At 37.2% G+C, this 144,179-nt stretch overlaps 1 non-coding gene across 1 annotated transcript; it reads right to left on the reverse strand.

Annotated features, from left to right (window-relative positions):
• Window positions 1-117,483: 117,483 nt before the first annotated feature.
• On the reverse strand, window positions 117,484-117,628 carry LOC132535974 (U4 spliceosomal RNA). The gene has a single exon (XR_009547680.1). It is a non-coding gene; the product is annotated as a U4 spliceosomal RNA (small nuclear RNA).
• Between the last annotated feature and the right edge of the window lie 26,551 nt (window positions 117,629-144,179).

Consider the following 144,179-nt stretch of genomic DNA (forward strand, 5'->3'; position numbering starts at 1 on the left):
TTCAATATTATTTTAATCCCTTAGTTGGAGCACAGTGGCTTAAAAGCCTCTTTTGTTATTTTTCTTCCTTGTAGGCTATGGGAGCCTGAAGGCTTTTAAACTATAAGCAGGCTTCTTAGCTTAATTGCTGACTCCTGACCAAGAGATAAAGCAGGGTGGGGCAGAGATAATCCAGTGACTATGCAAAGAGACTCTCACAGCCCCACCGCTAGGCCACCTAGGTATAGATCTTCTCCTGAGTTTCCTGGTTAGTTCTCTGTCCCCTGGTGTCAGCACCAGGCCTCCCTCCTGCTGCTCCATCCTATGAGGGCAGTAGCAATGGAGATTCACAGTTGCATTTGGTGAGTCTCAGGGGAGTTCTCTTCTCCCTTCAGCTGTCTGCTTGTTGCTGAAACAGACTGGAGGTGGTGTCTCAACTGGTAAACTGCCAGACTGTTACTAGCCACTTAATCTTTCTCTAAGCTCCTCTCTATCCACAAGCCACACATGTTTGCACTCACCTCACTGGTGATTTGGTGGGTTTCTGAAGTTGTTCTAGTCCTGTCATGTTGCGGTCCCAGATGATCTCCTTTGGTATTCCCAGTTGACCCGGGAGAGAAGAGAGAAACTCAGCTGCTGCTGCTCCATAGCCCCATCTTCAGAAGTCTCTTGGTTGATATGTTATGATTTAAACCATAAAAACCACACATTTTAATAGATACTAAAATTGAAAATAGGTATTTACACATAGTTATTTTAAGATAAAGGGCTTATATTTTAAACATTTATTTAAATTATTATAAGAATAAGTGCAGTCCTGAAATAAAATTCAGTATCTAGATATCAAAATTTCTACAATGTCAGAAATACATCTAGTATCAAGTTCTTCCACTTTAAAATTGAATGATACATTTTTTTTCAAAGGAGCTTAATGTAAGGGATTGGAAAGCTAATAATACAAGATTGTGGTATTAGTTTAAAGCCTTTAAAAATGAAGAGTTTTGCACATGTGTATAGCCCTGGCTCCACAAGGAAAAAAATGAAGAATTTTATAAATACGAGAAAGATGCAGATATATAATACAGTTTTTTATTTCTGATTGTTGTTATCCCATTTTAAACATGTTTGTGTGTTTTTCAGTTAATGGCAGCAATGGCATCTCACAATAATATTCAAACACTTCTACTCTTGCATGTTACTTGTTATACATTTTAGTTAAATTCTCCCTGAATCAAATAATTCTTTGCTTATCACTAGAAAAGAATGATTTAGACACTGGAGGCACATTAATGTTTTTAACTACTAAGAAGTTACAGGTCTTTTAGGAAATTGCTGCTGCCATGTATAATTTAGTACTCATGGCACTCACCTGAGCCTGCAGCAATTAAAGATTTCCCCACTGATTTCACAACATCTTGAAAGAGTTAATGGGCATCTCTAGTAGCACAGATTCCTAATAGGATCAAGTAAATTGTATTGGTGCAAATCTAATCAGATTTCTTAATAAAGATGAAAATGAGTTATTGGCATTCCACTTTACACTGGCATCCCAAAAGAGGGAACATAACACATCTAAATGTAAGGTTATCTAATATGTGTTTCAGGGAATCGGGCGGTAGCACAGCGGGTAAAGCGCACTTGGCACAAAGTGCAAGGACCGGCGAAGGATCCCTGTTTGAGCCCCCGGTTCGAGCCCCCGGCTCCCCACCTACAGGGGAGTCGTTTTACAAGCAGTGAAGCAGGTCTGCAGGTGTCTGTCTTTCTCTCCCCTTCTCTGTCTTCCCCTCCTCTCTTCATCTCTCTCTGTCCTATCCAACAATGACATCAACAACAATAAGAACTACAACAATAAAACAACAAGGGCAACAAAAGGAAATAAATAAATATAAAAAATTAAAAAAAAGAAAACTAATATGTGTTTCAGAAATGTTCAGTGCTAATATTGCTTAGAGTTCTGAGAGAAAGGAAAAAATACCCACTGTAAAGGAAGGAATATAATTAATCCAGAATAAAGCATCTTAGAAAATCTGATTATAAGTGTAACTAAAGTGATTGATCAAAAATGACCTGGAAGCAAATATAAAGCTGTAAGTTTCCTTATTTTTTGTTCTTATTATGACACCTGAGGCATTGAGCTCCCAAGTTCATTTCCTATGCAGCTTCGTTTTGTGTCAATTACTTCCTCTCACAAGTTATTAATAACTTTTTAAAGTAGCACTTACTGTGCCAGACATTGTTCTAAATTTTGACAAATATTAAGTCAATACTTATTGAAATAACTATATGAAATGCTTATAGTTTACATATTAGAGATTGAATATTAGAGAAATTAGAGATTAAAAAAAGACATTGAGTAGCTTGTTTTTGTGTCTAGGTTCTGCTTCTGTGCTCATAACATTGAGCTGCAGTGCCTTAATGTTTTATTAACTTTTCCAGATTTCACCCTGATATCATGGATAGATAAGGTATTCGTTACTTATGATTCTCACTTGCCCATGTTATTTTCTCTAATAATTATAAAGCACTGTTTTTTGGGAAAGGAAAAATGGAAGTACCAGCATAAAACATTTTAAGTCTCCAACATGCAAGAAACGATCTATTTTCAGGGAGTTCTATCTATGAAAAATACTTAAATGTATTTTTAGTCTGATTTTTTTCAGTTTTGCACATATTTTGTATATGTGGTTAAAAATGCTTTATCTACACTGGGGAAATAGAATAATGACTATGCAAAATAATTTCAAGCCTGAGGCTCTGAGGTTGCAGGTTCTGTCTCCGATCCCCAACACTACCATAAGCTAGAGCTGAGCAGTGCTATGGTCTCAGGCTCTCTATCTCTCTGTTTGGTCTCTCTCTCCATATATAGTGCTTTACCCATAAAACTGAGAAAATATGGTTTCAAACACATTATAATCCAGGGCACCAGCATTTGCAATGACTTCAAAATTTGAAGAAGTTGGGAAGATGGGTAGGCTGATAGATACTTGTCAATATATATAATTTCTCAACGAATTATAATATAATGAAATATAATATCTGTATTATAATTATTAACTTAATAAATCTCTGTGATTTTGGCACCTTTTGTAATGATGTTGACTGTCAAAGAAATACTCCTTAACCAAAAAGAAATGCACTATAAATCTTAGTGAAACTACAGTAAGTCCTTTTTATACAATAGAAATAAACATCTAGCCACTAAAAAAAAAAAAAAAAAAAAGGCCATGCAGAGAAAAGGTATTTGTGTATATGTGTAAAACAGATGATTAGGAAAGGAATTGAAAGCTTCCTTGTTTCTGAATGCTTTTTTGTCTTCTCAGGATTTACAAACCTAGGATAGGAAATGTTTGATACACACACACAAATGTACCAATTAAAAAAATGATAAGCATTTATCTAGAATCTGGGAGATGTCTGTGCCAATGTGTTCATAGCTACATTATTCATAGTAGCTAAGATATAGAATATTCACAACACCCCATTGACAGATGACTGGATATAGAAGGTACAGGATATATATATTCAGTGGAATACTACTCCACAATTAGAAAGACCATGTATCCTTTGGGATGAAATTGATGGAACTGGAAGTGATCATGCTTAGTAAAATTAGTGAACACATGAAAAACAATTCTAGATGCTTTCACTCACATATGAAACAGATAAAATATGTAAACTTGCAAGGAGATAAAAAGCAACCAAACTATCTCTCAGACTTTGGAGGAACTAAGGTGGTTATGGGATGGGCTCAGAACTTTGGTGCTGGGTGCTGGTTGAAGCTATAACCCTCAAATTATAGAATTTTGTAATTATCAAATCATTCCAATGAAGTGGAAAATTCAGATTTGGTACAAGTAAGCATTAAAAATAATTCCAGCAGTTTTCTTTCTTTTTTTTTCCTCCTCCAGGGTTATTGCTAGGGCTTTGTGCCTGCACTAGGAATCCACTGCTCCTGGAGGCTATTTTTTTGCTTTTGTTGCCCTTGTTGTTTATTGTTGTTGTTGTTGTTATTGATGCCGTCATTGTTGGATAGGACAGAGAGACATGAAGAGAGGAGAGGAAGACAGAAGGGGCAGAGGGGAGAGGAAGATAGACACCTGCAGACTTGCTTCACCACCTCTGAAGAGACCCCCCCCCTGCAGGTGGTGGGGAGCCCTGGGCTTGAACCAGGATCCTTCTGCAGGTCTTCGAGCTTCGTGCCATGTGTGCTTAACCCATTGTGCTAATGCCCGTCTCCCGAGTTTTATTTCTTAGTCCTATCTTTCTTTTTAGATCTTTAATGAATGAAAACTGTATTAGGGTTATGGGAACCTATTAAGAGTCATTATAGAGGGCTGTGTGGTGGTGCACCTAGTTGATGAATGTACATATTACCATGTATAAGGACCTGGGTTCAAGCCCCTGGTCCCCACCTACGGGATGTGGGGAGAAGCTTTACAAGTGGCTAAGCAAATCTGCATGTTTCTCTACTTCACTTTCTATCTGTCTATCCCCTCTCAATTTATTTCTGTCCTATCAAGTAAAAAGAAAAGAATAAAAGGAAAAAGTAGCTGCTGGGAGCAGTAAATTTGTCATGCAGGCACCAAGCTCCAGTGACAATCCTGGTGGCAAAAAGGGGGAAAAAAAGTGATTTCTCTCTCTTTCCCCTTATATGAAATGAAATTGCTTTCTAGGAGGGAACAGACTAGTATAGTTTTGATGTGAATGATTACTGGATCACCATCACTGTCTCCCCTTGCTTACATATGTAGTAAATAGATTTCCAGATCATAGATAGCCCAGGTCAATAACATGCCATTGAAATAGAAATGAACATCAAAATAGATGTAGATACTCTTAATTAAAATTATCATATTCATTAATTACAACCCATATGATTAGTGTGTATGAGTCATATACAGAAAGAAGTCACTAATGACAGCTAACAGAGGATAGAGGACCCAAGCAAGAAGTATGCATGTCCCACCACCATACTTTATGACAAATCATTCATTCTCAACTTTTTTTTTAGGTAGAAACAAAGCGGCACTGATATTTTAAACACTTTTGGTAATGACAGTGTAAGTCATATCTACCTGTCAATTATCATGTTTGTATGAGTTAGTCCTTGTTTAATACTGAGATAAATACAGAGGAAACTAAAGCTTAGATATGGAGAAAATGATACAGTATGAACTGAAAGCATTCATTTTTCATTCTGATAAAGCCATATTCATGACTAACAGGCTTAGAGACAGAGAAAAGATACTCACAAAGAGAAAGCAGTAATTCAGTTACTGGTAGTAGGAGGTAGGATTAGTGCAGCTAAAACTGAAGATGATCAATCTAGAGATCTATTGGATAATTAAAGTCAAGTAGATGATTTAATACTTACTATCAATAGCATGGGAAAATAGCAGTCAGAAAAGAGCTACATGCTTCTGCAATCAAATTTACATTATACCTTTATTAGAACCCATATTTTACTTTTGATTTTTTAAAATAGATTAATTTTCTGTTTGACCAATGTTAATCTATATACCTGTACATTAGATCCTATCAAGTATTAATTGCTAAAAAATTATTTTTTCAGTTTTTTCTCAACCCTCATGTATCAAATCAGTAATCTATGGCTAGCGATTTAAATCCTACCATTAACTTGTTACATAAACTTACATTGCTGTGTTCCAATAAACATTAACTTGTTTATTGGAACACAGCAACACATTTACATATTAACTATGACTATGTGTGCTATAATGATAGAGCTTAGCAGCTAGCTGTGACAAAGACCAAATAGCCCAGAAAGTCTAAAATACTCGATATCTGGTTCTTAAGTGAAAATGTTTCTTCAGTGTCCTCAATTTTTTTTTTTGCCTCCAAGGGTATTGTTGGGGCTCAGTACCTGCACTATGAACCCACTGCTCCTGGAGGCTATTTTTCCCCTTTTGTTGCTCTTGTTGTTTATCACTTTTGTAGTTATTGTTATTATTATTATTATTGCTGTAATTGTTATTGAATGGGACAGAGAGAAATTGAAAGAGGAGGGGAAGACAGAGAGAGGGGGAGAGAAAGATACTTGCAGATCTGCTTCACCGGTTGTGAAGTGACCCCCCCCTGCAGATGGGGAGCCGGGGGCTCGAACTGGGATCCTTATTCTGGTCCTTGCACTTCGCATGTCCTCAGTTTTTTTTTTCCTTTTAGTTGAAGTATCCCTGCCTTCAAATAAACATCTGTAATAGTAATCATGATAATCAATACTTCCCCTGATGTCACTTTTCCTCTACTCCCTTTTTACAGGGAATATACAAAAAAAAAAAAGTTTTGTATATATTCTCATGTTTTTCACCTTTTCTTGATAGTTTTTTCTTGAATCTGCTATAGTTTGTTGCAAACATTATATAAACTACCCTTTTAAGGTCCTTAATAATGTACGTGATTCTATTTCACTGGTCAATTTTCATGCTCAAATCTTTTCACTAGCAATGCTTGGTCTATTATTTTTTACATGTTTTATTGGGGAGGGTTAATGATTTACAGTAAAGCTATTGACACATGGGTAATTTTTCCTATCTTGCTATGATAGTTGTCTGCAAAACACTCTTACCCCCAAATTAGGTCATTTTGCACTGTCAAGCACCAGAACATCAACTGCCTCTCCAGGCCACTGTGGTTTTTTTCTCCAAAGCCCTCTGTTTTGGTGTAATACATCAAAACCAGTTCAAGTTTTACTTTGTGTTTCCCCTTACTGTTCTTGTTTCTTAAATCCTATCTATAAGTGGTAAGATAACCCATATTCCTCTTCTCTTTTGGGTTTATCTCACTTAAGCTTTTTTCAAGTGGCATCCACGAAGAGGTAAAGGAAGTGACTTCATCATTTTAATAGCTGAGTAGTATTTTACTTATCTGTTTTGGGGATCCTATGTTGCTGCCCAGTTTTGGCTATTACATAATGTGCTGCTGAACATAGGTATACACGGACCTTTAATGGGTGTGTTTGATTTCTTAATATATATCCCAGGAGAGGAATTGCCCAGTCATAGGGTAGGTCTACTTCTAGCCTTCTGAAAGTTCTACAGAGGTTGAACCTTCAATTTGCATTCAATGAACATTCAATTTGCATTCCCCACAAGCAGTGCAAGAGGGTTCCTTTATCCCTGCAACCACTCCAACATTTGTTATTACTGTCCTTTCTGATGTAATATGTTCTCACAGGTGTGAAGTTGTATCTCATTATTACCTTTATTTGCATTTCTCTGATAATCAGTGACTTTGAGCTTTTCTTCATATGTCTGTTAGCCCTTTAGATCTCCCCTTTGGTAAATATTCAGTCCATATCCTCTCCCCAGTTTTGGATGGGGCTGTTTGTTTTTTTATTACTGAGTCTGATGAGCTCTTTATATATTTTGTCTATTAACCTTTTGTCTGATGTATGGAATATAAAGATCTCCCATTCTGTAAGGAGTCTCTCTCTCTCTCTGTTGTTGTTGTTGCTATTATTTGTTTATTTTCTTTCCTGTACAGAAGCAATCTTGAGGAAAAAAAAGAACAAGACAGAAGACATCATACTCCCAGCTCCCAAACTATAGGGCTATTATAGTCAAAAGTGCCTGGTATTGGAATGAATATAGACACAGTGACCAGTAGAATACAATTAAGAGCTTACACCTATGGCATCTAATCTTTTCCAGTAGGACCCAGTCTTCTTAATGTATTGCTGTATCTGATAGTCTAGAATTTTGTTGAATATCTTAGAATCTATGTTTAACAGGAATATTGGTTGGTCTTTATTTTTCGTTTTTAGTTGTATCTCTATCTGCTTTTAGTATCTGGTTGATTTTGGCTTCATAGACCATGTTAGGGGGTATTCCTGTGTCTTTGATACTTTGAAAGAGTTTGAGGAGTATAGATAGTAGCTGCTCCCTAATGGTTTTGTAGATTTCATTTGTAACATCATCTGGTTCTGGACTTTTGTTGTTGGACAGGTTTTTGATTGTTCATTCAATTTATTTAGCTCTAATTGGTCTCTTCATGTTTTGCAACTCCTCCTGGTTTAATCTAGGGAGGGTGCATGCTTCTAAAAATTTGTCCATCTCTTTCAGGTTGTCCAGTTTGGTGGCATATAATTTTTCATAGAATCTTCACATGATGTTTTGGATTTATGTGGAATCTGTTATCTTTCTTCTTTTGTTTATAATATGTTTTATTTTGGTTCTCTCCCTTTTTGTTTTGGTGAGTCTGGTCAGAGGATTGTCAATTATGTTTAACTTTTCTAAGAACCAGCTCTTAGCTTCATTGATCTTTTGTATGGGTTTTGTTTGTTTGTTGTGTTTTCAATGTTGTTGATTTCTGCTCTGATTTTTATTATTTTGCTCCTTTGCCTTTTTTGAGTTTCCTTTGTTCTTTCTAATTCATTCAGATGTGAAGTTAGATTGCTGACTTGAGTTTTTCTTTTTTCCTAATGTGTGCCTGCCTATTCTCTCTTGGGATATCATTTTGTTATTCTTCCCATTCTGTTGGGAATTTCTTTGTGATTTTTATCACTTCAGTTGCAACCATGTGGACTAGTTTTTCAGGTTCAACCTCAAAAATTCTGATTATCTCTGTGTTATTAGAGTTTTTCCTGGGCTTTTTTCTTGATTTTCTGGAGCAATGGTTTTTTTCCTCTTTTTCTTTCTTTTTTTTTTTTTTTTTTTGGTCACCCCATTAAGTCTGTTGCCAAACTCTTTTCAAATTGTGCTGAGATTTCAGAGATAGACAGTTGGTTAGGGATGACAGGGGTGCATGACACCAAGAGTTCAGCTTAGGACAGTCACAAAGTGGTCCCTGGAATGGCCAGCTTGCTCTGAGTTATTCAGTAGGATACGTGTTGGGCCGCTGGCCTGGAAAGGTTGCAGAGGTTCTCCTAAGGTGGTCAATGATATAAGGGTCCTGTCATGGACTGAAAACCACCCAGTTGACTTTGGGAGGCCTGTGTGTATGAGGCTTAGCAAGTGCACAGGGGGGCTCAACAACTCCCAGGTGTCTCTGCATAGAATGAGCAGAACCTGAATATCTCCTGGTAGGGCACATGGGATCTAGTAACTCACGAGGGCATTCTGCAACTCTGGAAGGGACCTAACTAGGGCTGAAACAAAACTTTTGGTTCCCAGGCAGGGAAAGCAAAGTCTAGTGGTCATAGGAGGGTGGACAGTGGCTCCTGGTGTCTCTGCATAGGCAGGACAGTGGTCAGCTGTCTCTGACTGAACATTCAGGCTTCTGGTGGTACATAAGCAGATGATGATGGGGTCCCATCCTGGGGGGAGTCTCAAAGGCTCCAAACCTCTGGTGACAAATGCTGGAGATATGGGTCTCTCCCTGGTATCTTGATGGGCCTGGCTGGAATGTGAGGATCTCTTTGATAAGTGCAAGGGGTGGGGTTCTTCCCTAGAGGGTCACAAAAGCCTGTTGGGGTGCCTCTGGGCACCTCCCTAGGTGTTGCTTCTGGTGGACTGGAGTGTGTGGTGCGTACTGACCTCAAGCATATGTGTAGCAGACTGGATCCCTCCCTAGGGTCAGGGCACAGCCTAAATGGGGCAGGTTGTCTGGGGATATGATACTCTCCCAGGACTAGGTGTTCAGGGACTGGTGGTCATATGTAGGAAAATGGTGGTGCAGTGCACTGGAGGCTGGAGAATCCAGACAGAGTGCTATGTGGTATGAGTTCAATAAAGTAGGTCTCTGGAGGTGCTATGGGTTCCCAGTGGAGGGAAACTGACTTACTGGACTAGATGTCTTGGATCTACATCCCAGTGTAGCTTTGGTGGCTTTAGTTTGGCTTGGAGTCCATATGGTTTCAATTAAAAGAGAGGAATCTGTACTTTAAAAAAATTATAAAAAGGAAGCACTGACAAAGCCACAGGATAAGAGGGGTAGAACTTCACACAATTCCCACCACCAGAACTCCATATTCCATCCCCTCCCCTGAAAGCTTTCCTATTTTTTTAAAATTTTTTTTTGATTTTTTAAATTTTATTTATTCCCTTTTTTTGTTGCCCTTGTTGTTTTTTTATTGTTGTAGTTATTATTGTTGTTGTCGTTGTTGGATAGGACAGAGAGAAATGGAGAGAGGGAGGGGAATACAGAGAGGAGGAGAGAAAGACACCTGCAGACCTGCTTCACCGCCTGTGAAGCGACTCCCCTGCAGGTGGGGAGCCGGGGTTCGAACCGGGATCCTTATGCCGGTCCTTGTGCTTTGCGCCACCTGCGCTTAGCCCACTGCACTACAGCCTGACTCCCAGCTTTCCTATTCTTTAACCCTCTGGGAGTATGGACCCAAGGTCATTGTGGAATCTGTACTTTTAAATTGACCTTGTCTCTGCTCTGGTGTTCTCTGGGTTTCTCTTCCTCTGCCTTTGGGTTTTCTGTGGTTCATAGCTTATTCCAATTATTATTGGTTTGTGTAGTACCGGTAATTGTCACTTTTGCTGTCCCCATTTCGCAGTTGTCCCCGTGCTGCACAGACAGATGTCATCTTCCTGCCCCCCCAAAATCAACAGAAATCTTTAATGTACATTTTCAGGTTGATTCATTTTGCTGAGGTTCAATTCCAAGTGAATGTAGTTTGACTCTATTAGAAAGAGATAAATATCTATTTTAAAGCTTCTACTAGGAGTTTCTGCTTCCAGTATAGAGAAGTAAGGGCTTAACATACTGATCCTCCTACAAATATCGGCTATGAACTTTAGACAAAAACAAAGAAACCAAATACCTGGAGCACTGGGGGCTGCACAAATACAAACTTATTTTTAAATAGGAGTCAATACTTGAAGTTACCCACATTGAGTAAATGCTCTGTTCTTTTTCAGCGCTGTCCAAGGGCAATACCAGTGACAGTAGTATGAAGGCAGCTAAAATTCTTTTAATTTTTAAATATTTATTTATTTATTTTCCCTTTTGTTGCCCTTGTTGTTTAACATTGTTGTGGTTATTGATGTCGTTGTTCTTGGATAGGACAGAGAGAAATGGTGAGAGGAGGGGAAGACAGAGAAGGGGAGAGAAAGACAGACACCTATAGACCTACTTCACTGCTTATGAAGACTCCCCTGCAGGTGGGGAGCCAAGGGCTTGAACCGGGATCCTTCCGCTGGTCCTTGTGCTTTGCGCCATGTGTGCTTAACCCCCTGCGCCACCGCCCAACTACCAGGCAGCTAAAATTCTTACAGTAAATCTTAATGTTTCTAGTAAGCGTGAGCAAGGATCTCTGGCAAGTAGAGACCCAGAGATGAAAAAGTTTAAATGTTGTGTTTGAACTGTCAAATCAGTAAAAACGTGCTTGTGTAGGGATATAGTTTTCAACTAATGATAAAAGAATGGAATTGAAATTTCTCCTTGTGCAGCAATAGCGTACCAGGCTTGACTGCCAGTGGTCTCATAGGTCCCCAGTTTAATACCTGGCACCACCACCTTATACCAGAACTGAGTAGCATTCTACTTTCTTACTCATGAAAACAAATAAATCTTTTTTAAAAATAGAAAAAAAAAAGAAATTTCTCCTTCAGTTAAGACTCTTTTCAGGTTAAGATTATGTAAGTAAACCACATACTAATAATAGACTACTGCAGGATACACTTTTTTTTTTCAAGTGCACCTGGTAAATCAGAAATCAATATTGAGAAAACATTTTAGTAAACTATGCATACACACAAAAGATATTTGAAGGAAATTTTATAGCTTTAAACACTTTTTGTTGACTAGACAGATAAACTCAGTGTATTGTCTATGGTCATGCCACCTTGAACACACCCAATCTTGTCAGATAAACTCTGTGAAATTAATATACTATCTTGAGTTTCTCAATTCAGAACTGACGCATATCTCTTGATCATTCATATATAATATTCTCTAATTAATCTTTGTCAGTACACTTTAGTCTTGTAAATATGTGAGTTCTATCTAAATTTCTTGGTGAAAGTTTCCATTTCAAGAAAGTAGAAAAATAAGAAAAAGAAACCAAAAATCATTAGATAAATGATAGTAAATATAAGTAAAAATAAATATAGTAATCAGAAGAATATAAAACAGATAAGAAATAAAGATAATAAGTTAATATCTGATTACTGGAAAAGTTTACAGCTCCTAGGTACACTGATCAAGAATAACAGAATATAAATCAGCAGTATCATGAATGAAAAAATAGATATCACTGTGGATCTTACAAAAGAAGAACAGACAGGTAAAAACAAAGTAGAATTTGACTGAGTTTGGAGTATCTAACCAAAATAAAAAACCCTGGGTGGGGGGAGAGGGTAGATTTTTAGCTTCACTGTAGTGGGGGTGGGGTGGGGACACAAACCTTTTGTAGCAGGAAGGATGTTAATATACACTCCTGTTAACTTACCATCTTAAAAATTCACTATTTAATCAATATATGAGGGAGAAATTAGATTGAAACTCTCAAATTTTTTATGCATAGACCCCAGTTCTGAGTATATATTCCTTCAACCTAAGCACTTAAGGTTTCAAATCCATAAACTGAGTTTTAACAGTGGGCTCAACGTTTTAATATATTTCTTATAATGACTGTTTAATTCAAATATTAAATCACTTACAGTCTTAGACCAGGGAGATCAGAAGCAACTGCTTGTGTCACTATATAAAATTCAGATATATGTAAATAGTATTAAATGGCATAAATCATAGGAAGGAATGTATGATACAGCAAATCCTAACCATGGGATTTTCAAAGTGAACTAAATTCTCTAATTACTATAGATCAATGGCACTTATTTACTTGGATACAAAATCCTAAATAAAATATTAGCAAGCTGGTCCAACAACATATAATAAATGCATCATGACTAAGTATGTTTTATCTCTAGAAGTTTGTTTAATGTTATAATAATTTTTAAATTTATTGGGGGATTAATGGTTTACAGTTAACTGTAAAATACAATAGTTTGTACATGTGTAACTTTTCTCAGTTTTCCACATTTCCATTCATCCCCCACTAAGTCCTCCTCTGCCATCCTGTTCCAGGAACTGAGCCCCCCACACTAATGTTATAGTAACTAATGTAATTAAAGATACACTAGACCAATAGAAAAATAATTCTATCATTTTAGGAGATGCAGAAATATTATTTTACAAAGACAAATATTCATTTGTTATAAGGAAATACTTTATAAATTACAACTAGAGGAAATTTACTCAATTTGATAAAGGATATCTACAAAAACTGAAAACTATATAAAAATTCTTAACATCATACTTATTGCTGAAAGAGTGAGTGATTTCCCCCTGAAATCAGAAGTAGAAACATGTCCCCTTTCTTCTATTAAGCCTTGTGCTGAAAGCCTGAATCATAGCAAAGAGGGAAGAAAAAGAAGTGAGTCATAAGGACTGGTTATTTTAAAGAAAAAACAAAAACTGTTTCCATGTAGGTGACATGATTGTTTAATAAAAGAATCCTGTGGTGCCTGTAGCAGCTGATTAGAAAAATAAAGGAAAAGAAAGGAGAAAGGAAGGGAGGGAAGGGGAGGGAAAAGAATGGAAGGGAAAGGAAAAATAAAACAGCAAATAAGCTTAGGAGGAAAAAAAATTTAAAGATTACCTTTACACTGAAGTCCCAAACCCTTATATGCTTAGAAATAAATTTGACGGGAGTCGGGCTGTAGCACAGCGGGCTAAGCGCAGGTGGCGCAAAGCACAAGGACCGGCGTAAGGATCCCGGTTCGAACCCCGGCTCTCCACCTGCAGGGGAGTTGCTTCACAGGCGGTGAAGCAGGTCTGCAGGTGTCTATCTTTCTCTCCCCCTCTCTGTCTTCCCCTCCTCTCTCCATTTCTCTCTGTCCTATCCAACAACGACGACAACAACAATAATAACTACAACAATAAAACAAGGGCAACAAAAGGGAATAAATAAATAAAAATAAAATATTTAAAAAAAGAAAAAAAAAGAAATTTGACAAAATAAGTTAAAGATAACGAGACTAAAGTGTACTGACAAAGATTAATTAGAGAACATTATATATGAATGATCAAGAAGAGATATACTTTAGTTCTGAATTGAGAAACTCAAGATAGTATATTAATTTCACAGAGTTTAAGTGACAAGATTGGGTGTGTTCAAGGTGGCATGACCATAGACAATACACTGAGTTTATCTGTCTAGTCAACAAAACTCCAATAAAAGTCACATTGGATTTTGGCAAAGAATGGGTGGAGAGATAGCTCACCTGGTAGAGTGCACACCCTATCATTTGTGAGGAATGGAGTTCAAGACCCTGGCATCACATGAGAATATATGTATGACCAGAGCCATAGTATCTTTCCTCTCTCTCTCTTTCCCTCTCTCATTTTGTAATGAGATTTTATTGTTGTGTTTTGTGAGGTCTTTATGTATTTTAGTGTGTAAAGATATAGATTTCTGGGGGCCTGGGCAATGGTGCACTGGGTTAAGCACACATAGTACCAAGCTAAGAACTCACACAAGGATCCTGGTTGGAGCCCCCAACTCCACACCTGCAGAGGGGTCGCTTCACAAGCAGTGAAGCAGATTTGCCAGTGTCTCTTTGCCTGTCTGTCTGTCTGTCTATCTACCTGTCTGTCTGTCTTCCCCTCCTCTCTCAATTTCTCTCTGTCCTATCAAAAAAAGAAAAGAAAAGAAAAGAAGGAAGGAAGGAAGGAAGGAAGGAAGGAAGGAAGGAAGGAAGGAAGGAAGGGAGGGAAAATGGCTACAGGAACAGTGGATTCATAGTGCAGACACTAACCTTCAGCAGTAACCCTGGGGGGGAAAAAAAAGATCTAAGATTTAGTAGAGTGTCCTTTTGTTTTGTTTTAGTGATGGTTCCTTTTGCTGTACAGAGTTTTAGTTTGATGTAGTTCCATTGGTTTATTTTTGCTTTTGTTTTACTTGCTGTTGAGATAGAGTCTTCAAAGATCTCTCCAAAGAAAATGTAGAGGAATGTTCTGCTCATGTTTTTGTCTGTGTATTTGGTGGTTTTTGATCTAATGTCTAAGTATTTAACCCATTTTGAGTTGACATTTGTGCATGGTGTTATGTGGTGCTCTTGTTTCATTTTCCAGCACAATTTTCCCAGCACTATTTGTTGAAAAGACTCTCCATTTTAAGAATTTATACTTCCTTGCCATATATTGACTGTTCATAAGAACAAAGGTTTATGTCTGGGCGCTCAATTCTATTTTGTTGGTCTGCATGTCTATTTTTCCCCCTTTTGTTGCCCCTGTTGTTTAATGTTGTTGTGGTTGATGTCTATTTTTATTCCAATGCCATGATTTTTTTTATTGTAGTAGCTCTGTAGTATAACTTGATCTCATGAAGCATTGTGTCTTCACTATTGATCTTTTTTCTTTGGATTTCTATGGCAATTCTAGATATTTTCTGGTTTCAGATAAAATTCTGCATCATTTATTTTATTTTTCTAAAAGAAATGCAGTGAGACTGATAGAATTTTCAGTAAATATAAATATTGTTCTGGTTATGCAATAAAGTTACGCATTAGTGAGTAGAATTCCTTTGCTCTCACCATTCACATTAAAAATGTTTGTATCCTACATAAATGATGCAATGCCTATGAAGATGCAATAAAATAATTCATAGGAAAAGGTTTTTTTTTTCACCTCCAGAGTTATCACTGGGACTCAGTTCCTATATTATGAACCCAGTGCTCCTGGGGGTCATCTTTTTTCCATTGTTGTTCCTGGATAGGACTGAGAGAGAAGGAGAAGACAGAGAGGAGAGAAAGATAGATATCTGCAGACCTGCTTCACCTCTTGTGAAGCTAACCCCCCTACAGGTGGGGAGCTGGGGTTCGAACTGGGATCTTTGCGTGGGTCCTTGTGCTTCGCGTTTTGTACACTTAACCCGGTGCACTACCATCTGGCCCCCAGGAAAAACTTTCATTCACAGACAGTACCAACTATGAGATTTTTATTTAGCTTCTCAGCTTCTGAGTATCGAAAGCTCTTACAGTACATAAAACTGACAATACTATCTTTGTTTCATCCTTTCTCCATACTTTACCCCCCTCTCCCCCAGAATTTAACACTGTGGTTTTATTTAATTTATTATTATTATTATTATTTAATTTATTCATTTATTTTCTTTACCAGAGCAATGCACAGATCGGGTGTAGCAGGGAATTGAACCTGGAATTTTGGAGCCTTGGGCATGTGAGTTTCTTTGCAGGTGTCTATTTTTCTCCGTCTCTGTCTCCCTCTCCCTTCTCACTTTCTTTCTGTCCTATCCAATAAAGGAAAAAAAAAAAGTAGAGAGAAAAAAGGAAAAAAAAAAAGGGAAAAAAATTGCCGTCTGGAGCAGTGGATTCATAGTGCCAGCACTGAATCCCAGAGATAACCCTGATGGCAATAAAAAATTAATAGATTAAATATTAGGGATATATCTAATATGCAATAGTGTTAAGCAAAAAAAAAATCAGAGTAATTGATATATTAGTTATAAAATTTATCTTTTTTTTTAAATATTTTTTTTAATATTTATTTTATTTATTTATTCCCTTTTGTTGCCTTTGTTGTTTTTTTTTATTGTTGTAGTTATTATTGTTGTTGTCTGTCGTTGTTGGATAGGACAGAGAGAAATGGAGAGAGGAGGGGAAGACAGAGAGGAGGAGAGAAAGATAGACACCTGCAGACCTGCTTCACCGCCTGTGAAGCGACTCCCCTGCAGGTGGGGAGCCGGGGTTCGAACCGGGATCCTTCTGCCGGTCCTTGTGCTTTGTGCCACCTGCGCTTAACCCGCTGCGCTACAGCCCGACTCCCTATAAAATTTATCTTTTTTGTTTGTTTCTGTTCAGTAGTTTCAGAGAGTTCTTTAAAATAATCACAAATATCCAATTCTGCATTTAGTTACAATTAGCTCAAAAATAAAAACGCTTAATACAGGGGGCCTGGTGGTGGTGCAGTGGGTTGAGCACACAAGGCACAAAGCGCAAAGACCAGCATAAGGATCTGGGTTCGAGCCCCTGGCTCCCCACCTGCAGGGTGGTTGCTTTGCTGGCAACGAAGCAGGTCTGCAGGTGTTTATCTTTCTCTCTCCCTCTCTGTCTTCCTCATCTCTCTTAATTTCTTTCTGTCCTATCCAACAACAATGACAGCAATACAACAACAATAATAATAACAACAACAACAACGATAAACAACAAGGGCAACAAAAGGAAAAAAATGGCTTCCAGGAGCAGTGGATTTGTAGTGCAGGCACCGAGCCCCACTCAGCAGCAATAAGCCTGGAGGCAAAAAAAAAAAAAAAAAAAAACAATACAAAGTACATGAGTATATAATTTTATCATGGATCATTGGACACGTTTCATTTTCTAAACCCTCAAAACTATCAGGAACTCAAGACTACACATATTTAGACCTTTGGCTTTGAGGGAAAGGACTGCATTAATGTTGGAAAATGTTGTCTTGTAAATATAACAGTCAACATAAGTAGACATAAACACTATATATATTTCACCACCTCTATAAAGTTCTTACTTTGCCTTTTCTCTGTCAATCAGACTAGTACAAATTATAACCTCAGTTCATTTTTTGCTAAAAAATTTTACTTGAAAAGAAGTGCTATTCAGCACTTAACTAAGTATAATGGGTTAGGCTAGGTTAAGAGAATATTTTTAAAGAAATGTTTAAAAGAAATAATTTTAAAAAGAAAACATTGTAGACTCTGCAGTGTGCCTGCCTCAAACCCTTATGACTTGATAAACTGGTAATGCCAGGTTGAGCTTCCCTGTTTAGGTGTGGGAAATCTTTTTAGGATATTATTAATTCTATACTAAAAAAAAAAGATATCCTTTCTAAAGGATGCAAGGCTTTTCAACTTGACTTTAAATGTCGTCTATGCTATTGTGTTCTTTGTCTAGGCTGCCCTATGGAGTCTATTTAAAGAGAGACTCAAGAATCAAACTTCAATGACAGTCTCTCAGAAAGATTTGCTCTTACACTTGACAGGAAGTAGCATCAATCATCCAGAGGCCTTTTGTTGGAAAACCAGTGTTTAGTGGGAAAAAATGAACAAATCTGGAGGACCTTTTGCTTATAACTTGTCCTTACTAATATGCTTCAAAGTATTCTTGTTAAAGAAATATTTCTAGAAAAATTTAGGAAACTGAGATTATGTCATAAATTATACTTATGAGGATTAGGTATGGCTAATTAAAACAGAAATTTACTTGATTAGATATCCAACTTAATCCCTCTTTTTTCTTTTTCTTTTTTTATTAGTGCTTTAATAATGATTAACAAGATTGTAGGATAAGAGGGGTACAATTCCATACAATTCCCACCACCAGAGTTCAGTATCCCATCCCTTTCATTGGAAGGTTTTCTATTCTTTATTTTTCTCAGGGTATGGAGAAAATTTTCTATGGGGTTCAGAAGGTAGAAGGTATGGCTTCCGTAATAGCTTCTCTGATGAACATGAACGTTCACAGGTGGTTCCATACCCACATCCTGTTTCTATCTTTCCCTAGTGGGATAGGGCCCTGGGGAGATAAGGTTCCAGGAGACATTGGTGAGGTTGTCTGCCCAGGGAATGTCATGATAGTGTCATGGTAGCCTCTGCAACTTGGTGGCTTAAAAGTGGTAAGATACAAAGCAGAACAATTTGTTTAATAAGCAGGAATCCAAAGGTAGAATAGAGCAGATGGAACTAAGGGTCTTTGTGTGGGAAGAAGCTAGGAACTCTATTTTAAGTATGTTCCAAGAGGCCCATAACTTTAGTAATTTTTCCTGAGTCTGACAGCTAATATGCAGGTGGCTAAAAGTATTGTCTAGGAAGAGGGTGCCCACTTTCGATAGATGATCATATGGTGGAACAAACTATCACATCACTTACTTTATTTATTTATTTATTTATTTATTTGAAAAAGGAGACATTAACAAAACTGTAGGATAGGAGGGGTAAAACTCCACACAATTCCCACCACCAGATCTCTATATCCTATCCCCTCTCCTGGTAGCTTTCCCATTCTTTATCCCTCTGGGAGTATGGACCCAAGGTCATTGTGGGTTGCAAAATGTGGAAGGTCTGGCTTCTGTAATTGCTTCCCCGCTGAACATGGGTGTTAAATGGTCAGTCCATACTCCCAGTCTGACTCTCTCTTTCCCTAGTAGGGTGGGTCTCTGGGGAATCAGAGCTCCAGGACACATTGGTGGGGTCCTCTGTCCAAGGAAGTCTGGTCGGCATCATGCTGGCATCTGGAACCTGGTGGCTGAAAAGAAAGTTAACATACAAAGCCAAACAAATTATTGAATAATCATGGACCTAAAGGCTGGAATAGTGCAGATGAAGTGTTGTGGGGTACTCACTGCAGACTCTTGTATACTTCTGCTTTCAGGTATATATTTTGCACTAGTTTATGGATACATGTGAACATATGCTCTATCTCAGGGACCTGGTCTATAGCTAGGTTTTGGGACTTTGTTAGGAAGTGAACCACCTGGGATGGAATTAGAGAATACTATGAAAGGAAAGGTCTCACCCAAGTAATGAAGCTGAAGGTTTGTCATTCCACACCTGAAGTCTCTGAACCCAGTCTGAAGTGAAGCATGCTGAGGTGGCACTCTTGTGCTGATTAGGTTGGAATTAGCAGATGCAATATTATTTGATATGAATTGAGAGAAGCATGCAGGAAAATGCGCCCCATCCTAAGGTTCCAGAACAGGGGGAAATATAGGCTCTGTAGTGGAAATGTGAGGTTCTTGCTGTCTTAGGGTTCAAGAAGACAATGGATAGTTATTGTTATCATCACATTATTTGGTAATTGGGTTAACTTTGAAAAGTCCCTTTGTTAGGATTTGCTGTATAATACCCAACATCCTGTATATAGCTGTACCACCAGTTGCTTCTGTTCTCCCTGGTCTAGGCTTTTGAGAGAGTCAACATATCAAAGACTCAGCCTATGTATTAAAAAGACTCAGTCTGTGCTTTAAAAAGTTTGAGACATACAATCAATTTTCCCCTCATATTAATTAAATAGTGATTTAAATGACTACAATTTAATAGGAGTATACATAAACACCATTCCCACCACCAAAAGACTGTTTCCTATCCCACCGACCCACCCCTGCCCCCCCCACCACCCCAGGAAGAAGAATCTCCACCCTCCCCCTCACCACAGGGTTTTTACCTTGGTGCCCTACTTTAGATTCAGTCAAATCCTGCTTTAAGTTTCCCTTTCTGTTCTTTTTTTTTCAGCTTCTGTTGATGAGTGGGATTATCCCATACTCATCTTTATCTTTCTGACTTAACTCACTTAACATAATTCATTCCAGCTCCATCCAAGATGGATCAGAGAAGGTGGGTTCATTGTTCTTAAGAGCTGCATAGTTTTCCATTGTGTATATATACCACAGCTTTCTCAGCCACTCACCTGTTGTTGGGCACCTGGTTTGCTTCCAGGTTTTAGCTATTATGAATTGTGCTGCTATGAACATAGGAGTACACATATCTTTTTGGTTGGGCATTATGGAATACTTGGGGTATATCCCCAGGAGAGGAATTACTGGGTCATATGGAAGGTCCATGTCTAGCCTTGTGAGAGTTCTCCAGACTACTCTCCAGAGAGGCTGGACCAATTTACACTCCCACCAGCAGTGCAGAAGGCTTCCTCTGTCCCCACAGCCTCTCCAGCATTTGTTGCTGCTGTCCTTTTTGACGTATGCCATTCTCACAGGGGTGAGGTGGTATCTCAATGTTGTCTTTATTTGCATTTCTCTGACAATCAGTGACCTGGAACAATTTTTCATATGTTTGTTAGCCTTTTGGATTTCCTCTGAAGTCAGTGTTCTGTTCAAAACCTCTGCCCATTTTTGGATGGGGTCATTTGCTTTTTTTGTTGCTAAGTTTGCTCAGCTCTTTGTATATTTTGGTTATTAGTCTCTTGTCTGCTATATAGCATGTGAAGATATTTTCCCATTCTGTGAAGGGTCTCTTTGTGTGATAGTTTTTTTTTTTTTTGGCTGTGCAGAAGCTTTTCAATTTGATGTAGTCCCATTGGTTTGTTTCTGCTTTAGTCTTCCTTGCAATTGGGTTTGTATCATCAAAGATGTCCTTGAGGTTTAGGTGGGAAAGTGCTCCACCATTGTTTTCCTCTAAGTATTTGATAGTTTCTGGTCTAACATCCAAGTTTTTGATCCATTTGGAGTTGATTTTTGTTTCTGGTGAGACAAGGTGGTTCAATTTCATTCTTCTGCATGTTTCGACCCAGTTTTCCCAGCACCATTTATTGAAGAGAACCTCATTCTTCCATTTAATGCTTTGACTTTATTCTTTCTAATATACCACCTAATGTCCAATGTTTTTATTTTTATTGCTATGGTAGCATACTTGTGTTAAATTGTAAAAAACAAAAAAAATTCATTTACATGTAAGGTTAAATGTAAAGTTCAAAATGTAAATATTTGAAATTTAAATATACTTCACAGTACTCTGAAAATAAGCTGAAAGGATTCATTTTAATAATCTTACATTTATTAAAGTGTAATAATCTGGATATAAGTATTAATTACTATCTTAATTACAGAGAGGGTTAAAACATTGATAACCATTATTCACTACCATTATATTATAATCCAATAACTATGCTCTTTTTGATCTTGAGAAGTAGTTACTGTTACACTGTTTGATGAGAGAATTGACACTCAAAAAGGTAAAGGAATTCTCCAGGACATGTACTTTATGAATGACAGAGGATTGATTCCATTTCAGATTTGTTTTGTTTCCAAGTCCAAGCTGTCATGCATTTTGATAGTTGCAAAATGTCATGCTCCATAGCCCATGCTAATTGTGATTCGAAACATATAATGATTTTTTTAAATATTTATTTTTGTTTTCTGTTGTGAGTTACATTGTTATGCATGAAGTCCTACTATAGAAAATAGCTATAAATAAATACTATAGAATATAGTCCAACTTGAGAAAAAAAGCATTAACCTTCATTTACAAATGCTCTTTTAGACCACCTCTTATTCTCTTAACTAAATATAGAATTTTATAGCATCAAATATCCTTAAAGTTTATCAGATGTCAAGCATTTTTTTTTCATATTGGGAAACTGAGACCTACTATGTGAAGAAGAATCAAGAAGTCAATTAAGTTTCAGAAGGGTGTGAGCTTACAGAGAGCCACGTCTAAAAACTCAAATTTCCAAATTCCTCTTTGCTCTGTATTGAGTCAAGAGAGGAGGGAAAAAAAAAATCATTGTAGGCAGAAGTACTGAATAGAAATGTCCTGTGTATAGTGTTCGTCTGCTTCTAATTCTGCTTCTAAGACCCCTTCTGTTGTGATCATCATGTTAGGTTCGCTTGCATTGCTTAACACTGTGGTCAATTTACATAATCATAGTTTCGTTTGAGACCCGCACTGGTTTAATCCCCACTGGTTCACGCTCTTTTTCCACTCTACCCTCTCTCCTAGTCACATCCTGCTTTCCACTGTTTAATCCCCACGGGTTCGCACACTTTTTTCCTTTTCCCCACCCCCAATCCTACATACTTCCTATTCCTAACACTTCTGCCTCAGGAGATATAAAGGCCAGAGTTTTCTAATGAATATAGAGATTTGATCGGTTGCACTGCATCCCCGCTCATCAATAAAGATTGGATGGCGTTCCCAGCTCAGCCATAAGACCCTGGTCGTCTCTCTCCCGCCCACGAAGCTAGCCCAGCATTTGGCGCCTGAGTAGGGTATAGCTGGAGCATTATTGCACTAGACATATTTATATTTCATATAGTTATGTTTGTGTTATGATAATATTGAGGCTGATATGGGATATTTAAAACTTCATACGTACATGACAAGAAACAATATATGTGTGTATAAAGAATATAGCTGATACTTTTTTTTAATCTTAATTTATTTATTGGGTAGACACAGCCAGAAATTGAGAGGGAAGGGGATTATGGAGAGGGAGAGGGAGAGAGAAATAGGCCTGCAGCACTGCTTCACCACTGGTGGAGCTTTCCCCCTGCAGGTGGGGACCAGGGACTCGAACCTGACTCCTTGTGCTCTGTTAGATGTGCGCTCAATCAGGTGTGCCACCACCCAGCCCCCTTTAGCTTATACCTTTTTTAAATATATATATTCCCTTTTGTTGCCCTTATTGTTTTATTGTTGTAGTTACTATTGTTGTTGGATAGGACAGAGAGAAGTGGAGAGAGAAGGGGAAGACAGAGAGGGGAAGAGAAAGATAGACACCTGCAGACCTGCTTCATCGCCTGTGAAGTTATCCCCCTGCAGGTGGGGAGCCAGGGGGCTGAAACCGGGATCCTTATGCTGGTCCTTGCGCTTTGAGCCACCTGAGCTTAACCCACGGCGCTACCACTCAACTCTCAGCTGTTACTTTTAATATATGATAATTACCTGTATATATTTTAAAATTTGAGCTTATTTTCCTTCATTATTATTTGTAAAAAAGGTAAGATTAAAACAGTTTAATTAATCATAATCAGTTTACTAAATCTATCTAGAATTAGAAGTACCAATGCATAAAAAGGGAAAACCTGTATTTAATTTGGGTAAGCAGAAAAATAATTTATTTTCAAATATTTAAACATTCATTGTTAAATTGTTAATAGCTATTGCTTGTTGAGTTTTAAAGAAATAACAATTGCAACATCAACTTTCACACACACACTAATATTGAACTGTGTACTTGTTAAGTAATAATGCCTATCAGGTATTTACTTATGCATTTATCTTTGTTTTGACAGGTTTGTTAATATTAAAATTTTCAAATAAATCTAGACATACCTAAATGGAGATACTTAAACATAAAATAAAGTTATAAAATTGTAGAACCAACTTAGAAAATATGATGATGATAATGATTGCTACCATGATGATTGCTGGAGCTCAGTGCCATCTCCCTCCTCCCTTTTTTTCATTTTTCTTTTTGATAAAGACAGAGATAACTTGGGAGGTAAGGGGTAGGGGTAGAAAGACATCCTTAGCACTGTTTGATCACTAGTAAAGCTTCTCCCCTACAGGTGGGGACTTAATACTTGAATTTAGACCCTTGTGCATGATAATGTGTGTGCTATAGCAGGTGCATCACCATTTGGCCCTGTAGAACCAAAATATTTTGTAACAATTACATACCAAAGAAAAATAGCTCTTTTTCAGTTATACTATTTAACTAGTACAATCAGAAGGGAATCCATATATCAGGTTAAAATGTAAATAATTCTAATATGATGTCTAGTAAAAATAAGGTAATAATTTTATGAAGAACTAACAACTCACCTCCAGTACTTATTAGTTAATTTAGGGGGCCAGGGATGACATACTTTGTAGAGAACACCTGTTACTATGTGAAAAGCCCCAGATTCAATATCTTGATGTTTTCCTTCATGGGAGAAGCTTCAGAAGCAGTAGGGCCATGCTGCTGGTAGCCCTCTTTTTGTATCTCTCCCTCTCTCTATCTTTTTCTGCCTGTCCCACTCTATCAAAGAAAATGAAATAAAACATGGCCTTGTGAGGTGGAGTATTCATTATGCAGGCATTGAGCCCAAGCAATAACCCTGGAAGTAAATAAATAAATGTTTTAGTTCAGACACAGATATGCACAATGGCTAAACCTGGTAAATTTCATGACTTATATTCCTAAATTTTTATAGTTATTAGTTAATGGGCTCCACAGTTTTGATGATGAAGCAAAGCATGTGGGAGTTTAGTTTATATTTATTTTAAGCAGCTTCAAAAAGAAGTGTGTGTGTGTGTGTGTGTGTGTGTGTGTGTGTGTGTGTGTTAGGGAAGAAGATCATTTGGTGTCAAAAAATTCTAGGAAATGATGGGAATTTCAACTATAACTCATAATACAATTCATATATTAAAGTATATCTGATAATGATCTGATTAAAGTAACTTTTCTACCCTGGTCACATACATTATAAAACCAAACACTCACATCCGTCTCTTTTATATTATAATAGTACATAGTATGGGGTAAGGTAAGGTGTTTCATTTTTATATAGACTTATTTTTTATTAAAGGGTTAATGGTTTACACTATAATCTTTTTTTTTTTCTCTCACTGCTCTTGTCACCAAATGTCTGTGTCCCCACAGGTCTCCCATAGGCTTAGATACAGGTTGACTTTTTTTTCACATTCATATGTTCAATTCTCTATATTTTGTATATGAGTGAAACCATTCTGTAGTTGTCCTTTACCTCCTTACTTGCTTCACTAAGCATATCTTTTCAAATTCCATCCACTTTATCCAAAAGGACACAATATCATCTTTTTTATTGATAAGTAATACTTCACTGAGTATAAGTCCCATTACTTTTTTATCCAACCATCTGTCATAGGGAATTTTGGTTGTGTCCAAGATTCTGCTATTGTGTAAAAAGCCACTATGAACATGGGGGTGCATATATTCCTTTAAATCGGTGTTATTATATCCTTTGGGTAAATGCCTAGGAGTGGAATTGCTGGATCTTAAGGTGCTTCCATTTGTATTGTGTAAGGATTCTCCATACTGTTCTCCATAATGGCTGCACCAATTTGCACTCCCATCAGCAGTGTAGTAGAGTTCTCTCTACTTTAACACTTATCATCACTTATTTTATTGATACAGCCCATTCTCATGGTTATAAGGTGGAATTTTGACCTGCCAAAACCCATGTTCAGCAGAGAAGCAATTACAGAAGCCAGACTTTCCACCTTCTGCACCCCATAATGACCGTGGGTCTATACTCCCAAAGAGATAAAGAATAGGAAAGCTTCCAGTGGACGGGATGGGATAAGGAACTCTGGTGGTGAGAAATGTGTGGAATTTTACCTCTCTTATCCTATGGTTTTGTCAAAAGTTTCCATTTTTATTTTATAAAGAAATTTTAAAAAGGTGCAATTCTAAAAAGGTGATTTTAATTTGCATTTCTCTGATGATGAGTGAATTGGACCATGTCCACATATGTCTGTGGGCCATGTGTATGTCTTCTTTAGCGAACCATCTATTCATATTGTCTACCTACTTTTTATTGGGCTGTTCTTTTTCTTTTTTGAGCTGTATGAGCTCTTTATAGATGTTTGATGTTAATCACTTGTCTGAAGTGTAGTGTGCAAATATCTTTTGCCATTTGCTGGTTTCACTATTTATCCTTATGAAATTATCTTTTGATGTGTAGAAGCTTTTTAAACTGATATAGTCCCATTTTTTCAGTTTTGGTTTTATTTCCCTTGCCCATGGAGTGGAGTCTTCAAATATACCTTTTTTATTTTTTATTTTAATTTATTTATTGGTTGGAGACAATCAGAAATCATGAGGAACGGGAGTGATAAAGAGAGAGAGAGACACCTGCAGCACTGCTTCACCACTTGCAAAGCTTTCCCCCTACAGATGGGGACTGGGAACTTGAACCTGGGTCTTTGTACATTGTAAAATGTGCACTCAACCAGGTATACCACCACCTGGCCCCGACACCTTTAATGTTAAGATCCTGAAATGTTTCACTGATGTATTTTATAGTTTCAGGTCTAATATCTTTGATCCATTTTGAGTTAATGTTATTGCATGGTGTTAGATAGTGGTCTAGTTTCATTTTTCTCCATGTGATTGTCCAATTCACCCAATACCATTTGTTAAAGAGATTATCTTTTCTTCACTGGACAGTTTTGGCCCTTTTATCATTATATAATGTGATTATACATGTGAGGGCTTAGTTTTGGACTCTCTATCCTGTTCAGGCAAGGTTTCTCAGTCTCAAGACTATTGATATTTAGGACCAGGTAACTCTTTGCTATACACTGTAGGATCCTCAGTCAACTTTCAGCATATTATATAATGCCGAAACCAAAAACATGAATATAGCACCTTCACTAAAGAGCAGTTTCCTAGTAGCCTAGGTATGTCCATGCAGATAAATAGGAGAGATGTTATTTGGAGATAGTCTGTAGATATCAGTTTCTTCTTAAACTATATATCTCCTTCCTCTGGAGTGATATTCTAAATCAGTGCTCTTTTTCTCCCAACCACTAGGTAGGTATCTTAATCTATACTATGTTTTCATCCAAAATGCATTGTAATCAACATGTTGATAAGGGAATGAACATTTCCTCAAACTGAAACTCCAAACTTTTCTTCTTCTGATAACCTTATTTCTATTATTGACAGCTCTGTATTTGAATCTCCTAGGTTTCAATTATAAAAGGAGAAATATACTCACTTTTTTCACTACCTCGGAGTATCTACTCTGTTCACATAGTAGCATAGGCTTAAAATTTTGACAACGTGAATGCAGATTCAATCTTTATCATTCACTGGCATGCAATTTTTGGAAAATTGTAGACACAGCTTTCTGAGATCATACTTATTCGTAAAATAAGGATAACAATAATTTTCAAAGGTTTGTTCTGTGGATTATCATGTATAAATTGGATACTCCATTGTCTGTATTAATAATAATATAACTATAATTATATATATATACATATTGGCACCAAGGTTATTTCTGGGAGTCTGTACCTGCACTATGAATCCACTGCTTCTAAAGGCCTTTTTTTTTTTATCCCTTCCTTCCTTCTTTTCTTCCTTCCTTCCTTCCTATTTTTATTTGACAGGACAAAGAGAAATTGAGAGGGAGCGGAGATAGAGAAGGGGAGAGAAAGAGAGACACCTGCAGACCTGCTTCACCGCTCATGAAGCATTCCCTTACAGGTACGCAGCGGGGGCTCTGACCCAGGTCCTTGTACATGGTGATATGTGCGCCCAAGCAGGTGCGCTACCACTTGGCCCCCTCAACAATAATATGCTTAACATGTAATGAAAATAGTGTAGAGACCCAATAGATGACTCACCTGATGGAATGCACACTTTATGGTTCATGAGGACCTAATCCCACTTGGGAATACTGTGCATGACAGGTGCTATTGTGCATTTCCTCTCTCTGTTTCTATCTCTTCCTCTTTGCCTGTAATTTAAAAAAAAAGAAGAGTCTGCTGGAGCAGTGGGATAACAGAAATCTCAGTGTGTAAAAGAAAAATAGAGGAACAGATAGAAATGTTTTGATTAAGATTACCTATCATTATTTTTTCATTTATGTATAATACATAGAATACATAGAACTACATTGTTCCATTTCAACAACTGACACTAATTTTACCAGTTATTAATGATTTACATAGATTTCAAATGTATTTTATTTTTAATGAATTTCAATTATATTTATTTTTGTCAACACTGGTATGAATTTAAATTTACTCTATAAATGCTTAGAAAACTTGGAATGGTTCAGTCATATTTCTCTTAAAACAACATTCCAGAAGTAAATTAAGTTAAAAAAAATCACATCGGGGGGGTCGGGAGGTAGAGCAGGTGGCGCAAAGTGCAGGGACTGGTGTAAGGATCCCGGTTCGAGCCCCCAACTCCCCACCTGCAGGGGAGTCGCTTCACAGACGATGAAGCAGGTCTGCAGGTGTCTATCTTTCTCTCCCCCTCTGTCTTCCCCTCCTCTCTCAATTTCTCTCTGTCCTATCCAACAATGACATCAATAACAACAACAATAAAACAACAAGGTCAACAAAAGGGGAAATAACTAAATTTAAAAATCATATCTATTTAACATAGAAATAATTTATAGTATAAAAGTACCTATTTTATGAACAGCTATAGCCTTGTTAGTTTCATAAAGTTAATGAATTGCTACAATATGATTCGGATCTTAAATGTGATATTTTCTTAGTTTTTTTCCCTTAGTATATTAAATGTCATACTGAGAGAATGATAAATGTGCACATATCTAAGGAAACTTCAGGTAAATGTGCAAAGAAATATAGAAAAATTGCTTCATACAGGAAAATGTGTTTTCGTCCTTCATTTAAAAAATGCTTATTTCAGTGATACCTAATGACACATGGGAATATTAATGGACATGAGCCTTTAAACTATCAATTTATAGTTTTCATCTAAGTGAGTCAAAAAACTCTTCAAAGTCTTTGTCATATTTTTGAGATACTAGTCGTTTTAAACATAATGACTTTTTTATCAATTCAATTGAGTTGTAAATAATTTACATTAGCAAGACTACTAAATGTGCAGGTTTAAGAGAAAGGAAAACCAAATTCCGTTTGTTGTTTGCTAAGCAACCAAAAAAAGGTGGACACTGGGGAATAAAGAGGTGGGGAGGGTCAGATTATAAAGACTGTTAAGTCATTTTAAGTAACTCTTTTATTGTGTTTGTAGTAAAATAATTTAATATTTTTACCACTGAGGAAATTGCTATAATTTACATATCAGAAATATCACCTTACAAATATCTGATGTGTAGGGGTTCAGGGGTCGTGCACCTGGTTAAGTGTACATGTTACTATGTGCAAGGACTCAGGCTCAAGTCCCTGGTCCCCACCTATGGGGGGAAGCTTCATAGTGGTGAAGCAGAGCTGCTTCTCTGTCTCTCTCTCTCTCTTCCTTCAGTGTAGTGGGAGCTGGGCTTGAACCTAAACTGTGCACATGACAAAGTAGTACACTATCCAGGTAAGCTTTTTCACTAAACCTGGGACCTCTTAAATGCAAATACTGTCTACTACAATACTATCTCCCTGGCCCAGTAAATAATTGTTTATGTTTTTAAATATTTCATCCTTTTAATTTATTTCAAATTGAGAGGGAAGAGGGAGATAGGAAGAAGGAGCAAGAGGCCTGCAACATCACTTCACTGCTCATGAAGTTTCCTCAGTTAGGTGGAGCCATGGTTTTGAGCCCACGTCCTTGTGCATAATAATGTATATGCTCAATTGTCTGTGCCACTGCCTCCCCCTAAAAATTTTTTTGAATGGCCCATATGTGTAAAACTCACACCACTGAAAGTTATAATTTAAATGTTGATAGTTGTCATAAATCACTTATCAAATATATTTACATAATATAATAAAATTTCAGTGACAGTATTCTCATTGACTTAATGTACCACTATACATTTTCCCACATTGGAAAAAGTATGTTACTTAACATTTTAAACTGCTCTGACATCTACTTGTTGTATGAAAGATGGTTCATAAAAGATAGTTCTAGATTATCCTTTTTATTCTTACATAATGTTTTTTAGAAGAAAAAAAAAATCCTTGGTGATAATAGCAATAGTCCAACAAAGAAAACTACTATTTTTTGAGCTTTTCTTTATAGTCATCGATGCAAATTATTTTCTAGATACTTATTTGATACTCACAGTTTTCCTTTTGAGTTATGTAATATTATTTCCATTGAACAAATGTAAAGCAGACTTGGTGCTGGCACACCCAGTTATGTGCACATGTTACCAAGACTCAGGTCCCACCTGCAAAGGGAAAAGCTTCACAAGTGGTGAAGCAGTGCTGCAGGTGCCTTTGTCCCTTGCTATCTCCCCTCCCTTCTCAAGTTCTCCTTGTCCTATCAAATGAAAGAAGAGAGAGGAAAAAAAGGCCACTGAGAGCTATGGCTTCTTGGTGCAGGCACCATGCCCCAGCTATAACCCTGGTGGCAAAAAAAAATGAGAAGAAGGAATGAAGAAAAGGAAGGAAGTGAAAAACAAACAAAAACCCACTCTTAAGCATATGAACTTTACATAGTTTATCAAGGTCACATGTCCAGCCTAGAAGTTAAGAACTCTGAATTTTAGTCCTAGATGTGCCATTGACATGTTTGGGTAAGTTAAGCAATTTAATGTCTGTGCCTACCTATTTTAATCTATAAAATGAAGAATAGAGATTGTATGGCCATATATTCCTTTTAAAAATATTTTATTTATTTATGAGAAAGATAAGAGGAGAGAGAAAGAACCAGACATCACTCTGGCACATGTGCTGCAGGGGATCAAACTTGGGACCTCATGTTTGAGAGTCCAAAGCTTTACCACTGCACCACCTCCCAGACCACATAAAATGTACTTTTTTAAATTTTATTTTATTGTTATTTTATTGTAGTTTTTTCCAATCACTTTATTGAATAAGTCTGTTTTCATATGCTTATAAATTCTGGTGTTCTCTAGATAGTGACTGCAAACCACTCCTACAACCAGTTTAAGTTTTTTTAAGTTCAGTTGATTATCTCCAGACTTTGTAAAGCCCCCTCCATTCAGCTAGCTTATATATTCAATTTGAGACAATAAGGAAATTGTAGGCATATATCACATTAGGACGTGTGTTCTCGTGTAAATATTCTTTTTAAAATTATCTTTATTTATTTATTAATGAGTAGAGACTGAGAGGATTTAAGGGAGGGGTGAGATAGAGAGGAAGAGAGACAGAGAGATAATATGCAGCCCTGCTTCACCACTTGTGAAGATTTCCCCCTGCAGGTGGAGACCAGGAGCTTGAATTTGGGTCCTGAAGCACTGAAATGTGTGTGCTTAACCAGGTGTGTATGTTCTTATATATACATATACTTTAAAATATAGCTAATGAAAGATCTGTTTTAAACTTCACTGTGACTAGTCCATTTTACTCTTTCCCCCCCCAAGGGGTTGGGGGGGGTGGAAGGAGAGGTGAAGAGAGAAAAAGGGAGGTAAAGAGAAACCAAAGCAACACTCAATCATCTATGGAGTTTTCTTGCAACTTTCCATTGTGCTTCTATGTAGTGTGAGGATCCAACTTTTCAGAGTAATGTTTATTATCACTATATAACTGATATAATTTAAATATGACTTTGCTATCTTTTTATGTAAATACATTTTAGAACTTGTATTAATTTTTTCCTGCAGTATTATTTAGAGCTTATGAATGTTTCTATTTTTCTCATTCATTTTTTACTCATCTTTGAAGAAATTTTTTTTGTCTCCAGGGCTATTGCTGGGGCTCGGTGCCTGCACTACAAACCCACCCCTCCTGGAGGCCATTTTTCCCCCCATTTTGTTGCCTTTGTTGTCGCCATTGATGTCATTGTTGTTGGATAGGACAGAAAGAAATGGAGAAAGGAGGGGAAGACAGAAAAGGGGAGAATAAGATAGAGACCTGCAGACCTGCTTCACAGCCCGTGAATGACCCCCCCCTCCCCCCCGCATGTGGGGAGCCCGAGCTTGAACCGGGATCCTTACTCAGGTCCTTGCACTTCGCACCATGTGCGCTTAACCCACTGCACTACTGCCCGATCCCCATGATCAAGAAATTTTAAAGTGCATTTTGTTTCTTTTATATAGTTATTTGTTGTTTTATAGTCACTGATAAAATTACCTTATGGGACAGATTTTTTAATATTTATTTATTTATTCATTCCCTTTTGTTGCCCTTGTTTTTACTGTTATAGTTATTATCATTGTTGTTATTGATGTCATCGTTGTTGGATAAGATAGAAATGGAAAGAGGAGGGGAAGACAGAGAGGGGGAGAAACATATAGACACCTCCAGACCTGCTTCACCGGTTGTGGGGAGCCAGGGGCTTGAACCTGGATCCTTGCGCTTTGCGCCACCTGCACTTAACCTGCTGCACTACCGCCCGACTCCGTGGGACAGGATTTTTGTCTACAATTTATTTCCGTTTTCTCACTTTATGGGAGTGAGAGAGTAGATTGTTTACAGTACAGTTGTTGACACATAGGCATAACCTCTCATCTCCCCATGATCAGTGTCTGACACCCTCCCCCCCTTAGATCCTTTCTATCATCGTGTAACACAATCCCAGTGCTTTCCCATCCCATGCCTTTTCCTCTTCCCCCCAAATCTTATGCTTTTATTTTCTATCCCTAAATTATCATCAAATTTTTGGAAAGAATATCTTTGGTGTGGCTGCCTCTAGTGTTTTCCATAAAAGTGATGGCAGCAATGTTTTATTTCTTTAGCCACTTTTCTTTACACACTTAGGTTATTGCTTCAGTTAGAAATTGTAAGAACAGGGACTAGGCAGTGGCACACCCCATTAAGCACACATATGTTACTGAACACAAGGACCCTGCACCCCACCTGCAGGAGGTCCACCTCACGAGTAGGTCTGCAGGTGTCTCTCTCTCTCTCCCCCCCCTCTCTCTCTCCCATTCTCCCTATCCTCTCTCAAGTTCTCTGTGTCATATCTAATAAAAGTAGGAAAAGGAAGAAAGAACAAAAGAGAGGAGAGAAAGAAAGAAAGAAAGAAAGAAAGAAAGAAAGAAAGAAAGAAAGAAAGAAAGGAAATGGCTGCCAGGAACAGTGTATTCATAGTGCCAGCACCGAGCCCCAGCAATATTCCTGGTGGCAATAAAAAAAGAAAGAAAAATTAGAACAAGATTCATTGAATATTCATGAAGGATCAATTGAAAACCATGAACTGTCTCTACAAAGAAAGTACCAAATTATATAAGCCCTACACAATGCTGAGAGGGTATTGCATCCTGTTCTAAATAGGATCAATTATGGTGATAATCATGACTGGAGAAATAGCTCAATTAATAGAGCATTGGACTTTTCATCCCTGAGGTTCCTGCTTTTATCCAATAACTGCATTCTGAGGGTGGTGCTGTGGTTCTGGCTATCATTCATTATCTTGAAATTCTCATTTGTAATTAATGAAACAATCATTTTATCTTTGATTACTTTCTTTGCCTGAAAGTGTATTTTATCAGAGAACAGAATAGCTGTCCTTGCCCTTTTTTGTGAGTTATTAGCTTGGAACATCTTGCTTCAACCTCTTATATTCAGTTTCTGTTTGTCTTTTCTTTGGTGTATTTCCTGAAGACATAAAATGAATGGATCCTGTTCTTTAATCTAATTAGCTACTCTGAGTCTTTTGACAGGTGAATTTAGGCCATTCACATTTAAGGTGATTATTGATATACGTGGTTTACTTAGGTCCATTTTGATTTTTTATTAATTTATTTTTTTATTTAAGAAAGGATAAATTAACCAAACCATAAGGCAGGAGGGGTACAACTCCACACAATTCTCACCACCCAATCTCCATATCCCATCCCCTCCCCTGATAACTTTCCCATTCTCTATCCCTCTGGGAGCATGGACCCAGGGTCCTTGTGGGTTGCAGAAGGTGGAAGGTCTGGTTTCTGTAATTGCTTCCCCGCTGAACCTGGGCGTTGACTGGTCAGTCCATACTCCCAGTCTGCCTCTCTCTTTCCCTAGTAGGGTGTGTCTCTGGGGAAGTGGAGCTCCAGGACACATTGGTGGGGTCTTCAGTCCAGGGAAACCTGGCCTGCATCCTAATGGCATCTGGCACCTGGTGGCTGAAAAGAGAGTTAACATACAAAACCAAACAAATTGTTGAGCAATCATGGACCCAAAGCTTGGAATAGTGGAGAGGAAGTGTTAGGGGAGTACTCACTGCAAACTCTAGTGTACTTCTGCTTTCAGGTATATATTTTGCAGTAGTTTATGGATATGTGTGAACATATGCTCTCTCTCACAGAACCTGGTGTATATCTAGGTTTTGGGACTTTGTTAGAAAGTGAACCACCTGGGATGGAATTAGAGAATACTATGAAAGGAAAGGTCTCACCCAAGTAATGAAGCTGAAGGGTTGTTGTTCCACACGTGAAGTCTCTGGACACAGTCTGAAGTGAAGCATGTTGAGGTGGCAATCGTTGCATTGATTAGGTTGCGATCTGCAGATGCAATATTATTTGATATGGATTGGGAGAGGCATGCGGGGAAGTGGGCCCTATCCTAAGGTTCCAGAACTGGGGGAAATATAGGCTCTATAGTGGAGATGTGTGGTTCCTGCTGTCTTAGTCTTCAAAAAGACAGTCGATAGTTAATGTTATCATCACATTATTTGGTAATTGGGTTAACTTTGAAAAGTCCTTTTGTTAGGGTTTGCTGTATAGTACCTAATATTGTATATAGCTGTGCCACTGGTTGCTTCTGATCTACTTGGTCTAGGCTTTTGAGAGAGTCCGCATATCAAATACACAGCCTATATATTAAAAAGACTCAGTCTGTGTTTTAAAAACTTCGAGACATACAATTGATTTTCCCCCTCTCATATTAACTAGTGATTTATATGACTACCCTTTACTAGGAGTGTACATAATTTTGCTGCAACAGTGAATGGGAGTGATTTCTGGATGTCTTCTTCTTCAGATTTAGTGTTTGAATAAAGAAATGCCACTGATTTTTGTACATTGATTTTGTAGCCTGACACCTTGCTATATTGCCTAATAACTTCCAGTATTTCTCTGCTGAATTCTTTAGGTGTTTCTATGTATACTATCATAGTGAGAGCTTGACTTCTTCCCTTCCAGTCTGTATTCCTTTGATTTCTTTCTCTTGCCTGATTGCTATGGCAAGAACTTCCAAGACTATGTTGAAGAGTAATGGTGATGGTAGACAGCCCTGTGTAGTCCTTGATCTAAGCGGAAATGCTTTCAGCTTCTGTCCATTGAGTATGATGTTGGCTGTAGGTTTGATATATATGGATTCCATTATCTTGAGTAATTTCCCGATAAATCTGAAGAAGACATCTAAGTGTGGGAGTGGGGTATTAAAGTCTCCCACTATTATTGTATTACTATTGATGTATTTTTGAAATTCTTTCAGTAGGTGCTTGATGTATTTAGATGGTCCTTCATTGGGTGCATAGATGTTAATAATTGTTAAGTCTTCTTGGCTGATTGATCCTCTGGTAATTATGTAATGTCCTTTCCTATCTTTTATTTATTTAATTTAAAATCTATTGTGTCTGAGATGAGAATGGCTGTTCCTGCCCTTTTTTGTGGTCCGTTAGCCTGTATGATAGTATGATAGTTTTCCATCCTTTCGCTTTAAGTCTGTGTTTATCTTATGTCAGATGGGATTCTTGCAAGCAGCATATGGTTGAGTTATGTTGAGTTATGTTTTCTGCTTCTGTTAGTCTGCTTTCCCTTCCCTCAGCTTCTTTCCTCAGTTCAGCTATTTCAGCTTTCAGTTCTCTAATTGCCTCAAGATAATCAGTATTTTCCTTGGGGGTCTCAACTGTTGTTTCCCTAATACTGCCATTCCTTTCCTCCAATGTTGTTTTCATTTCTGTGATTAATAAGTTTATTATTGCTTGCATACTTTTCTTATCTATGGTTACTTCTGGCTGATTTGCAGTTTCTTCTGGGCTCTTGTCTTCATTCATTGAAGTAGCAGTTTTATTTGTTTTTATCTACCCATTTTTTTGATTTATGTGTTTCTTTTTTTTAGGTTCTGTTGTTCCTCAGTTGTTGTGTTTTGAGTACAAGCAACACTGTAACTAAATACCTTTATGACAAATGCAATCACCAACCTCAGGAATTACAGTAGCAATTGAAGCAAGGATTGATGCAGTTTAATCACTACCAGTTAGCCAAACAATGTCTCCAGTCCATGAAAAAATAGGAACCAAGTCCAAGTGAAGAAGAAAGAGAAAGGAAAAAAGGGATAGCAAGAATAGACAGTTATGCAAGTCTACTATCCACTGTATATTATAGGGGTAGCAAGAGGAGAAAGGGAAGTAGAGCAGAGATACACACACAGAGAGTCCACTCTGAGTCAGATTTCTTCCCCCAAATAATTCACAAATGAATATCAGTGAATTCAGAAAGACAATGAAGAAGGAAGGAAGAAATGGAAGACAAGATTAAAAAAGAGAGAAAGAAGAGAGAGAAAAGAAAAAAGAAAAATAGCTGTAATAAAAGAGCAGTGAAAGGAAAGTTTATTAATTGATTAATTTATTTTTTATTTTATTTTATTTTTTTAATTAGCTAGAAGGAGGGAGAAGGAGAGAGTCTGTAGAAGACGTAGGAGTAGTGAGACAAGTTCCTCTCACAATGGATAAGATGCCCAGTCCCCTATCAATGAAAGATACCCTAAGAGTTAATTCTGGTCAACCTAAAGTAGGTGGGAAATAGATACACCTTTATATATTAATAATATTAGTAATACAATAGAGCAGAGTAAAAAACCTGTCCCAGTTTGCCTCAAGCCTCCTGAGCAGAGGCAGCTGATTGTTAAGAAAAAAAAAAAAAAAAAACCTCAGGACTAGATAAGAATAGCAGGAATAGACAGTTATGCAAATCTACTATCCACTGTATGTTCTAGGGGTAGCTAAAGGAGAAAGGGAAGTTAGAGCAGAGATACATGCAGAGAGAGTCCACTCTGAGTCAGATTTCTTCCCCAAAATAATTCCCAAACGTGTATCAGTCAATTCAGAAAGCTGAAGGAGGAAAGAAGAAAGGATGACAAGAATGAGAAAAAGAGAGAGAAAAAAAAAGAAAAAGAAAAAAAAAGAACAGTAATAAAACAGCAGTGAAAGGAGTTATTTATTTATTATTATTTAATTAGCTATGCGTGGGGGGGGAGAGAATGGGTAGGGGCAGTAGGAAATGTGAAACAAGTTATTTTAGCAGTGAATAAGACACCCGGTCCTCTAGCAATGGAAAATACACTAAGAGTTAATTCTGGTCAACCTGAAGGAGAGGGGGAAAGGGGTAAGAATTTGTCTTGTATTGATAATAAAGTAGAACAGAGTAAAAAACCTGTCCTGTCTTCAGCTTGGATGGCTCCAGATTGCCTCAGGCCCCCTGAGCAGAGGCAGCTGGTTGACTACTTAGAAAGAAAAAAGGCCAAAGGTTTCTGAAGGGAATAGAATTAGAATGAATGACACCCCCTGGTGGGACAGGAATCTTGGTAAAGAAAGAAGCTCAGCAGGGGAGCCTGCTAGGAGCAGATCTCTGGTCCCCAGGGACTGGTTATGGGGGTTAGGGGGTGGAGAGGGTGCGCTTTGGGAATAATAATTGAAAAGAAAAAATTTTCCCTTTCTTTTTTCTCTATTTTCTAACCCAAATTGAGTTATAGTCACCTCCTTGGTGTTACTGCTAGGACCCCTTATTGACCCCTTATTGACTAATGGCAAAAAATCCTACCGTTTCCAGTAGATGTGGTCGGAGCTCAAGCCACTAGAAGCTTCTCATTCCGCCATCTTCCATAATGCCCATGAAAATACAACCTTAAAGTCGTCCATTCTGATTTTTGTTTTGAGTTTATTTTAAATTGTTGAGTCTTTGTCCAGTTTTTTCTTTCTAACCTATTGTGTGGATGAGTTTCTGTAGTGAATTCCCCACTGATTTTTCTTGTGTTTTCTGTAAGTCTCTGTTCCCTCTTTTGTTTTGTGGTTACCGTGTGTGTAATAACTAGCATTGTGTATCTAGAAAAGTCTTTTTTATGTTGATCTTGATTAACAAACATTTGATAGGGCTTCTTTGTTTTTAACTTCCCTCCCCTATTTGCTTGATGTCTTTCCTATTTTATTGTGGTTTTGTTTCTAGTTTACTTCTGTTCACCTCACTGAGAACATATTCCTTTGCTTCCTCCTTTCCTGTAAGACTTCATTCAGTATTTCTTGTATGGTGAGGTTGATAGTGGTAAATTCCTTTAGTTTTTGAATATTTGGGAATACCTTTATTTCTTCCTCTTATTTGAAGGATAATTTTGCAGGATACAAAATTCATGGCTGAAATTCCCTCTCCTTTAGTGCCTTGAATATGTCATTCCACTCTCTCTTTGCCTCTAGGGTTTGTGAAGAAAAGTATGATGAAAGTCTGATAGTTCCCCCTTTGTATGTAACTTCTTTCTTTTCCCTAGCAGCCTGCAAAATTTTCTCCTTGTCGTTGAGTTTTGATAATTTTACAATAATATACCTTGGTGTTGGTCGTTTTGGATTTGTGAACCTTGGTGATCAATCTGCCTCCAAAATAGTTATGTTCTGAGGATTGCCTAGGTGAGGGAAATTTTCATCTAAAATTTCTCTGAAAAATACCTCTGGACCTTTGGCCCAGTCTACTTCCTCAGGTATCCCTATAATTCGTATATTTGATCTTTTTATGGAGTCTGCAATTTGACAGAGTAGCTTAATTCTAAACCTTTCCTCTCCCTCATCTTTGAATTGAAAGAGTGGGCTAATTGTGTCTTCTAGATTGGAAATTCTTTCTTCTGCATGTGGCAGTCTATTTCTTAAGCTTTATACCTGAGATGGAACTGCCCTAAAGGTTTCAGTCCTTGTAGTTCTGTCTGAAATTTTTCCTCCATGCTGCTTAACTGCTTGGTGAACTCTGCTTTGAGTTCTTCTTTCATGCTTATCAAATTCCAAAGTAAAATGCTCTTTTAACTCTTGCTTATATTCTTGTAGAGTTATCATAAGCTTTCTATAGTCTGTCTATGATAAACTCTCTGCATCTGGAATTTCTTGGATTTCATCTGATTTACTTCTCTCTGTGTGGTGTGGCATACTGTTTGTCTGCCTTTTTGCTTTCACATGTATGGTGTTGGTTATTGTTGGCCAGCAGGTGGTACTGTTGTGGTCTTTGCTTTTCACTAACTTGAATCTGCAGAGGTGGGTGGGGGGAGGAGTGTTTTGGGCATCTTGTGGGCTGAGTTTTGTCTTTGTCTTAAACTCACACTGAGAAAAAAACAAGAAAACACTCACAAAAATAGTAATAAAAATAAAATCCCTGAGTCAAAGATTGAGAGGTTTTAAGCTCCAATTTCTTTTCTTCTGGGGAGTCTGATAACTGCATTACTGTCCAAGATGGCACAGGTTGATGCCCAGCGCCATCTGCCCAGAGTTTCGACTGACGGTGCCTTCCAACCCACTCCCATTTCCCCAACCACGCGTGCTGGCACCCACCTGAGGCTGTGGATTTTTTTCATCTGTAGATTATGTGTCTAATTCCATCTCTTGTTGTGTTCAATAGTTGTATCTGGGAGAACGAAAGTCTGATTGCAGCTACTCCATAATCCACACCTCCTGGAAGTCCTCCTAATATAATCATTTTATAAAGTTAAAAAAATACAGAGTAGTGATCAAAAGGCTTTCGTCATAAACAGGATATTAAAGTAAACAGGGTATCTACACTATTTTAAGTAGAAGTAATGAATGAATGAATGCTGCAGTGTCTATAGTCCAAGCAATTCATTATTAATATGATCTGTGAGATTATTGAGCTTACTACTGACTTTTATATCAATAAAATTCTATAAAAAATCTGTAGAATCAAGTGTAAATGTCTTATCTATGTGAATGGATAAGTTGCATTAGATGACCTATGACCTATATATGTGATTTTTATCAAAAGTGTGCTATTGTATAGACCACTCTATTAAGTAGAAGCATATGAAATTGATTTTCTTTAAATTTGTTAACCTACATTGACAATGTTTGCTTTCATCTAGTATAGTAGTATTCTCTACTCAGTTCTGAATGAAATAAATGTACTTTATTTATATATCTTAACCCGGATGGTTTATTTTCTATAAAAACAGACTCTGGACCAGTCCTCCGAACATTTTTATCATCCATAAGTATAATTTACCAATTTTTGCCATTTTGAGGTCCACATTTGCTTTGCATAAATCAAACTTTGGAATTTATGCCTACAACTGTTCATTGAGGCTCAATATTATTTCCCTCGTTTCTTCTGATGAGCTAAGATGCTGAGATAGAACCTGGAAGTATATGATGGGTCTCAGATGGTGAAATTCTGAGTTTTCAATGCTCAGAAAATTATTGTCTTTTCCATGCTGCTTCCCTTTTTGTCCCCTGATGACAGCTATACAGCTCCTGGTTGTGGTTATGTGTTGTTAATTCTCTTAGTTCCATCTCTTTCAGGTAAAACTACTGTCATTGTCTTATTTTTTTATCTCTCAATACCTGTTACAGTACAGGTATTCAATAAAACGTTCATGCAGTGAATTTGAAGAACAGCTATGATATTCTCTAGTATTGCCACCAGGAGAAGGTACTTTAGCATAACCATGAAGTCTATTGGATGTCTTCAGTTAGACGTAGATCCTGATGTGAGAATTGCGTTAAAAATCATATAAGGAAGTGTTCTAGGGGTGTCCTATAAGCTATAGTGGAAACCACTGTAAAGTGTATAGTGAAAGTCTATGCTACTAACTTCAACCTGGTCCTGCTAAGGGACTCTGGAGAGTATTTTAGGCCTCATATTTAACCCCTCCCCCTTTCTTTGTTATTATTGTCATAGGCCTTATCTATCTGGGCTGACTTTTACCAGATATAGAAAGGAAGAAAGGGAAAGACAGCACAGAAATGAAGCTTCCTGTAGTGAAGTGGCCAATGGACTTGAACCTGGGTTGCATGCATAGCAAAGCAAGTGCCCTTCCAGATGAGCTATCTTGCCAGTCCTCAGATTTATCCTGAAGCCAAGAAATGGAGCTGGACTTTATTCAGCTAGACTTCTCTATAATTAATTAAAGATAGTGTGTGTGTGTCGGGGGGGTTACCTCCCAGATGCTTCAGTTTTTTTACATCTTTGGGCAAAAGCAGCTTCAGTAGCTTGAGAACAGAAGAGTTATATGTTGGAACTGATGCTTAAAAGGAAAAGGGAAATAAACAGTGCTCCAAAAAATAGTGAAAAGAGGATTTGAAGAGTTTACTTGAAACGTGAATGTTAAAAGCTGCAGAGTGTTTATTAAATAGTTTTTTTAATTTTTATTTATTTTGGGTAGAGACAAGAGTGAAATTGAGAGAGAATGAAGAGATAGAGATAGGGAAAGACACCTTTAGCACTGTCTCACCACTCTTAAAATTTCTCCCTTACAGGTAGGATCCTCTTAAAGCTTCTACCTTGTAGGTAGGATCCAACAGATTGAAGCTGGGTCCTTGCACAGTGTAATGTGTGCAATTAAGGTGAACCACTGCCCGGTTCCTGCTACAAGCGTATTTAAGCTGACTTTTGGAGAGACTTGTTACTTCAGATTATGCTGATGTAAGCATAAATAATACAATACAACTTATTTACTATTATTATTACTTTTTAAAAGAAATCTAATGGCCAAGTTGAAATAAAAACTAAAATCACTTCTTTGGTCAACTTTATTCCTAGGTATTTATTTGATTGATTTTGCTGAAACAGTAAATGGGAGTGATTTCTGGATGTCTTCTTCTTCAGATTTAGTGTTTATATAAAGAAATGCCACTGATTTTTGTACATTAATTTTGTAGCCTGATACCTTGCTATATTGCCTAATAACTTCCAGTAATTTTCTACTGGATTCTTTAGGTCTTTCTATGTATACTATCATATCATCTGCAAATAGTGAGAGCTTGACTTCTTCCCTTCCAATTTGTATTCCTTTGATTTCTTTCTCTTGCCTGATTGCTATGGCGAAAACATTCACCTCAGAGGAGATCCAAAAGGCTAACAAACATATGAAAAACTGCTCTAGGTCACTGATTGTCAGAGAAATGCAAATTAAGACAACATTGAGATACCACCTCACTCCTGTAAGAATGGCATACATCAAAAAGGACAGCAGCAACAAATGCTGGAGAGGATGTGGACACAGAGGAACCCTTTTACATTGCTGGTGGGAATGTAAATTGGTACAGCCTCTGTGGAGAGCAGTCTGGAAAACTCTCAGAAGGCTAGACATGGACCTTCCATATGATCCAGTAATTCCTCTCCTGGGGTTATACCCCAAGGACTCCACAACACCCAACCAAAAAGAGGTGTGTACTCCTATGTTCATAGCAGCACAATTCATAATAACTAAAACCTGGAAGCAACCCAGGTGCCCAACAACAGATGAGTGGCTGAGAAAGCTGTGGTATATATACACAATGGAATACTATGCAGCTATCAAAAACAATGAACCCACCTTCTCTGACCCATCTTGGACAGAGCTAGAAGGAATTATGTTAAGTGAACTAAGTCAGAAAGATAAAGATGAGTATGGGATGATCCCACTCATCAACATAAGTTGATTAAGAAGATCTGAAAGGGAAAATAAAAGCAGGACCTGATCAAATTGTAAGTATGGCACCAAAGTAAAAACCCAATGGTGAGGGGTAGACTTGCAGCTTCCTGGGCCAGTGTGGGGTGGGAGTGGGCGGGAGGGATGGGTCACAGTCCTTTGGTGGTGGGAATGGTGTTTATGTCCACTCCTAGCAAAATGTAGACATGTAAATCAGTAGTTAATTAATATGAGAGGAGAAAATCAATTGTATGTCTCAAAGTTTCTTAAAACACAATCTGAATCCTTTTAATATATAGGCTGTGTATTTGATATGCGGACTCTCTCAAAAGCCTAGACCAAGTAGATTAGAAGCATCCAATAGCACAACTATATACAAGATACTGGATACTGTACAGCAAACCATAACAAAAGGACTTTTCAAAGTTAACCCAATTAACAAATAATGTGATGATAACATTAACTATCGATTGTCTTTTTGAACCCTAAGACAGCAGGAACCTCACATCTCCACTATAGAGCCCCTACTTCCCCAGTCCTGGAACCCTTGGATAGGGCCCACTTTCCCGTATGCATCTCCCAATCCAAACCAAATAATATTGCATCCGCCGATCACAACCTAACCAACGCAACGATTGCCACCTCAACATGCTTCACCTCAGACTGTGTCCAGAGACTTCACGTGTGGAATGACAACCCTTCAACTTCATTACTCGGGTGAGACCTTTCCTTTTATAGTACACTCTAATTTCATCTCAGGTAGTTCACTTTCTAACAAAGTCCCATAACCTAGATATAAACCAGTTTCTGTGAGAGAGAGCTTATGTGCACACGTATCCATAAACTACTGCAAAATATATACCTGAAAGCAGTAGTACACTAGAGTTTGCAGTGAGTACCTCCCTACCACTTCCTCTCCACTATTCCAAGCTTGGGATCCATGATTGCTCAACAAATTGTTTGGCTTCGTATGTTAACTCTCTTTTCAATCACCAGGTTCCAGATGCCACCAGGATGCTGGCCAGGCTTCCCTTAGTGTTGAATGCATATCAAGCACAATGGTAGAAAAGAAGAATAATAGTAGAAAAGTCATGTGAACTTTTCTCTTTTTTTAATATTTATTTTATTTATTTATTCCCTTTTGTTGCCCTTGTTGTTTTTTTATTGTTGTAGTTATTATTGTTGTTGTCGTTGTTGGATAGGACAGAGAGAAATGGAGAGAGGAGGGGAAGACAGAGGGGGAGAGAAAGATAGACACCTGCAGACCTGCTTCACCGCCTGTGAAGCGACTCCCCTGCAGGTGGGGAGCCAGGGTTCGAACCGGGATCCTTATGTCAGTCCTTGTGCTTTGCGTCACCTGCGCTTAACCCGCTGTGCTACAGCTCGACTCCCTGAACTTTTCAACTTGCAAATAATAACATGTAAAGTCAATTCCTTTTCCTTTTATTACATGATACACATTTCCAGTATAAAATTAAAATCTGGGTTAGGTATGCTTAGTTAGGACATATTATATTATATTATATTATATTATATTATATTATATTATATTATATTATATTATATTATATTATATATTATTACAATAAATAGCTGTTAATTAGTCCTTTAAAACTTTTTAGCTTCAAAGATGTATCATGTAATTATTATGATCTTTGCATAAACATGTTACATGAGAGATGGGTTTCACTGTAATAACTGCCAATTTCTGAAGACTAAAGCTTTCAGAGTTTTATTCAAATGTAGCAAGACCCAACACAGACCCTTTCATTCAATGTTTTATGACTTTAGCAGGAACTATTAAATATGTCAGTAAGACAAAGAGTCAATATAAAATACATAAAACTTTACAGGGTGTTTTTTCTTGATAAATAGTCATCTTCCTTTAGATAAAGGACTCTGGAAAGACTTTTGGCAGACTCAACAACATAAAAAAAAACACCTCATTTTGTCAATATTGTGAACTTTCATTGACCTGAATCACAATGACCCATAATCTTTAGTCATGTGGAGATTTCATCTCTATTATCTCAACTACAAACAATACATTTCCATTATATAAATTAACTTTAACGATAAATATGAGGTGTTTACTTATTAAGTAAAAGCATACAAATTTTCTTTAAGAAGATATAAGCCTCAGATGAAATAGGTTACTCTAAAGTAGAAGGTAATAATTCATGTTTGTTGGACAAACTTTAAAGCAAATTATTATTATATTTTCCTTGATCATATATTCCTTTCAAACTGGCCTTTACAAAGCTTCCTTATTTTTTAGAATGTCCCTACATTCATAGACTATACTTATGATGCATTTACTAAATATAAGAACAATTTGAATTTATTTTTTAGTATTTATTTGTGTATGCATTTACCAACAGGGTTGTCACTGGGCTCAGTGCCTGCACTATGAATCCACCATTCCCAGTAGCCATTTTCCTTTTTTTTCTTATTTATTTATTTGTTTGTTTTACTGCAAGATTAATGGTTTACAGTAAATAGTAAATACAGTTGTTAATACATATGCAAAATTTTTTGTTTTCTTTTTTAAATATTTATTTATTCCCTTTTGTTGCCCTTGTTCTTTTTTATTGTTGTTGTTATTGATGTCATTGTTGTTGGATACGACAGAGAGAAATGGAGAGAGATGGGGAAGACAGAGAGGAGGAGAGAAAGATAGACACCTGCAGACCTGCTTCACCACTTGTGAAGCAACTCCCCTGCAAGTGGGGAGCCAGGGGCTCGAACTGGGATCTTTTACACCGATCCTTGCACTTCGCGCCACGTGTGCTTAACCCACTGAGCTACCTCCCCACTGTCACAATTTTTAGTTTTCTACATGACACTCTAGACCTCTGCTTGGACCCTCCTCCACCATCATGCACCAGGACCTGAAAGCCACCCCTCCCCTTCAAGTAATTTTATTTGATAGACAGAGAGAAATTGAGAGGGGAGGAAGAGATATAGAGGGAGAGAGAAATATAAACACCTGCACACCTGCTTCACCACTCATGAAGCTTCCCCCCTACAGGTGTGGAGCAGGGGCTAGAACTTGGGTCATTGTGCGTGGTAATGTGTGTTCAACTGAGTGTGCCACTGCACAGCCTCCAGTTTGACCTTATTAAAATATTTTAAAGATTTATTTTATTTCTTTTTAAGGTTAACTTGGTTTAAAGGAATGAATGTTTGGGGACAGGTGGTGGCACACCTCGTTGAGTGCACATGTTACAATGCACAGGGACCCAGGTTCGAGCACCTGGACCGTGTCTGCAGGGGAAAGCTTCACAAATGGTGAAGCAGTGCTGCAGATGTCCTCTGTCTCTCTCTCCCTCTATCATCCCCTTCCCTCTTGATTTCTGGTGGTCTCTATCCAATAAATAAATAAAGATAACAATAATAACAAAGCCTGCATGGCAAAACAAATATTTTAAAAACAAGGAATAAATGTTTTAGAAATACAATTCCACACCCTTCAAAATATGTTACCACACCTCATCCACCACCAAAGTACTAATATCAAACTATCAGAGTTCGGTGGAAACTTTTTCTCTTGCAATCCACTTGGGGTCAGGACCCTTTGGTAACTACAGTTCTGCTATTGAATTCAAAGACTTGTCCTTATTTGACTTCATCTGTTCTCTTGTTTTGTTTCCTTTTATACTCCATACATATATAATCATTCTTTATTTTTCATTTATACAAGTTTTATTATTATTGTTTCTTGTAGGACTCGTTTAGTGGAAAATGTTGTTTGTCTAAGGAAGCTTTCCATTACTTCTCTAAATCCAAGGTATAGACTTACTGGATAGAATATGCTTGGACTGTGGTATTTTTCATTTGAAAATTTACCCTGCAAGTCCTTTCTGGTATTTAGCATTTCTGTTGAAAATTAAGTGAGAATCTTATGGGAGTACTATGTCGATGACTTTTTGCTTTTCCCTTGCTACTTTAAATAGTTCTCTTTCTCTTTGTCTTGGTGTACATCAGTTTAAGTTTATTTTTGTTGAACTCTTACAATTTCCCAGTTCAGAGGGCCTATCTCTTACCTCAGTTTGGAAAAATTTATGGCTATTATTTCTTCAGATAAAAATTCTGTCCCTGGGGGTCGGGCTGTAGCACAGCAGGTTAAGCGCAGGTGGTGCAAAGCACACAAGGACCCACCTAAAGATCCCCCAGCAATCCCCCAGTTTGAGCCCCCAGCTCCCCACCTGCAGGGGGATTGCTTTCACAATCAGTGAAGCAGGTCTGCAGGTATCTAGCTTTCTCTCACCCTTTATGTCTTCTCTTCCTCTCTTCACCTCTCTCTGTCCTATCTAACAAGGCTGACATCAATAACAACAATGATAATAATCACAACAATGATAGGACAACAGAAGGGGAAAAAATAGCCTCCAGGAGCAGTGGATTCCTGGTGCAGGCACCAAGCCACAGCAATAACACTGGAGAAAAAAAAAATCTGTCCCTTTTTCTTTCTCTTCTCATTCTGGCTCTGATATAATGCACATATTATTCCTCTTGACGTTGTGCCATAATAGCTTATTTTGCTGTTTTTTGGATGGTTTCCTTATCCTCAAGATCATCACTCTGATTGTTGGCTTCTGTATAGTTCAGGCATTAGATGTTGCTGGGGGTTGAACTTGTAGCCTTGGAGACCTGAGGCATATAAGTTGGTGTTGTAACATTGTTAGTCACTTCCTCACTCCAAATTTCTTACCTTCCACTATTGTAAATTTGTTATAGGACTGAGGTACTGAGAGTTTGATATAACCTGTCCTCCTGTTTCTCAGATTAAAATTCTATACTTGGTAGATCTTTTTATGATTGCAACTTGTTGACCCATGGAGGGGTAATTTTCCTGAGGAAGAATACTTCTCTGTATCCCTTCTGTCTAGATGATGACTTTTGTCCCTTTTTGTGATTCAAATTAATTTCTATGCAGGTTTTCCAAATGTTGTAAGTTTTTTGTTGTGGGAGGAGTATCAGGGTGCATTGCGAGAGAGAGAAGAGACCAGGAACTCATGGCAGAGCGGGAACACAAAACTTTATTCACGTGTATGCCCCAGCGTTGGGTGCAAGCACAGCAGGTTTAGGCACATGGAGCTAGCAAAATGGCCATCTCCCGCAATGCCTGCCAGCCTTTCTCCAGGTCGGGATGCAGAAGAGAAAAAGAGGGTGAAAACTGGAACAGCAGCGGGCTTTATAGGGCAAAAACTGAAAGTGGCAAGTCGGGATGGGATTGGCTAGGAAAGGGGGTGGAGAGAGGCAAAAGGCATGCTTGGAAGGTGGAAGCTTTCTTAGAAACTTGCAATGGTTTTAACTGAATTAGCAATACCCTGAGGGGATAACGTGGTGGGGATCTGTAAATAATACTTGCATGGAAATATAGTGGTTTTGTGGGCCCTGCCAATGTTCAACCACATCTGCACAATTTCCCAACAGAGGAGGAAAACAAGGATTCTCCCTATTTGGTCACCTTAGCCCCTGCCCCTTGAACTTTTAAAATTTTTGTAAGTATGTGGCAAGTCTTACTTTAAAATTAAAACAAAAAAATATAAATTTTGTTGCATTCTATGTCTTAAAATTTGCCCTACAAACTGTTGGTGCTATAGTAAAAATCAGTTTGTGTGCTATAAACATAGCCTCTCAGAATTTCAGATATACAGTGTCTGAGTAGCTACTATTGTTTAGGCCATTTATCATACAAATAGGAAAAGTAGCATCAGAATAGATTCAGAATAAAAGTTTAAGATTTGAACCATTTCTGAAAGACATTTCAATAGCAAAATTTTCAAAGAATTGGTATACTATTTCAGCTATGACTATTATTTTAACTCAATCACTTAAATGCAGACTTTTAAATAAAATGAATTACTATTGATTGACATATTTAAATATAATGAATGAATTATAGCATATTAGAATTATTTAATATTTACTTGATAGAGACAGATAGAAACTAGAAAGGGAAGGGGAGATAGAGAAGAAAAGAGGCAGAGAAACTCCTGCAGCCCTACTTCACCTCTCATGAAGCTTTCCCCCTGCAGGTAAGGACCAGGAGCTTGAACCTGGACCCTTGTGTACTATAATATGTGCCCTTAACCAAGTGCTTGACCACCTGACCCTCCACTTAGTATAATTTTTTTTCCATTCACTTTTCTTTACTTAATGTGTTTTCATTTTAGGGTGGACATCCCAAATAACTTAAATATAATTCAGGCTGGTATAGCTCTAATAAAACTTTTTTTCCCATTAGGGTTATCACTGTGGCTCAGTGCCTACATGATAACTCCACTGCTCCTGGTGGTCATATTTTTTGATAGAGACATAGAACAAGGCATAGAAAAGTAGAAAAATCTGCAGCTCTTCTTCAGCACTCTTGAAGCTTCGCCCCCTTTTAAGGTAGGGGCTGGGGGCTTAAAGTTGGTAATATGCGTGTTCTATCAAGCACACTACAACCCAGCCCCATAAAACCAGTTTTTATTAAAGCTATTTTCCTTTCATTAAACCTGGTTTCCTTGTCAACCCATTCTCTTGTCATCTAAGAGAATAGGCCTAATGTTTAACAATAGAAAAATACAACCAAATATCAGGACTATTCGTATTTTTTCTCATTACTTATTGACTAAATTTGCCACCAATTTACCCTCATTCGACTCTTACCTTTATTATAAGGTATATGCCAAGTCACTAATTTTGTAAGCTGCCATGCTGGGTGTGTGTGCATGTGCATGTGTGTGTGTGTACTAGCATGCATGTTTTTTTTTAATTTTATTTATTATTGGATAGAGACAGAGAGAAATTGAGAGGGGAGGGGGAGGTAGGGAGGGAGAGAAACAGAGACACACCTGCAGCCCTGCTTCACCACTTGTGAAGCTTTCCCCCTGCAAGTGGGGACCAGGGCTTGAACCTGGGTCCTTGTGCACTGTAATGTGTGCACTTAACCAGGTGCGCCACCACCTGGCCCCTAGCATGCATGTTTTAAGTTTAGCTATGTCACTTCTTTTTAGACTTTCCTACATAAAGGATTTCTTTATTCACTGATGAATAAAGAACTGTTCCATTAGTTTGACATAAGGCAATTATCCAACCTATAGACATTTACTTCTTTTAAGACAGAAAGACCCATCTTTTTGTATTAACATTGCTCAGAACAACTGCTGCTTCTCTGTCAGTAATTTCTTGAGTGTAATTTCCAACAAAGTCACTCATTACTGACTTCCCCAGGATTCCAGTTCTAGGTGAACAGGAAGAATACAGATTTAACCTTTGACCCTAGCTATATATTCACTTAAAGCTGACTGAATCAAGTTTATTTTCTTTCTTCCTTCCATCTTTCCTCTCCTACTCCCCCCCCCCTCGCGCAGGCTATCTCTGAGACTCAAGACAAATCCACTACTTTTGATCGCTATTTATTTTTCTTTTGATAAACAGAAATTGAGAGGTGTGGGGGAGATAGAAGAAAAGATACACTCACAGCCTTGCTTCAGTGCTCATGAAACTCCACTCCCCCATAGGTGAGGACTGGAGGGCTTAAACCCAGGCAGGGCCTTCCACAGGTGACTTGTGCTCAACCAGGTGCACCATCACTCAGCATCTCGAGTTTATTTTCATAAATAATTTTTTAATTTTTTTTATATTTTCCCTTTTGTTGCCTTTATTGTTTTTCATTGTTGTTGTTATTGACGTTGTCGTTGTTAGATAGAACAGAGAGAAATGGAGAGAGGAGGGGAAGACAGCAAGGGGGAGAGAAAGATAGGCTGAAATATGTTACCTTGCAGGACATATCCAAGATTAAGTGTTTTTGTTCATTTTTTAAAAATTGCTATATTTATTTTTTGGATATAGACTGTCATAGACTGTCAGAAATCAAGAGAGAAGGGGGAGATAGGGAGAGAGAGAGAGAGAGGGAGAGGGTAAGGGGGAGAGAGAGAGAGGGAGAGGATAAGGGGGAGAGAGAGGGAGAGGGTAAGGGGGAGAGAGAGAGGGAGAGAGAGAGAAGGAGAGAGAGGGAGAGGGAGAGAGAGGAGAGAGGAGAGAGAGAGGAGAGAGAGAGAGAGAGAGAGGAGAGAGAAGAGAGAGAGAGAGAGGGAGAGAGAGAGATGCCTCCAGCACTGCTTCACCACTCACAAAGCTTTCCCTCTGCATCTGGAGACCAGAGCTTATACCTGGGCCCTAGTACATTGTAACATGTGCTCTCAGCCAGGTGTGCCACCACGCGGTCCCTCTCCAAGATTAAATCTTATTTCAATTATTTGTTTCTCGTTTAGCATTTCTTGGAGGCCATTTGTCCTGAATAGACATATTTTTCCCTCATGTCCAGTAATCACGTGATTTTTGTATTGGTAAACATTCAATGATTGATTATATGGATGAGGACCTTTCCCTCTGCTTGGAAAAGAGGACTTGCTGACTGGAACCACTTCTTTATCTTGAAAGCTTTCAAAGTAGCCATCACCTTAAGATGGAACACTCTAGACAGATAAGATATGGCTTACAAATCCATTCTTTTTTAGTGAGTAAACATCATGGTTTCTGTCAGTTCAGTTTATGTACTTGAGTTTTCATTTGTGTCATATAAGTTATATGTAAAACAACCAAATAGGAATATATGAAGAAACACTTGATAAATTAGTATATTTGGCAGTAATTATTTAAGAAAAAAATTCCTAAGGATTCTCTTTCACAGTATAAAATGCTCACAAAAGAATGAAAATGATTTCTGAAGCATTTTGACAAGTAAATACTCTTCCTTTCAATTTCAATTGTTATTCAGTACTTTAAAAATAAAACCATAACCCCAAACAACTACTTCCTAGCAAAATATTTGAGTCTGTCAGAATTTGATTTGCTCTAGCTGAACCAGACTTTGTGACTTCCAATTTATCTTTTGCTCTCTTGCTGCTGCGCATAAACTATCTAGTACTGTGTCCTTCTCTGCCTGACTCTCCTTGATATTATAAAAGAGACCTTTGGAAATTCTGTTGGGCTTATTTTTTCCTATACATAATCTTTTTTTCCTCTTTCATTTCACTTAGTAAATTCGTTTATTTTTATTTTGAAGTTACTAGAGGAGATGGCTTGTACATACATTTACTAAACTTTATATATAACTTCGTTGTGGCTTACCAAACAAGGCTTTTTAAAAAATAATAAATTGACTTCTATATTCAAATATTTAAAATAAGAACAAATAAGTCATAGAACAAAAATTCACTAGGGGGCAGTTAATATATATACATATATTTGCTTTCTATGTTTTGTACAATATTCCTACTCTTCCCTGTCCATTCCCCTCACGCACATAACACACACACACACACACCTATGATAACCTTTGAATCATAGAGGCTGACTACTCCAGATGTGTTCTCGATGTGTCACTAACAGGTAGCAGGTTAGAAATTCAGACTTGGTGAATCAGGATTTGTATTTTACTTACTTTTTCTTTTAAATCTATTTTTATTAAGTAAATGTGTTACAAGACTATAGTTGTCTCAGAGGTAAAACAGTTTCACATCTCCCCAAGATAAATGTCGTTACACCTCACCCACCAGAAAATTGCCATTTCCCTTCACCATAAATCACTGGACCTCCACTCTCCTTTTATCACCCTCCAGCCTCTCCCCCTTTGAGTCCTTTGATTTACTGAAATATACTACAGTTTACTAATATTTCAATCTTTATTTTCCAGACCTAATAAATGAGATTTAAGGATTTGCATTTTAATAAATTTTTTTCCAGTAGATTCATATATACTTTCAGTTTGGAATTCACTGGCATTGTTGTTTACATTACTTAGCCCTTTTAGCTCTATGTGTATTATATGTTATAATTCAAGGGAATGGCACTGAATCAGAGTTTTTTAATGGAACTAAGGTATAAATATACTATAGATATAAAATATAGCACATAATGAAGATATTTCTGTAAAAATATGCATCACTTTTGCTTTGTATAAAAACATAGAAAGAAAAATTATCTTTTAAGCTATAATTAAAAATATTGTTATCTTTTAGTTACTTACACAGTATACTAAACAAGATAATTCTAGAAAAAAAATTACCAGCAAGATTTGTCTGAGTTAGAAAGAACTATATTATTCAGACTATCTTGACACTTTGACACTGAAGGATATTTTCTATCCTTATGAAAACATGGTATCTGTTACTTGGATAGATACCAGCTAAAATCATATAAGCTATTTCTTATAAAATTTAATAGCTGCTTATTTTATTAAGTAGTTAGTGTCTCTTAAGACTATAAAATATATTCAGATATAATGTTGGCCTTTCCATAAGAAACAATTACAAAAGAAATCTTCTATTTTCTCTGAAATTCCTTATTAAGTTAAAAAAAATGCATTTTTCTTTTGATAGGACAGAAAGAAATTGGAAGGGGAGAAATAGAGAGGGAGAGAGAGAGAGACACCTGTAACATTGTTTCACCTTCCCCACTCATGAAGCTTCTCCCCCCCACCCCCATCTGCTGCAGGGACCTAGGGGCTTTAAGCAGGTGCCTTGTACATGGTAATTCTTCTTCTTCTAGCGTTTGCCCTTCTTCTGTAGCCAGTCAATGGTAATATGTGCGCTTCAATAACTGCACCACAGCCTGGCCCAAAAACTGCATTATTGCTTTTTCATGGAGACAGAGAGAAATTTAAAGGGAAGGGGGAGATAGAGAGAGGGAATAAGAGACACTTGTAGCACTGCTTCACTGTTGCTGAAGCTCCCCCCAGAATGTAGGACTTGAATCTGAGTTATGGTGCATGGCACTGTGTACACTTTACCAGGTGGGCCACTGCTTGTTTTTACTGTCTAAAATGTTAATGCTTTAAAGTGGTTACATAACACTTAACAGAAGATAAATTTAATATATATTTTTTCTTTATTGGGGATTAATGGTTTACAGTCAACAGTAAAATATAGTAGTTTGTACATGTGTAACATTTCTCAGTTTTCCGTATAATAATTCAACCCCAGAGGTTCTCCTCTGCCATCATGTTCCAGGACCTGAACAAACCCATCAGAGTCTTTTACTTTGGTGCAGTACACCAAACCCAGTCTAAGTTCTGCTTTGTATTTTCATATTTTTCAACTTCTTTTTTAATTAGTGATTTAATAATGATCAACAACATTGTAGGATAAGAGGGGTACAATTCCACACAACTCCCACTACCAGAGTGCCATATCCCACCCCCTCCATGGGAAGGTTCCCTATTCTTTATCCCTCAAGTTTAATATTTTCATACAACTTTTAATACGTAATTTTAAGCATTTGGATATTTACACTTAAGTTTTTTAATGGAGCTGGGTCCACATGCATGCAAAATTTTACTAAGCACAGCACCAGAGCTTTTCTTGGTGTTGAATACCTCCCATGTTATGTCGAGGTTTGAACCTGGGCCACACACATGGAAAGGCATGAGCCCTATCTGTAAGCCATTGTCTGACCTTTGATATTTATTTTAAAGGACTACTATTTAAAGTACAATCACAGTAAAATATGCAATTATTCATGGAAATAAATATCACGCTTTACTACTTATTTGCGTGCATTTTCTTTTTAAATATCTATTCATTCCCTTTTGTTGACCTTGTTGTTTTTGTTGTTGTTGTTGTTATTGATGTCATCATTGTTGGATAGGACAGAGAGAAATGAAGAGAGGAGGGTAAGACAGAGAGGGGGAGAGAAAGACACCTGCAGACCAGCTTCACCTCTTCCCCTGCAGGTGGGGAGCCTGGCACTTGAATCGAGATTCTTAAACCAGCTCTTGCGCTTTGCCACCTGAGCTTGCCACCTGAGCTTAACCTGTTGAGCTACCGCCTGACTCCCTGCATGCATTTTCTTTTTGCATTTTTTAGTATTGTTCATTCACTGAAATTGTGATACAGACACAGAAATGGGGAGAGAGAGAGTGAGAGAGGGAGAGAACTGTAGTCTGCTCCATCACTCATGAAGCTTCTTCCCTGTAAATGGGTACTGGTGGCTTGAATCTGGATCCTCACACGTGATTACTTGTGCGCTTTAACAGTTCCTTCACTATCTGACCGCCTTTTTTTTTTAATAATATCCAATTACAAAGAATCACAACCTTTAGGTTTTTTTTTATTCCCGTTACTATTGTATTTGCTATAACCCTTCACCCTTGAATCCCACTGTGATCAGTTGATAGATTGCCTTATCTGTGTCTTAGAGCATGAGGTGACCTTATTATAGTCATATTCTATTTGCTAATATTCTTTCAATAAATACTTGCATGCCTACTAGATGAAGAATGTAGATTTGATATTGGGAAAGCAAAAGGAAATAAAGTATGGTTCCAACTCATACTCTAACTGGAGATGAAGGACAAGTAAAAATGTAATTGTTATTGAATACTGTTAAAAGCCTTACAATCTCAAAAGCAAATACAGAAGTACATGGTGCAGATACTTATTTCTGTACATCAAATCAACTATTCCCCTTTATGCTCTGCAGCACAATATTAGGAGTAGCTATTAAGTCCCATGTTCAGATTATAAATTCATCTAACCATTTTATAAGACATTTTACCACAGTATGACAAGTGTTTTGAACTGACAGTTTAAATCATTTGTGTTAAACCAGTAGTGTCAGTAAGTCGGGTGGTAGCGCAGCAGGTTCATTGCATGCAAAGTGCAAGGACAGGCTGAAGGATCCCTGTTCAAGCCCCCGGCTCCCCACCTGCAGGGGAGTCGCTTCACAAGTGGTAAAACAGGTCTGCAGGTGTCTGTCTTTCTCTCCCCTTCTCTGTCTTGCCCTCCTCTATTTCTCTCTACCCTATCCAATAATGACGACAACAAAAATAACTACAACAATAAAACAACAAGGGCAACAAAAAGGGAATAAATAATAAATAAATAAATATTTTAAAAAATAGTGTCAGGGCCAGGTGGTTGGCACACATGTTGCTATGCACAGGGACCTGGATTCAAGCCCCTGGTCCCCACATGCAGGAGGAAAGCTTTGCAAGTGTTAAAGCAGGGCTGAAGGTGTCTGTTTCTCAATCTCTCTTCCTGTCTATCACCCCCTTCCCTCTCGATTTCTGGCTGTCCCTATCCATTAATAAATAAAGATAGTGGGTGGGAGGGATGGGTCACAGTCCTTTGGTGGAGGGAATGGTGTTTATGTAAACTCCTAGCAAAATTTAGACATATAAATCAGTAGTTAATTAATATGAGAGGGGAAAAATCAATTGTATGTCTCAAAGTTTCTCAAAACACGAACTGAATCCTTTTAATATATAGGCTGTGTATTTGATACAATGACTCTCTCAAAAGCCTAGACCAAGTAGATTAGAAGCATCCAATAGCACAGCTATATACAAGATACTGGATACTGTACAGCAAACCATAACAAAAGGACTTTTCAAAGTTAACCCAATTAACAAATAATGTGATGATAACATTAACTATCGATTGTCTTTTTGAACCCTAAGATAGCAGGAACCTCACATCTCCACTATAGAGCCCCTACTTCCCCCAGTCCTGGAACCCTTGGATAGGGGCCACTTTCCCGTATGCATCTCCCAATCCAAACCAAATAATATTGCATCCGCCGATCACAACCTAACCAATGCAACGATTGCCACCTCAACATGCTTCACCTCAGACTGTGTCCAGAGACTTCACGTGTGGAATGACAACCCTTCAGCTTCATTACTCGGGTGAGACCTTTCCTTTTATAGTACACTCTAATTTCATCTCAGGTAGTTCACTTTCTAACAAAGTCCCATAACCTAGATATACACCAGTTTCTGTGAGAGAGAGCTTATGTGCACACGTATCCATAAACTACTGCAAAATATGTACCTGAAAGCAGAAGTACACTAGAGTTTGCAGTGAGTACCTCCCTAACACTTCCTCTCCACTATTCCAAGCTTGGGATCCATGATTGCTCAACAAATTGTTTGGCTTCGTATGTTAACTCTCTTTTCAATCACCAGGTTCCAGATGCCACCAGGATGCTAGCCAGGCTTCCCTGGATTGAAGACCCCACCAATGTGTCCTGGAGCTCAGCTTCCTCAGAGACACACCTTACTAGGTAAAGAGAGAGGCAGACTGGGAGTATGGACCGACCAGTCAACGCCCATGTTTAGCGGGGAAGCAATTACAGAAGCCAGACCTTCCACCTTCCGCAACCCTCAACGACCCTGGGTCCATGCTCCCAGAGGGCTAGAGAATGGGAAAGCTATCATGGGAGGGGGTGGGCTATGGAGATTGGGTGGTGGGAATTGTGTGGAGTTGTACCCCTCCTACCTTATGTTTTTGTTCATTAATCCTTTCTTAAATAAAAAATTTTAAAAAAAAAGAAGAAAAAAAAATAAAGATAATAAAAAATTTTAAAAAATCTGTAGTGTCATATCTAGAAAGAATATCCCTGGATAACACAGTTGCACACAGAGATACATGCCAGGGAATATTCACTGCATTATTGCTTCTGACAATGAGACTATCTACTATTATGCTGATTTTAAGATGGTGCTGTGGAATATTTAATGCCAATGATAGGTGATATATATATATATATATATATATATGCACACATATATATGCAGTGACAAATTAAAATGGGCAGCAAAACAATTTTAAAAGTTATCTGTGTGATGTGTGGTTAACTTAATATGATACTACTGAGAAAAAATTAAAGGCTAGCAAATTTAATTATGTGAGCTTTCTTACTGTAATGATATAATCTATTTTTATGTTTTATAAAGGCTTTTTAATTTCATAATCATCAATTGGTTTCCTAATATAACTATTTATAAGTGTGATGTTTTATAGAGGCTATAAAAATTGCCTTTTCCCTTTTTGTTTTCCACTCCCTCTTTCATTTCTTCACTGACTTCTCTTTGACCTGCTATGACAATAGTCAATACCCCCAGAGGGTGTCATAATAGATGTAACTTTCTTAAATATTTCATTGGAGTTGCCATAACTTGAAAATCCATTATTATAATAAAAAATATCATGAGTGATCTTAATGTAATGTTGTTATCCCACCTTAACTAGAGGACATTCTTGCTGTTGATTTTTTTATAGTGCATTAAAATCTGAATTTCATATAAGATTCCAGGTATCTTAGGAAGTTGTTATTTAATCAAAACCTTCACAGTACTTCTGTGACCTTCTTGCCATGCCATCATGGAAATATTCGTCACTGACATATTTACCTATTAATGACAAATGGTAATTATTATTCAATTAGATCTATGACACAGATTTTTTTAGTGTTAAGTGACTGGTTAACAAAATTTGGTCATTTTACTTTCTCCACAGTAAAGGATTTATAGATTTCATTTTATGTTTCTCATTCCAATTTATTGTATCTATATAGTTTTCTTAATTTCAGTAGTAGAATTAAATTAGAAAAGCATTTAACTGAGAAGATAATATAGTTCTGGAAACATTGGAAAAACACAGAAGAAAATCCAGTTATAATATATGAAGCAGATTATTACTTCATACTAGAACACAGCAGTGTATAATCCTTTATTCAATGTTCACCATGGCTACTCCCCATTCATGGAGGAAAAAAAAACTTACCAGCTATAAGTCAATGATTTTTAAACTAAATGTCAGGGTCTTCATATATAACTAGCATTTTGCTAAAATTATAAACAAAAGCAAATGAACACTTCATCTTGTATACTGGTTTTTTTGTCAGACTATCTGAAATACAGGCTCTTAAGATTGAGCTGCATATTAAAAGTACTTTGGGAATTTTTAGAAGTCACCTATATCTATAATTTATCCCAAACCAAACAAAAGTTCTTATGTGAGAAATTTCTCAGGGGTCTCAAATCCAGAAAAATATTAAATGAGCAAGGAAAATTTAACTCTCAACAAGATGATACACAGTAAAACAGACCCAGAAGCACAAACCAAAGAAATATGAGACATCCAGATTGATTTTGTTCCTATAAAGACTACAAGGCTATCTTAACCAACTTCCTCTACTAGAACTGTGAGGTAAGGGAGGTAATGGAAGAGCAGGAGATACTGAGGTCTGGCTTTCTTCCTGATAAAACATAGTTATAGCAATCATATTCTTTATCACGATAAAAGAATATTGTCAGCCAAGCCTTCAAACTTTGTTCTTACATCTTTATATTTAAAATTCTGATCTAAGAAAACTATGTCTAAGAACAGAGCAGTTTGCAAAATAAGACCAAGAGAATCAGGTATTCTTGGAGGGTGTTTTCTTCTTAATGATTTTAACTGCAAAGTTAATTATGCCAATCACTCCTGCTTTGCAATACTAGATGTGTATTTATGTGTAATTTACTGAAATATATATTCTGAGCTTGTTGTTTTCTTTTTCATTCTCGTGGCTCCATCAATACAACACATTACCCATTAAGAATGCCATCCTTGCGCAGAGGGTAGATAGCATAATGGTTATGCAAAGAGACTTTCATGCCTAAGGCTCCAAAGTCCCACGTTCAATCCCCCACACCACCATAAGCCAGAGTTGGACAGTGCTCTGGTAAAAAAGAAAAAGAAAGAAAAGAAGGAAGGAAGAGAACTATCCTTTAGGAAAGATCTCTGTTCCTTTCCCAGTATTCTATGGATCTTAGAACTCTACAAAGGAACCTCTTTTGATTATTCTCCCTTAATTTTCGCTATGTCTGCTTTTCATCACATTGTCTAAAATTGTCTTTTTACTTAATATAGCACTTTAAACCAGATAACCTCAAAACAGGGTATTGAATATTTCTCTGTTATTTCAAAGAACCTTACTTCTTTGCCCACCATCTTCTGAACTTATGTCCTAAATATAGAAAATAATCTCAAAAGGATAAGAGATAGCTTGCCCAGTAAAGTATGCATCTTACTATGCCCAAGGCCATGGGTTCAAACTCTGGCACCACAGAGAAACGCCATGACACTAGGGGACACTCCACAGATAGTGGAATAGTATTGTAATGCCTCTCCCTCCCACCCCCTCTCTTTGTCTTTCTCTTCTTGGAAAATCAAGAGTAAAAGTTGGCTCATCATTTGTGAAATGTGCTAAGTCCTTGTGCTGCAAAGCAAACAAGTAAGGACATAAACAAAACAAAAAATTTTAACACAAAATATTTTTTTATTGGATACAGACAGAAATTGAGAAGGAAAGGGGAGGTAGAGAGGGAAAGAAACAGACACCTGAAGCCTTGCTTCACCACTTGTGAAGTTTTCCCCCTGTAGATGGGGACCAGGGGCTTGAAACTGATTCCTTGTGCACTGTAACGTGTGCACTTAACCAGGTGCACTACCACCTGGCCTCAAAAGATTTCTTTAAAGATTTGTAGTCTTCAAAAGGAATATCCTCTCCCAAGTAAACAGATTTACTTAAGTTCAAATAAATACATTTTTGTTGTTGCTATTGGAACAATTTACTGTACTCTATATACTGTTAGAAAATCTTTATCTTATTAAGTGAGATAAAATCTGACTTTAAACTATCAAATAGTTTAAAAAGGGATCAAAAAAATTCTTGTAAAATCTTGATTTCACAATGTTAAATTAACATATAAATATGAACTGTTTTCTTGTTACCCGTAATATCAGGAAACATATAACATTTTCATTATAACATAGAAATCCAAAGATAGTTAAATAATTTTTATCAGAGAAAATTAAAAGCTAATATTCACTTCCATATCTTATATCCTAAACCTGTAAAGTTCATGGTCGTTTAAACAACTTTTTAAACTGTTAAGGTGTTCTGATAGTCTCTTATGTAAATCTAAATTTAAGGGATTTTTTTATTATTATTATTGTTTTTTCTTTTTTATTTAAGAAAGGATTAATTAACAAAACCATAGGGTAGGAGGGGTACAACCCCACACAATTCCCACCGCCCAATCTCCATATCCCACCCCCTCCCCCGATAGCTTTCCCATTCTCTATCCCTCTGGGAGCATGGACCCAGGGTCATTGTGAGTTGCAGAAGGTAGAAGGTCTGGCTTCTGTAATTGCTTCCCCGCTGAACATGGGCGTTGACTGGTCGGTCCATACTCCCAGTCTGCCTCTCTCTTTCCCTAGTAGGGTGGGTCTCTGGGGAAGCTGAGCTCCAGGACACATTGGTGGGGTCTTCAATCCAGGGAAGTCTGGCCGGCATCCTGATGACACCTGGAACCTGGTGACTGAAAAGAGAGTTAACATACAAAGCCAAACAAATTGTTGAGCAATCATGGACCCAAAGCTTGGAAAAGTGGAGAGGAAGTATTAGGGAGGTACTCACTGCAAACTCTAGTGTACTTCTGCTTTCTTACTTTGGTGCCATACTCCAAACTCAGTCAATTTCTGCTTTGCGTTTCTACTTCTTTTTTTTTTTTTACATGCATAACATTCCCCAGATTCCCATTTAACAATACAACCCCCACTATTTCATTCATCATTTTTCATGGACCTGTATTCTCCCCACCCACCCACCCACCCCAGAGTCTTTTACTTTGGTGTAATACTCCAATTCCATTTCAGGTTCGACTTGTGTTTTCTTTTCTAGTCTTGTTTTTCAACTTCGGCCTGAGAGTGAGATCATCCCGTATTCATCCTTCTGTTTCTGACTTATTTCACTCAACATGATTTTTTCAAGGTCCATCCAAGATCGGCTGAAAACGGTGAAGTCACCATTTTTTACAGCTGAGTAGTATTCCATTGTGTATATATACCACAACTTGCTCAGCCACTTATCTGTTGTTGGACACCTGGGTTGCTTCCAGGTTTTGGCTATTACAAATTGTGCTGCCAAGAACATATGTGTACACAGATCTTTTTGGATGGCTGTTTTGGGTTCCTTAGGATATATCCCCAGGAGGGGAATCGCAGGGTCATAGGGTAGGTCCATTTCTAGCCTTCTGAGAGTTCTCCAAACTGTTCTCCACAGAGGTTGGACCAATTGACATTCCCACCAGCAGTGCAGGAGGGTTCCTTTGACCCCACACCCTCTCCAGCATTTGCTGCTGTTACATTTTCTGATGTGTGACATTCTCACAGGAGTGAAGTGATATCTCATTGTTGTCTTGATTTGCATTTCTCTGACAATCAGAGACTTGGAGCATTTTTTCATGTGTTTCTCGGCCTTTTGGATCTCTTCTGTGGTGAATATTCTGTCCAAGTCCTCCCCCCATTTTTGGATGGGGTTATTTGTTGTCTTGTTGTTGAGTCTGGCAAGCTCTTTATATATGTTGGTTATTAAACTCTTATCTGATGTATGGCATGTAAAGATCTTCTCCCATTCTGTGAGGGGTCTCTTGATTTGGGTAGTGGTTTCTTTTGCTGTGAAGAAGCTTTTTAATTTGATGTAGTCCCATAGGTTTATACTTGCCTTAGTCTTACTTGTAATTGGATTCGTTTCATTGAAAATGTCTTTAAAATTTATGCGGAAAAAAGTTCTGCCAATATTTTCCTCTAAGTATCTGATAGTTTCTGGTCTAACATCCAAGTCCTTGATCCACTTGGAATTTACTTTTGTATTTGGTGAAATACAGTGATTCAGTTTCATTCTTCTGCATGTTTCAACCCATTGTTTCCAACACCATTTGTTGAAGAGACTCTGCTTCCCCCATATAATAGTCTGGGCCCCTTTGTCAAAGATTAGATGTCCATACGTGTGGGGCCTCATTTCTGGGCTCTCAATTCTATTCCACTGGCTTCTATCCCTGCCAGCTTCTATGAAGCCAACATCACCCTGATACCAAAAGCAGACAGGGACACAACCAAAAAAGAAAACTACAGACCAATATCTCTGATGAACATAGATGCGAAAATATTGAACAAAATTCTAGCCAACCGGATACAGCAGTATATCAAAAAAATTGTTCATCATGACCAAGTGGGGTTTATCCCAGGCATGCAAGGTTGGTTTAATATACGTAAGTCAATCAATGTGATCCACCACATCAACAAAAGCAAGACCAAAAACCACATGGTCATATCAATAGATGCAGAGAAAGCCTTTGACAAAATACAACATCCCCTTATGATCAAAACACTACAAAAAATAGGAATAGATGGAAAATTCCTGAAGATAGTGGAGTCTATATATAGCAAACCTACAGCCAACATCATACTCAATGGTGAAAAACTGGAAGCATTTCCCCTCAGATCAGGTACTAGACAGGGCTGCCCACTATCACCATTACTATTCAACATAGTGTTGGAAGTTCTTGCCATAGCAATCAGGCAGGAGCAAGGAATTAAAGGCATACAGATTGGAAGAGAAGAAGTCAAACTCTCCTTATTTGCAGATGACATGATAGTATACATGGAAAAACCTAAGGAATCCAGCAAGAAGCTTTTGGAAATCATCAGGCAGTACAGTAATGTGTCAGGCTATAAAATTAACATTCAAAAGTCAGTGGCATTCCTCTATGCAAACACTAAGTTAGAAGAAATTGAAATCCAGAAATCAGTTCCTTTTTCTATAGCAACAAAAACTATAAAATATCTAGGAATAAACCTAACCAAAGAAGTGAAAGACTTGTATACTGAAAATTATGAGTCACTACTCAATGAAATTGAAAAAGACACAAAGAAGTGGAAAGATATTCCATGTTCATGGGTTGGAAGAATTAACATCATCAAAATGAATATATTACCCAGAGCCATCTACAAATTTAATGCTATCCCCATCAAGATCCCAAGCACATTTTTTAGGAGAATAGAAAAAAATGCTACAAATGTTTATCTGGAACCAGAAAAGACCTAGAATTGCCAAAACGATCTTGAGAAAAAAGAACAGAACCGGAGGCATCACACTGCCAGATCTCAAACTGTATTATAGGGCCATTGTCATCAAAACTGCTTGATACTGGAACATGAACAGACACACTGACCAGTGGAATAGAATTAAGGGATTTTTTTTAAAAAGAATTTAGTTACCTGAAATAAAAGCTAACTGTCGTGAAAAAATAAGAAATATGAGACATCTTTAAAATATGAAAAGGAAGGAAGAAATGGATAAATGCTGCTCAAGCAAGGAATAGTGAGACAAGAAAGGTTAAAAAAAACTTCTTAGATGTCTCTATATATCTACACTTATATATAGATAATACATAATATAATTACATATAAAGCATGCACATTTATATATAGTGCATTTACAAGCATACTTAACATTCCATGTCTTTTTAAATGATATTTTCTCTCTAGCACTTTTAAATCTTCCTTCCTCTTTCTATTCTGTTGTTTTTCTCATTCTTCTTATCATATATGATACATTGATTTTCTTTACTTTGATGTTTATTTCTGAGACTGTTTTGTCCTTGTAATCCTTTAGAGTTTGACCGGTACGACTTCTTATTTACCCTATCCTTTTGACTAGTAACCACCTCCAGATTTCTGCCTGTCTTTTCCTATAGTATGCACATTTTTATTTACAATGTTCTCACATGTGCTAAAATTCATTTGCAATGTTGTGTATTATGTTTCATTCATATTGCAGAATCTTCTTAAATTTAATTTCTTCACATGTTAGAGATTGTTCCTATTTTTTATTTATAAAATAGAAACACTGACAAGACCATAGGATAAGAGGGGTACAATTACCACCACCTGAACTCCGTATCCCATCCCTCCCCTGATAGCTTTCCTGTTCTTTAACCCTCTGAGGGTATAGACCCAGGGTCATTATGGGGTGCAGAAAGTGGAAGGTCTGGCTTCTGTAGGGTACAATTCCCAATGTTGCTATTTTCTTATGAGGCAATATCATACCTTAGCATTATGTATTCAACTTTTTTATTATTTACATTTGAATGAGATAGTTTTTTCTGGGACAAATTATTTTTTTTTCTTTTTTATTAGTGATTTAATAATGATCAACAAAATTATGGATAAGAGGGTACAATTCCATACAATTCCCACTGCCAGGGTTCCTTATCCCATCTCCTACATTGGATGCTTTCCTATTCTTAATCTCTCTGGGAGTATGGACCAAAGTTGTGATTATTTTTTTTGTTGTTGTTGTTGTTATTTTTGCCTTCAGGATTATTACTGGGGCTTGGTGCCTGCACTATGTGTCCACTGCTCATAGAGGGCATTTTTTTTCTATTTTGTTGCTTTTGTTACTGTTATCGTTGTTACTGCTATTGTTGCTGGATAGGACAGAGAGAAACCAAGAGAGAAGGGATGTTGGTATGCTTCTGGATTCTGCTTGTGAAGCCTTCTGTTTTATCATCACATTGGGTTCGCTTTGTGTTGCTTGCTATGTGTTCTGTTTGCATGTCCACTGTTGGCTGGGCACCTCCCTGCCTCCGGGATATTGGTTTGGTCCCTCCCACCCCCACCCCGCCTCTGGGACATTTGGTTTAGTCATCACTGGTTCGTGCTCTTCCTTCTCCCCGCCAACTATCCTACATATTTCCTTGGTTCCTGACTCTTCCGCCAGAGGAGAGAGATGGAGGACAGAATTGGGTTGTGATTAGATTAGATTAGTTTGTTGAACCGCATCCCAGCTCGTGAATAAAGATTGAACTGCATTCTCAGCTCAGCCATGAGTCTCTGGTCGTCTCTGTCTCCCACCCGCGAAGCCAGCCTGGCAATGACGACAAAGGGAAATGCAGAGAAAGGCAAAGAAAGACATCTGCAGACCTGCTTCACCATTTGTGAAGTGACCCCCTTGCAGGTGGGGAGTCGGGGGCTCAAAACGGGACCCTTACACCAGTAATTGAGTTTCGCGCCATGTGCGCTTAACCTGCTACGCTACCACCCAGTCTCCTGGACCAAAGATCTTTATGGGATACAGAAGGTGGGATGTCTTTCTTCTGGAGTTGCTTCTCTCCTGGACATGGGGGTTGATGGGGTGATTCATACCACCACCCTGTTTCTATCTTTCCCTACTGGGGGTTGGGCTCTGGGTATGTGGGGTTCCAGGACACATTGGTGAGGTTGTCTGCCTAGGAAGTCAGCCTAGGAATTATGCCTAGGAAGTCAGGTTGGCATCACAGTAGTATCTGCAACTTGTGGCTGAAAAGCATTAAGATATAAAGCAGAAAAAAATCAGGAGACTAAAGGTAAGAATAGAGCAAATGAGATTTGGGGTTTACATGTTGTAAGAGGCTAGAAAGTCTATTTTAGGTATATTCCAAGGGGCCCATGACTTTACTAATTTTTGCCTGGGTCCGATAACTAACATGAGGTGGGCTAAAGGTAATGTCTGGGAAGATAGTGTCAGCTGGGAATAGGACTGAAAAACTGGATCAGGGCAGACACCCTCCTCGCTTATTTCCCAATTAACTTCCCTCAATCACTCTTAGGTCTAACTCTGTAAGATAAAGTAAGGACTAAAAAAGCTGACAAGGACAAGAGACTGGCACACTCTGATGATGGCCTTTTTGGTCACTACCAGGCCACCCCATCGTCTGGGGTCCTAGTCGTGGATTCCCACATAGATATGATGGGCCTAGACCTCTAACAGATCCCTCTCTCCACCATCAGTGGTCATCTCCATCAAGAACATTATAAACCCTCTTGTGCACCTTCATAGGACCTTGCCCTCAATGTGGATCAACAACGGTAGAAACTGCCACACTCTCCAAAGGGGGAGTGGGTCAACATACTCTGCTACTTGAAGAAAACTGGTTGTGAAATGAGTGCAGCCTAGAATGTTCCTAGCTATGACCATGGAATGTGAACTCGGACCTACAGGGATGCAGAGATTACACAGATTACTGTGATAAATATGAATAGAAATGGGCTCTATGTCAGATTGATGAGGTTTACAGTTAACTGTGTTTATATACATTTTCCCCCATATGGGACAGATTATTTTAAGAATGACCAGACAGGGTGGGTAGGAAATAGTAGAACATCAGTAGAACATCTGCTTTACCATGTGTGAAGGCCTCAGTTTGAACCCTGGAAGTATAATACGAGAACACCAAGGGAGGCAGCAGGGAGCTCTGTGAATGGCAGAGCAATGTTATCATATCTCTATTAACTTTCAACTCTCTCTTCCTCTTCTTACTAAATAAAAATAAAATAAAATAATAAAATAGATACATGAGACAGCTCAGTTATATTCTGTATGCAAGAAGCAATGAGTTCATCCTCTGACTTTTTTTCTCTCTATCTTCCTTCCTTCATGTTTATTTTCCTTTTCCTTTTCTCTGGAGCACTGCTCAGCTCTGGTATGTGATGATGTCTTGGGTTAAACCAGAGATCCTAGAGCCTTATGCATGAAACTCTTTTTCAAACAGAGGAGAATAAAGGTTATGCAAAAAGACCAGAGAGCATGAGACTTGATATGTATATATAGATTTATATGTATATATAGATTGAAAAATTATATATATTATCTAAACAAGACAAGGACATAGTATATATTATTTTGCAATCTCTCTACATATATCAATTTCAATATTTTAGTACAGCATTCTTATTTATATAAATTTAAAATATTAAAAATAAACCAATATAAATACAGACATGCTCAAAAATCACTTTGCTATTAATTGACAAGAAAACAATTTTAAAAATACTTTAATTAGGAGTATACTTATATTTCTACTGACACTGAGACAATTAGCTTTCATTCATTAACGTTCTCTAATTATAATAACCATTTGTGGATTGTGATGAATGGTTTTTGAATGTAAAAAGCTATATTGTGCTGTGTACACTTTTAATAGAATTGGGTCAATTATAATTTTATGTGTGATGTTGTTGTCAAAGAAGAGGGTTTTTCTTGTTTCAGGAATAGTTATTGATCACAAAAGACTATGAATGGAAATTTAATTTATTAATTTTCCTGTGGTTCTTCCCTGCTGAGGTCATTTTCATACTCTCTCTCATTTGTGAATGAATCTTAAGGATCAGATGACTTAGAAATGAATTGTATTATCCCAGGAAAGTTTTTGTTATGCTCTATCCTTAATAGTTATTATTACAATGATGACCGAACATTATATCCAATATCTTTATAGTATCTATACTAAACATAGGAATATTCTTTGAAACAAGGAAAGATAACACACTTAAGAAAAATTCAGAATATTTAAGATCTGCTTAGGTGTCAATCATTGCTTTATCAGTTTCTGGCAATGTAGTCCCAAATAAGATAACCTTTCTGGATCTCAATTTACTCTTAAAATAACAATGACAGTAATACATGGGACTGGTCTGAAAATGAAATGATGTAACATTGTATCAAAAGAGCCTTATACATAGTATGGATAGTAGATTGCATTGTTGGCTTACAATTTTTATCCCTTCTTTCAACCTGTAACTGTTCATTTTCTCCCACTAAAGAGATAATTTATATTTTCTTGATGGTTGACCTTGACCAAGAGAATAGAAAATGAGAGTTCTTTGTCATAGCCTTAGTTTTAAAGTCTTACATCTTCTTTTTGTACCCTTGTGCTACTGTTAACTATGAGTTCAATATTACTTGGTTATCTCAAGGCCTAACAAGGATTTACACACATAGAACTGAGTGCCTCCAGACAACTTATAGTCCTGCAGAGAAAAGTAGAGCCATAGTGACTACAATGACCAAAAACCAAAAATGCCAAGCTGAACCTAGCACCAGATCAGTCACACATGAGGCAACCCATAGACAGACACACAAAGGATGATAGTTTATCGCTTATTGAGAGGTACTTTGTTATGCAGCAAAAATTGACTGATACAGTGTGTGATCAATAAAGATTAACTGTAGCTGTGATTATTATGTACTGTTATTTGAAATAAAAGCCCAATAAAGGCAAATAAAGAAAAGCAGTATGACAATCAATAAGGTACTGAAATAATTTTCTAAACCTGAGGTGTTTTTAAAAAAGAAAAAATGTTTTATCTACTCCTGTTTGTTTTCTGAAACTCTGTTGGCAGACAGCTCCTTCTTCAGGAAAGGGAAGTGCAAATGCTAGGGAGAGTTTTTTCTAATCTGTCACTTCTCCAAGGAAAATAGAATCCTGTAATAAACAATCTTGTCATCGCAGATGTATAAATGTAATGGCAATGCTACAAATATACCACACATGTAAACCTCAAATACATATCTCCTCCTACATATTCTTCCTCAAATATTCTGCTGCATCTCACGGAAATTACACCATTCCTTCCGGAAGCCTCAATCTGTGGCATTCTGCAGACGCCAAAACAGAAATATCCATTCGAGCTGTGACAGAGGGTGGGATCAGGACACAGAGGTTGTACAAGAAATTAAAGGGCAGAACTCTGAGAAGAATTGGAAGCAGTTACTTAACTATTCGAACTTTTAACTCCCCACAAATTTGAAGCTTTTAAAAGAATATAAAAATAGAATGTCCTTCAGCTGAATGCAGTGTACAACTTGAATTCCTCCTTGTGGGAGTACATGCTTCCTAGGTATTTAGCAAGCATATAAACTGGAATAGTTTGTAGATTTGATAAAAGACAACAGCGTTATAAAATCTGGCTGAAAATAAAAATAAAGGATGTACTGTAATCTTGTACCAATCTGTCTAGCTATTGTGAAAATGGAGAATAGGCTTATATTAAGGGATTGAATTTAAAAAATGGTTTTAAAAGATGTCCACCATTAAGATAATTGTGAAATTTTGAAAGGAAATTGACATTTGTTTCTATATATTGCTTTGCCCTTCAGCTCAGCTGTTAGCCCTGCATTAATATTCAGGCCACATCAGTGCCAGTCCTGGTGATTCACTGAGGTATTATGAATATGCATATTAGCACGAGTTTTTTATTGCAGCCAATCAGCTACTGATAACTGGTATATAGATAACTCTTGCTCTGGAACCTAAAACCATTTAATAATTATTTTTATTCTATCCCAAACGTTTGATTGCAACTTATCTCCTGAATGCAGTACATCCAGTATCATCTTAAATTGACCTAGCTTAGAGGTTAAAGTATTATATTATTATAACTTCTCATATCATAGCAACATTTTGTAGTGAACAGCACACAAAGAATTGGATGTTTATATTAGTTAGTCACTTTTATCTCTTCTTTGGGTCTTAAATAATTTCCCTTGGTTATTTAGAAATCAAAGATGTAGAAGTTTGTGGAGTGTTCTAAGTAGATGAAATCTAGAGCTTCTGAAGTGAGGAGCTAGAATAGACAATGGATTTCATATATATAAATATATATATATCAATAATTACTGCTTGATATTTAAAATCACATTAATGTTATCTTAATGATCTTTAATAAAAAAGAATAAAGTAGCATTTCTATAAGATTATTTTAGGATGAAGAATAACTTTTACCAGAAAATGAAAGTGTATAATAAATGAATGTAGATTTTAATATAGATTTTGGTAGCTTGTATTACTTTCATTTATTTTTTTTCTTTACCAGCCAATTTTTTGCTTGGGCTTCATGTCTGCATGACTCCACCATTTATAGTACACTCTAGATCAGGGATAGGGGACCTTTTTTCTTTCAAGGACCATTTGAATATTTATAACATCATTCACAGACCATAAAAATATATCAACTTAAAAATTATCCTACTCTCTTCGAAATCAAAGGGAGACATAAAACCACTCTCAGAAAAGGAGCAACTGAAACAGTCAATTACAACCAAACCAAACAAACTTTTATAAAAGCAAACACACAAACAAATACCCAAAAACCACATAAAATGGTATTGAAACACATCAAATCTGAAATTGCATTAAATGTTAATCAAAAGACAAGAATTGGGATATGGATCAGAAAGCATGATCCAACCATATGTTGTCTGCAGAAGACACACTTGAGTCAACAAGACAAAAATAAGCTCAAAGTGAAAAGAAGAAAAATTATCATACAAGCCAATGGACAAAAAAAAAAAAAAAAAGAAAGGAAGAAAATAAAAAAAAGCAAGCAGGGATAGCAATACTCATATCTGATACAATGGACTTCAAGATAATTAAAACATAAAAGACAAAGATGATCACTATATCATGCTTGGGAGATCAGTCAATACAGAGGAGCTCACAATACTCAACATATATACCCCAAATGATGGGGCAGCAAAATATGTAAAACAGCTACTCAGTCATGAAGAAGTACATTTATAGAAATGCAATAATAATAGAGGACTTTGACTCCCCACTTTTTCAAATAGGTCAACCAGGCAGAAAATAAATAAATAAGATAATTAAATGAAGAGATGGATAAGTTAGACCTGCTAGACATTTTTAGAACTCTTCATCCCAAGAGTGGAATGTACATTTTTTTCTCAAATTCATATGGAACATTCTCATGGATAGATATATGCTAGGCCACAAAGACAGTATCAGTAAATTCAGTAGCATTAAAATCATTCCAGGTATTTTCTTAGAGCACAGTGGAATTAAACTAACATTTAGCTACAAACAGATGGCAAGAACAAACTCAAAAATATGAGAAATCAACAATATACTAATATACTAGTTAGTATATTGGGTTCTTCTTCTTCTAGTGTTTGCCCTTCTTCCGTAGCCAGTCAACAGCGTCAGGTTGAGCCTGATGTAAAGTTTCGAGACCTCCTTTGAATCTGGAGAGGTGGCAGTCGTTGACTATGTGGGTCATAGTCTGTCTGTAGCCGCAGGGGCAGTTCGGGTTGTCTCTGGCTCCCCAGCAGTGGAACATAGCGGCGCACCGGCCATGGCCTGTTCGATAGCGATTGAGGAGGGCCCAATCATAACGTGCTAGGTCAAAGCCGGGTTGACGCTTGCAGGGGTCTGTGATGAGATGTTTGTTCTTTACTTCAGCTGACTGCCAACTCTGTTTCCAAGAGTCTAGAACAGAGAAGTTCAGTGTAGGAGGCGTAGGAGACCAGATTGGATGACGAGACATCAAGCATTGGACAGGGTGGGCGAAGATATCCGTGTATATTGGCAGGTCCGGTCGAGCGTAGACGTGGGAAATAAACTTAGATGATGCCGCATCCCGACGAATATCTGGCGGGGCGATGTTGCTAAGAACTGGGGCAGCCATGGAACCGGGGTGGAACGGATAGTTCCAGAAATTATCGTCATGGAGGAATATAATTTGGAATCGACCAAGTGGACATGGGGGCTACAGAACCAGTATATGAACTTCCTTGAAGCAGTTTCTGGAAGGTCATTGATGTAAATATTAAATAGCGTAGGAGCCAGAACAGAGCCCTGGGGGAGGCCACTTGAGACAAGTCTCCATCTGCTAGACTTATCACCCAGATGCACCCAGAATCTTCTGTTTTGGAGAAGAAATGATATAGTGTTGGCCACCCATGGAGGCAGGCATCTTGAGATCTTGACTAGGAGACCACGGTGCCAGACCATGTCATAGGCTGCTGTGAGATCAACAAAGACAGCACCCGTCTTTAAATTCTTCTGGAATCCATTTTCAATGTAAGTTGAGAGGGGCAGGACTTGTTCGCAGGTAGATCTTCCTGGGCGGAAACCATTGGGTGAAAGAGGAAATTAAAATCTTCCAGGAAACAAATGAAAGTGAAGACACAAAGTATCAAAATATCTGGACACAGCTAATGCAGTGCTAAGAGGAAAATTCATAGCCACCCATGACTTTTTTAACATTTATTTTGATTTATTTATAATTGGATAGAGACTGAGATAAATTGAAAGGGAAGGGGGAGATGAAGAGGGAGAAAGACAGAGAGATACCTGCAGTTCTGCTACACCATACATGCAGTTTCTCCTCTGCAGGTGGGGTACAGGGGCTTGAACCCAGCTCCTTGAGCATTGTACTGTGCACACTTAACCAGGTGCACCACCTCCTGGCCCCAAAAAATTCATAGCCATACAGGCACACATTGTGAAACAACAAGACTCAAATAAGCTACCTGACCTCACATGTGAAGGATTTAGAAAAAGAAGAGCAAAAGAAACCTAAAACAAGCAGAAAGAGTGAAAGAACAAAAATCAGAGCAAAAATTAACATTGTTAAAATAAAAGAACCGTAACCAAAAGACAAATGAAGCTAAGAGCTGGTTGTTTGAAAGGGTAAATAAAATATACAAGTGCTTGTCCAGACTCAATAAAGAAAAGGGAGAACACCCAAGTAAGCCATATTATAGATGAAAGGGGAGATATCACAAAAGACACCACAGAAACCAAAAGCATCATGTGAAGCTTCTGTACATAATTGTATGCTACCAAACTGGAGAACCTACATTAGATGGATAAGTGTCTGGACACATATCCTGCAAAACTTTAATGGACCAATTGCAGCCAAAGAAATTGAAATAGTGGTGCTGCAAAAACTGGGTCGAAACATGCAAATGAATGAAATTGTACTGCTGCATATCACCAGGCACAAAAGTCAACTCCAAGTAGATCAAGGACATGGACATTAGACTAAAAACTATCAAATGCATAGAAGAAAACCTTCATAGAACACTTCATGACCTATGCTTCAAAAATGTCTTCAACGATTCAAGTCCAACAGTAAAGAAAACAAACAAAAAAAATTAATCAATGGGACTATAAAAAACTGAAAAGTTTCTACACAGCAAAGGGTATCACCAAACTAAATGAAAGACATGTTACAGTGTGGGAGAAGATCTTTACATAACATACTGCAGATAAACGACTAATGACCAAAATTCATAAAGAGCTCAGTAAACTTAACAACAAGAAAACAACCCCATAAGAAAATGGGATGAGGACATGAATGGAAACCTTACAATAGAAGATATCTAGATGGTCAACATACATATGAGAAAGTGTCCAAAGATAATGATTATCAGAGAAATGAAAATAGAAACCAGTTTCACCTATGAGAATGTCATAAATTAGAAAAGTCAATAGCAACAAATGTTGGAAAGGATGTAGAGAAAAGAGGGATTTATCTAAAGGAAACACCTATCAGAAGAGCTCTAGGTATAGCAGCATAATTTGTAATTGCCACAACTTGGAAACAACCAGATGTCCAATGACAGATGAGTGGCTTAAAAAAAAACAAAAACAAACAAAAAACTGTGTTGTAAATATATAATGGAATATTATTTGGTTGTTAAAAATTATGAAGTCTTCTTTGTGAAATCTTGGATGAAATTGGAAGATATCATGTTAAGTGAGATAAGTCAAAAAGAAAAGTATGCATACCAAATTATCTTATTTATAAGTGGGACCAAATAATTAGGGGCAGTGAAGGAGAAAACAAAGTGAAACATGAATTGGACATGATTCCTTGCATCAAAGAAAGGAACTCTGGAGAGAGGGGACGTTGTGTGGGATGGAAGAAAACTATAGGGGCCTGGTGTATAATGAAATTATATGCATGTGACAGTGAGTACACTGTAATGCATTAACCCTCTCAATACTCCCAGAGGGATAAAGAAAGGGAAGTTATCAAGGGAGAGGAACAGGGTGGGCGAAGATATCCGCGTATATTGCCAGGTCCGGTCGAGCGTAGACGTGGGAAATGAACTTCGATGATGCCGCATCCCGACGAATATCTGGCGGGGCGATGTTGCTAAGAACTGGCAGCCATGGAACCGGGGTGGAACGGATGGTTCCAGAAATTATCCTCATGGAGGAATATAATTTGGAATCGACCAAGTGGACATGGGGGCTACGGAACCAGACTGGGGCACAGTATTCTGCAGTGGAATAGCATAATGCCAGAGAGGATGATCGTAGTGTGGAAGCGCTCGCACCCCATGAGGAGCTGGCCAGTCTTGCAATGATGTTATTCCTCGCGCCCACCTTTGCTGCAGTTTTTATGAGATGTTTGTGAAATGACAGAGTGCGATTGAGAGTAACGCCAAGAAAGGCTGGCTGGGCTTCATGCCGGATTCTCCTATCGTCAAGCTGCACATTAAGCTCACGCGAGGCCGAGGCATGGTGTAGATGGAAAACAGATGATACCGTTTTTGCTGTGCTAGGGATTAGTCGCCATTTTTTACAGTAATCAGATATCAGAGACATGTCTTTCGTGAGTGTTTCCTCGAGGATGTCGAACTTGGATGCCTGAGTTGCACAGCAGATGTCATAGGCGTAGATGAACTTCCTTGAAGAAGTTTCTGGGAGGTCATTGATGTAAATATTAAATAGCATAGGAGCCAGAACAGAGCCCTGGGGGAGGGCACTTGAGACAAGTCTCCATCTGCTAGACTTGTCACCCAGATGCACCCAGAATCTTCTGTTTTGGAGAAGAAACGATATAGTGTTGGCCACCCATGGAGGTAGGCATCTTGAGATCTTGACTAGGAGACCACGGTGCCAGACCATGTCATAGGCTGCTGTGAGATCAACAAAGACAGCACCGGTCTTTAAATTCTTCTGGAATCCATTTTCAATGTAAGTTGAGAGGGCCAGGGCTTGTTCGCAGGTAGATCTTCCTGGGCGGAAACCAGCCTGGGAGGGTGATAGGAATTTCTCTGTAAGATGAGAAATACGTGACAGAGGCAGCCTCTCAAGGAGTTTGTAACACACGGAGAGGAGAGAAATTGGTCTATAGCTGGCGGCCAGTGTTGGGTCTTTCTTTGGTTTCAAAACCGCTATAATCTTCGCACGACGCCAAACTTTGGGCATAGACTCAGATTCCAAGGTGTGGGACAGGAATGAAGTGAGCCACTTCTTTGCCGCGGGACCCAGGTTAAGAATGAGTTCTGGGGTGATGTTATCATAGCCAGCAGCTGTTCCCAGTTTAACCCTCTTCAAAGCGTCTTCCAGTTCAGACAGTGTAAAGGGAGAGATTTTTGGAGATGGACAAGATAACCGGAAGTGGGATGACCATTCATGGGAAATTTCTCTTTTCCAGACTGGGTCGATCTTAGCACTTCCAACTTGAGTTAGGTGACTGGCCACTGAGTTTGGAGATACGGGAGGATGGGAGACGGGAGGGGGTTGGCTACCGGCACCCAGTCTGTGAAGAAGCTTCCAGGCCTTCCTACTTGAGTGGGTGAAGTTCAGACTTTCCGTGAGTTGTTGCCAGCGGGCTTGGCGTGCTGCATCCAAGGAGGCAATGAGATGGTCAGCCACATCTGGGTCGCCCGACTCATCATACTGCTTTAGTAGTTGCTCGCATTCAGCATCAAGACAAGGCGTATAGCCAATATACGCGGATATCTTCGCCCACCCTGTTCAACGCTTGACGTCTCGTCATCCAATCTGGTCCCCTACGCCTACACTGAACTTCTCTGTTCCAGTCTCTTGGAAACAGAGCTGGCAGTCAGCTGAGGTAAAGAACAAACACCTCATCACAGACCCCTGCGAGCGTCAACCCGGCTTTGACCTAGCACGTTATGATTGGGCCCTCCTCAATCGCTATCGAACAGGCCATGGCCGGTGCGCCGCTATGTTCCACCGCTGGGGAGCCAGAGACGACCCGAACTGCCCCTGCGGCTACAGACAGACTATGACCCACATAGTCAACGACTGCCACCTCTCCAGATTCAAAGGAGGTCTCGAAACTTTACATCAGGCTCAAACTGATGCTGTTGACTGGCTACGGAAGAAGGGCAAACGCTACAAGAAGAAGAAGGGAGAGGATTGGGGGTGGGAAATGTGTGGAAATGTACCCCTTATCCTATGGTTTTGTCGATGTTCCCATTTTATAAATAAAAAATAAAAGGAAAAAAAGTTTTAGAAATTAGCCTGCTGGGAGCTGGGCAGTAGCACAGTGGGTTAAGTACACATGGTGCAAAGCACAAGGATTCCGGTTCGAGCCCCCAACTCCCCACCTGCAGGGAATCGCTTCGCAAGCAGTAAAGCAGGTCCGCAGGTGTCTATCTTTCTCTCCTCCTCTCTCTATTTCTCTCTATCATACCCAACAACAACAACAGCTATGATAACAATAACAACTACAACATGAATAACAACAAGGGCAACAAAATGGGAAAAATGACCTCCAGGCGTAGTGGATTCATAGTGATCACCTTGGAGGCAAAAAAAAAAAAAAGCTTTACCCAAAACTCATACCATTGTGTAGCCATTATTACCTCATTAATATATGTGTATATATTTTTTAATTAGCCTGCTATATTTGGTCAAACATCTAATTAACTCTCCCCTAATGTGATGGCTGGAACTTCTTTTCTTTAGTGAGTATTTTGATGTTAGCTGTTATTGATGATGTTGCTACTTGCAACTGCTTTTCTAGATTTGTGTAAGTCATGATGGAGCAGTGGACTCTGTGATGGGATGTTTTTAAAAGAACTGCTCTCAGCAGTAACTTGTTCTGAATGCAAATGCATATCTCCATGTATATCTTTCAAAGTGGAAAATTCATCACTGCTTATGTAACATTTATATAACTCATTTAGTGGGCAGTTGTACCTGGCTTTCAGCTCATCATACCTTTGCAGATGAATGATTTCATTTTGTAGGTTATCAGGCACATCAGCTGGTTTCATATTCAATGGTGTAGTAAAGAGGTTCAGTCCCATCTGTGTAATTTTCATGTCCTTGTATCTTTCATTAAGTGCCTCAATCAGCTTCACATATTCACCAGCATATTCAAGTGTCATAGAAGACTTTTGTCTTTCCAGAGTGGGGAAATTTACCATATTATTCCTTTCAAGTTGCACTATCCACAACCTCATTTTAGTGTAAAAATTACTTCATGTTTAAAATTAGAGAGCTTAGGGCCAGGCCGTGGCAACCTGGTTTTGCACACTTGTTAAAATCAGGGGGCTTAGAAGCTAGTTAGGGTCCTTCAGCTTGACGTGAAGTGCTGAGAGGCACTTGGTAATGTCTAATATGAAAGCTAGGTCAATCAACTACTTATTAGCACTGAGTTTTCTGACAGGTTATTCCCTTCATCTCCATAAACTGCTTAACTTCGTCTCACAATTGGTAAAATTTCATGAACATGTTCCTGTGACAAACAAGATCACCTTACTCAGGGTAAAGGTCCTTCATCCACTCCTTAAAACTGGTGGCTGTTAGGGGCCAGGTGGTGGTCCACCCGGTTGAGCGCATATGTTAGAATATGCAAGTTTCAAGCACAGGGTCCCCACCTGTGGGGGAAAGCTTTGCAAGTGGTGAAGCAGTGCTGTAGTAGTCTCTCTTTTTCTCTCTTTCTCTGTCTCTCCCTAACCTCTCAATTTCTGGCTGTATCTATCTAATAAATAGATATTTAAACAAACAAAGAAACAAACAAACAAAAAAACACTGCTGGCTATTAAGTCCTCTGCTTTTCACAAAATTTATTCATGGCCCTACCGTTGACATAACATTGTTGAGCCACAATGACTGTGCACAGAGATTTTATTGGTCTATGGTGCAGTGATATATAATTAAATCACCTGGATCAAGGCTGAGGGATTCAGTTCTTTCTTGAAGTTCTTTCTTTAACCATTTTTGCAAACCACCCATGTCTGGAACACTATCTGTTCCAAGACCATTTAACTTTTCAAATTTTAGTTCAAGTTTTATTGATAAAACAAGTCTCTCAAGCAAGTCCTTACCTCTTGCAGTGCCAGTCATAGTTTCCAGTGACATAAATTCCTCTTGTGCAATTAACTCTGCAATTACCCACAAACAAAAATGACCAGTAGGACAGTATTTGTTATGTCCATTGTCTTATCACAAGACAGAAAAAAATATAAATCTGCAGAATCCTCCAGTTTTTCTCAACATCTGCTAACTCAAGAAATTTAATCTAAGATGATTTTCTGAGACAAATTAACACTCTAAAACAATTTTATATTGTCTGGTGCTAACAACTTTATAGCAGCCATCGTACATCCCTTCATAACCTCTTCCTCTACATGAGGCTTCAGCTTCTTTGCTGCTAGCTCACTAAACAGCTCTTCTGAGTAATGTTATTTCTGTCACAGTGAGGCCTAGTGAAAGTGGTTTGTGATTCCAAACTCCTCTGAAGAAGGTTGATTTTATCCAGACACATTTGGTCTCCCAGTTCATTGAGTTTGGCATGCTTTAAGCTGTCATGACACTCCAGATTGGCTTCTTCCATTACTGTATTGCCGCAAAGTAGACTCACAGCTTTGTCTTTGACTTAAAAAAAAAAAAAGAAGGAAAGACAGAAAAGAAAAAATTCATATATCCATTTATCTTGCAAAGATCAACACTGCATCAACTTTTTTCCTTTGTAATCACCATTTTTAGGATGTTATACCATTTAAGTTTTAATGATTCTTCAGTGTGTGTGTGTGTCCAGCTAAGTGACTGTTTTGCTGTTCTAACCCTGCGTCCTTGATTTGGAACATATCTGGTGTTCATATCATTAACTCTCGAGGTCTTTTCTGTGTTGTAATTGGCTTAACCTGCATCTCAGAGTCAATTTTTTTGTTATTATTGATAGTGTGCATGTGGATAAAGGTTTTATTAGAGATATTATCTGTGTTGGCAAAGAAGTCGACAACATCATTGTCAATCATTGGAGGCAGGGTTATCAATGTCATAAGGAATCATCTTTTTGCATGTCATCATCACCAAATTGCCACAGTTTTGCCAGATTTGCATGCTTAAATTTGCTTAGTTATCCCTAGCAAAATGAAATGTTAATTACTGGCATCTCCATTTTTACTACTCAACATTAATTAGTAGATATCTTTTACTAGAAAGTTCTTGGAAAAAAGGATGTTTTTGCTGTACAGTTTACATCGAATGCATTACCTTTATAACTGTTAATCACCATCTTCATTTCAGAACTTTAATTTCCATTAAAAATTAAAGTAAACCATAAAGTTATCTCAGATAACATTTTGGATATTATAGACTTTATCATTTTATTATATAAACAAAATATATTTTCTGAAAGATACAAATAGTTACTTTAAATAAAATTAAAAGCAAGATTATATATATTATACATATTATATATATTATATATTATATATATTATATATTATATATTATATATATTATACATATTATATATATTTTCCTTAAATTTTGTTGTGTTCTCGGTACCTGTATAATTTTATTTACTATAAGAAACAAAAAAGAAATTAAATGTTAAAATGAATTCTATATAAAAATAAAATTAAATTATTTTACCAGCACTTATTATATGTGAGTTGCTAAAATATGGAGAGACTTGCAAAAAATTGTAAAATAATATTCTAGAATGTTTTTAGATAAAGAACTTTCTAAATTTCTTTGGTTTACCACCTAATTAATATAAAAATAAAATTAGAATGTGTAGGTATTATGACTCGAACTTTATTTGCAAGATAAAACAAAAAATGTGATAAATGAAAGAATATATATAAAAGGGGGCACAAAACTTTGGTGTTAAGTACAGTGTGTACAGTGTGGAACTGTACCACCTTAATCATACAATCTTGTAAACTAGATTATATGATTATGTAAAATTTTGTATTCATTTTATTCAGTAGGACAGAGAGAATTTATGGGGGATGGAGATAGAGACAGAGATACCTGCAGTACTGCCTCATTACTCGTGAAGCTAAATACTGCAAGTGAAGACTGGGGACTTAAACCCTAGACAAAAGTACATAAATATTAATTTAGAGTATGAAACTGTAAATTTGTAAATCTTGATATTAAAGGAGAATATTAAAGTATGTGTGTGTTACATGATTACTGTTGTCATTTTTCTTCTGATTGAACTTTTTTGATTAGTTGACCACTCACGCATTTACCAGGTGGCTTTGATTGCAATGGCCCTGTAATATAGCTTAAGATATGTGAGTGTAATGCCTCCAGTAATGTTCTTTTTTCTCAAGTTTGCTTTGGCAATTCTAGGTACTTTTTTTGTTCCAGATAAACATTTGTAGTTTTCTTTTCTATTTTTAAAATTTTGGTGGGAACTTGATGGGAATTGTTTTAAATTTGTATATGGCTCTGGGTAGGTTAGTCACTTTGATGATGTTAATTCTTCCAATAAATGAACATGAGATATCTTTCTACTTCTTTGTGTCTTTTGCTATTTACTTGAATAGTGATTTATAATTTTGAGTATGAAAGTCTTTCAATTATTGTGTTAGCTTTATTCCTATATATTTTATTGTTTTGCTGCTATAATTAATGGGACCGATTTCTGGATTTTTTCTTTTTAAAAAAAATATTTTATTTTATTTATAAAAACGAAACACTGACAAAACCATAGGATAAGGGGGGTACAAATCCACAGAATTCCCACCACCAGAGCTCTGTATCCCATCCCCTCCCTTGATAGCTTTCCTGTTCTTTAACCCTCAGGGAGTATGGACCCAAGGTCGTTGTGGGATGCAGAAGGTGGAAGGTCTGGCTTCTGTAATTGCTTCCCTACTGAATATGGGCGTTGACAGGTCTATCCATACTCCCAGCCTGCCTCTCTCTTTCCCTAGTGGGGTGGGGTTCTGGGGAATCAGAGCTCCAAGACACATTGGTGGGGAAGTCTGGTTAGCATCATGGTAGCATCTAGAACCTGGTGGCTGAACAGAGAGTTGACATACAAAGCCAAACAAATTGTTGACTAATCATGAACCTAAATGCTGGAATAGTGCAGATGAAGAGTTTGGGGTGGGGGCCTCCATTTTGTAGATAGCTAGTAGGCATATTTTAGTTATATTCCAAAGGGCCTGTGGCTATACTAGGTTTTTTGTTTGTTTGGTTGGTTGGTTGTCTTTTTTTCCCTGAGCCTGAAATCTAATATGCAGGTAGATCCAAGTTATTGTCTGGGGGATTTCTTCTAACTTAGTGTTTATATAAAGGAACACCACCAACATTTTTATATTAATTTTGTAGTCTGGCACCTTACTGTATTGCCTGATAATTTCCAAGTGCTTCCTTCTGGGTTCTTTATAGTTTTCTATGCATACTATCATATCATCAGCAAATAGTGAGAGTTTGATTTCTACTTTTCCAATCTGTATCCTTTTAATTCCTTGCTCTTGCCTAATTACTATGGCAAGAACTTCCAACACTATGTTGAATACTAACAGTGTTAGTGAGCAGCCCTGTCTAGTATCTGATCTGAGGGAGAATGCTTTCAGTTTCTCACCATTGAGTATGATGTTGGTTGTAGGTTTGCTATCTATGGACTCCACTATGTTAAGGAATTTTCTATCTATCCCCTTTTTTGTAGTGTTTTCATCATGAAGTAATGTTGGATTTTTTCAAAGGCTTTCTCTGCACCTATTCAGATAATCCTATGGTTTTGGGTGTTTTTTTTTTTGTTGTTGTTGTTTGTTTGTTTGTTTGTTCCTTAATTCATGTGGTGGATAATATTTATAGATTTATATATAAATATATTTTAAAGTTCTTTACTATGGAATATTTTGTTAGGATTCATTGTTTTAAGTGGTAAGGATTATTTGTGTACATTCTAGAGTAAATATAGTTTATATAATTTTTTCCTGTAGTTATTTGCAGTTTTGTCTTATCTATATCTACTTTATTCAAGTTAAAAACATTTTTGGGGAGCCATGTGGTGGTGCACCTTGTTGAGAGCACATGTTGCAATCCCCAAGGACCCAAATTTAAGCCCCTGGCCCCCACCTGCAAGGGGAAAGCTTTGTGACTGGTGAAACAGTATTGCAGATCTCTCCCTCTTCTCTCTCTCTCTCTCCCTCTCTCCCTCTCTCCCTCTCTCCCTTTCCCCCTCTCCCCTTCTCTCTCTCTCCCTCTCTCCTTTTCTCTCCCTCCCTCCCCTCTCAATTTTCCCTCTCTCCCTCTCTCTCTCCTTTTCTCTCCCTCCCTCCCCTCTCAATTTTCCCTCTCTCCCTCTCTCTCTCCTTTTCTCTCCCTCCCTCCCCTCTCAATTCCCTCTCTCTCTCCCTCTCTCTCCCTCTCTCCTTTTCTCTCCCTCCCTCCCCTCTCAATTTTCTCTCTCTCTCTCTTTCTCTCTCTCCCCCATCTCTCCTTTTCTCTCCCTCCCTCCCCTCTCAATTTTCTCAATTTCCCAATAAATTAATTAAATTTTTAAAATTCTGCAAATAGAGAAAATGCTCCAGAATGTTATATTTACCACATCCTTTTTCTAAATTTATTAGTAAATTTTAATTGAGTAAATTTATTAGTAAATTTTAATTGAGTAAATTTATTAGTAAATTTTAATTGAGTACATTTATTAGTAAATTTTAATCTGTAAATTTTAATATGAAAATACAACAATTAATAAACTCACAAAATAGAAAGAAATATACTATAGAAGAAATTGATAATTAACGTTCAAAGACTTTTTTTCAGTGCCTCAGTTTTGCAGCGCTTCTGTGACACTATCAATTAGTCACAATTATGTGATTGATACATTTTTCTAGGAAAGAATAAACATATGAAAATTACTGCTTTCAACTACTAAAATAGAGTATAAACCTTTAAATTTTATTTCTAGTCTATTCAAAAAAATGAATCGTCATTTATATTGAAGCCCGGAGGAGACATGAGTCCTGTGGAATATGACCAAATTCTTTGAATAATGCATGTTTACTTTGTTTCACAGACTAATGTTACAACAAATTGATCTCATTCTACTCAAATGTTACCTGTGATTTTTAAAAATATCTTATTCATAATTTGAGGAATGTGGCTTGGGAGATTGCGCAGGGGATAAAGCATTGGACTCTCAAGCAGAGGACCTGAGTTCAATCTCTAGCAACACATGTGCACATGTACCAGAGTGATGTCTTGTTCTGTCTCTTGCTCTCCTCCTATCTTTCTCATTAATAAATAACTAAAATATTTTTAAAGATTGTTAAATAAGAATATTCTAGTGTAGATACTACACAAATCCTGGCTCATAAATGTTTAAATCTTGATTTAGTAAGAAAAATATAAGATTACAATATATGTCATAGTCTCTCCATCTAATTGTGTAACTGTATTTTTTAATTATTGCTAGTACAAATGTAATGTCTTTAAAAGTATTTTATTACAGCAGTGCATTTCCCCGAGGAAGAGTGTCTATAAATGTATTAATCAAGGTGATACATTTTGGTGGTATTATTTTCTTGCTTTTTTCCTGGATTTGCTTTCATGACTTAGAAAATATTTCATAACAAAATGAGCTAATAAGAATTGCCATTTGATGTAGAAAAAGGATTCAGTTATGCTGGCATCTACTTGAATGTATTTGAATGTATTTTTTATTATACCCAGCAATGATTTTCCCTTTTTTGTTGTATTTGAATGTATTTTTTATTATTCTTAAAACCAGTGAAATATATACTTGCAGCAACATATTATTCTAAATGATTAGTCACTCTCCCGAATAATCTAAAAATCAAAATTTATCTGTTTAGAATCCTTCAGACTATGGCTGTGTGGAAAAAAAATTACACGCTAAACTAAACATATACTTGATCTTCATTTTTGCATATATATATATATATATATATATTGCTGCCTTTGTCTCCATTACCTCTGTGGTGTGCAATTGACTGGGTTGAGACTAGCAATTGTGTATATTTTGGCAGCAGAAATATATGTAAAAATCTGTTTTATTGTCACTTCAGAGCAATTTTGATTAATTTATATAAATAAAACCATCTAAAGTTCTGAAAAAATTAAGTGGTAGATAACTTGGAAAATTTTGACCCTTTAATTTTCTTTTAAGTTTTGAATTGTATGAGATTATTGTTCTTGGTTTTATTTATTTTAACCAAGGTAATGATTCTGCTTTTGAGTCACTTTTCTTTGAAATAATGTCAGTATGTCAGGTCCTCATCATTCTATATAACTATATTCTGTCCTTATCCCTGCTAATGCAAGACGGAGAGGTATTGTAATGGAGTTTACTCAAATTGCTAAAAATAACAAAACAGGTTGTCAAATAACAAAACAGTTCGTCAATTAGTTGTTGCATCATGGAAACTAAAACTTGCTTCTCTTTTTAATTGATTGATTGATTTCATGTTAAAAAGAGAGAACAAGAGAGCCAGAGCACATCTTCACTCCAGCAATATGGGGATCAACCTAGAGGTTCAGACATATAAGTCTGTGCTCTACCCATGGAGCTACCTACCCAGCAAACATTTTTTCCCTTTTTAAAAATTTTTTTGTTCTTGTTGTTACTCAACACGTAGCTTTTATATGTATTATGGACAAGAAGTTAATTTCTTTGGCAATTCATTCTTAAAAACTAGTATGGAACAATTTTTATAGAAATTTCTTCTATAAAAGGGGTCTACTTCACTAGTGCTAAAGCAGGTCTGCAGGTGTCTGTCTATCCTTCTCTCGCCTTCTCTATCTTCCCCTCCCCTCTCAATTTCTCTGTGTCCTATCCAATAAAAAAAATGAAAAAAAATGTCCACCAGGAGCAGCTGATTTGTGGTGTACACACTGAGCACCAGAGATAACCCTGGAGGCAAATATATATAATTATTTAATTTCAATTGTGTTAAATGTAAACAGCTATATGTAGCTGATAACTACCATTATTGTACATCATGGATCTAGATATTTGTCACAGTAATCACTTCCATTTTTTGGACAAAGTGTGAACATAGAATCCTATTCTGTCCATAGCATAACTTGCATACTCAGAAGCCAACAAGCTTAAGATCAAGTATTATTTATACTTTTCTATGTAGCTCAGGTCTATTCTAATATTGCTATATTAATTTATTAGGCACTTTTGTTTAAATTAACAAAAAATTGTTAACTGGGTAAGTGAATATATACTGGGATAAAACTATATAGAATTTGATATTTAGTTTTTTATTTCTGTTAAGATAAAAATAATGAGGAAAATCTTATTCATAACTGAAAAAATCCAAAGGCAAAACACTTCTCCTTTAATTTTTCTACCTATAACTCCCCTCACCATTCTTATACCCTGCTCTGAAGAAACAGAATATGGTGGTGGTGGTGGTAGAGGGGTATCAAAAGACAAACTAAAATTTATAGGATAGGTAACTATCTGCTAGTTTTTGGTAAGCACCACGGAATTTATGGCTGTGCTGTCTATTTTATAATTTAGGAAAGTTAAACACACATACACATACAAATACACAGAGCATGTTATCACTGTTTTCTTAATTGACTTTTTAAATTTTATTTTATAATATATAGCAGAAAAATAACTTTCAAGAGATAATTTCACAAGCTGTATTGAATATTATTATAATATCCAGGGACATAAATTCACTTGAATTCATGCCTGAATGCACGAGTTCTGCATATAAAAGGGAAAAGATTTCAATATTTCTAATTATTTTCCTCAGTCTTAAAAGCATTCCTACTATAACTAGTCAGGGTCAACAAACAAGATTTCAAACTATTTGCTAAACTAATCAGAGAAATTGAAAATAATTGCTCAGAACTGATCTGAACTCATTGGTTAAAGCTGTTATTTTCTTCATTCTCAGAATTTTACGGATATACATGTACCTTGTCCTTGCCATTTATTTGAGGTATGTGGTTCTCCATACCTACCTGCAAGTTAGAATTTTATGGGAAATTTTAAAGAAATATCATTGCCTTTGTTCAGCCCCAAGCCAATACAGTCAGAGTCTGTGCTGCTGGGGTCCATTATGTTTTAAGTTCTCCTAAATGGTGTTAATGTGAAGCTATATTTGAAAACCTTGCTTTTAATATGAGCTGATATACTAACCTATCTGCCACCCAGTAAATCTCATTCTCATTCTATCTCTGAGTCAGATATGTATGAAATATTAAAGTAGTTTTAATAGAACTACTTTGATTTGTAGGTTCTGACCAATTTCAGGTGCCATAAATCTAATTTAAGGACATTATTGTGCCACTCGATTATTCATTACCACCTTTGTCTATCTATAATCATTTATGTACATAAAAGCAAAGATAAGCATTGGTGGTGTGCAAATGATATGGTAGCTGCCCTAAATACCAAGACCTGTAATATCAGTATTGTGTCCAGTCAACTGAGGTACAGATCATCAAAATTGTAAGATAACTACAATCTCTGTGCAGTTTTAAATTACTCTTATGGAAATGTATGTATTTATTTCTCCGTGATCTAAGTTTCCCAATAACTGAATAAAAGTACAAAAGAATATCACAAACAATCTTAAATTATGTCCAATCAACTGGGAAACATTACTATTGGTCTTTTAAATCAATTCTCTAAAATACAAACCTGATGCTGAGTGGTGGTGCACCAGGTTAAGCGCACATTGTATTAGGCACAAAGGACCGGAGCGAGGAGCTGCGTTTCAGCCCCTGATACCCATCTGTAGCAAGGGCTGCAGGTGTATATCTGTACCGAGTCCCTGCAATAACCCTAGAGGAAAAAAGAAAAAGAGAGAGAGGGAGTATATGAGATTACATTACCGTCTTTATCTTCAATTCTTTCAAACTATTTTGAATTTAGTGTTTATAATGTTTTAATTTTCTTATTATCATATTAATATATCTCTAAATAATATAGAACATTATTCGTATATTTTATGTTATGATCTTCAAATGTGATAATAATATTCAAAAAGTTCTCAATCATTTTTCATTGTTTTTTATTAGTGATTTAATAATGATTGACAAGATCATGGGATAAGAAGGGTACAATTCCACACAATTTCCACCACCAGAGTCTGTATCCCATCTCCTCTATTGGAAAGTTCCCTACTCTTTAACCCTCTGAGAGTAGAAGGTCTGGCTTCATTGCTTCTCTGCTGGACATGGACATTGACAGGTCAATCCATAACCCTAGCCTGTTTCTATCTTTCCCTAACGGGATAGGGCTCTGGGGAGGTGGGGTTCCAGTACACATTGGTGAGGTCATCTGCCTAGGAAAGTCAGGTTGGCGTCATGGTAGCATCTGCAACTTGGTGGCTGGCCAGTATTAAGATATAAAGCAGAACAAAGTGTTTAATAATCAGGAAACTAAAAGTAAGAATATAGCAGATGATAGTTAGGGTCTTCATGTTGAAAGAAGCTTGGAAGTCTATTTTAAGTATATTCCAAGGGGCCCATGACTTTACTAATTTTTTCCTGAGCCTGACAGGTAACATGCAGTTAGGCTAAAATAATTGTCTGAGAAGGTGGTGTTAGAGTTGAGAATAGGACTAGAAAGGTGGATCAGGGGAGAGAGTAGCTCCCAAATATGGGAAAAGTATATAAATATTGTTAACTATAAGCCCCATCTATCTGACCTAGGGTCCATGTCTATTCATATTAAGCACAGGAGCTTGTGTAACCTATGCATCCCTGTCAATCTGATCTCACATTCCATGGTCACAGCTAGGAACATTCTAGGCTGCACTCATTTCAAGACCAGTCTTCCTCAAGTAGCAGAATAAGTTGAACCAGTCTCCCTTCAGAGAGTGAGGCAGTTTCTACCACTGTTGTTCTACAATGAGGACAAGGTCCTGTAGAGGCCCACAAGAGGGTTTATGAAGCTCCTCATGGAGATGACCAGTGATGGTGGAGAGAGGCACCTGTTAGAGGTCTAGGCTGATCATATGTATGTGGGAATGCCAGGATTCCCCCCAGATGATGGGGTGGCCTGGTAGTGACCAAAAGGACCATCACTAAAAAGTGCTGGTTTCTTGCCCTTTTCTAGCTTTTGTAATCCTTACTTTAATTTGGTTTTGTGTTATGTAGATAGCAAAATATTGAGGCTCATAACATAAGTGAGGACAGGAATGAATTTATGAAACCTCAGTTGAATCTATAAAAAAAAAAACTTCCCAGAACCCAAGTCAGGGTAGTTATACTAGCATTCATCTTTGAAATGAGATTGATTTCTGTCTGCTTCATTCTTTTGCTGAAAGAGAAGTTTTAAGTGGAAATGTTAACTAGGAACTCATTTATGATTGAAGTGGGAAGAGATTTTTATCACACCCAAATCTATACCAGTTGATTAAATTGTAACATAATCATCATACACGCACATGTGAAATGGTTATGAAATAGCTTTCTGTTAGCAAATTATTGCAAAGTATATCAAATGGCATGGTTATTGCAATGATGTAATGCTTCTCTAATCACCTACAGCATCCAAGTTTCTTTCTTTCATTTTTTAGATTACATTAATACTATATATGTTTTTAAAGTACAGGTTCACATCTCTCAAGTGTATTATTGGCATATCATACGTCCCACCATGACCCTCCTTCATACTCCATTGGGCCCCTTCCATCCTTTGTGTTTACCCTCCACCCCTTGGTAAAATCATTCCTGCAAATAGGATGCAAAACTTTGTTTTAGTTTGGTTTTGTCTGTACTCTCTACTTTATTTCTTTACATTATACATATGATGGGTGAGATTATCTAGTATTTGCTTTTCTCTTTGTGTAGATACTGTTGCTCAAATATTTAGGTTTTTTTTTTTTATTATTAACTTAGTAATGATTGACAAGATTGTAGGATAAGAGGGGTGTAATTCCCACTATCAGAGTTCTGTATCACATCTTCTCCATTGGAAGGTTCCCTATTCTTTTTTATTTTTAATTTTTATTTATAAAATGGAAACACTGAGAGTCGGTCGGTCGGTGGTGCAGCGGGTTAAGCGCACGTGACGCAAAGCACAAGGACCTGCGTAAGGATCCCAGTTCAAGCCCCTGCTCCGCACCTGCAGGGAAGTTGCTTCACAGGCGGTGAAGCAGGTCTGCAGGTGTCTATCTTTATCTCCCCCTCTGTCTTCCCCTACTCTCTCCATTTCTCTCTGTCTTATCCAACAACAATGACATCAATAACCACAACAAGGGCACAAAAAGGGAAAATAAATGAATATTTTTTTTAAAATGGAAACACTGACAAGATCATAGGGTAAGAGGGGTACAATTCCCACCACCAGAACTCTGTATTCCATCCCCTCCCTTGATAGCTTTCCTATTCTTTAACCCTCTGGGAGTATGGACCCAGGGTCATTATGGGGTGCAGAAGGTGGAAGGTCTGGCTTCTGTAATTGCTTCTACGCTGAACATGGGCAGTGACAGGTCTATCCATATTCCCAGCCTGTCTCTCTTTCCCTAGTGGGGAAGAACTCTGGGGATTCTTTATCCCTCTGGGAGTATGGACCCAGGATCATTATGGGTTGCAGAATGTGGGAGGTCTGACTTCTGTTGCTTCTCTGCTGGACATGGGCCTTGGCAGGTCAATCCATACTCCCCGCCTATTTCTGTCTTTCCCTGGTGGAGCAGGGCTCTCGGGGCATGGGGTTCTAAGAAAAAAAGTTTCCCCAGTATAGATGCTGGGGAAGAGGCAACTCTAGAATCCTGTTAATGCTCCACCTTCAAACAGAAGCGCCTCACATATTTTTTGTTGAAAAACTAAAGGTTATATTGAACTTGGGGAAAATATAAATTTTATGATATGAATATTTCTTGCAGTAAATTGTTGTAAGAGATATGCATGAGGTTTAGTTTATACATAAGAAACCAAAAGGCAGTCTATGAGGAATATATCAGCAGAGATTATATAAAACGTATCTATGCTTTTTTAAAATTTATTAAAAATGACTTAAAACATGTTTTCTTCTGTATAAAGCTATTAAACTAACAGATAATTAAAACATTAGTAATGATTATAAAGATCCACAAACACACACATTCTGCAAGTTAGAAATGTATATCTATAAATTATATTAAAATAAACTTCTACCAAAGAATGTTTATTGAGATATAATTCAGTTTCATTAATTTCATTATATACTTCTTTCCTTGAATTGTGACTCATAATTTTAGGTGTATGAGTATATCTCCTTTGCTTACTTAATGTGATACCAAAGTTACACCATTTCTTTAATGGAATAGAAAAGCTACAAATGTTTGTCTGGAACCAGAAAATAACTAGGATGCCAAAGCAATCTTGAGAAAAAAAGAACAAGACTGGAGGCATTACTCTTTCTGAACTCAAACTGTACTACAGGGCTATTGTAATAAAATCTGCCTGGGGGTTAGGGGTAGACAGCATAATGGTTATACAAAGAGACTTTCATGCCTGAGGCTCCAAAGTTCCAAATTCAGCCCCTCCCCACCACCACCATCACCATAAGCCAGAGCTGAGCAGTAAAAACAAACAAACAAACAAACAAAAGCTTGGTACAGGAACCAAAAGAAGTCCCACAGACCAGTAGAATAGAATTGAAAACCTGTAAATAAGTGTAACTGGGCGGTGACCTGGTTAAGTGGGCATGTTACCATGAGTAAGGACCTGGGTTCAAGCACTCCTTTTAGATGGAGACCTTCATGATTGATGAAGCAAGTACTGCAGGTGTCTCCCCCTCTTTATTTCTCCCTCCTTTCTCAATGTCTCTCTGTCCTATCAATAATGGAAAAGGAGGCCACTAGGAGGCCCCCAGGCCCCACTTGCAGGGAGAAAGCTTTGCTAGTGGTGAAGCAGTGTTGCAGTTGTGTGTGTGTGTATGTGTGTGTGTGTGTGTGTGTGTGTGTGTGTGTGTGTGTGTGTATTACCCCCTTTCTTCTCAATTTCTGGCTGTCTCTATCCAATAAAGAAATAAACATAAAAAAGACTTGGATGTTAGATCAGAAACTATCAAATACACAGAAGAAAATACTAGCAAAACAGTTCACAATCCATGCTTCAGCAATGTCCTTAAAGACTCATTTTCAACAGCAAGGAAAACAAAAATAAAAGCAAACCAATGGGATTACATCAAACTGACAGGCTTCTGCAGAGCAAAGGGAACCATCCCCCAAACGGAAAGACACCCTACAGAATGAGAGAATATCTTTATATGACACACATTAAATAAAAGGCTAATAACCAAAAGACATAAAGACATTCACTAACAGCATTCAACCAATAGACAACCCCATCAAAAAAAATGTGGCAAGGATATGGGCATGTTCTTCACCAAAAAGATCCAGAGGACCAAACAGATAGATGAGAAAGTGCTCAAAGACAATGATTATCAGAGAAATACAAATAAGGCAACAAAGAAAGACCACTTTACATCAGCGAAAATATACACTAGAAAGGACAGAAACAAATGTTGACAAGACTGAGGAGAAAGAAGCCCTCTACATTGCTGGTAGAATTGTAAACTGGTTCAAATCCTTGTGAGAAACAGTCTAGAGATTTTTCAGAACACTAGAAGTGGACAGAGCCTATGACCCAGCAATTCTCCTTGGGATCTATCTACAGGAAAGGAAAACACCTATCCACAGAGATTGATGTACACCTATGCTCACAGTAACACAATTTATAACAGCTCTAATTTGAAATCAACTCAGATAGATGCCCAGTGCCAGATGAGTGTCTAAGAAAGTTGTGGTGTCTATACACAGTGGAATACGACTACACTGTTAGATGATGAAGTCATTTGCTTTGCCTCATCTTGGTAGGAACTTATAGGAATCATATTAAGTGATATAAACCAAAAGAGAAAGAAAAATACCAGATGACCTCACTTATCGGTGGAACTTAAGAAACAGAAAAAAGGGAAAGCACAAAATGAAGCTTCAACTATGTGAAGTGTATTGCAGCAAAGCAAAGAAATCTGGTGGAAATAGAGGGTGGCAGGGGCTGGAGGGGTGTCTTGGAGTCCTGGTCCATGATGGTGGGAAGAAATGTAAATTGAGGGTTAGAGTGTTCTGCAGACACTTAGCATAGAGGAAAACTTGTACCTATATGTCCACAAGTGTTCTATAAACCATTGACCCCTCCAAAAATGATAAAAATGATGTATTGACTACAAATAGATGTGTAAATACATATCAAAATCGTAATTAAGGACATATCACCCCACACACACACACAGAAAACTACTATATACTTATCGCAGTGCCTAAAGTAAAAAATAAAATAAATTGACAATATTAAATACTGAAAAAGATGGAATTCTCTTTTATTGCTGTAGGGGTACAAAATGGCCCTACCACTTTGGGAAAAAAGTTTGACAATTTATTTTAAACATATTTGCCAGAAACTCTACTCTTACATATTTAATGAAGTGAAATAAGTATGCTCCAGGATATTTACAGTAGTTTTATTTATAATGCCAAAATTTAAAACAAAATATCTTTAAACTGGCAAAGAAATAAACATAATGGGGCATATGAATATAATGGGACACTACTCAGCAGTGTTAATGAATGAAACACTTATGTGTGCAAGAATGTATATGTCAAATGCATGTTGCTAAATCAGAGAGAGAGACCTAAATATCTATGCACTAAAACCATAGAGGCAGAAAGTTATTGAGTGATTGCCAATGGCTAGGGATATAGGATGTGATGATTTAAAAAAAAAAACAAATTAACATGAAATGAGGGGATGGGATATGGAGGTCTGGTGGTGGGAACTGTGCGAAGTTGTACCCCTCTTATCCTATGGTTTTGTCAATGTTTCCTTTATATAAATAATTTAAAAAAAAAGAAATAGTGCCTGTAGAGAGTCAGGCGGTAGCACAGCGGGTTAAGCGCACATGGCGCGAAGTGCTAGGACCAGCTTAAGGATCCCAGTTCAAGCCCCTGGATCCCCACCTGCAAGGGGGGAGTCGCTTCACGGCCAGCGAAGTAGGTCTGCACGTGTCTATCTTTCTCTCCCCCTCTCTGTCTTCCCCTTCTCTCTCCATTTCTCTCTGTCCTATCCAACAACGACAACATCAACAACAATAATAACTACAACAATAAAACAAGGGCAACAAAAAGTAGTAAATAAATAAATATTTTTTTAAATAGTGACTGTAAAATTGCTAAAAACACAAACCCTGAGACTCCGTTCACAGATCTACTGAATCAGAAACTGTGGTGTATGGTTATGGGGTGGTAGATATGATGATCTGTGTTTTAGCAAAACTTCCAGATGATCTCAACGTGTAGTAATTTTGAGAGCTACTGATCTACACCAACTCATTGCTCCAAACAATAAATGAAAATATATTGGGTTACTTTTAAGTTAATCAGTTACCCTTAAAGACTACTCATCTGTAAAGTCCCTTGTGAAATGCACTCTTTGAAATTACCCTTTTCTCTTTGTCCCTCTGCAGTGCATTGTTTATACCATTGTTAAACACACATTTCACCTTGTGTTATATTTCATTGCCGACATGTCTATAACCTTCACTTGAATACCAGTCCCATGGGGAGTGTATTCTCATACTTCAAGATTTATAAAACTCATTGCCAGTATAATCTGAACAAGGGCAAATCCAGCTGGTCATGACGGTTAAAGTAATTGTGAAGTGTCAATTTCCAAGGTACATCGAGTTTCAGTCTTGGCTCAAGTAAATCACTTGCACTTAATAGTCATCTTTTCAGATTCACCCCAATGAGAGTGGGGGTGTAAAAATGTTGCTAGTAGATATCTTACTGTGAAGATCACAGTTGATCAATGCTTCTAGCTGTTCAATTTTGAATCCATCACTGTACTTCCCACAGGCTGCTCCAAGACAATGGTAGTAGGTACAGGACTTCACTGAAGAGCTTGTCTTCAAACATTTGCCAACAGCCTTGCTGGAACCTTTCCTAAACTGCACTGTAGTCTTATACATTCATTACTCAACCTTTTTTTTTTTCTTCCAGATCTTTCCACAGGGGTTGAAATTGAATAAGTGTTCTGATAGTTTCAAGCGCTCGTTTCTTAACCACTTACCCCAGTAAAAGTCTGCCTTGCTTAATCCTTAATATCTACTTCTTGTGAGAACTAGCAGTGAGAAATGTATGTCTATTTTGAGTTGCTCAATGGTTTTCATTTCTCTAAGCAATTGCTTTGGTTTTAATGTAAGGACAATATTACCTAAGTAAATAACCACTTTTACTTTTCAAATTGGTTGCTAGAAAGCAGAAAACAAAAGATGTCTCCATTTTGTGAGTTAAGTTTTGTATTTAAATTTTGATTCCATTTAATCCTTATGCCAAAGCAGTATATTTGGGGGCAACATTTTCAAATTATCTGCAGGTTTGGGTTTATTTTTTTTTCCCACGAGGGTTATTTCTGTGGCTTAGAGACTACACAACTTCAATGTTCCTTGTACCCATTTTTACAGTGGGTGAGAATCAGAGAGAGATAGGGAGGGGGAGAGAGAATGAGATACAGGAGAGACAACTAGAGCACTATTCCACATCTTGTGAAACCCCACCCCCACCCCCATCAGAGATTTCTCAGAACACTAGAAATAGACATACCCTATAACCCAGCAATTCCTTTCCTGGGAATCTGTATATAAAGGAAACAAAAACACCTATCCAAAGAGATCTGTGTACATCTATGCTCATAGCTGCACAATTCATAATAGCTAAAATTTGGAAGCCACCCAGATGTCCAGGACAGATAAGTGGTTAAGAAAATTGTGGTGTCTGGGAGTCAGGCTGTAGCGCAGCAGGTTAAGTGCAGGTGGTGCTAAGTGCAAGGACCGGCATACGGATCCCAATTCAAGCCACTGGCTCCCCATCTGCACTGGAAGGTGAAACAGGTCTGCAGGTGTCTGTCTTTCTCTCCCCCTCTCTGTCTTCCCTTCCTCCATTTCTCTCTGTCCTATCCAACAACAACGACATCAATAGTGACTACAACAATAAAACAACAAGGGCAACAAAAGGAAAGAAAGAAAGAAAGAAAATTGTGGTGTCTATACAAAGTGGAGTACAACTCTGCTTTTAAAAATGATGAAGTCATTTCCTTTGCCTAATCATGGATGGAACTTGAAGAAATCATGTCATGTGAGATAAGCCAAAAAGAGGAGGAAATACTGGATGATCTCACTTAAAAGTAGAATTTAAGGGATTCAACTTCCGGAGGTGGAGCTACGAGCAGCAGATCGCTTTCTCTTCTCTCCTCTCCACTCCCGGATCAACTAGGAATACCAAAGGAGACCACCCGGACCGAAACAAGACAGGACTAGAATGACCACAGAAACCCAGTAAATCACCCTCACCAGGTTCCAGGTGTCATCAGGATGCCGGCCAGACTTCCCTGGATTGAAGACCCCGCCAATGTGTCCTGGAGCTCAGCTTCCCCAGAGACCCACCCTACTAGGGAAAGAGAGAGGCAGACTGGGAGTATGGACCGACCAGTCAACGCCCATGTTCAGCGGGGAAGCAATTACAGAAGCCAGACCATCTACCTTCTGCAACCCACAATGACCCTGGGTCCATGCTCCCAGAGGGATAGAGAATGGGAAAGCTACTGGGGAGGGGGTTGGATATGGAGATTGGGCGGTGGGAATTGTGTGGAGTTGTACCCCTCCTACCCTATGGTTTTGTTAATTAATCCTTTCTTAAAAAAAATTAAAAAATAAAAAATAAATAAAAAAAAGAAAATATAAATTAAAAAAAAGTAGAATTTAAGAACAAAGAAAAAAAAGAGAAAGCACAAGGTGAAATTTGGACTGGGTGTAGTGTATTCACCAAAATAAAGGACTCTGGAGAAGGAAGAAATGGGATAGGTTGGAGAGGGTGTTGGACGTGAGATGGTGGAAGAGGACCTAGGTTGGGTGTGAGAGTGCATTGAACTTATCTGTAAAGGGAAATGGGAAACAGCACTCCTGTGTCGTCAACTGTACTGTAAACCATTGTCTCTCCAATAAAATGAGTTGAAGAAAAAAAACTGGTTAATTAAAAATGGAGTTGCTCAGGGCTGGGTGGTGGTGCACCTGGTTGAGCTGAGCGCACATGTTATATTGTACAAGGACTTGGGTTTGAGCCTCCAGTCTCCACTTGCGGGGGAAAGCTTTGCAGGTGTCTCTCTGTCTCTCTTCCTATCACCCCCTTCCTTCCCGATTCCTGGCTGTCTCTATACAATAAATAAAGATAATAAAAAATTTTAATGGAATTGCTAATAAATTACCATTATAAAATAAAATCTTTGAGCATCAAAGGAGCATATTGTTTCTAAGCATGGAGAATGGGCCATTCACAGAGATGACTATAGTATCCCAGCTATCTAAAGCAATTAAAGCTTTTCTTTTTTTAAAAGTATTTTATTTATTTTATTTTTGAGAGAGATGCAGAGAGAGAGAAAGACACAGAGAGAAACACCAGAGCACTGCTCAGCTCTGGCTTATGGTGAGGCGGGGGATTGAACCTGGGACTTTGGAGCCTCAGGCATGAGAGTCTCTTTGCATAACCATTATGCATTTGATCGACCTTCCCGTGGTGCATCTCCTGAGTACCCATTCATTGGGGAAACTGATGATCCTTCCTAGCCGACTGAATCCACATGGATCCCAGTCACTTTCAAAGCCAGCAACAAGCAGCTCCTGACAGCTTTCAAGCTGTTGGTCCAGCTCTTCGAGTCCTCCAACTTAATGTTGAGGGGCTGTCCTTTGCCAAATGCATTCTTATTGGTCAATTGGCAATTCAACATCAGGCAGATGTTATCTGCCTACAAGAAACACATATAGCAGTCTATGAAGCTGCTCGATTCACCATCAGTGGATTCAATTTAATATGCTATAATCTCCATCCTAAACACGGCCGAGCCATCTACGCCAAATCGTGTCTTGCGGACGTTTACCATACGGCCTCTTCGACCTTCTAGGACTCCATTACTATTGGAACTATTCAGCTCGTCAACGTATATAAGCCTCCCAGTGCCTCATGGGATAATGAGGTCCTGCCTAGCCCGAATCACCCAGCCGTTTACGTTGGAGACTTTAATAGTCATCACCAAGACTGGGGATATTCCTCCACTCGTGCTGACGGCTCTATCTTAGCTGACTGGGCTTCAGCGAATGACCTCTCCCTATTATACGATCCCAAACAGCCAGGCTCTTTTCACAGTGCTAGATGGAATAAAGACTCGTCACCCAACCTGTGCTGGATTAGCACAGTCAACGGCCAAGCCTTTCCCGCTTCGAGACAAGTTCTCAAGATCTTCCCGCACAGTCATCACCGCCCAACTATCATCCACATTGGTCTCCAGCTCCCACTGATTCTGTGCTCGGAGAAACTAAGATGAAACTTTCAGAAAGCAAACTGGCGTCTGTTCAGTGATCTTACGAATAAATCTATTCCTGCAATTCCAATTAACTCTATCCCCTCTGAAGATTCCTCCAGGCGCTTCCGCCAAGCCATCTTCAAAGCAGCTTCCCAAGCCATTCCTCATGGGAGACGTGCTAACTATACACCTTGTCTTGATGCTGAATGCGAGCAACTACTAAAGCAGTATGATGAGTCGGGCGACCCAGATGTGGCTGACCATCTCATTGCCTCCCTGGATGCAGCATGCCAAGCCCACTGGCAACAACTCACGGAAAGTCTGAACTTCACCCACTCAAGTAGGAAGGCCTGGAAGCTTCTTCACAGACTGGGGGCCAGCAGCCAACCCCCTCCCGTCTCCCATTCCCCTGTATCTCCAAACTCAGTGGCCAGTCACCTAACTCAAGTTGGACGTGCTAAGATCGACCCAGTCTGGAAAAGAGAAATTTCCCATGAATGGTCATCCCACTTCCGTTTATCTTGTCCATCTCCAAAAATCTCTCCCTTTACACTGTCTGAACTGGAAGACGCTTTGAAGAGGGTTAAACCGGGAACAGCTGCTGGCTATGATAACATCACCCCAGAACTCATTCTTAACCTGGGTCCCGCGGCAAAGAAGTGGCTCGCTTCATTCCTGTCCCACACCTTGGAATCTGAGTCTATGCCCAAAGTTTGGCGTCGTGCGAAGATTATAGCGGTTTTGAAACCAAAGAAAGACCCAACACTGGCCGCCAGCTATAGACCAATTTCTCTCCTCTCCGTGTGTTACAAACTCCTTGAGAGGCTGCTTCTGTCACGTATTTCTCATCTTACAGAGAAATTCCTATCACCCTCCCAGGCTGGTTTCCGCCCAGGAAGATCTACCTGTGAACAAGCCCTGGCCCTCTCAACTTACATTGAAAATGGATTCCAGAAGAATTTAAAGACCGGTGCTGTCTTTGTTGATCTCACAGCAGCCTATGACATGGTCTGGCACCGTGGTCTCCTAGTCAAGATCTCAAGATGCCTGCCTCCATGGGTGGCCAACACTATATCGTTTCTTCTCCAAAACAGAAGATTCCGGGTGCATCTGGGTGACAAGTCTAGCAGATGGAGACTTGTCTCAAGTGGCCTCCCCCAGGGCTCTGTTCTGGCTCCTACACTATTTAATATTTACATCAATGACCTCCCAGAAACTTCTTCAAGGAAGTTCATCTACGCCGATGACATCTGCTGTGCAACTCAGGCATCCAAGTTCGACATCCTCGAGGAAACACTCACGAAAGACATGTCTCTGATATCTGATTACTGTAAAAAATGGCGACTAATCCCTAGCACAGCAAAAACGGTATCATCTGTTTTCCATCTACACCATGCCTCGGCCTCACGTGAGCTTAATGTGCAGCTTGGCAATATGAGAATCCGGCATGAAGCCCAGCCAGTCTATCTTGGCGTTACTCTCGATCGCACTCTGTCATTTCACGAACATCTCATAAAAACTGCAGCAAAGGTGGGCGCGAGGAATAACATCATTGCAAGACTGGCCAGCTCCTCATGGGGCGCGAGCTCTTCCACACTACGATCATCATCTCTGGCATTATGCTATTCCACTGCAGAATACTGTGCCCCAGTATGGTTCCGTAGCCCCCATGTCCACTTGGTCGATTCCAAATTATATTCCTCCATGAGGATAATTTCTGGAACCATCCGTTCCACCCCGCTTCCATGGCTGCCAGTTCTTAGCAACATCGCCCCGCCAGATATTCGTCGGGATGCGGCATCATCTAAGTTCATTTCCCACATCTACGTTCGACCGGACCTGCCAATATACACGGATATCTTCGCCCACCCTGTTCAACGCTTGAGGTCTCGTCACCCAATCTGGTCCCCTATGCCTACACTGAACTTCTCTGTTCCAGACTCTTGGAAACAGAGTTGGCAGTCAGCTGAGGTAAAGAACAAACACCTCATCGCAGACCCCTGCAAGTGTCAACCCGGCTTTGACCTAGCACGTTATGATTGGGCTCTCCTCAATCGCTATCGAACAGGCCATGGCCGGTGCGCCGCTATGTTCCACCGCTGGGGAGCCAGAGACGACCCGAACTGCCCCTGCGGCTACAGACAGACTATGACCCACATAGTCAACGACTGCCACCTCTCCAGATTCAAAGGAGGTCTCGAAACTCTACATCAGGCTCAACCTGATGCTGTTGACTGGCTATGGAAGAAGGGCAAATGCTAGAAGAACCATTATGCTATCTACCCCCACCCAGAATTAAGGTTTTCATGCTATGCAATTCATTACAAAAATGTCTTAATCACTCTGTTTCTACTGGTATGAACAATATCTTAGAAGGTTATAAGTAGTTTACTCACAATGCTGCAATGGTTAAAACATTGGACTTTCAAGTATGAAGTCCTGAGCTTGATCCCTAGCATCAAATGTACCAGAATAATGTTCTATTTTCTCTATTAACTAACTAGTTAACAAACTAATCTACTGACATTAGCAGAATTTTCTTGTATATATAAAAATGTTGACTTTTGTCCAGAAATACTGCTTCAAAAAAGCTACCACTCTTAATACAAAACATTTATGATCATAGCATTTAGTTTTTCTTATCTAAATATGTAAATAGTACGGTCAGTTGGATGAATATGGAATTGGCAGAAAATAAAGCTTTTATTATATTCATAACCTTTTATATGTCGCACCTGGTTAAGGACCAGAATCTGAGCAAGAACGCAGGTTTGAGCTCAACTGCAGGAGGGACACTTCACAAGCGGCAAGCAGGTCTGCAGATGTAGATCTTTCTTCTCTCTCAGTTTCTCTAGCTTATCAAAAAAAGAAAAAAAAATGGCTGCCAGATGTGGTGGATTCATAGTCCCAGCACTGAGCCCCAGCAATAATGCTGGTGGCCAAAAAAAAAAATTGTGTTTTAAAAGATCTCATCAAAAGAAAATAAACAAATTTGTAATTTGTTATTATTCAGTATGTATGGTTGTTGGTTTTAACTAGACGTGTAGTTATTGTGGACAATTTCACAACGTATACTTATATAATATCATTATAATGTATACCTAAAATAACAGAGATCATATGTCATTAAAGTCAGTGTTAAACAGCAATTATAAAATGATATCTTGAACTCTAATTAAGGATCAGGCATGATAATAAACTTGGACTGTCAATATATCTACTAATGAAAGCTAACAATTTTGACTTCTCATTATGGGAAAGGTGCTGTTCTAAGTTCTATATATGTATTAAGTTAAATCAGGTTTTGTCAGGGTTTCACCATGCTGGGATTTTTTTTTTTTCAGATAATAAGAGACAGAGCAAGACACTCCAGCAGTAAAGCTTCCCCCGTGGCTTCAACTTTGGTCTCAGGCACAGCAAAGCAAGCGTACCCTTAAGTGAACCATTATCTTTCTGGCTAGCATTTTCACAGTTAATAACCTAGAGGCCCTGCCATGCCAGCAGATCTTGTCTGAAAGGCTGCATTCTGGGTTAGTTCTATAGGTACTAACCCCTTAGTCACTCCAGTGAATAGGCTGAGCAGGTCAGGCTAGTGCTTACAAATTCTGGCCTCTATTCTGAGGCACTAGTGTCTGGTCTTTTACTCAGAACTTCCCAAAGTTCCAGAGTAGAGGGTTCCTGTGTATTAGCAAGTGCCCATGGGTAAGAGTTGGAATGTGACTGACCCAGAGGTGAGGGTCAAAGGCATCATTAACATATATAAATATAGTGCTTTCTGTTTGCTGATTAGTACAGTTCATCATTCATCCATTTATTCAGCAAATGCCTTCACATCCAGTGTTAAACTCACTGTATCTATTTGCATCCCAGTTTCTTTAATCTCTAAAATAGGGATGGTAATAAAATCTTCATTAAAAATTTATTGTGGGGTGGGGGGGAAGCATAATGGTTCTGCAAAAAGATTTTCATGCCTGAGCTTCTGAAGTCCAAGGTCCACTCCCCAAGCACCACCATAAACTAGAGCTAAGCAGTGCTCTGGTGTCTCTGTCTCTCCACAAAATTAAATCTTGTAGTCCTTAGAACAACACTATGAATTAGATGCGATTAATTCCCTTACTTTAAAATAAAGGAAAGTGAGGTACAGCAAGGTTAAACAACTTTCCTGAGATTATACAACTAGGAAGAGATAAAGTAAACTAACCCCAGCCATCTGATTTCAGAATCTGCGCCTTTAGCCCATAGGGTGTAGTGACAGTCAGAGGCCTTAGAGGTACCTCGGCAGGGGTAGGGTGGTGGTGGTGGTGGTGGTGGTGGTGATGTTGTTGTAGTTTGAACTGAATCTGAAAGAAGATGCAGAATTCACCTATGCAAACAGAGGCGAAAGGCATTTCAGGGAGAGAAAAGAGCATGTGTATTGGTAATTTGAACAGGTAATACTGAGGCTACTTACAAATAATTTATTATGTCTGTAGTCCAAGTCCATTATGAAGAAACCACAGGTGGGAATACCAGTTAGTACATTATAGCTCCAGTCCAAGTATCAAATCTGTTTGTATGCAAAATCAAGTTGGATAAAGCTTTGAGGACAAAGGATTCATACTTAACATAGAAATAGACATGGGATATAATAGACAATAAATTTTGCTGGAAATACCAGCTTTGACAAAGTGGTAAAACAGCTTCTTCAAGAGGGAAAATTGTCCTTAACAGAATAGAAAAAGAGAGAAAAAATGCTAATTTTAACATTGATAAGTATAGGCTAATTTTAAGGATAAAACATGATTTCCATGACTACATAATCAGAAATAACCAGATTTGAAACAGTTTCCAGAAAAATATTCCAAAGCTTATTATGGGCTCAAAGTTAAATTCATCAGTATTAAAATTCTTTTAGGAAAGGATGGATGAAAACGAGATGTATACACTGAAGCAGATGCTCTAAAAACAGCAAGCTTTACTCCCACAGCTGTCAGCAATGGTCATGTGTTAAGAGAATAATGTGTCTACTTTGAAATCGATATTAGTAACTAAAAAGAGGTAACAAAATGTGATAAAGGGTTTAGGAAATAGGTACACTGAGCAAAGGTTAAAGGTATTCTGACTATTTATTCTGAGCTACACTGACCCTTGCAAGAATGCCAAGAGCAGTCTCACATCTAGAAAAGACATGGGCTCTTTTTAAAAGGACATGGGCTTACATTTAAAATGTTTCAAGTAGTTTAACTGGAAACTGCTTTGAATATACATACTTCCTATGCTCTGAAATTTCCTGGAAAATTAAATGTAATATGCATTTTAATAAAATGCTGTAAGTATTAACTTGAAGATTGAAAGGTTTGGGCATCAAGAAATTAAAATCTCCTCTAATATCATTATCTCAATTCAGTTGAAGATATCTAGGATTTTATGTCACTATTACATCACTTTGAAACTAATTAGCATTTACTGAAGAAACTGACATTTCATTTAAAAAATTCTGACTTGGCAATTTTCATGTTTTATTAAAAATCAAATATTTTTTCTCACAAATGTTTAATTCACTGAAATAATTCCATACATATATGTTTGTTCATGTATATACAAATTATAGCTGCACAAAACTGATTATTAAACATTTGCTAACTTATTTTATATACTTTGTAAAGTGCTTATTATGTGTTAAGCAGTTTTCAATGTATTGGGGGTATGTCAGGGAACAAAGTAGGTGATATTTATTGATGTCTAGGAATTTACATTCTGGTAGCAGAAAGTAGACAGTGTACAGTAAATACTAATAGCCAGATGTTTTAGTAAGTTTAAAATGATGAGTACTGTAAAAAGGGGAAACCAAAAAGAACACGGTTAGGAAAATCAGGGGTACTTGGAGACGCAGAAGACAGAGATACTTATATACAGAGCGGTCAGAGTATTATCTTTGGGGAAGCGAGAATTAAGTAGATACTCAAAAGAGAGGAAGAAGACAGCCATGGAGAAGACAATATTCTTGTGGAAAAAAAAGTTCTAGGCAGAGGAAATAGCTAGTGCAAAGACCCTAGGACAAGAAAATGCCTTATGTTTTTGGCTTACAACAAAGAAGTACACGTATCTGAGTCAGAATGAACTGGAGGAATAAAGATCAGAGAAGTGTGTGTATGGGAGTGGGGTGGGGCAGGAATATGGAGACCATGTTGGAACTGTTAAACCACTATAAACTTGGAACTTTTCCCCCTGAGTAAAATGGAAGATTTTGAGCTGATAATTGACATGATTTAACTTATGTCTATCAAAGATCACATTGTTTACAGTGTTGACTAGAGACTGAAGGGAAAAGAAATGAAACTAGTTAGGAAAGTACTGCAATAGTCTAGGAAAGAGGTGATGATTCCAAAGTGGTAGCAGTGGAAAGAATGGGAAGTCCTTGAGCCAGAATGAATAGAATAATGTTGTTCTTTAGTTTTCCACTATAGATTTTTTTTTTTAATTTTCAGATCATTTTATTGGTGGTGATAGTTCTTTACAATACGTTTATTGCTACATGGATACAATTTCTCATCTCCCTATAATAGGTGTATGTGAAACACTCCCACTTCAAAATTAGGTCCTTTTTCACCATCTTGCACTAGGAGCCCAAGGACCTCTTCACCCCCCCACTTCCTCTCCCCTTTGCTTTGGTGCAATACACCCCACCTAGTCCTATTGTCACCCTATGCTCTCCTTTTCTTTCCTAAGCAATTAAAATTCTACCTATAAGTGAAGTCATCCTACATTTGTACTTCTCCTTTTGGATTATCTCTCTTAATGAAATTTTCCGAGTGCTTCAGAATGTTATCAGAAAACATTTATTTACTCCCCCACTTTCTACCACAGATTCATAACAAAGTATACAAATTAGATAGTGAATTCACAATATAGCTTTAGAATGTACCCACTCTGATTGTAAGTAGTTTACACTGAATTTAGAGGGTAAATGACTGTGGAAAATTTTGTGAATTCAATTAGTATGATTTACCTGTTTTGATTACTAGAAAGAAGTCAGATTTTAAAAAAGTTTTATTAGTGATTAAGTAGTGATGTACAGGATTGTAAAATTCCAGGGGTATAGTTCCACTTAATACTCACCGCCAAAGTTCTGTCCCAACCTGGCCCCAGTAATAAATTCTGTCAAATCTTAGAGGCAGTTTGGTGTTTCTGCTGCTTATCTTTCTTCTCCTTCTTCTCATTCTTCCTTTTCCTCTTCTTCCTCTTTTTCTTTTCTATCTCTTTCATAGGTTCATGTGTTTCAGTTATCTAAATTCCACATATGAGTAAAGCCATTCAGTAGTTGTTTTCCACATCTTTACTTGGACACAATATCATCTTTTCAAATATCAGAGTAGTATTACATTGAGTTTATATACTCCATATCTTCTTTATCCAGGCATTTATTGATAGGCATTTAAATTGCTTTCACACCTTGGTCATTGTGAATAATGCAACTTGAACCTAAGGGGTGCATGTGCGCCTCTGAATTAGTGTTTTCATGTCCCTTGGTTAAATGCCTAAGAGTAGTATTGCTGGATCAGAAGGTATTTCCATTTTTATTTGTTTAAGGACTTTCCATATTATTTCCCATAGGAGCTGCACCAGTTTGCATTGCTACCAACAGTATGATGTAGTTTAAAGGATTCACTTTTTGACCTTAGTTATGCAGTACTGTCCTTCTTGAAGCTAATCAATGTGTAAGAAAACATATTTTCTTCTATCAAGTCTGAACAATGACATTGGGCTTTCCTACACAGAAATGCAGTAGTTGATCACAAGTGCAGCTTATTTATTTACTTTTTCCTTCTGAGACATACAGTCTCTAGTACTTACATAATACATGATGCTTTAAATTTTGTAGCCTGGAATTAATTTATACTTGAGTGATCATATGTATTTCAAGTTCTCATTTTAAAAACTGAATGCTCGTAGCAGGTGAAGTGCAAGTGGTACAAAGCACAAGGACCAGCATAAGGATCCTGGTTCCAGCCCCCAGCTCCCCACCTGCAGGGGAGTCGCTTCACAGGCGGTGAAGCAGGTCTGCAGGTGTCTATCTTTCTCTTTCCCCTTTCTGTCTTCCCCTCCTCTCTCCATTTCTCTCTGTCCTACCCAACAACGACAACATCAATAACTACAACAATAAAGCAACGAGGGCAACAAAAGGGAATAAATAAATAAATATCTTAAAAGAAACTGCATGCTCTGACTATGGAGAATATCTTGATTACATTTAAGTTGTATTTATTTATATTTGGCCTTCTTTACCATTACACCCACCTTTGACAGCCTTCAATCTATTCTCTGTATCAATGAGCTTGTTTTATTTCAGATTCCACATATAAGAGATATCCTATGGTACTTTAATTTCTCTGACTTATTTTGATAAGTAAAAGCCTTCAAGTTCCATCCGCACTGTTTCAAATGGTAAGATTTCATTTTTAAAATAAATAAATGGTATTCCATTTTATGTATGTACCATATCATCTTTATCCATTCCTCTGTGGCTATTTCCATATCTGTCTATTGGAATTATGCTGAAGTGAGGATGTAGATCTAAGCTTTTCAAATTTTCATTTTCTTCACATAAACACTCAGAAATGAAATTGTTGGATCATCTAATAGTTCTATTTTATTTTTTAATCTTTATTATTATTTTATCTTATTTACTTATTTATTTATTTTAACCAGAGCACTGCTCAGCTCTGGCTTATGGTAGTGTGGGGGATTGAACCTGGGACTTTGGATCCTCAGGCATGAGAGTCTGTTTGCATAACCATTGTGCTATCTACCCCTGCTATTTTAGTTTTTTAAAAACCCTCCATACAGTTTTTCATAGTGACACCACATCCTCACTGACACTTGTTATTTTTATTTTTTAGATAATAACCATTTTAATACATGTGAGGTGATATATCACTGAGTGTTTACTTTGCATCTACCTGATGATTAATGATGTTGAGCATCTTTTTTTTTTTCCTCCAGGGTTACTGCTGGGGCTTATTGCTTACACTTCAAATCCACTGCTCCTGTGGCCATTTTCTCCGATATTTTGGATAGTACAGAGTGGCATTGAGAAGGGAGGAGAAGATAGAGAGAGAGGAGGATAGACACCTGCAGTCCTGCTTCACTGCTTGTGAAGTGACCCTCCTGCAGGTGGGGAGCCAGGGGCTTGATCTGGGATCCTTGTGCAAGTTCTTGCTCTTCATACTATGTGCATGGTCCCCCTTGAACACCTTTTTTGATGTGCTTGTTGGCTTTTTGTATAACTATCACTAGTGAAATGCATTATTTAAATGAATATTAATTAAAAATTAAATTGAAGAGGGCCCAATAGAGTTCACACATTACTGTGCTCAAGGAAATAAGTTTGAGCCCCTGGCCACCACATAGGAGGGCCTACCAAAAGGTAGATTCACAAGTAGTGGAGTGTGTTATGCTGTCCTCTCCTTCTCTTTGTCTTTCTCTCACTCTGTCTCTCAACCTCTATCTATAAAAGGAAAAGAAAAAATTGGCCACTGGGAGTACACATACCAAGCCACAGCAATAACTGATAGAAAAGAAAGAAAGGGAGAAAGGAAGGAAGGAAGGGAGAAAGGAAGAAAGAGAAAGGAAGGAAGGAAGGAAAGAAGGAAGGAAGGAAGGAAGGAAGGAAGGAAGGAAGGAAGGAAGGAAGGAAAGAGAAGAGAGAGAGAGAAAGGAATAAAAGCATATATGGTATATACTGCAGTTTGGTTAATCACAATAGCTGCATTTCACGTGTTTAATAGCCACATGTGACCAATGTCTATTCAATAGAATATTCTATAAATTTATACTGCTATTTTCTACTGAATAGAAAAAAGAACTATTCCATGATCCCATAAAGTTCTATTGAATAGCACTGCCTATTTATTTTTAAAGAAAATAATACATGGAATATTTGCCAGATGTTTCTGGCATCCCTTTTTGTAGATTTTATAGATTTGGATAATTGCAAAAAAAAAAGAGTAAGAAAAAAAACACAAACTTTATATCACTTTTGTATTTTAATGAAATACTAGTCTCATATTTTCCTCATTTCTTTTGCATTTGTTTTTCTTTTTTTTTTTTTGTCTTGAATTGCTTGGTGCTATCTATTTTTCTACTACCTAGAATTAGAAATCAATTCTTTTGTTTCAAATGTGAATTCCCCCCCCTAATTATAAGCTGCTACTTTATATAACAAAGGAATTGATTTCTGAAAGCACTATTCAGACATTAGCAAAACCAACAATTGAAATTATCATTCAAATCAATGTCCCTTATGAGCATTAATAGGCAATACTAAGACATAGTCTTATTTTTAGACTCTTTCTCTACATTCAGTTACTTTATGCCTTTTAATCAATCCTATAAGATAGCTGACATCTTTCTTTGCTTCTTATATTTCAGCTTTCTCTCTCATCCTCTTTGTTCAGCGTTACGTTTTTTAGACTTCTTGCTACTGAAAATAGAATCAGTGAGTGGATTTATTCAAGTTTCAGGATGATTTATTTTCTTGGGAAACAAAGAATAAATATTACATATTAAATTATTTATTTTAACATGAGCCTGCTTATATTAGGTAATTTCTACTCACCATCTCTTCTTGGAGCCTGATTAATTTCAGGAAAGCTAAAAAACTAGCTTTATGATTTGATCATTTTCTACATCACTCAGATCCACCCTTCCCCCACTTTTCATGTTCTGTTCTGTATCATAAACCAAAGAAGGATAACTTGAGTTTCAGTATCCTCATCTGTAAAGTTTAGAAACTAAGTCCAATCCCATTGGTTGATAGTAAATATTGAATGAGTCAACTTAACATTCATAGAAAATATCAGGAGTTACTTGACGAATAGTCAGATAATTGCAAAATTGTTAGCATCCCCCATTTTAGGAATTTACTGCTTTAACTTCAAATCTTGGATCTAATTGGTTTGAAAGTAATCCTTCTAGGTCCATATCTACTGCTGTTTTCTCAGAGGTTGGGAGGCATATCCTCTTGCTATTATTCGTGTGTGTGTGTGTGTGTGTGTGTGTGTGTGTGTGTGTTGTCAGGCCCTTGTATATATGTGAGTCTACCACTCCAAAACCAATAGTTTTTCATTTTTTAAAATTTCAGATATATAGAGAGGTAGAAACAGAGAGAGGGAGTAAAGACACTATATAGCATGTAGGTTCCCCTGATGCAATCATGTTCCCATGTAGTGCCAGGTGTCAAATCTGAACTCTGAACATGAGAAGGTACATGGTTTCTTCTCCAAGACAATAAGCCACCTTTACCATTTTAAAAATTTTAGATAAAGACATACACACACATATATATATACATATATGTATATATATATATATATGTATATATGTGTGTGTGTGTATGGAGAGAGAGAGAGAGAGAGAGAGAGAGAGAGAAGGAGATGCATCACAATGCCAGGCCACCATGCATAGAGCTTCCCCTGGTACATCATGCTTCCATATAGTATAGATGTTCTAAACCAGGGTTGCATGCACAGTGAAGTGAGCACTCTGTTGGTCAGTTAGCTTCCAGCCCCTATATTTTCTATTAAAAGAGTCTATGGCTAATTTATCATGAAAGAGATCACATTCAGGGTGTTGTGTTATATATATATTCTGAGCAAAACTAAGGTTTTCATATAATTAGAGCAATCCCAAATATTAGAGGTTTTTTTTTTTCTCTCTTTTTTGCCACCGCTTATCACTGATGTTAGGTGCTTCCTCCCTGGTGGCCATATATTTTCTTTCTTTTATTGTTGTTGCAAGAGAGAAAGGGGGAGAGAAAGTGGCTTCACCACTTGTGAAACCACCCCCCTGCAGTTGCACACCAGGAACTTTTACCTCATGTATGGTAACATGTTCTGCCAGATACAACATCACCCAACCCCTAGAGAACCATGTATTAACCAACTGTTTTGCATTGTAGTCACTTTTTTTGTGAATTCTGTGTTAGTAAAATATATAAATCAGAAATTTAAACTCAATCCTTACTCATGCAATGAACTCCTGCTCAAAGACCTTCAAGGGCAAAAAGCCATCAACCTAATAATCTCATTAACACCCCATCATAACAACTACATTCCTTCTTCAAAGATAATCTGAATTTTACTATAATTATTTATCTATTTTCTTTATGGTTTTATCTTCTTTTTATATATTTATTTATTCCCTTTTGTTGCCCTTGTTGTTTTATTGTTGTAATTATTATTGCTATTGATGTCGTTGTTGGATAGGACAGAGAGAAATGGAGAGAGGAGGGGAAGAAAGAGAGGGGGAGAGAAAGATAGACACCTGCAGACCTGCTTCACCACTTGTGAAGCGACTCCGCTACAGGTGGGGAGCCAAGAGCTCAAACCCAGATCCTTATGTCGGTCCTTGAGCTTTCCACCATGTGCGCTTAACCCGCTGCACTACCACCCGATTCCCATGGTTTTACCTTCTAAGAATGTATCTTAAATATAATTTAGCCATAACTGGATGCTTTGTTATTTGAATAGAATAACCTGTAAGTGTCTAGGTTTATCTCAGCATTATGCTTTTGGAAAACAGAAATCTAGCCTAATTCATTCAAGTTTATGCTTCATAGTAGTTCATTGTTTCCCTTATTACAATTTATTTATTTATTTATTGCCTCCAGGGTTATCGCTGGGGCACAGTGCTTGCACTGTGAATCCACTACTCCTGGAAGCCATTTTTCCCATTTTTGTTGCCCTTGTTGTTGTTGTTATAGCTGTTGTTATTATTGTTGGATAGGACAGAGAGAAATTGAGAGAGAAGAGGAAGACAATAGGGGGAGAGAAAGACATCTGCTTCACCATTTGCGAAGCAGTCCCTCTGCAGGTGGAGAGCCAGGAGCTCGAAACCTACTACACTACCACCCGGCCCCCACAATTTATTTTTAGAGATGTCATTTGCTTATTCATTTTACTTTATAATGACTGTGATTTTATTTCTAGTGTGAGATACAGTGATGCTAGGCAGATTTATATATGTATATGTAAAGATGTAAGAATAAAATCGAGTGATAGGACAGCAATATATTAATTCTGGTAGATAATAAACAAATTTCAGAGTACTTTAAGCACTTCACATTCTTATTAGAGAGCCTGTTTTATTGCACACATCTGATATTTAGTGTGTGTGTATATGTGTTTCTTAAATTTTAGGAGTATCTCATTATAATTTTAATATGTAGTTTGATGAGTACTAATTTCAATTTTATATATCATCTTGGCATTGGTTTTGGAGGAGTGGAAATTTTAAGTCCAGTTTCATTTCCTCTTCTTTTCTTTTGGGTTGTTAGCATTTTTTGTTGATTTTTGTTTATTCAGAAATCCAGTCCTTTATCAACTTTATGTATTATAAATGTTATGTTACTCTACCTCTTTTACCACCTCTTGATAAACAACAGTGAGCCTAAAGGTTGGTTAAATTGACTTCCTTAAACTTAAGAGCTTTATGCATCAGAGGACACTATCAAAAAAGTAAAAAAGATGATGTACAGAATGGGAAAATGTGTTATGAGTCATGCATCATATAAGGGATTAATACCCAAAATACATAAAGGACTTAATATTCTAATTTTGTAAATCACTAATTTAAAAAATAAAAGGCCAAATAAAGAACTCTGGGGAGTCGGGCGGTAGCGCAGCTGGTTAAGTGCACATGGCACAAAGCACAAGGACCGGTTTAAGAATCCCAGTTCGTGCCCCCGACTCCCCACCTGCAGGGGAGTCGCTTCACAGGCGGTAAAGCAGGTCTACAGGTGTCTATCTTTCTCTCCACTTCTCTGTCTTCTCCTCCTCTCTCCATTTCTCTCTGTCCTATCCAATAACGATGACATCAATAATAACAATAATAACTACAACAACAATGAAAAACAACAAGGGCAACAAAAGGGCAAATAAATAAATAGAACTCTTACAGCTTAACAACAGCAACAAAAATAACTAGCACAGTTCAAAAGTGGACAAAGGCATTTTTCCAAAGAGAAGAAAAAGATGGTCAGCCTCAGGGTCTGCAAAAATAGCTCACTTGGATAGTGTGCTGCTTTGTCATATGCAGAACCCAGGTTTGAGCCTGCCCCCCTCCTCTGGATTCACAGAAGCTTCAATCAGTATTGTGGCTTCTTTCCCTCTCTCCTTGTCACTAAAAATACAAACATGCTCAGCATAATTAGTCATTTGGGGAATAAGTCAAAACCATGAAATACTGTATCATACTTACTTGGGTAACTGTAATCTCTAAAATGTGGACCATAGCATGTGTTGATGAGGATGTGGAGAAGTTGGAACTATAGTGGCTGGTGGCATTGTGAAATGATATAGTTGCTGTGGAAAACTTGAGTATTACCTTAAAAAAGGAATCATATAACCATATGAACCAACAGTTTCACTCATTGTGAAAGACTATAGTACTGTTTTCCCACCTGTGAAGGGAATGTGGTAGGTCCACAGATCCAGAATCCTTCATGCCAACAGGTCTGAATTAAGAGCTGGCCTGGGCCTAAGTGATGAACACCTTAAGGTCCCTGCTCTGTGCTGCAGCTCCAGTTTGTTTAATTTTTTAAATATTTTATTTATTTATTGAGAAGGATAGGAGAGAGAAAGAACTACATGTCACTCTGGTACATGCATTGCCAGGGATTGAACTCCAAATCTCATGCTTGATAATCCAATACATTATCCTCTGTGCCACATCACAAATAGCTATCCCTTATTTTCTTTATCCAATCATCTACTGATAGGCATTTAGGTTGCTTTCATTCCTTGGCTATTGTGAATAATTTACTTGTTCTATTCTTTCCCCATAATGTTTTTACCAAAGCACTGCTCAACTCTGGCTTATGCTGTTGTGTACGTTTGGGTTGGGGGGACAACAGTGGGGGACTTGCGGGGGTTGAGTGGGAGTGTGTGCTTAGGGGTGTGTATGGAACCTAGGACTTTGCAACCTCAGGCATCAGTCTTTGCATAACCATTATGCTATCTCCCCCATCAAGATTCCTGAGTTTTGTAGAGTTTACTTTCTACCCTCCTGACCATTTGTTACTGTGGCATTCAGATTATTGGCCATTTTTTGCATCAAATTCTATTAATTTAATATTAGCATCTCCTACATTTTATAAATTAATGAATTAGTACATAGTGATTAATATTCGTTCAGCCTCTGTTATGAAAATGGTCCATAGTGTTATCAGCTTGGACCAGAATTATGTTCTGTAGAATACTCAGATGATTAAAGTCATTTGGAATTATGTTCTGACAGAAAGCACATGAATGAAGATAGTTCTGGAACAAGACTGAATATATACTGCTCCAAGTAAAAGCAGCTCACTTCTATGACCTTTTTCCTAGTGAAGTCGAAATGATTGCATTTGCCATATCAGTAGTTAGTTTAAATTCCAGGGGCCATGTTGAACTATATTAGTGAATATTGCATATTAGACAATATACTGTGGTTAGGATACTACTATAAGTCTAATGATGCCCATCATATCCCATCTGTTTTTTTATGTGAGACATGTTTATAACCCTGCTTGCTGTTTTTACTCTGAACATGACTCTAGTCTCTATGCCTTTACCTTGGATGTTGTATTGCTTTTGAATTGCTGATTTTCTCTGGGATGAAATCACTTCAGATACTTAGATTTGAGCTTTAATACCATTATGATTCTTACTTTTAAAGTGAGTTCTCTGTGAAGTACTAAATGTACTCATCCACATTATGTGCTAAGGGACTGGAAAAAATGACTGTAGAATTGCTACATAGTTTTACTGGATCCATTGTCAAATGGTCTTGGGTCAGAACTCCACCTATCATCTACCTTCAAAACCTCTACTCTAATACAAGATCCTGATGCTGTTTTTCTATTTCTGATATCAACATAAATTCATACTTTGTATACAATAGCCTGTAAAGTCCTCTTTATGCAATGCCTAGGGGAACTGTTGTTGTGTTTAGTTAATGGGACAAATCTTCCTCTTCAATAGCTGGATTCTTTGTCTAAGCAAAAGCCTTTAGTTTTTGAAACTGGTGAAGGGATTAAGATTTTGCATTACAGAAACTGACAGCAGCATTTTGTTCTCATGCTTTTGTGTTTTGAACAATATGAGTGTCTTTTCTATCCTTAAGACAACGTAAAAGTTGTTTTAGTATTATGTCTCATATCTCCCTAAGTGCTTCACGTTTTCTACAAAAGTTTTATATCCCACCACCATAGTGGGGATAGCGAAGTTTCATACTGACTTATTCCTATTCTTCTGTTCATATTCAATTTTTATCAACTTTCCTAACGTCCTTGATAGCACTTTTTCATTCCTAGTTCAAGATTTAATTCTATCAAGGATAACACAGTCCCCTTAGTTTTCATCTCTTAGTTCCTTGGTGTTTTATTTTTGTTTCTTTTATACCCATAATTTCTTTTTAAAAAATTTTTTTAAATTTTTTATTTAAGAAAGGATTAATTAACAAAACCATAGGGTAGGAGGGGTACAATTCCACAAAATTCCCACCACCCAATCTCCATTTCCCACCCCCTCCCCAGATAGCTTTCCCATTCTCTATCCCTCTGGGAGCATGGACCCAGGGTCATTGTGGGTTGCAGAAGGTAGATGGTCTGGCTTCTGTAATTGCTTCCCCGCTGAACATGGATGTTGACTGGTCGGTCCATACTCCTAGTCTGTCTCTCTCTTTCCCTAGTAGGGTGGGTTTCTGGGGAAGCAGAGCTCCAGGACACATTAGTGGGGTCTTCAGTCCAGGGAAGCCTGGCCAGCATCCTGATGGCATCTGGAACCTGGTGACTGAAAAGAGAGTTAACATACGAAGCCAAACAAATTGTTGAGCAATCATGGACCCAAAGCTTGGAATAGTGGAGAGGAAGTACCCATAACTTCTTGTTTATGACCTTCCCTACCAAGATAACTTTCCCCTTTTGTAAATAATAATGTATGTAGAGATACTTTGATACTCTAAATATTCTTTCCTCATCAGACTTTTATCCACTATTATTAGTATCTATTTTTTTCTTGCTTGAATAAATTATAACTTAAATAATGATTTCCTGATTTAATCATTGCTTCTACACTTACTACCTGGCATTTTGCTACTAGGAAGAACATCCCTTTCCATATTTATTTCCAATTATCAATCACATTATTAAGGACTCAGATTTTTGTTTCATTTAATAGTTTATATTAAGCCATTATTAGTATTCACTTTGCTGCTAAAATTGTCCCAAATTTGACCAAAGCAAGCTCTTCTGAGATCACTGGTTTCATATAAACATGTCTTTCTCATTCGTTGTGTACTTCCTCCTTGCTAACACATACAAAAAACATATTGACTCATTTTGTACATTTCCTGGTCCAGTATTTAATTCACCATTTTTCCTAGAAGCCCAGATTTCTTTAAATTGATATTTAAAAACAGTAGTTGGGTTCTAATTGATTTGTGTTGTTACTTTAAGTGGTATTGCTTTTAGATCCTCTCAATATATATATATGGATCTATATTTATATCCCCATCAATTTTCATGTATTTCCACCAATACCTGTTCCTATACCAACATCTGTGTCTGTAACTGACAATCTACATCCATTCTTTGTCTATTGTATTTGCATATTTAAACTGTAAATTCACGTTGTAATTGCAGTTGCAGTTCAACACTACTTAATTTTAGTTCTCTCTACATATTTGTAACTCTTACTTTAGCAGTAATAAACCTGATTTATCTGCAATATATAGTTATTTCCTTGATTCTAGAGCATGAGAAATACAATTTTGTACTTATATGACTGTAAAATTCACACCTACTAGCTAAAATTCAGTAATTGAGCTAAGTTTATAGTCTTAGTCAATACCGAACTGAACTAAAAAGTTAGGTTATTATTTGAAATGTGTTTAGTTCAATTTATTGCTATTTGAATTTTGCTTTTGTGATTTTACACATTCTTGTTTATTTTGTTTTTGCTTTCTTTTACATTCTTTAATTTTATGTTTCAAGTACCTAAAACCTCGACATGGTTCCAAGAGTTAAAACTATACAAAGGGTGGGAATCAGGAAGTAGCATACTGGGTTAAGCACAGGTAGCGCAAAGTACAGGGAACAGCTTAAGGATCCTGGTTCGAGCCCCCAGCTCCCCACCTGCAAGGGAGTCGCTTCACAGACGGTGAAGCAGGTCTGCGGGTGTCTATCTTTCTCTCCCCTTCTTTGTCTTCCTCTTCTCTCTCCATTTCTCTCTGTCCTATCTAACAACGACAACATCAGTAACAACAACAATAATAACTACAACAACAATAAAAAACAAGGGCAACAAAAGGGGAAAATAAATAAATAATAAAAATTATATTTAAAAAAAACTATACAAAAGGTATACTCAGACAAGTTCTACTCACCTCCACAGCCCCCAACTCAACTCTTCCATTAATTTTTCATCCCCTGTAGGTATTTTCTGTTTTACTTTTACATTTTGTTTTCCAAAAAATAGCAGGATACATATATGAGTCCCTTCTCCTGTTAAATTTTTAAACACAAAAGAATGATTTTATACACAAAAAAGAAACATGAAATTATACATTCCTCTGTATTTGCTTTTCTTCCCTTACAAAGTTTTTTTGATAAGACATCCTATCAGTTAAAACAAATCTTCCTATAAAGAACTTCGTTGTGTGTATACCATAAATTATTTCTTTCATCTCTGTATGGACAATTGCACTGTTTCCAATATTGTTCAATAACAGAGAAATGATATAATTAATAGTCCTTATCTTTTTCCCTTGCTTTTCTCTTCCTACTTCTCTTTCTGTTGTTTTTCTTTCCTTCTTTTCTTTTCTTTTCTTTTTTTTTTTTGTCTTCTGGCTAAATTTTTGAAAGTGATACTGTTTGGAGTATGTGTTGTAAAGCAGCATCACGACATGCAGTTGTTCGAGCTTCCTTCAGTTTTCCTTGTTTGTTGTTGTTGTTGTTGTTGTTCTTATTTGTTTGTTTTTTCTGATTCTTGGGCCAACTCATGTTCATGGATTTCCAGTTTGCCCGTGATCTTTTCTCTTTTCTGCCTACATTATAGATTTCATGTTGTAGTAACAGATATGGACATACAACCCTAAAAGGATTGTTAACATAATTCCCACAATTGTTAAATCTTTCTGTCTGTATATCCATCCATCCATTCATCCATACATCATCCATACATCCCCATCCACCATCCAGTGTTATACTAGGTGTGATTCTTTGGTTGAATACTTGATAACTTATACATTCTTTCCATTGCTAATTATGTTGTTGAAATTTTGTTAGTTTGGAGAAACATATACTTTTGAAACAATATCCCAATCAAGATGATGGGTTAAATTACAAAAATATTTTGGGGACTGGGAAGTAACTCAGCATATAGAACACATGACTTCTCATGAGGCATAGGTCTGATCCCTAGCAGCACTCCAAAACACCACAGGCAGCACAAATAGAACTTCATACATAGTGGGAAAGTGCATTGATGTCTCTCCCTCTCTCTCTGCAAATATATAAATTGGACAGTTGGGACTGGCTAGACTGCTCAGTGATACTGGACATCTATGAGACCCTTTGTTCATTCTCTAGATGCACATTAAAGGTTATTTTCAATTTTTCTAAACTTTAAAACCAAAAGGCCATAAATTTTGTTTTATTCATTTATATTTTTATGAGATAAGAGTGTGGGCAAAGTACTGTTACACTATCCATGGAGGGATTATCCCCCCATCAAGTTTATTGCTGGAGCTTGATGCTTACATGATGAGTTCATCCCTCTACTCCCAGTGGTCATTTTTTTCTTTATTTGATATGACTAAGTGAAATTGAGATGAAAGGGGGAGATAGAGAGGGAGAGATAAAGAGAGACAACTACAGTATTACTTCACCACTCCTGAAGCTTTCCCTATGTAGGTAAGGAGCCAGTCATTGTGCATGGTAATGTGTGCGCTCGACCAGGTATACCACCACCTGGCCCCTTCATGATGGTTATTTTTATTACTGTTATATGGTACCAGAGCTCAAATCCAGGGTCTCTTTCATACACGGAAGGCACTCTACTGCTAAATTATGTCAGTGTAATTGTATCGTGTTCTTTAGTTCTTTGTGTCTCTTTAAAATCTAGATAATGATCCAACTATAAGAAATTGAAATTTAATCTTTTATTTTGCTGTATACTCTTCAAATGTTAACTAGATATATCTTCTGAATTCTAGTCTGCAGTTTTATTTTGCAAATTTATACTACATAGTTTATTGAGTTTTCTTTAAGCTTTCCTCCTGTTTTTCTAGTAACTGTAAAATTATCAGAAATCAGTGATGGAATAGAAACATGTACCTCAGCTTCCTTTATGAAATTTAGTTTCAATTAGCAATAATTGCTCCTCAGATAAACCTCATTGGCTACGATACTGCCACTGTGCATAGCTGCCCTCTATGAAATTTGTAAGTCACATGGTATGACAGGTAGAATCCTGCCATATGTTAGAACTATAAATAACAGATTATTCACAGAATATTTCATATTTTGAAACAGTATCTATTTGTAGTGTACATCATTAAGTAGTAGCATACTTTTTGACATACTGTTTATTCCTTATTACATACAGCTTTTTCTCTATAAAATTTGTTGAAGCCTTTATTGTGTTAATAGTGAAAAGCATCGCTTTTTCTTGTTCTTTTTTTGATATTTGATTTTATTTAGAAGGTCATGAACTGGTATCTATATTGACATGGTTCATTCAGGAATACAGCCTTTCAAAAGTAAGTACATAAAGAGTTTGTTTTGAAATATTGTGAAATATCTATATTCAACTTTTAAACTTTTGATCTTTAAGGGATACAACAATTAGCCATTTAACAACTTGCCTTCATATTTTTTAAAGAACTCTGAATGGAAAATATTTATTTTTTTATTTATTAGTAAATGAGCAATTGACAAATGCATGGACTAGTCACTAGATGGCAAACAACTGGATATTTTGGAGATATGAAAACATTGGAAGATGATTTTCAACAGAAAAAATAGAAGTCTATAAAAGGCATAATACTAATAAGCTATTTAAATTAATTAAAGCTTCTTTTTAATATTTTTATTTTTCCGAAATATATTATGATTCTCAGGTAAAGTAGGGAATCTTGATGCTATGTGAAAATGTTAAATCATGTGACTAATTTCTGACTTTTTAAAATATGTTTTTTATATTTTTATTTATTTATTATTGGATAGAGATAAATTGAGAGGGGAGAGGGAGATAAAGAGGGAAAGAGATGGAGAGACACCTGCAGCCCTACTTCACCATTTGTGAAGCTTTTCCTCTGCAGGTGAGGATCAAGGGCTTGAACCTGGGTCCTATTGCACTGTAATGTGTGCACTTAACCAGGTGTGCCACCTAGCCCCAATTTCTAACCTAAAACTCTATGAAAGAAGCTGTTCAAACCATGTCCAGAAAAGCACTATGCAGTGTATTTACAAAGTAAGACATATAGGGAGAAAACTTGTTGGTATGCTTCTAAAAACCCCTTCTGTTTCATTAGTTTAATCCCCCCTGCTTAACACCATTCTATTTACATAACACTGTATTCTATTTACATAACCTCTGTTAACAAGCACCACCCTCCCTCCAGGGCATTGGTGGTTCAGTGGTAGAATTCTTGCCTGCTCCGCCCCCTCTCCTTGTCATACCCTGATTTTCACCAGTCACTTTTCTCTCCACCCTCTCTGTGTCGCATCCTGTTCCCACCCTACTGGGCTAGTATATTTATAAGGACAAGATTGTTTGTAGTAGTTAGTTTAGTGTAGCTTAGCTTGGTATAGATTGCGCTGCGTCCCGCATGAATAAAGAGATACTGCGTACAACCCAGCCATGAGTCCCGGGTCGTCTGTTACCCGTCCATGAAGCCAGCCTGTTGAAAACAACATATGTTGGTATTCTTCGTGTTGGTTTGGTCCCCTTCCCCCTACCTCTGAGAGAAATGGTTTGGTCCTTGCTAGTTTCGTGCCCCTCTTTCTCCCTGCCCCGTATGCTAAGGACGGGCAGAGTCCCAGCAGCAGCTGAGAAAGAAACATGGGGAAGCACATGGTGTGGTGATTTGCCCGTTCGTGAATAAAGATATACAGCTTCCCAGCCCAGCCGTGTGTCCCCGAGTCTGTCTCTGTCTACCACCGCGAAGCTAGCCCGGCCAGCTGGAGCCTCCAAAACTTTAACAACAAAAACTTAAAAATAGATGTATAGAGTACATATATTTTTCTAAACTTACCCTACAGTGAAAATTACATATATGTGATATTGTATTGAACATGAAGAAACTTCCACCTAAATCTCTCTCTCTCTCTCTCTCTCTCTCTCCATATACATATATATATTATCTCCATTATATATATATGGAGAGAGAGAGAGAGAGAGAGAGTAGGGAAAATCTTTGTAACTAGGTAACAGAAACTCCCTGGTCTGGGAAGTGACTTTGTTAGAAAGAGGGAGTTCCTAATGTCCCTTAACTAGTATCAGTTTATTATTTTGATAATTTAACAGACCATAGAGCTACTCTTCTAATGTATTATAGGAGGGAAAGAGAGTAGCCATCCAAACTCTCCAGATTTGTTGTTCCTTATGTACTTAATGAGTGTAGTGTGAAACTTAAGTAGTTCTATAGATTAAATGGAATATCCATAATTGTAGTGCACAACTTAAAAAAAAAGATTTAAACAAATATCTTTTTTATGGAGAAGCTAAGCTGTAGATTAGGTACTAATCTAGGGCTTCCAGTAGTAATTCTTCCCAGCTAACAAAGAGAATCTCCCTAATCAGATAAACAGTGGCAAGAGGAGAAAGGAAAAGGAGAAAAAAACTGATGGCACAGTATAAGCTTTGTATTCACCTATATCCAAACTCAAGTCCATTTGCCTTTTGTATTGTTTAAAAAATCCATACTAGATTAAATTAATTTGAATTGCATTACTTTTTGTCTACATAAATAAGATATAACTGGAATAATAAAAAATCTGAAATTGGGGCAGCCTGGAACATTCCTACTCATGACCACAGAATGCAAGCTCAGACCTACAGGGATGCAGAGATTACATAGGCTCCTAAGATGAATATAGGCCCCAGATCACATCAAATATATGGGGTTTATAGCCAATAATATTTATACACTTTCCCCATATTTGGGATCTACTCTTTTCCCTGATCTAGCTTTCTAGCCCTTTTTGCAACCATGAGATCATCTTCCCAGACAACAACTTGGATCCACCTGCATATGAGATGTCAGGCTCAGGAAAAACTAGTATAGTCAATGGGCCCTTTGAAATATAACTAAAATAGGCCTACTAGCTATCTTTAAAATGGAGACCCCAAATCTTCATCTGCACTATTCCAGCCTTTGGGTTCATAATTGGTCAGCAATTTGTTTCGCTTTATATGTTAACTCTTTTTTTCAGCCACTAGGTTCCAGATGCCACCATGATGCCAAATGGACTTCCCTGAACACACAACTCCACCAATGTGTCCTGGAGCCCTGCTTCCCCAGAGCTGTGCCCCACTAGGAAAAGAGAGAGACAAGCTGGGAGTATGGATCGACCTGCCAATGCCCGTGTTCACTGGGGAAGCAATTACAGAAGCCAGACCTTCCACATTCTGTACCTCATAATGACCGTAGGTCCCTACTCCCAGAAAGTTAAAGAACAGGAAAGCTATCATGGGAGGGGATGGGATACAGAGTTCCAGTGGTGGGAATTGTGTGCTCCTCTTATCCTATGGTTTTGTCAGTTTTTCCTTTTTATAAATAAAAATTAAAAACTACTACTTTCGATTTTTGCTATCAAAATTATTTCAGTTCTCATTTAAAAAGATGAGAATGCTGATTCAACTTTTAGGTTTCAATCATAGTAATACACTTATTATTATTATTATTATTAAGTAATGATTTAATGATGATAGGCAAGATTGTAGGATAAGAGAGATACAGTTCCATAGAATTCAATTCACATCATCAGAGTTCCATACGCCCAACCCCCCTTTAAAGTTCCCTATTCTTTATCCTTCTGGGAGTATGGACCAAAAATCTTTATGGGAAGATAGAAGGTCTGGCTTCTGTAATTGCTTCTCCACTGGACATGGGCATCAACAGGTCGATCCATACAACCATCCTGTTTCTATCTTTCCCTAGTGGGGTAAGTCTCTCAGGAAGTGGGGTTCCAGGACACACTGGTGAGGTCATCTGCCCAGGGAAGTCAGATTGGCATCATGGTAGCATCTGCAACTTGGTGGGTGAAAAGTATTAAAATGTAAAGCAGAACAAATTGTTTAATAATCAGGAACCTAAAAGTAAGAATTAACAGATGAAATGTGGGATCTCATTATGGAAGAAACTTAGGAAGTCTATTTTAGGTACATTCCAAGGGGTCCATGACTTTACTAATTTTTGCTTGAGCCCAACAGCTAACATGAAGGTGGGCTAAGAGTATTACCTGGAAAGATGTTGTCAGAGTTAAGGATAGGACTAGAAAGCTGGATCAGGGGAGAAAAAAACTTCCAAATATGGGAAAAGTATACAAATACTAAAATGACTTAGGGCCCCTGTCTATTCATATTTAGCACAGGAGTCTGTGTAACCTCTGCATCCCTGTCAGTTAGAGCTCACATTCCATGGTCACAGCTAGGGACATTCTAGGCTGCACTCATTTCAAGACAAGTCTTCCTCAAATATCAAAATGTATTTGTTGACCCAGCCTCCCTTCAGAGAGTTGGGCAATTTCTACCATTGTTGTTTTACATTGAGAACAAGGTCCTGTAGAGGCCCACAAGAGAGTTTATGATGTTCCTGATGGAGAAGACCAGTGATGGTGGATAGAGGGATCTGTTCAAGGTCTAGGACCATTATATCTATGTGGGAATTCCAGGATTTCCTGACTAGGGTGTTGGATTATGGAGTGGCCTAGTGGTGACTAAAAGGGCCATCTTAGAGTATGCAGGTCTCTTGCCCTTATCCAGCATTTGTAGTTCTTACTTTATCTGACAAGGTTAGACTTAGAGTGATTGAAGAAGTGAAATAGGAAGTGTGTAAGGAGGGTATCTAGGTCTATGTAGAAAATATTTGATTGAGTACTGTATGGTGTCTTTTGGGGGGTCTTCCTGCCTGTTGCACCTGTTGAGTCACTGTAGACTATTACATACTTTTATTTTAAGGTATGTTTTCCCCCAGCTTGTGGATACTTGTGCACATGTGCCCTATCTCATGGGCCCTAGTTTATATAGATTCTATAACTTTGTTAGGAAGTTTGCTACCTGAAATGGTACTAAGGAGTCCTATGAGCTAGGAAAGATCTCACCAGAGTATTGGAGCTGGAGGGTTGACATTGCAGGCCTGGTGTCTCTGGACACGGTCCAAAGTGAAGCATGTCAAGGTGGCACTGGTTGCATTGACTTGGTTGAAATCAGCAGATGCAGTATCAAATGGTATGGATCAAAGAAGCATGAAGGAAAATTAACAAAGACCCAGAGGTTCCAGGACTGGAAAAAATTATGGGTTTTATAGAGAATGAAGAAGGTTCCTTGTTGTCTTAGATTTTAAGAAAGCAATAGATAATTAATATTATATGCAAGTTATTTGGGAACTTGGCTTACTTTGAAAATACCATGGATTTACTGTACCATACAAGACCTTGTGGCCATTTTTTTTTGAGGGGGGAGGTCGAATAGGACAGAGAGAAATTGAAAGAGGAGGGGAAGATAGATAGGGGAGAGCCTGCTTCACTGCTTGCTTGTAAAGCATTCCCCCTGCAGGTGGGGAGCCAGGGCTTGAACCCAGATCCTTGCACACAGGTTCATATGCATAGTACTATGTGCCCTCAACCAGGTGTGCCAACATGGTGTACTTTTTAGGAGAGGGTGATTCTTCTCTTGGGAAGATCAGAAAGAATATCACTGCAATACTTGCATAGATACTGTTTTATTGAGAGAGGGGAAATGACCTGAACATCTCTCTGCCATTGTGTATGGTGCCAGGGATCAAACACAGGGTCTCTCTCATGCAAAGCATGTGCTCTATCACTGAACCACTTGACTAGCCCCTTGGGGAGAATATTTCTAAAGCCCAGAGAATAATAACAATGTAATAAAACTAGAAATAGAAGCAATAGTGGGGTCATGAATTGATACACTCAGTAGAGATCACATGTTACAGTGCACAAGGATCTGGGTTCAAGCTTTAATCCTCATCTGCAGGGGGAATGCTTCACAAGTAGTAAAGCAGTGTTTCAAGTCAGTCTCTCTCTCTCTCATTCTCTCTCTCTCTCCCTCTCCATCTCCCTCTCCCTCTCCCTCTCTATTTCTGCCCTCCCTAACAATCTCTCTGTCTCTATCCTAAATAAATAAATAATCATTAAAAATAGAATAGTATCATAAAACACACAAAAATATCTTCTGTAGGAATTCCATATTTACTTTTTCACTTAAAATTTACTATATGGGGTGGGGGTGGGGGTGGGAAGAATACAGGTCCAAGAAGGATGACAGAGGACCTAGTGGGGTTTGTAGTGTTATATAGGAAACTGGGGAATGTTATGCATGTACAAACTATTGTATTTACTGTTGAATGTAAAACATTAATTCCCCAATAAAAATTTAAATTAAATTTAAAAAAGAAACATCTCTTTTAACAACTTCTTTGGTGTTTCCCATGGTCAGCTTCAAGTCCTCGAGATGCATGAAGACATTGGTTAAAAAAAAAAATTACTATATATGGGGTTGAAGGTATAGCACTGTAATAGAAAATAGAACTCACATGTGTGGTTCCCTAAGTTCATCCTTGATACCACATGAACAAACGTGTATATGTTTATGTGGTGAGTTTATATATGTATATATGTACTTGGACACATGTATATATGCAGGTAATGCTTAGTTAATTCATTGAATTCCACTCCTGAAAACTAGTTAATGCATACATTTGTCAATAAATGAGGTGCCACCCATTATAGATATTTCAGGCATACTGTACTGGTAATGGGTTTCTCAACCATTTTCAGAAAGTAAAATGTCATCTTTACATCACTGACAACATTTTACTACATTGTAAGTGCCTATTCATTGGGATGCTCTTTATTTTACTATAATAAAGTTATAGAGGAAATAAATTGTCCTGTGGGTGCACAATAAAGTACAAATATTAGATGCAAAACATTAACATAGTGTGTATCTACCAGGAATCAGCCTGAAGCTATGAGAGTTGATGTGAGTTAAGCAAGCTATTGCATTTCCATTTTTCATGCCCAAAGTTCATACGTACTGACTTGTCAGCTGATCAGAACTCTGAGCTGTTAATAAACAAGTAGGTCACTAAATGAGGGCTAGCTGTACACACAAACGCGCGCGTGCGCACACACACACACACACACACACACACACACATACACACACAAACACACACACATGGGGGAGGGCAGAGAAGAACCAGGGGTTTGAGCCTAAGTCACTTGCTCGCTCGCTTTCTCTCTCTTTCCTCTCTCTCTCTCTCTAAGTGACCCAAGCTCAAGCCCCTGGTTCCCTCCTGCAAAGTGTAAAGTTTAACTCTTTCTCTATTCTTCTTTATCTCCCCTTCATTCTCAAATTCTCTCTCTATCCAAAATAAATAAAATAAAAATATTGGAAAAATATGTTTGCTTCTATGAGGTTTCTAGCTGAATAGTTAAAGCAATTTTCTAAGACAATTATTCTGTTGCTCTTTAATTCATATTTATGATATACCATCTGTATTATCTACCTTTATATATAGTGCTCTATACAAACATGAAAAGAATACTGTGATATATGTGTTATATGAAGGAAAATGAAAGTTTTTAGTGTTGCTTATTTCATAATTTCTGAAGTTCATAAACTAAGGTTTTAATAACATTGTAGATCCTTGAATATTGCAGACTTCAGTGAATTAGGAATTACTATTCTCTTCTGATCTATTTTTCAGGGTTTTATCAGAGTTAATTACAAAAAGCTTAAATGTGATAATGAACAAAACTTTTATTTATTTATTAGAGTTAAGCTGAAGAGTAGAATTATCAAATTACAAAGCCAGGGATAAATAGATCTATGTCCTGACTATGTTTTCAAATTAAAACCATATATTAATTGGATTGAGATGTGCTATGAAACTTTTTTAGTTCAATCAGAGTCTAGAGAATTTTTTTTTAATCTACTGTTGATAATTATTTCAGTCTGATAGTATCTTTCATACATATTTGGACATCTTAAAATTTTGAAAACATTTCACATGACATGCAGTCATTTCTTTTTTCATTTTACATTTGCTAGTCTTTGGGTAAGTGATGCATTTAAAATTATGTCCATTCATTACATTCAAATTTGTTCTAAAGTCTCACTGCGAAAATATTAAAAATTTTAGATATGAACCAATCAAGAAAGTCAGAACTGGGTAGTTCTCTGTCCCCCCCTTTCTCTCTCTCTCTCTCTCTCTCTCTCTCTCTCTCTCTCTCTCCCTCCCACACTCCCTCCCTCCTTCCTTCTGACTCTTTGTGTGTGTGTGTGTGTGTGTGTGTGTGTGTGTTTCCCTCTCATGTGTGTGTCAGTGGAGAAGCAATTACAGGAGCCAGACCTTCCACCTTCTGCACTCCATAATGAACCTGGGTCCATGCTCCCAGAGAGATAAAGAATAGGAAAGCTTTCGAGGGATGGAGATGGGATACGGAACTCTGGTAGTGGAAATTGTGTGGAATTGTACCCCTTATCCTATGGTCTTGCTGATATTTTTTTTTATAAATAAGTTAATAACAAATATAAATAAGATAAAGTACAAAAAAAATCAAGAATTGAATTTTTTTTTTTGCCTCCAGGCTTATTGCTGGGTCTCCATGCCTGCACCATGAATCCACTGCTCCTGGTAGCTATTTTTTTTTCCCTTTTCGTTGCCTTTGTTTTATCATTGTTGTGGTTATTATTATTGTAATTATTTATGTCACTGTTGTTGGATAGGACAGAGAGAAATGGAGAGAGACAGAGAGGGGAGAGATAGACACCTGCAGACCTGCTTCACCACTTGTGAAGAGACCCCCTGCAGGTGGGGAGCCAGGGCTCAAGCTGGGATTCTTGAGCCAGTCCCTGCACTTTCTGCCATGTGCGCTTAACTCACTGGGCTACCGCCGACCCTGTAAAAATCTTCTTTTAAACCTGCATTGACTGTACAAGAATGAATTGGATATACTTTACTGACCAGGAAATAATCAGATTGCAATATAATCAAGAATATGTTTATTTGAGATTAGGAATTATGATTTGAATTTGCTAATGAGTGGCACTCCCAAAACATACCCTATCAGGGTCAGGACATAGGGGAACTTTAAAGGACCAAGCAGGGGAGTGAATGGTCTAACAAAGGTTCTTTGTTTTGAAACTTGTATACTGAGTGATAAAAAATCTTCAGACAAAAGTAAATGTTAATTGGTTAAAGTAACATTAACAGTATCCTGTTACTTGGTTAATTGCAAATAGTGAATGGGGAGTTTATATACTGTCAGTACAATTCAGTGACTTGTCTTTGCATAGCTGTCAATAGCTGCAATCAGGTTGTTTACTTCTCAGTCAGAATTTATAACATGGCAGTTAGAGACAAGAATGTGTCTGATTCAACCATAGTTTGTTCCATAGTTTGTTCTCATGCGCAGCATTTCCCTTTTTATCATAGCAACACTTTATTTTGTAACAACACTGAAATCTCCTTTTGGAAGGTATCTTTCACACATCATCTTTCTCCAACATGGTGACCTCCAATATCACAAGGACCAGCAATTTATATGGTTCCAAAAGCACAGATACTATTTCCCCTTACTCTGAACCCCACTGGAATCTGTCAGTCTTTTATGATACCTAGTAAATTGATTGAAACTGTGTCCTTAGCTGTAGAATATATTCCTTAGAGAAGCTGAGTTGATTCACTAGGCATTACACTTTTTCTTACATAGTAGTTGGTCTGTGATGTAATGATTGATCTTTTACTTTGGAGAAGATGTTTTGGTACGGGCTCTGTAAAAATTATCATGAACCCCCAAATCTCCTTGGATTTATACCTCACCTCCGGGATTGTGCCTGCCTTTTATTCTTTGATCAGAGCAAGGGGCTTTATTAAAGTGAAAATAGACTCAACAAGAAGGAAAGAGAAAGAGAAGGAAGTAAGTTGGTGGACAGTCTTCAAGAGCAGAATGCCTGGATTGCTCAATTCTTATCAGGGTCTCCATTATGATAGTCAACTCTTGATTATCCTGCCTGATCAACATATTATTGAAGTAATGAATCACTGTGATGTTCTGTGGGATATCTAGTTTAGAAATCTTTAAACTATATTATAATAAAGAGCAGCAAAGTTAATATAGCCCTGAGGCAAAACTGTTAATGACTTCATTTATCTGTTCCACATGAATTAAAACTGTTACTGATCTTTTTTGATTAGAATAGGAAGAACACATTTTCCAAATCAGTGGTCATATACCATGTACCTGAGGCCATATTAATCAGTTCTTACAATGATACCATGTTTGGCACAATAACTTCAATTGAGGCTACAACTTGTTGAAATATACAATAGTCTACACTCATCTTTCAGTTTTCACAGGATCCAAAACTGATGAATTAACCAGAAATACAATGGGTATTAGAATTATGACTAAGTACCTCCTCAAGATATATTAGTGCTTTTGATTTACTTTCTTGGTTAGAGAGGAGAGTCATTTTCAAAATTTTGATGGTACTTAGCTCAAAAACATGCTGAACTCTAAGCTATCAAAGTATGGACAAATCCCGTAAAAGAAAGGATATAATTACAATACTGTACACTGATTTTCCCATTCAAACTCATCATGAAGATGTATACTTTGATAATGTAAATTTTTATCACTTATAAAATTTGAAAATTGTCGTATCTAACATAATATTTATAGTAATAATGTAAGATAGAACATGTATGTCTTGGTTTTAGTGCTAAAGTTTAACTCATATGCCCAAGGCTTTTAAACATGCTTACATAATTTCAGAATGAGAAACCTAATCACTATCTAGCTATGCACACACACATATACACACACAAACACACAAATATATATTTCCTTTGCAGAACCTGACCTGACCTAAGCATGTCATAACACTTGAAATTATGTAAAATTTAAATTAAAAATGTTAAGCACATATTCATGTAGTTTCAAATTCAACATGTAAACATACAGGTTCTTATACATACTTTTCAAAAATTTCATCTTACTAGTACATACTTATTATTCATGCTTTCCCTCTTATAATCTCAGAACACTTGGAATGAGATCATGAAGCCTAGAGATGTTTAATGAGTTGCTTTCGATGCATGATTTGAGATAGTTTCAGAATGCCTGATCTATGTTCTTCGTCCAATATATATATATGATTTAACAATATTGCAAGCCTGATTTCATTTTAATGCTGCTTTAGCTGGGTGGGCATGATTTATTGTGACAGAGTGTAAATTCAACTATTGAGTCTTTAACAATAAATAAAGAGCGAAGTTTGTCATAGGGAACAATAAAACATTATGTTGATAGAGGCAAATTGAAATGATGACAAAATATAGTAATCTGCGATCAGACAACATAATTAAAGTTTAGCGGTGGGGTGCCTAGACTCTATTATATTAAGGTGGTTTGGATTTGTTTATATGGAGGCTAGAAATAATTATTCTCTTCTGGACTGCAGTGATTCAGCTTTTTACTTTAAAAAAGCTATATAAATTTTATTTAAAAGCATTGAACATGTTTAGTCAGTTTCAGCATTAAAAGTTACTTACTTTTCAAGGAAGCCACTTTTCTAAGAATGAAAAGGCTAATTATGTACCATAAGCTTTTGAGAGGCCTAGTAGTAGCCACATCTGGAAACTGGTTTTGCTTAGTCTCAGCTTGCACTAGACATACATGAATTCATTTGTATTGCTTCATAGTAGCTGTTTTTCAAGTTGATAAATAGATTAGCACATAACTAGAATATGCAGAGTAGTATATTATTGCCAAGGGACCTAGAAGATGTAAAACCACTGGAAATTACTATGTTTATTCCACTGGTATCTATCACACCTATATTTTCTATTCAGAACTTTGGGAGGTTGGGAAGTAAAATCCTCATTGGGATCATGTACTATATTCCCTGCCTCTTCTCCATAAAATAAATTTTCATCTTATAACTCTGTGACCTTTTTTTCATACTATTCTCAAAGCTTTGGCATAATATTTTGCCATTATTATGCATTATTTTCTCCATCTATAAAGTAAATTTAAGGGGAAAAAAATCCATGAGATAATGGATGGGAAACGGATGGTAGTGCCTGGCATTTGTCAAGAGCCTAATGCCTGTTGAATCATCTGATTAACAATTGTAACAGTATAGGTATGGTAATAAATTTTGGAGTGTCATCTCAGTATAAGAGAAACCCCAAGATCTAGTTTTATGGGCAGCTGCAACCATGGTAACAGTACACAATGCCATTCTATGTACTATTGATTAGACCAGTGTTGGACACCAGGGCTAAGTTAACTTAATCAAATTCTCCCTCCTAGGAATGAGAAATTACTATGCAGTTAGGTTCTGCAAAATGCTGAAACTGAGGGGCCCATAAATCTTAAAGAAGGAGCCTTTTTCTGTCTTAGTCACATAGAAAAATGATGTCTGGGATAAGAATGAAATAGAAGCAGAAGGAATACGATGGAAGAGAGTCACCTACATGGTTATTATTTTTTTTTTACTTTTTTTAAATTCAGAAACTAGACTTTATTTTAACTCTGTAAGTTTCAGATGCACATCAGTATAAGTCAAAGGTATACATAGCACATCAAGTTCACCAAGGAAGTTCAAATATCTCATCTTCCCTTGGAGACTGACTCCCTTTGAATTTTACGATAATACCCACTGTCCATCCTCCAAAGACACATTGTTGCTTAGGTTAGTGGAGTTATTCCCTAATATGTGCTCTAAAAGAAAATTTAACAAAAACAAGAAGTAAAACAATGTTAACCAGATTTATTATTTATCATCATAAATATTTGAAACTGCTTTTTTATGTTATTATAATGTAATATAAAGATCTGCATGCTTGTATATAAAAAACTGAAAACATTGTTATAACATTGCCTAATTAGATGTGCTTTCTAAGAAAACAACAATCTTGAAAACCATTTTTTCTGCAGAGAAAAATTGCTTAATTATGAGACATAATGAAGTATTTTAATTCAAGTCCAAATAAGTAAATTAGAATTGCTTTAAAAATATGTTATCCCTCTTGCTTAGATAATTTTGACTTTATATATTTACTAATGGGAAATATACAAGTTTTAAATTAAATCAGTATCTGTGACACACATCATGTAAGTTCTTTTTCCCTTTAGAAGCAAAAAAAATACTTAATCATATTAAGAGCTAAATTATTTTTGCAAGTTCTAACATATTTCCTGCATTTCATCCTACATATATATACCCGTAATCTTAGTATAGTGTATTAAAAATAGTGGTTAACATAAATGAGAAAAGAAGGAACAAAATAAATAATACAGTTAAAAAATAATAATTGGGAAAATAGCCAAAAACAATGCAAAAAAATACTGGACTAAGAACTTCACGGAAGGATGAATATGGGATGATCTCACTCTCAGGCAGAAGTTGAAAAACAAGATCAGAAAAAGAAAAAAAAAACCCACAAGTAGAACCTGAAATGGAATTGGCGTATCACACCAAAGTAAAAGACTCTGGGGTGGGTGGGGAGAATACAGGTCCAAGAAGGATGACAGAGGACCTAGTGGGGGTTATATTGTTATATGGGAAACTGGGGAGTGTTATGCATGGTCAAACTATTGTATTTACTGTTGAATGTAAAACATTAATTCCCCAATAAAGAAATTAAAAAAAAAGAATGTTAAAAAAAGAACTTCAAATGAAATTAAATTCAGTATAACAAAGAAAATTATGATTATTTGTGAAAAGAAAAACATGCAAAGGAAGACTTCCATTGAGTTAAATACTACTGTTAGCAATGTAGCAGGAGTGCTGGATCTTGTCTCTGTCATGGTAAGTTAGTATTCAAAATGAAAACGCTATGAAGCCCAGTTTGAGATTACATAATTCTCTGATAATTGCAGATCTTTTTCGAGAGACTCAGCTCATCTTAGAAGACTATATAGAAAAGAATGACAACTGCTGAGAACACTGAAATTCTGTTTTTGAAAACATCAGAAAATTTTAGAAGAAATTGAGTATCACATATAGGAAATGATTTATGAAAAATTACTTGACAGTAATGCATACCTAATTATTTCCAATATCATGTGATGAATCAGGCCTCACAATACTGTATTTAGAATTACTGAAACGTATTTTTATCCAACACATAAAGCCCAGCCTCAGTTTGTTTGATATTCTGATGTAAATTCTTCTAAATTTTCATTTATTTTTATATTTAGACACAACCTCTCATCTCCCCTTGACTGATGTCTAACAGACACAACAGCTCCCAATGTTTCTTCATCCTATCCCTTTCCCTAGGGACCTTCATTTTGATTCAATCTGCCACATTCCTCTCTCTCTCTCTCTCTCTCTCTCTCTCTCTCTCTCTCTCTCTCCCCCCTCTCCTGGGGCTTCACTAAGTCTTCCTTCCTACACAATTCTACCACTCCCAGAAGGTTTTGCTTTTGTTTTCAAATAAAGAACTAAAGGCACAAGGGAAGAGAGAGGCATGGAGAACAAGAGAAAAAAGAGATATACCACAACACTGCTTCACCACTTGTGAAACTATCCTTTTGTGTGGTGCTCCCATTTGGTGACGGAGATCTTAAACTCATGTCCTCACACTTGGTAAAGTATGTACTCTACCCAGGTGATACATCTCACTGCCCCTCTTCTAAAATTGTTAGTTCATCTTCTTTGATTTCATGAACAGCATAAGTAGTAAAAGCACTTTGTGTTAATATAAGATACTAGAAGTTGTATTGACTTTGCATTGTTCTGTTTTTCAAGTTCCTAATATCTTTTATTCTAGTTTTATAGGAATATGATTGACATGTATAGCTTTAGAGTATGTAACAATAATTTTATATGTTAATATATTGCTAAATTACTATAAAACAAGTTTATTTTTCTTTTTATTATTATCTTTATTTATTGGATAGAGACAGCCAGAAATCAAGAGGGAGTGGGGTGATAGAGAGGGAGAGAGACAGAGAGACACCTGCAGCCCTACTTCACCGCTCATAAAGCTTTGCCCCTGCAGGTGTGGACCGGCGGCTCGAACCCCGATCATTGTGCATTGTAATACATGTGCTCAACCAGGTGCGCCACCACCCAGCCCCAAGTTTATTTTTTATAACTTCACATGCTTATGTATTTTCCATTGATGATAACTTCTAAGATCTACACTCTAGCAATTTTAAACATTCACTAAAGTATTGCTTACTTTAGTCACCATGCTGTACACTAAATTCTCAAGATTTATAGATCTTATAACTGGAAGTTTACATTTTGTGACTACTGTTATCCATTTCCCCACTCTTCACTCTACTTCTAGAAACCACTAATCTATTCTCTGTTTTTATGAGATTTTTTTTAGATGCCACATGTAAGTGAACAATGTGTTTTTCTCTCTAAGACTTATTTTGCTTTGCATAATGCCTTTAAGATCAGTACTGTTGCAATATATGTAGTATATATGTATTCATATATAATATATATTTATGCATGTTACATATATAATGCTTTTTCTTTGCTCATTCATTAATTGACAGGCTGTCTCGATGTGTTGGCTATTGTAAATAATGCTGAAATACGCAACTCAGTAGCAAAATCCCCTGCAATATTCCAGTAAGATGGGCAATGGTCCTAGATAAACATTTTCCCAAAGATATTGAAATGGCTAAAAGATACATGAGAAGGTATAGAGCATTACAATTCATCAAGGAACTCTAAATCACTGCAATGAAATAGGACATCACATCTATAAAATAACAATAGCAATAGAATGGTAATTATCAAAAAAGACAAGAAATTACAGGTGTTGACAGGAATCTAAAGCATAAGTAACCCTTGTACATTATTGGTGAGAATTTAAATTGCTACAGCTACTATAGAAAACAGTATGGTTTTTCCTAAAAAAAAAAAAATTAAAAATAAAACTACCAATAGTCAAGGAATTGCACTTCTGGATATATATTCTAAGATCTTTAATACTCAGAAGTAGAGAGAAATGTATATTAACATATACTATATGCTATATATAAACATATATAAACTTATATATTAACATACATATTACATTTTAACATATGTAATATTTATTTTTGTGATAGGAGTAGTCTTCTCTGGTCTACAGTGGTGCCAAGATTGAACCTGAGACCTCAGAGTTTCAGGTTTAAAAGGCATTTGCATAACTACCATACTATCTAACTTACCCTAGACATATTTTTGTTTCTTCCTCCATTATCAACTACGTTACAGATACATGTCTGAAAGTTCTCCCTGTTCCCCAAGCATTTGATGCCATGCTATTGAAAATGTTAGATTATTTTGTTTATTTTTATCTTTTTTTACAATTGAGTACTATTTCATTTTGTATTTTCTTTAACCCATCATCTGTCTATTTAGCTTATTTCCAGTTCTTTGTTGTTGTAAACAATGCTGCAATGAACATGGGGGTCATATGTGTTCCTTTAAACTAGTGTTTTTGTTCTTCAAGTATGCACTCCCAAAAGTGGTACACTGGACCATATATAAATGGGGGGGGGAATCTCCATACTGCTTTCCATAAAGGTTGCACCAAATTATATTCCCATCAAAAGTCCACTGAGTTTTCTTTTCTCTATACCCTTGCCTTCTCTCTAGATAGTCTCTAACACTTCTTTCTTATTTGGGGATGTCAGTTATTCTCATAGGTGTGAGGTGATATCCCATTTCTGTTTGGATGTACATTTTTCTAATCAGAGATGATGATTGATTTTCATGTTCCTGTTGTCATTTAAGTATCTTCTTTGGAGAAGTATCCATGCAGATCCTCTGCCCATTTTTCAGTTGGTTTATCTGGTGGTTCTCTCTTTCTTTCCTTCCTTCCTTCCTTCCTTCCTTCCTTCCTTCCTTCCTTCCTTCCTTCTTTCCTTCCTTCCATTGAATTTCATGAGTTGTCTAGTGATTTACAAGACAGTTATTATCACATGGGTTCAGTTTCTTATCTCTCTTTTTTAAATTTTTATTTATAAAATGGAAATATTGACAAGACCATAGGATAAGAGGGATACAACTCCACACAGTTCCCACCACCAGAACTCTGTATCCCATCCCCTCCCTTGATAGCTTTCCTATTATTGATCCCTCTAGGAGTATGGACCCAGGGTCATTATGGGGTGCAGAAGGTGGAAGGCTTGGCTTCTGTAATTGCTTCCCCGATGAACATGGGCATTGACAGGTCAATCCATAGTCCCAGCCTATCTCTCTCATTCCCTACTGGGGTAGGGAACTGGGGAGGTGAGGCACATTCTTCAGTACTCACCAAATGTCTTCTTTTCTATTTATTTTACTATATTTTAAATGTTATTATGAGATTTTGTGTATATATGTAAATGGTGTCACATACCAAAATGTACACAGAATGAAGTGCAAAGCAATGACTCATAAAAGTAACACGTTGCAAATAAGTGATCTAGATTTTTTTAAAAATGCAACATTGCAGCACCCAAGAAATTCTTCTTTGGGGAGCTGGGTGGTAGCACACTCAGTTAAGCACACATATTACCATGTGCACGGACCCCGTTCAAGTCCCTGCTCCCCATCCCTCTCAATTTCTCTCTGTCCTGTCAAATAAAAATAGAAAAAAGAAAGGAAGGAAGGAAAAATAGCCGCCTGCAGTGGTGGATGCGTAGTGCCGGCAGCAAGCCCCAGGTAATAACCCTGGTGAGAAAAAAAATAATTCCTCTTTTACAAACTTTTTGCTATAGTCACCTTCTCTCGTAAAAACAGTATTTATGCTAATCATTCAGCCACCTTTCTGCATAGTTTTCACATTTAAGTAGCAACTATTAAATATTTTAAGTATATTTTTGTTTTCTTTTAGTAAAAGTATTATTGTAATGATCTTTAGGTTAATATTGCATTTTGGATTGTGCCTATGTTATTATAGGCAGCTGTTTATCCATTTTCATGAGTACATAGTTTTCTTTGCAATATATTTTTCCCATATGATCCTTGACTAGACATTTAAATGAGCTTTGGTTTGGGTTTTATATAAATGAGGTTAAAACTACCTTTTTTTATATCTCAGAGCACATGGAGAGCAAGTCTAAGCATTAACCAGTCTAAATTTCTAACAGATCAGGATATTAATTATGTACTCATATAACAAAGCCCAAATTTTCTATTGATAATGAACTATGTTTTAGAAAGAATACTTTCTCAGGTTTGAGCCTGGCTCATAGCACTGGTGGAGTTTCAGGGCTTTGGCGTCTCCCCCACAGCTTTCTCTATAAGAGAAATTTCTGTCTAGAGCAGTGAGGCCCCATCTATGAACAATTTTTTTCTTCTTTTAAAGGCAAGGCTTTTTTCATTCAACTACTTTGCTGGTTTCTTTGTTTTATTGTTAGCTGTTTTCATTTCCTTAATTCCCACATCTCTCAAACCTTTCTCCTCCTTTACTCCCCTATAGTGACAGTGTTTTATTCAATTTTTCTTTTCTCTTACAGAATTACTGCATTTATTGATAATATAATCAAATGTTATATCAATATAGTATCATATTTTGAAGAAACTATTATTTGTTTATGATTCAAGTAGATTTCCTTAATTTCAGGCTTTCAGAAAAAGTCACATAAACATCTCATAATTCATGACACACAATATCAGAGGGGAGAATATTATGTTCTGACCTTCACACAAATTCTTCTTATGCCCCATACCTGGAGGACTGAAAACCCTTTAAACTTTGTGACCTACTTAGCATGGCTGTAAATGTCATTCTTATTCATAGCAACATTTAATGGTCTCCTGGATTTTGCTAAAGTATTTACCACAATGATATATTGCAGAATCGAGTTCCTCAGCTTGATTGTGTGCTGCATTAAGAATTGTATTGCTCATCAAACTAAAGTGGAATGCGATTCATTCTCATTGAGAGTCAGCTTGTTTCCATGGTGTGAAAATGGGAGGAGAAAACACCTTATGTTTTCAGTAAACTATTCATTATTTTTATGGCTGTTTTTCTTCTTCACAGTTTACTTCTCTCCATTACTAAGTAAATCACACTATAATGATTTCTAGACATAATTTTTATATTTTTTGGCCTTTTACACAGCATTAACATTTGGCCTGATTTTAATGTGTCATATTTTGCATAATATTCATTATAAATTGACTGCAGAGTGAGAATGATGTTCAAAAGCAATCTACAAGCTCTGCAAGGAAAAGGCATCAGCATTATACACTTAGGAATAAATCAGAATAGAAATTTCATAATGTTAAAGTTCTGTTCAAATGAATGTTCCATATGTCTTTTAACTTGCTGTAAGTGCTAGAAATTTTGAAAATACTCTTTTACCAGTTCAATTACATTCAAAAAATAACTTAATAAAATGCAGATATAATCAACAGTGAACTATGTTATTAAATATTAATTCTTTACATATATTAAAATTAATATAAATATGTTAATCCTAATCTTAATAAGCTCACAATGCGTGTTCTTTTAAAGATCTTTAGAGTTAGCACTTCTGCACATGAAAATATTTCAAGATAGTGCTTTTTCATAACAGGAAACTAATACAATTATTTTAGCTACCCACAAAAAATATTGGCAGCAATATCTTTCTTTGACTAATACTAAAAGTCAATTAAAATGATGGAATCCTAAATACTTCTTATTTATAATAGCAGTAGAAAACAATTTTCAAAAGTGGTTGAAAAAATAAAATGACACATAATAGCTGGATAGCATCCACAATCATATTGGTACTAAAAAGAGGGAAACTGGGTATAAAAAATTTATAGTAACTAACGAGTAATTTTATACTAAAGGTAGATGATGTTGAGAGCTATACTTTGTATAGGATTGTTTCTTGTGGACTTCCTTTCATGTATTAGTTCACATGTGTTTGTCTTTATCTTTTTTTACTTCACACAATTCTCTTTTAAATCTAGAAGGCTGCTAGGTGAACTTTTCATAGCAAACATACTGCTTTTCATCTATTAAACACCATAATTGCTTAAACAAATCAAATGCATGTATATTAATAACCATATCAAGATCTCTAGCCCCTCCAGACTACATTGATATAGTAATTTAACAAGAATTGCTTTGTTCCTCTACAAGCCTGTCAAATCTAGGTTTTAATTATCTTCTCACCACCTCTAGGCTTTTTCATATTCAGACTGTATGTAAATTAATGTAGTCTCTCATTTTGAAAGAGTTAAGGAATATGATTATCTCTGGAATATTTCTCTGTCTTACCTCTATGAACCACATGTCTGCCTTCCTGTAGAATATAATTGAGACAGAAAATATAGAAACTTAATTTTTGGAGAATACGATGTGTAGGAAATACTTTGTCCTTAACAAAGTAAACACTAACCCTTCTTAGTATCATCAAGGCATAAATAAGAGAAATTTTATTATGATTTTTAGCAGATTTCCAAAGTGAAAACAAAGTTGTTTTTATTTAAAATTACTTATTTATTCACACTTTTTTTTTTTGCCTCCAATGCTATCGCTGAGGCTTGGTGCCTGCACTATGAATCCACTGCTCCTGGCAACCATATTTTTTTCCATTACTGTTGTTGTTGGATAGGACAGAGAGAAATTGAGAGAGAAGAAAAAGATAGGAAGAGAGAAAGACACCTGAAGACCTGCTTCATTGCTTCCAAAGCAAACCCCCTGAAGGTGGTGAGCCAGGGACTTGAACTGGGATCCTTGTGCTGCCCTTACACTTTGTACTATGTGCTCTTAATCCAGTGCGCTATCTCCTGCCATACCCCCCACATATATTTTAAGCATCTCTGATTTGTTGGCATTATTCTAAACTTGGTGTTATTGAACAAAAAGACAAAGCTCCTGCTTTTGTCTTATTATATCTTACATGCTTGGGAGAGAGAGAAAAATAATTAAAAGTATGATATGTAATATATCACATAGTAGAGTGATACAATGAAACTCTAAAGTAGTGGGAGGGAATAAATGAGGAAGAAAACATAAGGAAATCATAAAAGGCTTCATTTACGTAATAGCAGAGCAGAGATTCCTATAGTAAGGGACTGAAAAATGGATATTTACGGAAAAGATGTTACAGATGGTCAAAGTTGATTCCTAGGTTTATATTCTGATCAATTAAAATGATGAAATGACAACTACATTTAATGAGAAAGACTAAATTTAATGAGATGAGTACAGTGGCAAAAGTAAGAAATCTGTATTTATGCATGGGGTTTTTTTGGTGTGTCAGTTGGGCATTGAAAAGAGATATTGAGTAGATCATTTTAATATCAGACTGTAGTTCTAATGAGAGCTTAATACTGGATTATAAATTTGCTGATTATGAACATATATAATGGCATTTGAGACCATGATTCTTGATATGATCAGTAAAGAAATGGATAAAGATGAAGACAGGAGGTCTAAAGACTGAGTCCTGAAGATTTTCAGGTATTATAATTAAGAAAATGATGAACACATAGCAATAGAGACCGAGAAAGGACAGTCATGTGATCTGAAGGAAATTAAGGAAAAGTATTGTAGTAGAAGACTAGTATCTGAGCTAAGAAAGAATGAACAGTTATGTAAAAGGCAATTTACCGGTCAAATACAATAAAGATCACAAATGGAAACTATGACAGAATGTCAAGAAAGCGGGTTTGATGTAGTTCTTTGATTTAAAAGCTTGACTAAAATGGGTTTAGGAGAAGACAAGAGGAAATTATTGAAGACCATGTATACTTGACTTTTTTAAAGGACTTTAATGTTAAAGAGTGCAAAACGTGATGAGGTAGATCTAGAAAGACATGAAATTGAAGTTTTTTGTGGAGAGGGAGATAATAGAACTTAAGTGCTGGTGACAAATACCTATGAGAGAAGAGAACTCAAAAGGAAAGGGAACTTTATCTTTGAGTAGGAAAGAAAGACTAGGACTCATTTCACAAGTGTAAGGCCAGCCTTGGATAGCATAAGTAACCACAGAAGTAGAAAGAAAGGGAAAATATAAAGATCTATATAATGTTAGATTAGTAGATGTGTAGTAAGAATGGAATTTGTTATCAGTGATATTTTATTCCACCAGATAAAAAAATGAAAGTCATCTGCTAAGAGCTGAAAATCATGAGTCTTTTTCTAAAAAGAAAAAATATTCATCCTTTCTGAAAAGTTATGAAATAGGTATCTAAGTAAACAAAATAATAAGTGCATTCAGCAAAATATATTATTGTGTTAGTAATCAGGCATTTACAATTAGATCTGCTTATCTATTTTTTCACTCAGTTTTTTTTATTTACATAAACACCATTCCCACCACCAAAAGACTGTGTCCCCTCCCAACCACCCACCCCCACACCTCACCCCCTGCTGTTTTAATACCTTAGTTGCTGATATAAAATTGGCATATAATTACCAATGGTTGGGGCCTTGCTAGACAAATAATTTAGAGGAGACAAATAAATAGAAAGTTTAAATGAGGAAACTTAGGCTAGGTAATAATGAAAGTATAAGTTAGGGATAGAGAAAACATGAGGATCAACTCATTGATAATGCTATACAGTTGAATAATACTGTAGATCAGCTTACAAACTGAAAGGAACTAGAAAGCGAAGAGGTAGTGATGGAGATGGATGTAAGGAAAATGAAATTATGGATTGTTTATAAATTGAGTAGAGATCTGTTAGCATCAGAAAGAGTAAGTGCAGGTACTTCTTGACCTAAGTGTTTGAGCCAGATTATTATTGCAGGAATCCAGCTCCTGCAAGGGTTTAAAGGAAGGGAGGGAAATGAAAACACTTAAGAGGCAAGGAACCTTGAAACCATCCATGGCATGACCTGGAACGAAATGCTGAACACATTTATTGGGGCATATTTATATAGCAATTTTTGGCAAATTTCACCATGTATTTGGATCCTTCACCATATATGTAATAATTTGTCTTTTGGTTTGAAACTGTTTATTACCCTAATTTAGTTTGGGAGAAGGTCACAAGCAACTAGTGGAGGTCTTTACTGCCTGTAACCTCAGAGAGCTCTGTTTTTTAACATGTCTTCTTCTTCTCCTCCTCCTCCTCCTCCTCCTCCTCCTCCTCCCCCTCCCCTCCCCTCCCCTCCCCTCCCCCTCCCCCTCCTCCTCCCCCTCCCCTCCTCCTCCTCCTCCTCCTCCTCCATCTTCTTCTTTTTTTTTTTTTTTTGCCTCCAGGGTTATCACTGGGGCTCAGTGCCTTCACTACAAATCCACTGTTCCCGGCGGCCATCTCTTCCCCATTGTTGTTGCTGTTATTGTTGCTGTTGCTGGACAGGAAAGAGAGAAATTGAGAGGGGAGGGGAAGGCAGAGAGGGGGAGAAAAAGATAGACACCTGCAGACTGGTTTCATCACTTGCAAGAGACCCTCCTGCAGGGCTCAAACCGGGATTCTTACACAGTCCTTGCGCTTTGCAGTATGTGCATTTAACCTGGTGCACCACTGCCTGACTCCCTATCTCAGAATTCTGTTTAAAGAAGTTTTCCACCATTTTTGTTCTGACCTGGTCCCCTACACACACTGAATTCAGTGTCCTCAGATTTCGGGCACGATAAGATTCCATATGGGTCTTGACTATGCAAATTCTTTTAATTTTTCTGCCCTGACAATGTTGTAATTTTCTTTTTCCAGTAAAACTAGGTTATGTAGAATGGTTGAGCTGAATTGAAAAAAAAAACATATATATATATATATGCTTTTACTTATACTTATATTTATTATATATGTTAGTCTTTCACGTTTTCTTTCCTGCTCACACTTTTGACCGGATCCAGTATTTTGCCTTCTTACTCTGAAGAGGATTTCTTTCTCTGAAAATCAACAGTTTAGGTTTCTGTGACTCCACTGCTTTTTGATAAGTCAGAAGTGCTGTGTCATGGCACTCCCATGTTGTGTCAGTCTTAAAGCTTAGGTCATGCACAAAACAAAGCATGCTGTTACCTGGTGAGCTCTCTCTTAGACAAGTGACCCACATTTTAAAAAATTGACAAATTTTAGGCATCCTTATATGCTTTATTTTGAGATTTCATCTTTCTCTTTCATTTGTCTTTAAGCACAAGTAAACAAACTAAATATTTTTAAATAATTTCTTTGTTCATCATGTTTGTACATCTTATATACATGATTGTTAGAAAGTTTATCAGTCTTCTCCTCTATGTGCTATCTTTGGTCAAATCTGTCTCCCACTGCATTGAAGGAATCTTCAGTACTATAATGCGTTTGTATGTGTGTGTGTGTGTGTGTGTGTGTGTGTGTGTGTGTGTGCCTGTGTGCATGCATGCAGGTGTGTGTGTGTGTGTGTGTATGTGTGTGTATGTGCGTGCGTGTGTGTCAGTCTCTATCTCTCTCTTCCTAACAAAAAGCCTCAACCCAGAGCAGTGAAGCCCTGGTGATAACAGAAAATAACGAATATTAATATACCTCTATAAAATATTATGCCATCTACATTCACAGACCAGGGGTTAGTGTCTATAACTGATTGCTCAAGGTAATAGAAATCAGAGGTCAGTTATACTCTTAAGTAAATATATATCAATATATTTTTTATTATAACTATAGTATGTGTAACATCATTTTAGTCACAATTGTATTTGGGTACTGTGTATTTGATTTCAGATTGGGTCTATATATTTAAATTAAAAATACTTTCTTATGAATTTATAACTTTGGATCAAGTGACCACATGGAAGCACAAACTCAGTTTTATATTGATGAGTAAAGAAAAATAAATTTGGGAAGTCGGGCGGTAGTGCAGTGGGTTAAACACAGGTGCTGCAAAGCACAAGGAGCGGCTTAAGGATCCCAGTTCAAGCCCCCGCCTCCCCAACTGCAGGGAAGTCACTTTACAGGCAGTGAAGCAGGTCTGCAGGTGTCTATCTTTCTCTCCCCCTCTCTATCTTCCCCTCCCCTCTCCATTTCTCTCTGTCCTATCAACAACGATGACATCAATAACCATAATAATAACTACAACTATAAACAACAAGGGCAACAAAAGGGAATAAATATTAAACAAAAAAGATAAATTTGATTATTTAGAAACTGTGAGGACTCTTGGTTTTGTATTTCAACTATACTTTGTTGATTATATAAACCATGTTATTTCTAATGTATAGCAATGTCTGTATGAAGTTGAGCATCAATATAAAGTTTTAGCATTATCTGTGTTTTTTTGTTGCTTTTGCTATTGTTTGCTTTTCTGTTTGTTTTGTTGTCACCAGGGCTTTGCTAGTATTTCACTTCTCCCAATGGACTTTTTTTCTTTCCAGATAGACTGTGAGAGACATAGAGAGAAAGGGCAACTTCCATATAGATTAGTTCCCTGGTACATGAGCCACATGACTCACACACAGGCCTCAAGTGGATAGTTATAGGTGTTTTCTCTAGAATCACCGCTTTTCAACTGCAGAAAATGGTCACTTTATTTATTTTTTATATTTATTTATTTATTCTCTTTTGTTGCCCTTGTTTTTATTGTTGTATTTATTATTGTCATTGTCAGATAGGACAGAGAGAAATGGAGAGAGGAGGGGAAAGACAGAGGGGGAGAGAAAGACAGACACCTGCAGACCTGCTTCACCGAATGTGAAGTGACTCCCCTACAGGTGGGGAGCCGGGGGCTTGAACTGGGATCCTTACAGTGGTCCTTGCACTTTGAATGGTCACTTTAAAGCAGGTTTTTGCAACCCAGGAAATAATGACATTTTGTGCTAAAAATTCTTTGTTGTGGAGTGCTTTTCTGAGCACTGTAGAATGTTTAGCAGTGTTCTTAAATTCTTACTTCAGTGCATTGAGGGCACTTAACAACAATCAACCAATTTCATGAGCCTTATAATTACTACTGTGTTCGTATCTTTCAAACACAAGTACTAAGCTACTACATAATCAAATACATAATTTTCGCCTTATACCTTCCTAAATCACCACATGCATGTGAGTTTTCTTTTAATATCAAACTAAATAACTTCAGAAATTACCACTATTCTACTCACTAGTAGTATATGGTCCTCTTTATTATCTAACTAGTAATTGATCCATTTTGAATTTTATTTTTAGTCTCCTTCCTAAAATCACTGTTATTTCCAACTACCTCAATATGGTTTACCTTAGATTTTGAAATAAAAAAATTGGATGAAAGTGGTTTATATAGAAGCTGATTCCAGAATCTGAAGAAAACTGTAATAGGGGAATGAAATGCATAACAGGAAATAAAATGAATAAATAAATGATTTATCAAGGAGATGCCTCATGAGGGAAGTGGGGAAAGTTAGACCTGCATAATATATTTAAGAACAAAGGAGTTGTAGTGTTTATTTTTTTACACCCTCTCCCAGCATTGTCTTGAGAGATATTAACTTATTGGCACTATGGGCCTCCCCATGTATGGACTGAAAGACCTCAGATGGGAATTGTGAGTGCTTCTTAAAGGATACCTTTAACTTGCATTGAGGTGCCAGAATGAGTGAGATGCTTATAACATCTACTACTCTCCATGTTAATAGCATTTCTCTTTCCATATACAAATCTGATCGTGCCACAGTCCTGATAAAAAATGGGGATTGTTGGCAGTAGTGTGTAGGACTTGCAAGTGTGAAGTTTAATCCCTGGCACTGAGCATGCCATGGCATTGTTCTGGAATTTCAATCTCTTGCTCATAAAATAAATAAATAAATCTTCAAATTGAAACCTAATGTTAAAATAAAGTGAACATAGGAGACTCTTCAAACTCATTCCCAAA

The sequence above is a fragment of the Erinaceus europaeus genome, chromosome X (genome assembly GCF_950295315.1).
Source record: "Erinaceus europaeus chromosome X, mEriEur2.1, whole genome shotgun sequence".
Classification (NCBI taxonomy): Eukaryota; Metazoa; Chordata; class Mammalia; order Eulipotyphla; family Erinaceidae; genus Erinaceus; species Erinaceus europaeus.